Source organism: Candoia aspera, chromosome 6, assembly GCF_035149785.1.
Source record: "Candoia aspera isolate rCanAsp1 chromosome 6, rCanAsp1.hap2, whole genome shotgun sequence".
Taxonomy (NCBI): domain Eukaryota; kingdom Metazoa; phylum Chordata; class Lepidosauria; order Squamata; family Boidae; genus Candoia; species Candoia aspera.
The window spans coordinates 70,642-189,616 of NC_086158.1; the positions used below are offsets into that span (position 1 = coordinate 70,642).

Sequence of the window (118,975 nt, forward strand, 5' to 3'; positions counted from 1 at the left end):
AATGCTAAACTGAATGGTGAGAAAAACACAAGTAAGTTTTACTGGTAATCCATGGCTATAAGAGGAAAGTTTTGGATAGTGGCATGAAACCTGCCTCTCCTGTCAGAAGCCAGTTCCCCTTAAAATCTGTATTTTAAAAATTGCGTACAATGTATTAAAATATTCTTACACTAGGATAAACTTCGCTAGCTCAGGTGCTGCTGGCAAGAGTTTCAATTTTGTCTTATTTCCAGAGTTCTGTCTGAAAACCCAACTCTTAATCTTCTCTCTATGATGTCATAGCCATACACCCTACAACTTGCTGTACAATTAAACTGTTTCGTGGCTCTCCTCCTGAGGCACTGAGTGGCCATCGATAAGAGCTGCTTACAGCCGAAGAGGAGCTGCCCCAGCCCCTGGACCCGGCATCTGAACAGAAGCGACAGGAGGCAGTTCCCACTTTCGGGGGGGGGGGCACTTGTGTCCTTGTGTCCAGAAGCCCACCCTGTCCCTGTTCAGAGGTGGGACAGGAACCTGTCAAACACACAGCAACACTAACCTAGTTGCTTATAATCAATCTTTCCTACGGGGATTCTCAAAACTAGGTGTGAAATAATATGTATTTTGCTGTGGAGCTTTTTAAAGAAAACAGCTTTAGAGGTGTGAAATAATATGTATTTTGCTGTGGAGCTTTTTAAAGAAAACGGCTTTAGACTCACACTTAGACTTTAATTAAGGAAAGTTTAATATATATATATATATATATATATATATATATATATATATATATAATATGTATGTATATCGTTTCATTATAACAAAATAAGCAGTTATTATGGGTAAAATATTCATTAAAATCTGGCTAAGAATGTATTTATATTTTTAGATACTGAGGACTCTGACCATTATAATTATAATTGTCTTTAAAATATTTTCAGAATAAAATCCATAATTCTTAAGTCCAAGGTTTTTAAGCACCTAAAATTTGAAAATGCATTGTTATCTATTAAGATCTGTAAGACATTCCAAGTAGTCTTGTCAGTTCTAGTTTAAAAACAGGAGAAAATTTCACCCTGTGAGAGCAACAGAAAAAATAATAAGGCTATAAACATTTTCTTATGAAATTATGAAAATTAGTTTTTCTTTTTCAAATAATGCCGTTAAGAATACATTAGCTTTGATTTTGAAAAAAGTTTCTTACTAAATTGACAGAAAAAATAAATTTGTTGCAGAAACTGTGAAACTCAATCTTGAACTCAAATCTCTTGAATGAAATCATGCCGGCAAACTCAAGCGTGCAAAATTGCTCACAATTTACATTAAGACCACTTTTCTTTCATCTTATTACAAAATTGTTAAAATGCTGCATAAAAAGCTTTGTTTTCTCAAAATCTCTGAAGGATACTTTCCCTTAAACATTAAGGAATTTTAACCACATTATTCTCCATTTCTATCCACAGGAGTGGAAAGAGTCCTTGATCATTGAGAAAAGAGCACTCGACCAGCAGCTTGCAAAAAGTTGAAGTCAAAAAGGGACTCTGTGTGTCGTCTTTGGGGCCCGGCAGCTCCAGAGCCCCCAGCAGAGGAAGAGATGCTGGGGAGGTGGGAAGCACGGGCAGGCTGGCGGCCAGGCGGGCAGACACTGACCCCTGGAATCTGGGGACTTTCAGAGCTTCTCCTTGGCTGGCACCCAAATGATGGGGCTGGAGTGCTCCTCAATTACTTGCTTGACAAGATTGTAAATCTCTTCCAGTGTGTCACCTTGCACAATAGCTGCAGAGAAGCAAACAGGACAGGTCTTGAGGCCTAATTCTGCTCTTTCCCTGGCTTCTGCAGAGCCCTCGCAGCCCCCTTATTCTGCTGTCCCCGCTCTGTTTAAATGCTCTCTCCCCTCTGTTCTCAGTCCTCTGTTCCTCAGCGTATGGCTTCCCATAAAGACTGCTCACGGGAGGGGGGGGGCTTGTTCGGAGCCTTCCCCTTCTCGATCCCCCAGATGATGGTACAGGAGCCCTTCTGGACAGCCTCCACCCATTGGGATGGCCCCCCTCTGCCAAATCACATGCTGCAAACAAGGGCCAACCAGCCACTGTACCCCCTAACTGGGACCCCCAAGAACAGAGCTTACAGTGTGCAGCCAAGCCTGGGGCTGCTTCTCTCACACTAGGAAAGGCAAACTGAACAGTGTGCTAAAGCACCATTACTTTAAACCTAGCTTGGTGGAACAACAGAGAGATTCCCAGGTGCTGGGTTATTGCAAAAAGCATGGACAGAGGCTGGCTCCGAGTTCAAATAAACAAACAATTTTTGCCATTGTCTCTAAGGGCCCTACAGAGAGAAATTTTTAGCTAGTTCTGGGACATTCCAGGACTACCCTTTACAGCAAAAAGATATTAACATCCACAGCATTGGCAACAAATAGGGAACAGAGAGATGTTCCAACCTGTAAAATGTTCTGTAAATTCCTGCTCCAGCTTCATGGCTCTTTCAAACGTTTTTCGAGCTTGCTCATCCATCAATCGCTTATTCATTTCCCTAAGTTTGCAGATATTTCAAAGTCATTAGCATTATTAACCAAGTAACAACACTAGGTAGACCATCCAAATGAAATATATACTTGGCACCTTGTACTGAAAATAACCACAGATACCTGAAAAAACAGACACCTCTGGAGGCCTGTGGAAGCCACAGGGGCAGGGCTCCCTTCAGCTGGGCAGCGGGGAGGGCGTGTGGAGCAGCGGGTTCTCCACTCCACACGGCTCACCTAATTGTGCCTCCACATGGTGCCCCACATCATTTTAGTAACTTTGTGGAACTGCACCACCGGCATTACGCAGCTCAGATGGCAGGGACGGGAGCTCACAGACTATACCCAGCGTGGATGCCGGTGCCTCGGAAGGACCACCAGGGTCATCCTGAAGGCGTCATGGGTGCGCAAAGCCCCGTCGCGCAGAGTGGCGGAACGGAGTGCCCAGGACAAGGACTCACATGATATTTTCCACCGACTTAGGCTTGATGAAGATGGACACAGGGTGCAGCTGGGCTATCTGGAGCCTCTTGATCGCGTTTCCAGAGACGTCGAGGATGCAGTGCTTGCCCTGGCACAGAGGAGGAGAGGCTGCTTACGGACGGCACAGAGGGATGCCTACTGCAGCTGCCGGCCAGTGGCCAGGGCATAACGCTGCCCACGTCTCAACGTACAGGGTGTGGGCAGGCTGCAGGAAGCCTTTACCTTCTCGGCCACCGCCTTCACTGACCGGACGCTCGTCCCGTAGAGGTGGTTGTTGTACTGGCCGGCTTCAATGAACCGGTGATCCTGAATATCTTTCTCCATCTGGTCTCGGGACACAATGAAGTGGTAATCTCGCCCGTCCACCTCGTAATCGCGCTTCGGTCGGGTGGTATCTTTACCGAGAGAGAGGGAGGGAGGGAGGGGAGAAAGCCATCCTTGAGCACAGCAGCATCCGCGGGCAATGGCACCTTCCGCTTATGCTATAGGCAGCAGGGCTGGAGGCCCGACGAAGAGAGGTTCAAGCCCCACACACGCTTCAGTGCCCAGAAGAATGGCCGACAGAACGGAGGGGCGGACAGGGAGAGTGACCCTTTCTGGACACCGCAGCTCTTGCAGGAAAGCCCAGGAGGTCCTTCAGCTGGTCTGCCTGGTTAATTGATGACCGAGGTCAGGGTTCACAGACGAGACACGAGGAACCACCTCTTGACAGTAAGAGCGGTTACTGCACAGGGGAGTTTCTTCCCCTTTGCTGGGGGTTTCCCAACAGGAGCAGGAGAGCCATCTGTCGGGGACAGTGAATTCTGCAGTGCACAAGGGGTTGGACTGGATGACCTCTGAGGTCCCTTCTAACTCAATGGTTCTATGAAGGAGAATAAACATATTCCCTATTGTTTACCAAAGTATGAACTATTATTAATAAATAGCTACATTAGAAAAAGCATTAAAAGGGAGCTTTCCAGAGACACCATTTTAGGAGTCCAAAAGGAGGCAGATTTGATCAGCTGCACTTGGCAGGGCAAATGCCCTCGTGATTTGTTTCTGCGGCTGCTCTGTGGTGCTTGCCCACTTCCATGCCTCTGCCCCGGAGAAGGCGGGCCATGGCCCTGGCACCCACTCAGGAAGGTCTCCTGGCCGGACCTGGGCAGAGCGCCTGTTCCGTGGTTGGACCCGCCCGGCAGAACTCTGCCCCGCAGCGATCCGACCGGCCCCAACCCTGTTGCCTCTGCAGGGCCACGAAGACATGGCTGTGTTCCTGGACATGGGGGTTGGACTGCCAGCGTGTAACAGGCCGTGAGAATAACCCCAGGAGACGGGAGCAGGAGGGGCCACGGTCTGGAAAGAGAAACGGGGCCCAAAGCAGGGATGTAACCGGAGGACGTGTCTTTGGAGGGACCCTCCCTGGTTCTCTGGAAGCAAAGGCGGGGGGGGGGGGCACTCTGCAGCCAGGCTCCTCAGGAGAAAAGGCAGCGGGAGCAACTTACAGGAGTGACTTGTGACCTCCCCTGCCAGCTTCCCCGCTGCCTTTGCTTGAGGGAAGTGGCAGGGAAGGTCACAAATGGCGATCATGCTGCAATCGTCATTAAGTGTGAGTCGGTTGCCAAGCTCGCAGATCATGATCATGTGACTGTGGGGGTCCTGGGATGGCCAGAACTTCAAGGACCAGTTGTAAATACCACTCACTCAGCGCCATTGTAACTTTGAACAGTCACTAAACAAGTGGTTGTTATCCAAGGACTACCCATACAACATGCAAAAACATAACCATGGTTACAAACTATGATGGATGATTAATGAGGAACTAAACTATCCAAAACTTCTTAAATACTGGAAGAAAAAAACAGACTGCACAAAACTAAATCTGTAACATAATCGGTTTCTTCCTAGTCCAAAGCCCTGCCTCTTAGAACTGCCCTCTCTGGCAATCACCCCTCCAACATCAGCCATCCCGACACTCCAGCTGGAGTTGGAATTGGCCAACTCCCCGGATGAATCCACCCGGGCCCCAACAGGACAGCGCCTTTCTTCCCTCCCACAGGGACAGGGAGTTCGGCATCCACGAATGGGCAGCTGCTCTTGCTGCATTGATCCTGCTGCCCAGCTGAAATGTTGGCTGACAGCTTCCAAGGGCTGCACCTGTACGTGCAGTGATGCTGCTCCAATCAAACCCAAAGTGGCTTACACAAGCAATACGCTGTAAGTAACCATACCGGAAATACCTAAAAATATCAACAATCCAACCTTCTAATCGCACGGACGGCAACAGCAACCATCCACAGCGCCCACACGCCTTCCATCACCCATCTCTCCACCCCTCGCTCCCCAGGCAGCTGGCATACGTACGTGGGACGCAAGATCCAAACTTGTCGGGAAATTCAGAGATGAGGTCATCATTGATACGGTCTTTCATAGGGCCCAGCACTATCACAGGGCGTGTGTAGCTGACTGAAAAACATGAACAGACCCGGCAGCCTTTGGTGAGAGAACAGAGCGAGGGGAAAGAAAAAGCGCCACATCTCTCTAGCACCAGCCGGCACCAATTTTTCTGGAAGATGGTTGCTCACCTAGGAAAGTGGGAGAAGACTAGAGTACCGCTGGCATTTCTCAAAGAATACCTCAACAGCCCAACTTCGAGGACCTGAGGCAGATGGCTGGGTGGGCAGAGTGGACGGACAGGCAGGCAGGCAAAGCAAAACTCAGCACACTCCAAAGGGTGCCATCTCCTCCTCCCCCTCCATCCACTGACCTTGGGGGAGACTTTACTGTGTCCCTGACCAACCCTGGATGGGAAAGGGAAGTATTTGCCTTTGTCTGACTGTCTGAAACACCTTTGGCTACAGCAGCAGGACAGGGAACAAGCCAATGTTCCTGAGGGCGACAATGCTCCTCGCCGGGCCCCTGGCGTCAGCCAACCAATGGGCAGAGCAGAGGGGGAGCAGCTGACTTTGCAGGGCAGCCGGGCGGTCCCGCAGGCAGATAAGCTGGCCTGGCTGCTAGCCAGGGCTGTCGTGGGGAGAGGCAGAGACGGCAGCCCCGCTGGCCTCGCCTCCTAGGCAGGTGTTGGGGACTGGGGCCCTGGGAGGACACCCACCTCAACCGCCGGGGAACATGCTAAGGGTATGACTCAAAATTGGGGGGGCGAGGAGAGAGACACACACGAGGACACGTGGGGAGAAAAAGACCGAGTAAAATGGGGAGTAAAGTTGCGTGAGTATGTACAGTTGTTGGTTCCCAGTGGAGAAGGAGAAGAAAAGTCCGCGGGTGGCTTCCCTGGAGGAAGAGAAGCGAAGTGCTGGGGGACGACATCTGCACCCAAGACAGAAAGGAGGGAGGTGGAGGCCTTGGGCAAAGCCCTCGCCTCTGGGAAGAGAGATGAAGACGGTGATTGGCTGAGCAGATCCACGGAAAGGAGGCGAGTGGCGCCCAGCACCTCAGTTGTAAATCTAGCACATCCCTTTCTTTTTCTCTCTTGGTAAGCCCGGAGAGGGAGAGGGAGACAGAGCGAAGGGTTAGCAGGAGCGTTAGAGGGGAACAGTCTCTGGGGGAGGGACTGAAGGGGAAGCCCAACATCAGGTAAAGGCCTGGATCTTGTGGTACACGGTCTTGCCATATACAGTAAAGCAGCAGAAAAGCCTCCACCGCCTTAGTTTCTCTGTGTCAACTGCCACGGCTGAAAACTGCTAGATGTGGTCCTTCAAATCGTGAACTGTATTAGACATCTGTTTACCCAGCTTTGTGAAAAAACGGTAACTAATCAGGTGAATCTCCTCCCCTGGGGAGGTTGGATGGCATCAGTAAGAAAAGTGCAGTCACGTCTGTATTCAATGAAGGATGTGATGCTTCTTTCTTTACTCCCTGTGACTTGTCGGCAGGTGATATTGCATCGTGGGTCCTGCCAAACATGCAAAGAAGGTAAACACCAGCATGCCAGGCAAAACTGAAAATGTATCTTCTTCAGAAAAATTAATATGGCAGAAAAGTTAAGAATTTGGGCAGGATAATATGGCCAGGTTGCTACAAGGATGTTGAAGGGCTTGAGAAGAAGATTCAGGACTCTTTTACAAATCTAGGCCCTGATAATCCTCATATGGTTTCCAACATTTTACCTGTGGGAGTTGAGATTTTCTGCACTTACAAACACAAAAACTGCAAAAAGGGACTGCAAACAGATGAGGAAGAAATGAATGTGTTGTCTGCCAAGCCCAGGTATCCCCTTGGTAACAAAGGAGGAGTTAAATCCCAGTAAATTTCTGTCTGTTATTCCACAGTAATCTAAGAGAGAAAATATGACAATAATGCAAGCTTTGGTCTAAACCCTGCTTGATAAGCTGTGCAAAAATGATCAAAGGACTCCAGAGAAAGTCTGCCCCAGGGTGAGCTCAGGAGCCAGGCGGCAAAGATGACAGGGGCCATTGGCCCGATCGGCAACACTCCCTGACCACAAGGAGAACTGATGAGTGTTTCAGACTACAGGCACACGGGTGACCCCTCGTTCTTCCAACAACTATTTATAAATGCCATAAGCTAATCTCACAAACCGTGGGAGGCAGGCAGGCATAAGTTAAAGGTATAACAAAATAGGCAGCTGATTAGCTACATTAAAAGCAGCAATGAAACCAATGTTTCTTGAACACCATTCCATTTTTTTCTGTCCTCCAGCACTCTTCAAAATCACGATGTAGTTGTGATGGACCCACCCAGGTAGGGCAGAAGAGGACACCCTCAGCAGCCACATAGTGCAGGGAAGGTCAAATTCTGTGGGCTTCGCTCTCTGTCGTGCTAAGTGTTATCAAGCAAGGACATCTCCATCCCAGAAAAGGGGCGGCACCTAATCTCTGGCGGGTTCGTTCACGGGCCAAAAGGTACCAACCTTCTTGCTGTGTGACTGGTTCGTAAGACAAGACATACTCTTCCTGGCCACCTGGAAAGTCAGAGAGAGACAATCAGAGACAGTGACGTCCTACCTGCTTTACCTGTTTTACATGATGCACTCCATCCATCAGACCCTTTCCAACCAGGAATTCTCCCAGTCCCTGGCAGCTTTGACATAAAAGTATGAACTATTATTAATAAATAGCTACATTAGAAAAAGCATTAAAAGGGAGCTTTCCAGAGACACCATTTTAGGAGTCCAAAAGGAGGCAGATTTGATCAGCTGCACTTGGCAGGGCAAATGCCCTCGTGATTTGTTTCTGCGGCTGCTCTGTGGTGCTTGCCCACTTCCATGCCTCTGCCCCGGAGAAGGCGGGCCATGGCCCTGGCACCCACTCAGGAAGGTCTCCTGGCCGGACCTGGGCAGAGCGCCTGTTCCGTGGTTGGACCCGCCCGGCAGAACTCTGCCCCGCAGCGATCCGACCGGCCCCAACCCTGTTGCCTCTGCAGGGCCACGAAGACATGGCTGTGTTCCTGGACATGGGGGTTGGACTGCCAGCGTGTAACAGGCCGTGAGAATAACCCCAGGAGACGGGAGCAGGAGGGGCCACGGTCTGGAAAGAGAAACGGGGCCCAAAGCAGGGATGTAACCGGAGGACGTGTCTTTGGAGGGACCCTCCCTGGTTCTCTGGAAGCAAAGGCGGGGGGGGGCACTCTGCACCCTAAAGCTGCCCAGATAGTCTCAGCCCACCGTTTTCTGCGAGGGAAATGAGCTAGATTAATGCTGGAGCACAATGGAGACACTCGCTAACAAGGGAGCAAGATCACCCTTTCAACAGGATTCTACTGTGCTACTTTAAGTTTCATACTGAAGTTTTTGTTTTCTCTTTTTTGCACGTGTTGCTTGCAGAGTCCTTAATGAGGCCATGTTCTTTGACCAATAAGGTTTTGGTCAAAGGGCTTTATTTTTCAGTCTACTGAAATGAACTTCGTTACATCATGTGGGGGCTGCAAGATTGGTGCAGAAGCACCATGAAGGCCACCTGTGGGCCATTTGGCTCTTCTTAAAATGCCCAGTGCCTCTCTTATGCTGCAAGCCCTTGACCCAAAGTGCTCCAGCCCAGCTGCAAAACAGAAGCAGAGCAGCAAGTGGCAGCTGAAACAAGCAACAGCAACTTTCTTCTCGGTCACTTCTCAGCCCCAACCCATCAACATCTGATAATTATACAGGTCCAACTGGACAGCTCCTGGCACATTTGAACCAAGATCTCATTCATAACCAAATCAGGTCTTTTACAATGTTCCATCCTATGGACAACCGAAAACCTACTTTATGATACACAGCTCCATCCCTCTCTGGCAGATATGGTACTGTCCTTGGCTACCTTCGCGAGGGATTCCTGGGGAGATGGCTAATCTCACGAACACTGGGAGGCAGGCAGGCAGGCTTTGGCAGCACCTTGCCCGTCTCACCAGCAGAGCCTTAAACTGGAACCAAAGAGGCTGGGTGGGAAAAGCCCAGATGGGAGCGAGGAAGCAGAATGAGAAGGGAGAGAGGATGGGGACTCAAGGGATTTATGGGGCACTCACGGGCAGTAGCATGCGGGAACCAGAAATCAGGAGAGGCAGCATCACCAAACGGTGGGATGATACTCATGATACTCATGACTGGCAATAGCACTGGAAGGCTACAACTCACTAAAAAAAAGCAGACCCTACAGAAAAGGTGGAGAAGTTGTATCCTGTGCAAAGGAAAAATATTCGTGCACAGAAATCCAGGAATCAGAGAACGGAAATTCTGTTAAAAATATCTGGGAAAGAAAAAAGAAAAGAGAAAGGGGAAAGGGGAAGTTACATGTTGGGGGAATTTCTTCTGTTCCACATGTTTGTCAGTGACTTGGTGGAAGGGGTTGAAGATTGCAGATGACCCTTTGCTGGGAGGGGTGACTAATGTTTTAGAAAAGGGAGGAGCTTCAGGTTCTACATCTGGGGAGGAAAGTACCAGACGGGGAAGCCCTGGGCCGGCAGTAGCGTATGTGAAAGGGAGCTGGGTGTCCTTTGGATTACAAGGTGAACGTGAGCCAGCAGTGTGATGCAGCCGCTAAAAAGACAAAGGCTACCTTGGGGTGCCTTAACAGGAGGACAGAGTCCGGATCATGGGAAATCACTGTTCCATTCTATTTTGCTCCTGGTTGGACCCCACTTGGACCAGTTCTGGGCACCACAGTTCAAAAGGACAGCAAGTTCAGAGGAAGGTTACCAAGAAGGTGAGCAGTCTGTGTCAGGGGCTTGTCCAAGAAGCCATAAAACTTTTCTGGTTCTTCTCCTCTGTCATGAATTGTACAGGAGGGAGGGGAAGGGACTAATTGCTGCTTGAGAACAGAGACATCGCCAACCGACTCAGCAGAGATGGGGCCAAACTGTTTTGGTTAGTGCCTTATCTGAAAATGGACACCAGCCGAGGAATGCAGCTGGGAATGAAGCCGTAAAGCAGTTGTAAATATTCGATTTCAAACGAAAGGCGGGAAAATGAGGTAAGTTAAGGGAGGGATCCAGGGAATCTGATTCACTTGAGTCTTTGAATGGACAGGGACTATATCTTAATAAAGCAATTCTTTCCTGAGACCTGATGTCAGATCCCCCCAATCAAGGGATTCACAGAACCCCTTATCGGACCATCTGCCATCATTTCCTTATCAACGGTGTAGACTCCTTGTCGCCAGAAGGGAGGGGGTGTGAGGTTGGAGTGTGAAGTGTATTATTATGGCTATGGGAGACATCAAGGACAATGGCTTAAGATACACCAGAAACACCACCTAGATGGGAGGGGAGGTGACATACTTTCGTGGGAAAGGGAACCAGTTAAGGGAATGTAGTTTTAAATCTAGGTTTGAGCGGGAACTCTCCATTCGCAGCTTGACCTCTGTACCATTCATTTCGCTTCATTAAAGCAGTTAAAGGATCCCAGCCTCCTGACTGTTACTGTGTGAATGCTCGAATGAACAGGTGCTGACATTAAGCTGCGAATCTCTGTGTTCGGAAACTCTTCCTGAGAAAGTAACTCAGCTGAGAGTTAACGAATCATGCCGAAACACGGGAAATCCCGAGCGAAGCAGCCATCGCCCCTGCCGTCACCGGAGAGGACAGCGCTGTACACCAAGGAGGAAGAGGAGAAGGTTGAGTCGGAGGAGAGCTCCGGGAGCGGGGAGAGCGAGTGTGAGATGGAACCCCGGCTCAACGCTACGGAGCTGGAAAGCGCGCTTCTCACCCTCGACTTTGTGAGAGAGCCTCAGACTCCAGACGTGGTACTGGAAGAACCACAGGTGGGACCTTCACAGTCCGGGGCCAAGGAAGAGGAAGGAAGAGCCCCACCACCTCTGGAGGCGCAAGTAAGGGTGTTGAGCCCGGGGTCCCCCGGGACTGTGACAGACACCGATGGGACCCCGCAAGCAATGCGGGGGTTGGAGGCAAGGCTGTCTGCCATGGAAGTGGTGCTGCCACAGGTGTCGAAAACCCTTGAAACCATGGCATATCCCCTGGTGGAGATTTCCACCCAGCTCTCGAGAGTGGCATCGCCAGACTTGCGGGGAAGACGCCACACCCTAACCCCAACCCGAGATTTCGACTCTCCAGTGAGGCGGCGGCGGAGCAGAGGCCACCCAGAGAGCCAAGATGAGTGGGGGAGAGCTGTGACCAGTGAGGCGGCGCCCGTAGTGACCCTGAAAGAGATACAAGTTAAATTCAATGGCGATCCATGACAGTTGGCGTTTTTCCTAACCAACGTGTCCATCTACATGAAGGAATATGGGACCTACTTCCCAAATGAGTACAAGAGGGTGAGCCAGGTTGATGCCAGGATCCGCGGAACCACAGCTGATTGGTATGTGCAGCTGCACGATGGCATGGCCCCGGAGCTAAACAGCCCGCGAGATTTCATGGGAGCCCTGCGGGAGCGATTTAAAGACTCACTTGATAAGACGAAGGTGAAAGCGGCCATCCAGCAACTTAGGCAAGGGGGGGAAAGCGTGGCAGAGTATGCCGTGGAGCTCAGAGCCCTCGCCGGAAAAGTTATGGACTGGTCGGAGACCACCAAGATTGACTACATCAAACGGGGCTTGCAGCCGGAGATTCTAAGATGTGCACTCAGCAGAGGAGACCCCCCTACTCTAAAGGAATGGATCCACCTTGCAGGAGAAGTTGAGAATACCCAATACCAATTCCAAAGACAGCTCCAAGCACAAGCAGCAGGGTGTCATGTTCACCGTTTCAACGTGCATTGTACATCGTAATGTTTCGCATGTCAAACTAAGTTGCTGATGCGTGTTCTGTCTAGGAGGGGGCTGTGAACTCCTTCTGCCGGGTTTGTTATGTGTGTTCAGGGGAATGGAATGTGTTTGGGTTATCTACTGTGTTCAAGGTTTTCTTCCCAGGACATCAGCAGAACTCATTACCAGTACCTGGGCTTGGGGAATTTGAAACGGTTGGACGAGGGGAGGGATTACGTTTGTACCGAGGGTTTTTAGTTTGTATTTGGCACGCTTTTGCTCATTCTCAGCTTTCTCTGTATTTGCATACTATTCTTTAATAAACCAGATATTCTTAAGCTCCTGCTTCTGAGTCTGAGTCTGTTAGGATAGGCAATCATTACACAGGGAGGAATACCGGAGCGCCGGGCCAATTCCCCTCGGCCCAATGAAAGCTATTCTGTGACAGAGAGGATCCAAAAGATCGCGCTTGGAAGAAAGGCGGGTGCTTCAAATGCAGCAAGGACACCCATCGAGCAGCAGAGTGCCCCCGTGGAGAACCAGAACCAACCAAGGGAGGAAACAAGGCAACTAAAACCCCACCGACCAAGCGCAAGGGAGCCGCGGCAACAGCGCTCGCATGCAGAGACCCAGAAGTAAACCCAGTAATGGAGTCAAGCCAGGACTCCGACCTGGATGAGCAGAAGCCGTTGGGAAACGAATTTCACCTGTTCTAAATCGCGCCCGCGAACAGGTGGAAATTCCCAGGCGCAACATGCCTGCCTTGGAGGAAGACGAGAAAGAAGACCCGTTGGTGAGTGATGATTGCCCCACCTTGTTAGTCAGAGTGGAACTAAAAAACTTGAGAACCCACCACAAAGCCAACTTAACGGCGATGTTAGACTCGAGGTGCACAAAATGTTTAATTCACCCCGCACTAATCAACACGCTAAGCCTCAAAACTAAGAGACTTAATCACCCCATTGTTTTTACCCAGATGGATGGTTCCATCGCCCATGGGGGTCCCATAGAGTTCCGGACTGAGACTGTGGCCATGCAGTTGGGGGGACTGTCCTGACTAAGCAAGAACCACGCCGAGACGAGGAATAGGTCTCTAGTGTTTTATTCCTGCTACAGTAGACAGAAAATCCTACCAAATCGAAGAAGTGTGCGAAAACCCAGACAGATAAACCCCGTGTCTCTTTGAATCACAGCTCAAACTCTCTAAACTACGCATGCATTTTTGCCCCTTCGATAGTGGCCCCTCCTGTTCACCATCAGTACTCATGACAGGGACATAAGGAAACTTTGCAATTTATTATAGCCCCTGTTGCCAACTACTCCATCATCTTGGGGCTCCCCTGGCTAAAAAGTAGAAAGCCACAAATAGACTGGGAGTTGGGGGCCTTAATATTCAAAGACACAGCCAGCAACACCCCCATTGCACCAACCAAAAAATGAAATGTGGCTGGGATACTCCTTACCCAAATTCCGGCAGGAAAGCCACATGCAGAAACATACATTCCAGCCGAATACTCAGATTTTACGGACGTATTTGACGAAAAGGAGTCTGACCAACTGCCACCCCACAGGAAAACTGACTGCACCATTGAAATTGACCCGAAAGCTAAACTGCCCAAGCCAAAGATGTGTGCTATGACCGAAACTGAGAAAAAAGTTCTCGGAATTCATAGACAAAAACCTGGCTAGGGGTTTTATCGAGCCAGCTAACTCCCCCTTAGCTGCCCCAGTGCTTTTCCGGGCAAAAAAGGATGGCTCCTCAGACTCTGCACCGATTACCATGGAATAAATGCCATCTCAGTAAGCAATCAGTACCCTCTCCCCTTAATGAAGGACGTGCTGGCACACTTATCAAAAGGAAAGGTTTTCACCAAGCTCGATGGTTTGCAGTGAGATTTCTTGCTGTTTGAATATCTGACCCCGCGTTCCTCACAGTTTGGAAACTAAGCCCTACAAGGAAGTGATAAAAAACCTGGAAATGTTCAGCCTGCAGAACAGAAGACAGGGAGAGAGGTAATCATAGTCTACAGCTATATTACTCAGAAGAGGACATGAACTTGTTCTCTGTTGCCCAGAGGGCAGGACCAGAACCAGTGGGTTGAAACTGCCAGGAAGCATTTTAGGCTGGATGTCAGAAGGAATTTCCCATCAGCCAGTGGAACAGGTGCCACATGACGAGGGGAGTTCTTTTTTCTGGAGGCCTTCCAACAGACTATCTTCCAGATATTCTGTAGCAGATCCACACTAAACATGGGGTTGGACTACATGGCCCCTAAGATACTTTACAATTCTGTGATCAGACCAAAAGAAAGCATGTATAATCCACAGGAGAAGAAAAATCTATGGATTGAGCCCAGTTTGTTGGAATGATCAAAGAATCCTACTTCTACATTTACTCCTAATGTTGCAATTGGAATGCAAAACTGTTAATGCTTAAGAAATACATTGCAGGGTATTACCAACCCCTTGAATTGGGCCCGGAAGCAAACTGGGAACCAAAGCAGCTGAATGAGAGCACACATAACCACTGCACCACTGCATTTTGCACCAGCTGAAGCTTCAGGGTGTTCTTCAAGGGCAGCCCCATTATCCAGCTGCTCTTAGCATTAACCCTAAATTTATGTAAGTACACACACACACCACACAAAAGAGAAACACAATTTAATACACTTACGGTAACTACTTTCACTGTCGCTGGCATTGGACGTCACATGCTCTGAAAATAGTATAAGGGAGAAATAAGGAGCAATGCCAGAAATAAAAAAACTGAATGTACATCAAAGGCAAAAGTAATTTCCATGGATTACTTAGAAAAACAAGGTGCCTGGCAGGCATCTGTTGACAACGTCACAGTATCATGCAAGCGGAGTTCTCCCCCTCCCGTCAACCTTCCTAAAACCAAAAGAGAAGCCCACTGTTCGGGACACATTTCAAGAGAAAGGCAGTTATCAAAGGTGGCTCCCTGCCTGCTTCCATCCAGTGGCCGGGTCTAGGACCAGGCCTAGCCCATCCCTGACCGGTGAAATTTATTACCGCAAAATAGAGCGGTGGGCGTAACTCGGAGGGGACTGGCTAAAGCCACGGAGGACAGGTTCAGAAAGGACCCTTCATTGGGACTGGATGTGATGGGGAACAGCCTGCCCCCCAAACAGCAGTTGTGGGGCACAGAGGCCAGCTGCCTCCATGCAGAGGAAGAGCAAGCAACGCCTGTCCCGGTGTTGGAACAGACTGCGGTCTTCCGCATCTGCTTTCCGGAAGTGCAGAAGGTGCCTGAGTTGTGGCCCTCGCAAGCTCCCTGGTGTTCCCTTCAGAGATTGCTTTGCAGGAAAGCAGAAACATCACCCCAAATCACGAGGGAGCTGCCTGTCAGGAGTGTGAGAATCCCCAGAAGACATCAGCCACAGGTCACTGACTCACCTCGGGCTACCCACCATTCTGGGGGCATTTTTTGGTTTTAAGAATGGGGGCTTTGGACAAAAGCACAGATGGAGATCTATGGAGTCAGTAATGGAGTCTGTAACCACCAACTCTCTGTGGCACAGGACCCAAGTCTGAATATGAGCTGCATGAGAGGGAAGGGGCTTGACAGTGTCTCAGGGCCAGCGGACCGGAGCCTCCATGCTTCCGGGGCTCCCTGTAACACAAGGTGGCAGCCCAGAGCCGTTTTGAGAAGATAAGCCCAGCGTGTTGCTCAGGAACAGCCTGGGCCACGTCTGCATCCCTTGACGCTGGGAGCTGCCGAGGCTCCCTGCCTGGCAAGGGGTTAGGGTTAGGGGGAAGAGGAGTAATCCGCAGCAGGCCTTCAAGCGCAACCAAGCGCAGCTCTGCCTTTCCACCAAGGCCTGGACCTCCCCGTCAGCAGCTGGGAGAGCCTTCCTGCTCAGCTGCTTGGAGGACAAGGCCTCGAGCTGCTCAGCCATGCTAGGCGGGCCTCTGGCCTCGACGGGTGCCTTTCACTGGCCACAGGCGCCGAGAGACAGGCTGAGCAATGCAGACCGCCCCATTCTGGACTCAGGAGGAAGGTCCAGTGCTTCTAAAACCTGATTCATTAGGTGGTCAGGTTATCCCTGTGGTTTTACCTGCCCATCCAAGGCCTGTTTTGTTTCATCCCTAAGGAAAGGCGGTGTTTAGACTAATTTGGGAGGCCTCCTCTGGCCCAGGCTGACCTGCCTGGTACGAACGCTGCCACTTGCCAGGAGCCCAACACCAGGAACAGGTGCCTGGTGCTCTGCAGGGCCAAACTGCCTCACGACTCCTTGGAGAGAGGGGGCTGGCTTGAGGAGAAACCTGGGCATGGGGGTGGGGCGTGGCAGCACAGGCTGCGCTCATATTCAGGGGAAGTGATCCCAATGTAAGGGTAGACCTGGGCTTATTTTATAGAGAACATCTAAGTGGCAAATGGATCTAATTTAAACCGGGACTGAGCCACCATCTGAGAAGGGAAGGAGGGGATATTTAGGAATTGGGTTGCAAGCCTTGGCTCGTGCTTCGGGAAAGCCACCTGCCCAGTAATAACGGTGTCTGGGAACAGTGTGTGGGGCAGGAAGGCCTCGAAATGGTCCTGACCACAGCTGTTGAGAGGCTTGACCTGGCAGTCTTTCTCCAACTGGGGCTGTTTCTCTACCAACGGTACCTTGTTCTTTAATATTGCACAGTTTGCCAGGAAGGAAACCCTTAAAAACACGTCAACGTCCTGTTTCTGAGCCTCTGATTTCAGAGACCAATCTAAGTGTGCAAATGCTCACAAAACAGGAAAGCATACAGAATCATCTCAGCCCCAAATGAAAAGAGGAATGTTTTAACAAGATGGCAGACTATCAAAAACAAGTCAACCTGCAGCAGAGAAATGGGCTGGATCCCAAAAGGGGGACGGATCTGGGCACAGGTGGGGTGTGCAGATGAGCAGCCGGAGGGTCACTTACTCAGGCCTTTTGATCCCATGTCTCCAGGGATCTCCTGTGGAGTAGTTCCCGAGGGCAAGCAACAAGGAGACAATCACAGAGAAAACAACCGTCAGTAGCACATCAGGAGGCTGCTCGAGGGCAGGCAATTCCAAGAGCCTGGGTGGGGGGCCAAGCCGCCTGGGCCAAGTTCAGCCATGAGGCCCCTGAAGGGCAATAATTAACCTTTTAGCAAAGCGAGCCTCGCTCAGCGACCATTTCCCTGAAGCTGCATCTCGAAATGTGGCCAGTGAGGCTGCCCCCCCCAGCTCCGCCAGGAAAGGAAAGCTGTTGCCCACCCTGCTGCCCCACGGCTTGGCTCTCCACAGCTCTTGGAACCCTCTCCAAGGCCACACCACGTGGCACACGCGGCCTTCCCCCCCACATACTTACGGTCAATATCACTGGTCTCTGGCTCGCTCGGGTCCTTGTTCTTGTAGAAGGGAAATTTTCGGGAAAAGAGGTTCTTTTTACGCTTGTCATTGAATGACTGCTGAAGAAGAGAAGGAAAGAGGGGCAAACAAAGGATGGGTGTCGGATGTCCAGTAGGTCAGAGAGGCCCCGTGCGAGCAGCTCAGTGGAGACCGACTTCTACCCTCCAACATGCAGGTGCCACTCAGTCCAAAACAGGAGGACGGGACGGGAGTTGGGACTCTGAGGTGGTGGGCTGTGTTCGCAGTTGGGGGAACTGACAGGGGGCTTTACCAGCACAAAACAGCCCGCCTGCATTCTGCTCTGTGCCCAGAAGTACGTTCATTTCTTACAATGCCAACTCTTCTAACATCAAGGTGTCTATAATCTGTGCCTTCTGGTGGAGAGGCAGCATAGATTCCAGAAGAAGTAATATGTTTCACCCAACCCAGCAAAAAAAAAAAAGAGGAGGAGGACGACACCAGCCCCATCAACTGTGGGTCCCGGAGGGCTGGAAATGCTAAGCAGAAGTGCTGCCGAAACCTTCCCACAAACCTGTCCTACCTCATGGGCACTGGGAAATCAGGCCAAGAGAAGTTCCTCGGTTTCCAAAAGTGACCAGCCATTCTCACCAAGATGCTGGATTTGGTCAGTTAAAACATGCTTGCTTAATCTTAACCTTAACCTTCGATTTTGATTTTTTATGGGAGGGTAGCATGCCGTGACAGGTCAGTGTTCTCAGGTAATAGTTTAACGAGCTGGGCCAACTCATAAAATGGGTGAATTCAGTATCCCGGTGAAGCCTGAGCCCAACTGAAGAGTCAGGCCGCTGCTCCCACAGAAAGCCAGGAGTGGGGTGGACACCACCCTTCCAGGTTCAGTAGGGTGTTGTCCTAACAGCCAGGAACCACGCTGAGACGAGGAGGAGGCCTCTAGTGTTTTATTACTGCTACATTAGACAGAAAATCCTAACAAACTGAAGAAGCGTGGGAAAACCCAGACAGATAAACCCCAAAAGTCAAGGCGGGTCTGATCTGTGTCTCTTTGAATGGCTGCTCAACTCACTACTATGCATGCGTTTTCCCCCCCGGATAGGGGACCCCTCCTGCTCACCATCAGTGCTCATGACAGGTGTGCACAAATGAACACCCTGCTTTAGTTTGGGTAACTTTTCATGACTTTTTTCCAGGTAGAGTAAGGGATAGGGTGGAATAAAAATTCACGCTCTCCTGTCTCCCCCACTTGCAAAAATGAACTGGGTAGTGACAGAGTCCTCTACTGCATGGAGGATGATTAGAAGTCGGCTCCAATAGCAAAAGAATAAAATATGCCCAGATGTCTTTGTTGTTGTGGACTTATGGAAGCTATCAGCCACAAGTCTTCCATGCCCTCATTCGTTGGGCAGGAGAGCTTATTTTTGTGATGCATGCAGATTAAAAGCTCTGCCAGCCCCTTCTCAGAGCAGCGATATTAGCAGGAACAGGTCAGAAAAGGAAATGGGAAGAAAAGGACAGAGCTGACTCTCCCCTTCTATGCCCAGCACATTACTTAGCAGAAGCTGATGCTGGCCAAGCAAAGAAGCAAGCCTGTTTAGCACCAAGCCGTGGCTGGGGAGAGCCCTGAACTTGGCAATTTTGTCCCAGAGAATCTGCAGAAGAGGGAACTCCACATCACTACTGCCACCACAGAATCAATCAATTTTGCACCATGTTTCCCTCTTTCTGCTTTGCCTGGTTAGTTTTACCAAAGATCAGTCTATCATGCACTCATGATCAGTGTGTGCAAGGATATTAAGCAGCCATCAACAACAGCAAGCATGCTCAGCGTTTCCAGCAAGATGCCAGGAGAGAGGGGACAGACAGCAATGCTCCCAAAGGGATAATGATGTCAAGGTAAGACACAGAAGCAGGCAGTTTTCTCTCAATGGCAAGCGTACTTGAGTATCTCCTTTGGTTTTCATGCATGGATCCGGTGCAGTGTTAAAGTACAAGAGCCACAGGCAAACTCAGCTGTAACTGGCAAGGCTGTGATGCCAGGGCAACCAGACAGTTCATGCTTTACCAAAATAAATGTAACTCCAGATATTGAGTGGTTCCATAAGCAACTTGTTTGCAACATGGGAGGCTTTATTCTGCTCCTTCTAGCCATGGAGAAAGGCAAGAAGTTGGGCAGGGGGGATATCAATGCTCCTCCAACTAGCCCAACTTATCTGGCGACTCCTTGGCCTGAGCACCTAGGAGTTCCCTAACTGTAGGCACTTGGGCAAGGCACTGCTGAGTGCAGCTGCTGGGTCCATCAACCAAATCTCAGTGGCAAAGCAAGCCAGAAAGTGTCTGCCTTTAAAACAAAGGAAGAGGCAGCCAGCAAGTGCCTTCAGCAGCCCACTGTCCAGTGCTGCTGGCCTCCTAAGGGACCACAGCTGCAGCCACACACCACTCCTGCCAGTGATCAGGCCTCATTATCATCACACTTCATTTCCAGTGTTTATTTTCTCACTCTGAGTCTTCAGCGCAGGGGGGGGAGGGGGGAGGGAAGGAAGGAAGGAAGGACGGACGGACGGCAGGCCAAATGGGAAAGAGTGTCCAACTGTTTCATTGCTTTAAAGAAAGCAGCAGGATAATGCCGGTGAGGCAACTTGGAGAGTCACCAATCAATTGGCTCTTTTTTCATCCCTCTGGCTGCACAGTTACAGGTCAGACAAGCCATATTCACCACCAGGGGCCACCAAGCTGGCTCGTTCCTTCACAGGACACATTTAACTCATGTCCTTGAAAATGTCCACAGGCAGCACCGAACCCAGATTGCTCGGTGATCCCTGCAGCTAATCCTCAGCTGGTGTTTTTGGCTCCTTCCTAGCTGACTGGTATACTCGACCACATATCAATCTTGCCTTCCTCAATCTTCAAGCCCAAAGAAAATTGAATGTTGGCACTGAATCACTTAATAAAAAATGCACAAAAATATATTCCAATACCGAGATAGCTTTGTAATAGGAGATGGAAGAGGAATGACAGCCTCCATCCTTATAACTGGCAACAGTCAGACCAGGGAATACCGGGATGTTAACATGGAGCAAGCGCAGCTCCATTCCAGGCTGAAAAGGTGACCAAAAACCAGGGACATGAACAGGCAAGAGAAGGGACTCAGGGTTCAGGCCAGGGGGGCTGACACACATGCATGTAGATGCCCGGATTCCTGGATTCTATAGCAGTTGGTCTTCCGCGTAAATATGATTTCCAAGATGCCATAAAGCTTTTATTTGGTCTTCAGTGCCTTACTCCAGCATAAAAGCCAAGTGGCAACCCAGATGGACCGTGATTCAACTAGCCCAAGGTAGGTGGGAGATAATTGGCCCTACAGGTGGTTCCACCACCTTCCCCAGCCCAGGATCCAGAGCAGCGCTCTGAGGCCGAGCCCCTGCCTCCCTGTCTGACAAGCGTGACAGGAACCCTGTGAACTTGTAATGGCATGTGGGAATGACCTTGGGAGACAGGAGGAAGTGCCGCAACTTAGACAACGGTCTGATAAACAAAGTCTGAGTCTGAAGGAGGGGTGGGGGTGGAGAAAGGGTCTCAGAAGGGACCCTCCCTGGTTCTCTGGAAAGTGAACGCAGGGGAGGGGAAAGCTCTTGCAGACTTGCATGACTGACATCAGCCCTTTGAAGTAGTCCAGACAAGAAGCACCAACCATGAGTACCAACGCCACATTTATTTTAAGGTTACAAGGACAGAATCTTGCAAGTACCACTCCCCTCCCTTACTTTCACTATCCCAAAAACTAGCCCAAACCTCGGTCACTGTATCCAATTCTGGGCACATTTTAGGAGGACACTGACAAACTGGAGTGTGTCCAGAGGAGAGCAATTAAGATGAGAAGGGCCTGGAAGGGAAAGCTTATGAGTATCAGTTGGAGGCACTGGGCAGGTTTAGCTTGGAGAAGAGGAAAAAGAGGGAGACCTGATAGCTATCTTCGAGTATCTTAGGGCTGTCACATGGAAGAAGTGACAGAATTGTTCAGAGTTCTTCCAGACGACCAGGCAAAAAACTCAGGGTTCAAATTACAGGGAAGTAAATTTTCTTTGGACACCAAGAAACATTTCCTAACTGTGGGAGCTGTTCAACAGTGTTTGCTCAGGAGGTGGTAGACTTCCCTTCCCCAGATTTGTGTAAACAGAGACTGGATATCCATCTGTTAGGGATGCTGTAGTAGTGGATTTCTGGTCTGGGTAAAGGATTGGACTAGATAACCTCCAAGATCCCTTTCCACCCTTACATTCTATTATTCTTGCCATTATGTGAACTTTTGTTTATTTACAACACCTGTATATGCTCCATCACAAAATCTACAAGTGGTTGACGAGGCAGTCTGGATCAAGAAGTGCCTACAAGAAATCAGGACCTGCCCTGTGAGTCTTTTTCAACTCTTTAGCTATGGCAGCCAGTGCTCTTGCAGAACCCTCAGGATGGTTTCCTCTTTATACTACTGTGAGAGCACTAAAAAGGGACTCCTGGAGATTCACCCCTTTAAAACTCCCCTTGAAGATGGTGATCGGCCATTAGATGGCCTGTGGAAGGGCTCCGGTGCCCATGGAGATGGGGCTGCTGCAGCTGAGACCTGGAATGCTGGCACACCAGGCTCAGGTGGCTACTGAATGCCAGAACTGCCTAAAACAGCCCCTGCATAGCCCATAGGGCCAAGGGAAGCAATTCAAGGAACTCCGCTGAATGTTGTGACTTGCAAAAGCCCCATCCCAAAGGGTCAGCTCTCTCTGACCCTGGCAGGGAGAAGGCTCAGCTGTGGCCAGGAGCACTGGCCTTCCCCACTAAGCAGCTGTCAGGAAGGGGAGAGAAAACAGCCAGCATTTTTCATCTGCTTTGAGCTGTGTACCCTGGGGCTGAGTGAACACTGGCATTGCTGAAACTTGGCGGAGCTTGTCTAGCCCTGTCTTCTGGGCAGGAGAGATGCTGCTTCCCAAAGCCTCAACTATGGCCTGTATAGTCAGGAGCAAACAGCACTAAGCAACCGTGCAGTGCGCATCGGTTGACCCACGTAGATCCCTCCTTCCCCACAGTTCCACTGATTCTTGTTTCTCATCATCTGAAAAAGTTCTGATCGTTGAGTTAGTCAGAACTCTTCCCAGAAAGGACACCCTGTCTTTACAGGAGAGGCCAGAAGGAGTAACTGATCCAGGTTCATGCCAACACTCAACCACGGAGCTCACTCAGTGGCCCTGGACAGCCTGTGTTCTCTTGACTCAACCATCCTCACAGGAGCGTTGTTGCAGGGATAAAATTAGGGAAACCCTATCTGCACCATCTGGAGTTTTCAGAGGAAAAGAAAAGAATTAAATACAACAAAGATACTGTAATAAATAATCTGAATTGCTCATACACTACCTGGAATACATTTCTGGCCACCACGTTCTGGGAAGGATTTGGACAAAGTGAGACAGGTTTAGAAAATGTCGACAAGGATCAGGGGACTATAAACTGTGAAAAGAGACTGGAGGGCTTGCAGAGGAGAACCGAGAGGACTTAGGGCAGCTCTCTCCACTCCCTGAAAGACTGTTGCACAGAAGAAAATCAAGATCTGGTGTCTCTTGTGCAGGATGTAGAATAATGGATTTAAGGTTCAGGAAGGCAGATTCTGAGGGTATGTTAGGAAAAACTTCCTAAAAGGGAAATCAGTGGCCCAGAAAAGTGGAGGGCCCCCCTTCAATGGATGTGTTCAAGAGGAGGCTGGACAGCCATCTCTGGGGATGCTTGAACTGAGATTTCTACACTGACCAGGAGCCTGGACTCAAGGACCCCTTTTTTCAGCTCTGGGATTCTATGAAATAAAGCCAGCCCCTAAGTCAGGAGCATCCACAGGAGTGGGAACTCACTTCAAAGTGGCAGCATGTCCAGCCAATCAAAACCCTGACCTCCCCTTTAAACACGGGTGCAGCTTCAAGCACCAGTTGTGCCCCCCAGTCTGAAGCCAGTGGCCATCACCCCTGCCCTGAGTTAATCATACTGTGTGTGATACCACAGCCTCTCTCTTCCTGATTATCTACCTCAGGTTCTAGTACGATAAGAGGCAGAAAAACTTTTCCTTATTCACTCTCCGCACCCACACAAAACATTTATGAACTGTGGAGTCCTGGGTGCTCTCTGAGCCTTGTGGTTTCCTTGCAGATGTTTCATTGCCAGACTAGGCAACATCTTCAGTGGGAAGAGGGAGTGGGCCTTGCTCTCAGTTTATATACTATCCAGCTTGTGTATATAAACAGAGAGCAAGGCCCACTCCCTCGTCTGGCAATGAAACGTCTGCAAGGAAACAACAAGGCTCAGAGAGCACCCAGGACTCCGCAGTTCAACCCTGAGCTACAAATATTTGCTTTGATTGGTACATTTATGAACCCTAACCCATGCCTGTCTTTAATCATGACTTTCTCTATCTGACCTGTGTAATCTACCTCAAAACCTTTCAGAAATATCAGTTGGCGCAGAAGACCTGCCAGCCCTATAAGGCAGGCCAGACTAAGAATACAAAGCCACATAGGTCAGGACAATTTTCGTTGGAACAGCCACAATAGCAGAAACTTCCAGCTCTGAATGTGCTTCCCTGCCCCCCACTTTTCTCGGGGTAAACCAGGGAAGGGCCCCTCTGAGACATCTGCTCAAGCCAGCTCCCTGGAATGGAGCCCTGCTCGTCTGATGGTGGCCTTGTGGCGGCTCTTCCTCCTACCTCCCTGCAGCCGAAATCCTGAAGCCAACAGGTGCCATCCCTGAACCTCTCGAGTGGCCCCGTTGGCTGTTGCTTCACTGCCAGTCGGTGCAGCTGCTGGTGGACATTTGGCAAACCCCAGGCAGCCCCATGCCTGAAGCCCACATTGTCCCCATCAAAATTGAACAAGAACAGACACCCAGAAACTCCTTAATACTTCTGTCCTTCACCAAACCTCTGACTGTGTGTGGGACCTTTTCTTCATCAAATAGCCTTTGATTTTTGTTGTTGAAAAAACTAGTTAGAATATTCAAAACGCATCGATCAACCTAGCAAAGAATTTGTCTTTCCTCCCTCTATTTATCTTTCTATCTGGTTACTCCAGCAGTGACTCTGCAGTGGCAAGACACTAACACAGCAATCATTAATACAAACTCACCCCTTTGTCACCTCTTGCTTTAGAATTAAATTTCACAGTCTTTAAACGAGCTCGTTCCTTCTTCTCCACCCTGCAAGAAAAATGCAGGAGAAAACGTATTAATGCACCACTGGAAAATCTGCAGCTCTGGCGTTTTTCTTGCTGGACCTTATTTGGAAGAGGACCTCCATGTGTTTCTGGGAGCCCTCTGGCCAGGAGACCAACCGCTAGGACCAGGAACAGAAAGCGCCACCGGAACTAGGCACGGCTTTCATCACGGAAGACGGATTCCGATACCGGACCTCTCCCCGCACTCAGTATTTGCATAATGGACCATAAAATAATCAGGAAATCAAGTAGCCGTTCACAAATCCACTTGCCAGAACCATTACCTTGTGCAATAAGAGTGGCAAACTGTATATACTCATTTATTTGGTTCAGGCGTTGCCTGACCCCAGACTGACTGGGCTGCTCACAAAAGAGCAGAACAAGGTGAAAAACGTAATACAGGCATGCCTTATTTTATTATACTTCACTTTATTGCGTTTCACAGATAATTGAATTTTTCAAAACCAAATTGAAGGGCTGTGGCAACCCTGCGTCAAGCAAGTCTATTGGTGCCATTTTCCCAACAGATTAGCATTTTTTAGCAATACAGTATTTTTTTAATTAAGGTATGTACGTTTTTTTTAGACATAATACTATTGCACATGTAATAGACTACAGTATAGTATAAACATAACTTTGATATACACTGGGAAACCAAAAAATCCACGTCACTCACTTCATTGCGGCGGTCTGGAACCGGACCTGCCATACCTCTGAGGTATGCCCGGACGCAAGAAACGGTGAACCGGATGGGAAGTCCGGCCAAACACCGCAAAGCCTGCCCCAAACACCTCCGATGAGGGGTGCCGTCCACCAAGCTCGAGGCCTGGGAGAACAGCCAGGCCTTTGAGGCCCTCCAGAAGCCAGTCAGGAGGGGAGCTGGGCTCTGATTGTGCAAATCCTTCACGTCTCCCTGAAGCACTTTGCTCAGTTGGCAGAAGAGGGTTCAACCCTTTAGCCTTAACGCAACAGACAGGTCCGTGGGACCATGCACTCGGCCAACTGTGCTTTAGATCTGTGTCCCTCCTGGCTGGCCAGAGCCTCTCGGGGGTTACGCACGGCTGGGTCCAGGCAGTGGTGAACGTGCCTTCGAGGGAAAGCGTAGTTCTGCCAGCTTTGAAAGAGGCAGCAGTCCACCCTCTCCTTCAGAAGCCATCTCTAGATCCATCACAACTGTCCAATTTGCATTCAGCCTCCAATCTTCCTTTTTTAGGGAAGATGGTTTAGAGGGTTGTCAGTTTTGAGCTCCCTCGAGTCCTGGAGGAAACAGATTATCTGGACCATTTTCAGTCAGGATTCTGGTCACACATATTGATGACTTCCAGCAGGTTCAGAATTGGAGTAGCACATCCATCCCGGCCCTCCTTGATCTCTCAACAGTTTTTGATACCACTGACCATGGTACCCTTCGAAAAGTGACTTGGGGATGGGGAGTGGGAGACACTCTTCTGCAGCGGTTCTCCTTCTTTTGAGACAGATTCAAGTTGGTGTTGGGGGGAGGCCCAGTACTACATCCCTACTTCATGGGGTGCCTCAAGGCTCTACTCTCTCCCACTTCATCTATATGAAACCACCGGATAAGATCATCTGTGAACATGGGGTGAAGCACCATCACTATGCTGATGATACTCAGTTATACATTTCCACCCTGGGCCAACCAAGTGATGCAGTCAAGGGTCCGTGGGGTCTGGACAGGGAGAAACAGGCCCCTAACCCTTGTTTCCTTTTAGGAGGCCTTAAAAGCCATGGCTTTTCCCCAGGTGCTAGGACTGGGATGTCAGATGAGCCAAACCTGTGAAGTTTGAATGAGAAATATTTTTAGTGGGCTCTGGCACATGGTACGTTGTATATTTTTGTGCTGTTTTTTAATACAGCGTGTTGTTAGCCATCCAAAGTCCTCAGAGTCCTGAGAACAAGAAGGGTGGCCATATAAATTGTAGGTAGGATGGAAGGAAGGACGGCGCTAGACTTTCTGCAAGGCACACCCACCTCCAAATTCCAACCCTCCTTCTAGCCTCAGTTAAGATTTCATTAAAGTATTGATTGTTTGTTTGCTTATTTATTTTTGCCACATACTTTGATGCTATGGTTCATACCCCTCTTGAGTCCCCACAGTTAATGTATGGGAGGGTATGTGTGCTTTGGAGAAGGGTCACGGCCTCTTTTCTTGCCCCTTAAGTCTCCAACCCTACAGAAGTACAGGGAGTGAGCATGGCCGCAGCGTGAGCTAGGTCAAAGGCCAACAGCTTGAAACAGCCATATCAAGGGACACCCTGAAACTGCTTCCTCCTGCCTGAGAGAGAGAAGCACCTAGCTCACTGCACTTTGCAAGCAGACAAAAAAGGTGGAAGTGCTAAACAGGGCTCACATTTGATACAATTTCAGCAACTGCTACATATGAAATGCAAGCCCTATTTATAATGAAGTAAAATTCAATTTGTTGTGTGAAACTAGGCAGAAGCTGCTATAACTAAAGATGAAGCAGGCAGTAAGCAGAGAGGACAAAAGCCAGGAAACCTGTCTAAAAGATCCCTTCAGGGAGGTAGACAAGTTGGAAGCAAGTCATTAAGGACACAAAGGAAAAAGGTCACCTGAACCAGACAAAGAAGTTGGGCCTGAACACATGGACCCCCCCCCATCCCATCAACAGCTACCAGGCTTGTAAATTAACAAGGCCAGAGTAGCTGCCAGTCTTGTGAATCAACAAAGCAAGGACTTTTGGGGATAAAAGGGGTCCCAAAGCCTGCCCACTCCTTGTCTTTGGGTCCAGACTTGGCGGCTTCTGTCCCTCTAGCTAGTGCCTGGCAGCCCAGTTGAGTGAGAGTGAGCCTAGTATGTGGGTAAGTGTGGATGAGCACGTGTGTGTGTGTGTGTGAGAAAGAGCAAATGTGCCTTGCAACCAGTAAAGTTTTGCTGCTGCTTTAAATTCACTGGGTCCCCTGTATTCCAAGGAACCTGTTGTGCCTCAGTGTTCGGCTGGAAGCGATTTGTGTGTGTCCCTAATTAATTCCTGGCTGTTGACCAGGGCTGTGGTGGGTCTTGTCTGCTCAAGCCGCACCTCTCTGGAAAACCCAGGTGGAAAGCCAGGGGGGCTGACAAGATCTGCGTGCCTCAACAGGCTGTGAGTGTGTGAGCAAGTGACCATAAGCTGAACCTGGGAGTGCATGTGTAACAATCGCACCTTTTTCCTGCCTGCATGGTGCAACAGGCTAGAGGTCTTCTCTCTTTGGGGAAGGAAAAATGGTCCCTCTTTATGTTAATGGGCTAGTTTGGTTTCAGCCTGCCCACCTTGCTTTCACATGAAGTTTGGGAGAAAACCTTACAAGCAGAGGCAGACATGATGAGGAGAGAGGTGGGGAATCACCACCAACAGTTGGCACAGACAGTTTACCATGTTATGAGAAAGCAGCCAATCCTAAGTGGATGCCTGTCTCCCAACAACCCCTTCCTTGGCAGGCACACTTCAAGGCACTGTGCAAAAAAGCTACCTGCGTTTGCTGGGAATGACGCCAACCTGGTCGCTCTCCCCGTCTGGCATCACCAGTCGTGCCTGCCACCATTCGTCATCTGAAGCATTAATGACATGGAGAATATTGCCAAATCGGAAGTTCAGCCCCTGGCTGGGGAGACCGCTGTCTTTAGTTTTGTCATAGTCGAAGAGTGCTCTGTAGATGAAGGGGAGAAAAGCTGAATGTATGACTAGGGAAAGGAATTGAAAGGAAATAACCAGCAATCCTGCGGGGAGAAGATCTGAGGAAGACCTTTGTATCCCAAGGAGGATATAGAACTAGTTGACTGCTTTGAACTTCCCAAAATTAATATAATGCCAGCAGAGGAGATGCACAACAGGGCTTTGGCTGGGGGACACGCTGCTGTATTAAGTGGAGATTTCAGCACCCCAAAAATGATAAACTCTCGTACTCTTTCTCCTTTGTCCAAATATATTCTACTTTGTTTCTACAGCTGTATGACTAGTCATTTGGAGCCTAGTCCACCTAAATAACCGCTTGGGGCAGGAATGTAAAACCTCCACTGATACACCTGTGGTGAGAGAGAACAGGTCATGGCCTTCTTAAAGACTAAAAATACCCACTTTCCTAAATTTCCAGTCCCCAACCATATTCACTGCTCTTTTAATTTCTCCAAAACATTCTTAAAGGGTGGGGCCCAGAATTGGATGTGAAACTTAAAGTGCTTCTGTTTAGATACAAATTTTGAACTAGAATTCCATCTGAAAGAAGAACAGATTCACTTCTTCCTCACAAGCCACCTTAAGTGAAATACTGAGGACTAACATTGCCCAGAGTCATTGTTGAGATGGGCAGTGGAAAAATGCGATGAATAAATAAAAATAAATAAATAACACCACTTCATGCTGCTGGCAGAGCAGGCTAGTGCTCTCTTCTAAGACAATGTAAGAACAATCATAGGGTGGGTCAGAACAAGGCCCCAACTAGCCTAACACAGTCTGTTAAAGGCTGGTTCACACAACATGTTTAAATAGGTTAGCAGAAGAACTAGCAACAGGAAAAAGCACTACTCTACGTACAAAATTTGGTAAGAGCTAAGAGCAAAGTTTGGTAGAGCCAGTCTGGTATAATGATTAAGGCATCAGGCTAGAAACTGGGAGTTCTAGTCCCACCTTAGGCACAAAGCCAGCTGGGTGACCTTGGGCCAGTCACTCTCTCTCAGCCCTAGGAAGCAAGCAACAGCAAACCATTTCCGAAAAACCTTGCCAAGAAAACTGCAGGGACTCATCCAGGCAATCGCCGAGAATCGGTCCAGGCAATCGCCGAGAATTGGACACAACTGAACAGCAGGGGGAAAAAAACGCCTTGGCTGGCTTATTTATGGCTTGGCATGTTAACTTAACCCAGCCTGCTTGATTAGTCTAGGCTTCAAAGTATCATACAACACAATGGGCCACATCCATCCCCAGGTTAAGCATGTTGTGTGAATGCAGCCAAACTCATCCAGAACTGAGACATTTTTCGAACCAAAAGAAGGATCTGGAAGGATGACTGAATGCTGCATCAGGAAATCAATCCAAGAGCTTCGTAGCAGAGATGTTTGGATTCTTCAAACATGGGACATGTTACCACAATGACAGATTCTTGGCAAGAGGAGCTGCACCTCACAAGAGCTGGGAAGAGCATGTCTGGAAAGCACCTTGCAAACCTGATCAGGAGGGCTTTACACTGAATCTTGAGGGGAAGGAAGAAAAGAGGCCCTGGAAAATAAGCATGGTGCCAAGCCCTGAGACTGAGACTGGGAGTGATATGCAGAACATGGAAGCATCCAAGCATGAGCATCTGAACACCGGAAGACAGGGATCATGTTGCATGACCCAAGATTTCTAGTGCTGCTATGCCAAGGCACAGAGTACCGTATAGGAAACCAACAGGGAGAAGTCTTAATGCAGGAAAGCAAATACAATTTAGTAGGTATCACTGAAACTGGGTGGGATGAAACGCTTAAGTGGAATGCAGTGACCGAGGAACTTAAGACCAGACAAAAGGAAGGCAGAAATGGCATGCTGTGTGAAGGAGGTACACACACGCACTGAGATTCAGGGATCCGAGGATGAGATCCACTCAGGAGCATCTGGGTAAGAATAAAAGCAAGGGGAAGCTGGTATTACTGTGGGGGTGAGCTACAGGCTGCTAAGCCGAGCAGAGTAACTGAATAAACCCCACATAGATTCAGGAAGGAGAGACACAGTAATATTGGTGAGCCTCAAATATCCAGGCCTCTGCTGCAAAACCAAGTAAGCCAAGACTGCAAGGCTCTAAAAATTCCTCAGTGGTCTGGCAAACAGTTTCATTTTTCAGGGAGTTGAAGAAGAGACAAGGGGACCAGCTCTTCTTGATCTGATCCTATGCAGTAGGCAAGACCTGGTTGAAGAGGTAAAACCAGTGGGAACATAGGGAGAAGATGAACACATCAGGTTGGGTTTCAAGATCCCACAGAAAGAGAAATTGCATCATATGTGCACACAGATTTCAAGAGAGAGAAGTTAACATTGGAGAAGTTGTAGTTGGGGCTAGGATTAGGCCTTCCCTTCCTAGTTGGTGAAAAATTCCAGTTAGGTGACAGGAAGCTGGGTCAGGGCACTGATAAAGGCAAAATTGAGTGAGGCAGTGCTGCCATACTCCCTGAAGATGGCAGTGCTACATCCCCTTCTCATAAAGCCATCAGCTCAACCCAGAAATGTTGGGACAATTATCAACAAATCTCTAATCTTCTCTTTCCTATGAATCATGGTATCCTTCTGGGCCACCTCCAAAGACTGGGAATGGGGGGCACTGTGGTTGTCTTCCTTCCTAAGGATGCAGCTCCAGTCACTGCTGATTTGAAGGGGGGGGGCGGAATCAAGCCAACATATGGTCTCATAAGCCATCTGAGTCTGGAGAGGCAGTTCTATAGTTCTATATAAGGTTGTGCTCCCCTGCACAGAACTAGCTTTTAACATGGAGTCCCCTGGGGGAGGGGAGTGGCGCGTAGCTCCGTGCTGTGCACCAATGCCTGGAACAGCTGGCTTTACTCATGTCTCAGTTAATTCTTGATTGGATTATTGTAATGTGCTCTACTTGGGGATGGCCCTGAAGCCCATCAGGAAGCTACAGTTGATCCAGAATGCCTCTGCTTTGAGAGCTGCACTGGTTGCCAGTTGGATTCTATATGCAATTCAAGGTAGTGGTTGTCATCCTTAAAGCACTTCAGGGTCACGTATTGGAATCTGAGGGACCCTTTCCTCCCAGTAACACCTCCTCACTTGTTCAGATTGAGTAGAGTATGTCTGCTCCAGGTCCCTCATCTCAGGGCCTACCATCTGCAGGGGCTGCAGAGGCACGCCTTTTCAGTCACTGTCCACCTCCTGTGGAATAACCTGCCTCTGATCATCCAAATGCCCTTCCCTCCTGGAAGACATCAGACCTTGGGACGCGGAATGCCACAATTGTTCCTACTGGTTAGGAATGATGTTTTCCGCACGGGGCTGTTGCTTAGGCTGCTCAGAGTTGGTCTCTACTGCAGAAGCCGATAAACCTTGCAAAATAAGGCGATTACTATAAGCACACAGTAGTTGTGGTCCCACGGACAGAGACTCCCAGATCAAAGCCAGGAAGAAGGGCTGGGAACTTCTCACAAATAAGATACTGGAATTATAATAGCATATCAATCAGATGGGGGGGAAGGAGGGGTGCTTAGGAAATCATTGTGGATGTTGTGCTTTCAACTGAGTGTAGAGTTAAAAGGGAAATGAACAGACTTGGGCCACCTTTCCACACGCAAGCTGGCAGCCCTCAGAGCTGCTCCTCTGCACTGTTCCGAAGGAGATTCCCAAACACCCACTGAGCCAGAAAGCCAAAGAGAGAACCCAACGCTGTGCTGCCCTGCTTTTCCCTCCTGTTAAGAATGGCTCTTTGGGCACAGCCTTCCTGACTCCAAATCCATATTCTCTGACTGCCACTCTCCTCCTGCTCTGCCCAACCCGCCCACACGCTTGGGGATGCATCTGCAACCGAGGGCAAGCAGGGTGACACCTGGTTTGGTGCCCCGGAATGAGTTACAGGCCTCCTCCTTCCTCTGTGACTTACATCCACCTTTCCTCCCCTGTGCAGGCAATGCAACGCCGGGCCATTGCCAAAGTCTCAAGAGGCCTCACCTGACATAGAGGGACCGCTTCTGGCTGGTCCGCAGAGACCCAGACCCTGAGCTGACACTGCTGCTCATCATCTGTTCTCGCAAGTCGTGTATTTTTGCTTCAAAACGGCCATATTCTGATAAGAAGGGAAGAAGGGAAATGCCAGTTCAGTTCCACAGCTGCTGCCGCTGCTGAATATAAAGTTTTTGAGTGCTCCAGATCTTATTTATTTATCTATCTATCTATCTAATTTGTCCCTGCCCATCTCCTCCCATCGGGGGACTCTGGGCGGTTTACAGTAATCAATTAAAACAACAATAATAAAATCCACAATATAAAATTACAATAATAAATAATATAAATAAGAATAAAAAATAAAAAATGCACATCAGCAGCCTAGATTTTTGTGACAACTAAAGTCATCATCTCTGCCATTAATCTGGTGTTCCTTTAAAATATGTACCTTCTCCCCCCCCCAAGATTACAAAAGCAATGTGAAGCAACCCATTTATATGTGCATGTGCACTCTCTCTTGCACACACGCATGCACGCACATGCACACACACTCTGACACTGCAGGGCTAGACAGATTTACTCCATAGATTATCACTGATTATCTATCTATCTATCTGATCTGTGTCCACTCCCACTCAAGGCAGTTAAGAAAATTTGGAAACAAAATCACAAATCGTTAAAAACAATTAAACAACAGATTAACAGATTAGATCAACAATAAAACAAGTGCTAAAATGGTCTGTCTTCTCAGGGGCTGGGAGAGAGTATCAGCAAAGCTTCTGCCTCCCTGTGTTGGTTCATCAACTTGCAAGACTGTAAGCTGAGACTGAGTTCTTGGCCACGTTCACTACAAACACTGGTTACAACATGCCGCATAAGGCTCTGTCCACTGGTGGGGGCCTGATCTGGAGTTTTTCTTGGGCAATGTAAATAAAATGGAGAAAATCCGTGAGAACTTGCTCTGTGGTTCCATTTGCAAAGAGGAGTTTAATAGCTTGGAGCATTCTAGCACTGCTGGAAAACTGATGGAAGAAATCTGTTTCTTTTAGTCTTTGAAATCTTGGAGCACAGCCGAGGTCAGCTCTTTCTAGCATGCCTCTGATTTCCTAGGAATGCCACGTTTTTCCAAGCAGCCACCCACCTCAAACTGGATTGCTCTGAGCTTCCCACTCCCCCATGAGCTGGAGCTCTTCTGAAAGCTGGACAAGGCCTTCCTTCTCCCTGCCCTTGCTCTCAACCAGCCCTGATGTTAGAGATTAGCCATTTCCTTTTAGGAGGGCCTCAGGTGCCAGGCTGGCTTTGGAACGAGGGTCTGTGGCCTACCTCCTGGTAGCTGAAGCTATTGCAACAAGTTGGGATCCACCCTGGGACACTCCTCCAGGAATGCTGAGGACAGCTTATCCAAGTTCATCCTCAGGGGCTGTCACCGCAGCACTGAGGCCTTGGCCTTGGCCTTCCCTGCTGCTGCTGCTCCCTGCACCGTTACAGCCGTGGCATCGTGTATGCACCGCAGCACTATTTGGGCTCACTGGGCACCTATGTCTGGAAGGGGGTGCCCTCCCTCTTGCGCGCACCGATCTGGAGGCTGGGCTGGCTGCTCAACTATCTACAGCCCAGGTGTGTCTTCTGGCAGAAGATGCGACTCGTCAGTTCAGCTTAGCGGAGCAACAGGCTTGTAGAATCTGTTACGGGCAGTTTACATTTCTGTATCTTTTTTCTGTTACGGTTCGTTACCTCTTATTTTTAAAGCTACAATAGCAAACAAATGAAACAAAATGCAACAAGAGTAAAAGATACAGAAACATAACGTTTACGTAACAAAAGGAAAAATGAAGACTCTTGAAACAAACAGAGCCCCCGGCAAATTTTGGCGTATCTAGCTCTGGTCAAGGTTTCTAGTCCTGATGAAGGCTAGAACCGCTGGCGACCTGTGCAATGCAGCTGACAACTGCAGGGGGCCAGTGGGGTCAGAGTCGCCTGAATGGGGGGGGGAACGGGGGGAGAGCAGGGGCAGCCACAGAGAAAGCCCCTCTCCTGCGTCCCACTGGGCAGCCCTGCTTCAGAGAGGGGACCTGGAGCATGCCCCCCGTGTGCCCTCGTCCCAGCATCTTACATCAATTGCTTACACTTTGTACTGTGCTTTGGCAAAGCCGTGTATTAAATACATTTATTATTAATATCATCAACATCATCGTCGTCATGGCATGCAACCCAGACACTCTCAGCATCTTAAAGCAGATGATCCCCAAGAGAAGGATGGTTTAGTTTGACAATTCACTTGCCTTCTGGACGATATTGAGCTACAATAGTCACGGACTGACCAGCATTTTTCAAGGCAGCAGCTGCCTCTTCGTGAGTTGCAGCTTTGAGGTCCACCCCATTCACCTGAAAAGCAAATACAAATGAAGCTGTCACTCGCCTAAGAACATGGGTGTCGCTGAATTGTATGGCCCAGAACCCAAACCGGCCCATTGGAGACTTGCCAAGCTGTATCTTGATGGACCGCAGAGGCCTCCCGGCCACCTGCCATCCTTCCCAGGCTGCCAGGCAAAGCTCCACACGGCCTGGGGACCAGTTGCCAAGGAGACCTCCTGCAGTCCAGGAGAGGTGGACGAGAGCCTGGCTGTTCTCCTTTCAGGGTCTTACCGAAATGATCCAGTCTCCTTTCCTGAGCTCGCCACTGAGGTCGGCAGGTCCCCCCGCAAGGATGAACGAGACAAAAATGCCCTCTCCGTCCTCTCCCCCCACAATGTTGAAGCCAAGTCCTGTCGATCCCCGATGGAGGATCAGCTTCCGGGGCTCCCTGAAAGGAGGAGTGAATGCTAGCCCTTCGCCGCACTGACGGACCAGGGCCTCAGGGTAACAACAGCAAAAGGGCTGCAGCATTAGTGTTTGTTTTAATCAATAAGTTAAGGATTTAATAGGCACACGAATAAAGACTTCAAGAAGAAAATGTTCTTTTCACTGTTATGGATAAAGAAAAAGAAAAGTGGCAAAAAAAATCAATCAAAGTGAAATGCAAGTGGAAAGAATTGTGGTTTTAAGCAATTAGTTCTCATTCTGCAGATACTCCAAGCACCAGGTTTTTTTTGGGGGGGGGTTGTTTTTTGTTTTGCTTTTATTAATTGAATACGAAGACAAAGAAAGAAAAAAATAATACAAAAAGTTATAAAGAAAGCAAAAGAAAACTAAAGAAACAAACATACAGGACACACATAAACAGGTATGTATATATATAATAGTTTTACAAAGACAATTAATCCATATTTCCTTATAATCATCTATATATAATATATACAATAGTTTAACAACAGATGATTATAATCTATAGTTCATAATAATCTTGTCTCAAAATCAAGTTACAATAATTTCTTTCCCAAATGGAATAATTATACAACTCTCTACAAACATGTATTTACATAAAACATTAACCTCACTCCATCTCCAACAGTATGTTGGAAATATGTAAGCCGCCTAGGGTAGCCCTTATGATTGAAGCAGCCCACAGGTTGATTAAGCGAATAAATATGACAACTGACTCGAGCTCTTTCTACATAAATGCAGTGGAATTCAGTAGGTCTGAATTATCTGTTGTTGAATAAAGTGTAGTGCAGCCCCGGTTGAGATTTGGGGTACTGATGGTAATGTCTTTTCCCAGGGAAACACCCAGGGAAAACGGGAATCTATTTCTTTGTTACGCTGAAGCGTGCCTATCGAACGAATGCCTCACCAGCAGAAATTAATAAAGCGTAACTGTACGGGGAGGTTGTGTTGTAGGATTTGATAACCACTTGCAGATCAGGCACTCCCAAGAGTAGAAGCACCGCAGCTCCAAGCTGAGCATTGGTAGCTGCTGTAGCTGTAAATACCCCCACGGAGCCATTCTGGGCAAATAATACTTGTCCTTTAGAGGGGAGGGTGGTAAAAAAATGGTCACTTTCATCTGCCAACAGATCCAAAAGATAAATCCTACCTTCCACCCAAATAATAGGTATTATCGTCCTCATCCTCAAAATGCAGTTTCTTAGGAATAATGTACCATGAAGAGAAATTATTTGAAATCTACAGGTAGTCCTCGTTTAATGTCCACTCGTTCAGTGACTGTTCAAAGTTATGACCATGGTGAACGAGGGGTACTTATGACCATTCCTTGTAGTTGTGGCTATTGCAGCATCCCCACAGACACGTGATCATGATCTGGGCACTTAGCAACCAGCTCACAATTATGACGCTGCAGTGCCCCACTGCCACAATTGCCATTTGTGACCTTCTCTGCCACTTCCGACGAGCAAAGTTAATGGGGAAGCTGGAGGTTGCAAATGGCGATCACACGACTGCAGGATGCTGCTTATACCACACCATCAGCTAGAGATTTCTCTTGGTATCCACTTTCAAAATGAAGTGCCTTATGTTCAATTCAAACAATAATAAACAGGAAGAACCATGCTGGCCATAAGAAAGAAGAATCCAGAATCCACAGCAGCAATACTTTATTAATCCAACTAAAAGATTACAAAATAATTCTTGGAAGCATGAACTACCTGCAAAGCTTCAGTTGGCCTAATGAAGACCTTTCTTCTGGGCAGCAAACTTTACCGATACCAACACTCAACCACATTCCTTGTTTTATTTGGGGTGCCCCGCTGCGTCAGTTGGCCAGACAATCTTACACACATCAAGCTTTCCCACGTCCATGAACTTATATATTTCCCCACCAGTGGCTCAGCCACATCCAGTGACATACCACAGAACTCTCTGCAAAGGCAGAGATACTTCCTACCTGGTGATCTTGTCTTCTCCCAGCATTCCCTTGGGAATGGGCGAATATCTCCCTTGTGAGGCTGGTGGCAAAGACTGCCCCAAGTAAGTTGATGGGCTGACGTGGTTCTCAGCGGGCTGAGGGTACGCTGGGAAGAAGGAAGAAGTATGTGGCAGTTATACTCATGGTTTCTTAGTAGGCCAGAAAAAGATGCCCCATGCTGACTGGAGTCAAGTTGAGAGAGGCTGCTCCTTCACTCACCAAGCAACTTTAAGCTATCTGTGCAGACCTCTCCTAGGCCATGTCCAGAAGGAAAACAGTTTCCCTCAGCCCCGCTTCTTCCTCCAAGCCAATAATGAGTGAGGACTGGAAAGCCCAAGAATGAACTTGAACCGAATACCCCAAGTTCCGTCAGACCTCCCCCCAAGCTGAGGAGGAGCCACCGCTAAGCACATTTGGCATATAATTTTTGACCAGACGTGTCTCAATGTTCTGACCTTTCACCAGGCCCACATGTTACCACCTTAATTGTGATTTACTTGTGTATAGGTGGAGAGGGAAGGATGGGATGCAAGAGGAGAGTGGCATTTTCCTTTCCCACCTACACTCAGCTACCATTCCTTAGGTCTCTCATCAGAATTTAGGCCGTCCTGAATTAAGGAGGACAGCAAGGCACTGGCCACCCGATCCACAGTTAGCTGGCTTGCTTAGCCTCTGTGTCAAAGCACAGGCTCTGCTGGAACTAATGCCAGGAATGGTAATAAATCCCAGTGCTCAGACACGCAGGGAGATGCTCGCCACCGAGCCCTCCAAGTCACCGAACTGCTAGATACACTGCAGACAAGAAAGAATTCACCTGCCTGCAGAAATCAAGCAATTTCTCTCTCCCCCGATACCTTAACTTGTTAGGCCTTGGGCAACTCTGGAAGACAAGCGGAACCCATATGAGAGGGGCAGATCTTGGTGCGGAATTTCAAAATGGGCCAGCGCACTTTTTAAACAGATCCCTGGGAGAAAGCTAACAAGTGCTGGGCAGCATCTCATTCAAAAGGATGCAACTGTTTCAGAAAATACTCCAAGCAACAGGCCAAAGGTGGAAGGAGCTAATGGATGGCCACAGCAATCCAAAGACGAACAAGAAAAAAAAGCACAAAGGCGGCAGAAAAGGGGAAGTAGTTGGACTGTCAGATGAGAGAGGGAAAGGTTTGCTCAGCGAGGGTAGGGAGGCCGCGGAGAAACGGCACGGCCCAGCACACGGACGGCTCTGGGTCCAAAGAAGCCGCTCCAGCTGAACCAGCGGAATGTCAGCCGCAGGAGACACCAAGGCAGGAATCACCTGATCAAACGCAGGCCCCATCAGAGCAGCTGGAGCAGCCAGGTGGTGTCAGACGCCCTCCAAGCCCTGGAGCACAGAGCAGCACAATGGGGCTCCTTGCCGCGCAAGTGCACGGCAGGCCCCAACTAACGACAGCTGGCTGCAGCCCGATTTAAGAGGCAGCCCTGGCCTGAGTCGCCTTGTGGGAAACAACTTTCCGATTTCCTGCTCTGATGTGTCGTTCCCGTGTCTTCTGCTCATGGAAGAAACCTGAGACTCTCAGTTCTGTTCCCAAGCCATGAGTGCCCACCTTGTGTGGGTGTCCTAAAGGCAGTACATTAAATTTCTCTTTCTTAAAGGACAGTTTGTTTCCCTTAACCCAGTCTTCCAACCTATCCATTAGGTTAGACTGCAATCTCATTCTGTCACCCCAGGTGTTGGCCAGACCTTTTGTGCCATCTGCAAATTTTACAAGCAGCCCCTCAATCACATCCAGGTCATTAGTAGAAATGTTGAATAGTGCTGGTCCCAAGATAGATCCCTGGGGAATGCCCCTGGTTACTGCTCTCCAACTTGATGTCAAGCCTTCAGAGCCAATTAGAGTGTGGTTAGCCAGCCAGCTGTGAACCCATCTTAATGCAGTGCAAGCAAATCACCCTAACAGCTTGTTATTGAGAACGTCATGTGAAAAAAGGTCTTGTGGCAGCATTCAATACCATCAAGCACGATATCCCTCTCGACCACCTGCAGGAATTGACAATCACACACACCAATTTATGGTGGTTCCATGCCAACTAGATAGTCCAGCTGGTGGTCATGGGGGAGAAACACATGAGCCGTTAGTACCCCAATGTTAAGTCCCACCATCTTACTGCTCTCCCTTCTGTTATTTAATAGCTAGATAAAATCCACTGGGAGAGGTCATCTGATGGTTGAGGGTGAGGTGTCACCAATATGCAGATGGCTCCCAGCTACCCATCGTCCCAGGCTGAGCTGGAGAGGCCACGCACATTTTGAACTGGTGCCTGTAAGTCCTGCCTTAGGCCTGAAAGCCGGCTGGGTGACCTTGGGCCAGTCATTCTCTCCCAGCCCAACTCACCTCACAGGGTTGTTGTTGTGGGGAAAACAGGAGGAGGAAGGAGCATTAGGTATGTTCTCTGCCTTGAGTTCTTTATAAAAATAAAAGAGGCAGGATAGAAAATAGATAAACAAACATGGTAACATCAGTTCCAGTAGTCACTCCGGATGGGGCCGTGCTCCCCACAACGGAAGTGGTTTGTGAGTTCAGATCTCCTGGGTTCTTGGCTCCTGCTCAAGCAGCAGGTGGACACTGTGGGCAGCTTTGGCTGGTGTGCCAGTTGCTACCCTAACTGGTAGGATGCCCTGGCAATGATAATTCATGCCTTGATCACCACTCAGTTGGATTAATGTTATGAGCTCTACATGGGACTGCCTTTGGAACTAACCTGGAAATTACAGTTGATACAATCCCATCAGTAGAGAATACAGCAATGTTAAAGTTACAGGTAGTCCTCACTTACTGACCGCAACTGGAACTAAGAGATGCGGTCATAAAGTGAAAAATCACATGACAACGCCCAACTTATGATGGCAGTTCTGGCTGCAGTCATTAGTGAATTATCCGCAGTCATTAAGCACGATGTTACATGACTGCAACTTGCAACTTCCTGCCAGCTTCCCTGTTGACTTTGGCTGTCAGAAGCTGGCTGTGAAGGTTGCAAATGGCAATCATGGGACTGCAGGACGCTGTGACTGTTGTAAAAGCACGCTTGTTGCCAAGTGCCTGAATCGCTATCACATGACTGTGGGGATGCTGTGACAGCCACAACTTTGAGGACTGGCCGTAAATCTTATTCAGAGCTGCTGTTAACTTCAAATGGTCACTGAATGAGCAATCAGTAAGCGAGAACCCTGTATTGTAGCCGTTACCAGCAGGCACCCAGGCCCAACTCGGAGTCCTGATTGTTACCTTTAAGCCCCATGCAGCACAGGCATACCACAGGGACGTTTCGCCAGAACTGGATCTGCCTGCCCATCCAGCTATCTAGGGAGGGCCTACTAAGAGTCCCCTTTTTGCAGAGGGGATCGCTTCACTGGGGGAGTGGTCCCACCGAACTCTCTCCCTGCAGAGATACCCATGGCCCTAAATCTACATGCAATTTGCAAGCAAGTTAAATGACTTATTTCCATGCATTTGGCCTAAGCGGAATGTGGCCACTGACTGCACTAGTTTTATTCTTGCATATTTTGTTATGTAATTATTATTCTTTGTTGTTATCACTCAGAATCCCTTAGAAATGGGGAAGGTCACGAGTTACGCTAAACAAATAAATTATTTAAACTTCTCAGGAAACATCTGGGTTAAAAGACGTTATGCCATTGGGGAATTAAAGGGCTGGAAGTCTCCCACTCTTTGGGGAGATGCTCTTCTGTCCAGCCAAGCATAGTGCAGACTTCCCCATGCGTTTGCAAAAGCGATTAGAATCCTCCTCCATCTGTTTGCCACCCTTTGGCTTAAGAACCGGTACGGAATTCTTTCTCCTCTTCCTTTTCTGTTACAGTATCCTAGCAACATTATATATTGTTTTTGCCAGATACTGGGGCAAGAGAAATAAAAATGCTATTTATTCTTACATGAAAAGTGTTGGCACATGTAACAAAGTGTTAACAAAGGAAAGGGAGAGGAAAGATACTTTGCATGTTAGTTAACTCTTTCCCAATGCAAAACAGTCGAAATTCAAACTTACAGCCAGTGACCTCCGGAGATGTGTAGGGATCGTTTATGAACATGCTGGTGGGCTTTGCAAGTTTCAGGTAAACGAAATCAGACGTGTTCTTTAAGGCAGCCACAGCTTCCTCATGGGTAACTTCTTCCAGACAAACACTATTCACCTGGAGGAGGGAGGACAAGAAATAAATTTATCCCTGGAAGAAAACAGAGCACCCCTGGGAATTGCTGGCATTGCTCCATATCGCTAGACAAGAACCACTGTTTGTTGGCTTTGAAGTTGGGCTTCTGCCCAGCAAGTCTCTGAATTCCTGCTAGGACTGAGATCCATTGTCCAGGCCTTGATTAACAGACCTCACTTAAGCCTTCATCTTAATGATTTTATTGGTCCTCCTGATGGTTTAGCATATGTGAGTGAAAGGTGAAAGGTCCCCTGTGCGAGCACCAAGTCATGTCTGACCCTTTGGGGGATGCCGCTTTTGCGACGTTAGGGTTTAGCATACACTGTATTTAAATTGTATTTAAATTGGAACCGAGCGGGGGAGACAACCTGCCTCAGGAGATCCCTCACACCCCTGCTAAACCTTAGATTGGCCCCGACCTGCTCAGCCTTTAGGAGCGCCCCGAAGACACTGCTCTGCCACCATGCCTGGGGCGGCCGGCAACGGTGCCATCTCTCACAGTGGCTGTATCGAGCTGAGGCAGAATTAATTCTGCTGCTGAGTATAATTTTGTGTTTTTTAAATTGATTATGGACAGTTTTTATACATTTGTATATTGGTTTTTAACTTGTTTTTACTGTTTTACTTATTGTGATCTGCTCAGAGTCGCTTAGGTGAGATGGATGGCCGTACAAATCAAGTAAGTAACAACAACAACATCATATGCTGGATAAGCCAATATTCAATGGCTCTCTCTGTTTAAGGTGGGTTGGAGAGTCAAGCTGGGACAGTAACAATCAGCTCGATCGGGATTGACACTCCCACTCCATGACAAAGTGTTCTCTTTCCACACAGAGGGATGCCCAGATTCCTGCATGCCCCTATTTGTACAAAACAATTGTGTCAGTGGGCAAATGTATGCACGTGCTCATCTTTAATCTCTGCAATCTTATATAGGAACTTGGCTGACAAGTCTCTGGCACTCTTTGCTCTTAACAAGCAGGAGACCACTGACTCCTTGAAACTTGCTAGCTTTAATAAAACAACCGCTGGATCCTCTCTTGCTTAGGAGAACTTCTTTTCACCACATGACCCAAAAGCGTACTACCTTGTGTATAATGCACAAAAACTCTTATTCAGGATTACTTTGGTTTACAAGAAACTCCCCACCTTCCATCACCTTTACTTATACTTCTGGCTAGGTTTTATAGCTTTGCCAAGGAGAAGCTATCACCAACCACTGGTCCAACTTAGAATCTGCCTCACAGCCCCTGGGCAAGAGCACCGTTTACTGTGGCCTCACCACAGACGACCTTTCAAGAGGTGTGAATGGGTTCTCGGAGGGCAATATCCAAACAGCGAGAGCGGATGACCCTTGGCCTGCCTCCATGCTTTTCTATATGCCTGATTTAGGTTAACAAGGAAGGCTGAGATTTGGGATGCTTGTCGTGGTATGTTTCAAGCCCAGGAGAGATTCTCTTCTGGCACGTCTCTAATCCACTAAGAGAACAGCTTCCTTGTCAGCTCCTTAGCTTAAACCCTGAAAAAGATCCCACTTTAACCAACAGAGGCAGAAATGTAGTTCTAAGGGTGGAAGCTCTTCAGTTGCTGAGATTTTTGTAACTTTATCCCATTTTCTCCAATAAAAGAGACGCAAGGAGAATCTTGTTTTGGTTAAAGTGAGTTGCCAATTGCATGCCAATGTTGTTCTCTCCTGCAACCCACGAGGGAGGTTTTGGACACGCGCCCCAACCACCGCACGGAGGCTGCACTAGGAGCAGCTGCCCCCTAGACAAAAGCCTGGGTGTGAAACCTTCTTTAGCTACAACAAATTGCACCTGGGTGCTGATTCTTTTTCATTATTCCTTACCAAGAAAATCTGTTTGCTTCTTTTATAACCAGTGTATTATGTGATCTTAGTATCTGAATTTCTGTCATTGCTTTGACAGTGAAAATACTGAAGGAGACTTTTGAAGAATGGAATCAGAAAATAGTAGCCACAATATCAACTATGTCAGAAATAATATCTGCTTCTGTGTATAGACTATGTCCAAAAGATATTATTGAAGAAATGACAGATGTAGAACGCATTTTATCTGACAAGATAGAGATGGTATCAAAAGCAGATTTACAACTGACTGGCCAAGAAAACGATTTAGAAAAGGATGTTTCCTGGATCTACAAAAGAAACTGGCTGAGGTTTTAAAATTTAAAAGAGAAATACAAATGACAAACCAAGAGAGTGACCTGGTCAATTTTTTCCTATTGGATTTACAAAAGAGGCTTGTTAAAGCCTTGAAGAACTCTGTGCAACGGGACAAAGAAGAAGAGAAATCAAATCCTATGGCAATATTTGAATGAACTAAAGATTAAGACTGTTAGAAGTAAAAGGAAGGAATATAAAGTTGGTTTATTTGATCAAGGTTAAAATAAGATACGTTGTTACCTCTGGCTACCCTTTATGGACTTCCTGCTGACACCAGGACCAAAAAGATGATGCTTTATGGATTTACTCATAGATAAGAAATTGGGTATGGGACGATAATTGTTTGTAACTTTAGAGAGGGTAAAGAGTTATTAAATTTGTTTATACTTGTGATGAAGATTGGAAGTTGTTGTTGTTTATTCGTTTAGTCGCTTCCGACTCTTCGTGACTTCATGGACCAGCCCACGCCAGAGCTTCCTGTCGGTCGTCAACATCCCCAGCTCCCCCAGGGACGAGTCCGTCACCTCTAGAATATCATCCATCCATCTTGCCCTTGGTCGGCCCCTCTTCCTTTTGCCTTCCACTCTCCCTAGCATCAGCATCTTCTCCAGGGTGTCCTGTCTTCTCATTATGTGGCCAAAGTATTTCAGTTTTGCCTTTAATATCATTCCCTCAAGTGAGCAGTCTGGCTTTATTTCCTGGAGGATGGACTGGTTTGATCTTCTTGCAGTCCAAGGCACTCTCAGAATTTTCCTCCAACACCACAGTTCAAAAGCATCGATCTTCCTTCGCTCAGCCTTCCTTATGGTCCAGCTCTCGCAGCCATATGTTACTACAGGGAACACCATTGCTTTAACTATGCGGGCCTTTGTTGTCAGTGTGATGTCTCTGCTCTTAACTATTTTATCGAGATTTGTCATTGCTCTTCTCCCAAGGATTAAGCGTCTTCTGATTTCCTGACTGCAGTCAGCATCTGCAGTAATCTTTGCACCTAGGAATACAAAGTCTTTCACTGCTTCTACATTTTCTCCCTCTATTTGCCAGTTATCAATCAAGCTGGTTGCCATAATCTTGGTTTTTTTGAGGTTTAGCTGCAAGCCAGCTTTTGCACTTTCTTCTTTCACCTTCATCATAAGGCTCCTCAGTTCCTCTTCACTTTCAGCCATCAAAGTGGTATCATCTGCATATCTGAGATTGTTAATGTTTCTTCCAGAGATTTTAACTCCAGCCTTGGATTCCTCAAGACCAGCTTGTCGCATGATGTGTTCTGCATACAAGTTGAATAGGTAGGGTGAGAGTATACAGCCCTGCCGTACTCCTTTCCCAATCTTAAACCAGTCCGTTGTTCCGTGGTCTGTTCTTACTGTTGCTACTTGATCGTTATACAGATTCTTCAGGAGGCATACAAGATGACTTGGTATCCCCATACCACTAAGAACTTGCCACAATTTGTTATGGTCCACACAGTCAAAGGCTTTAGAATAGTCAATAAAACAGAAATAGATGTTTTTCTGAAACTCCCTGGCTTTTTCCATTATCCAGCGGATATTGGCAATTTGGTCTCTAGTTCCTCTGCCTTTTCTAAACCCAGCCTGTACATCTGGCAATTCTCGCTCCATGAACTGCTGAAGTCTACCTTGCAGGATCTTGAGCATTACCTTACTGGCATGTGAAATGAGTGCCACTGTTCGATAGTTTGAACATTCTTTAGTGTTTCCCTTTTTTGGTATGGGGATATAAGTTGATTTTTTCCAATCTGATGGCCATTCTTGTGTTTTCCAAATTTGCTGGCATATAGCATGCATTACCTTGACAGCATCATCTTGCAAGATTTTGAACAGTTCAGCTGGGATGCCGTCGTCTCCTGCTGCCTTGTTATTAGCAATGCTTCTTAAGGCCCACTCAACCTCACTCTTCAGGATGTCTGGCTCTAGCTCACTGACCACACCGTCAAAGCTATCCCCGATATTGTTATCCTTCCTATACAGGTCTTCTGTATATTCTTGCCACCTTTTCTTGATCTCTTCTTCTTCTGTTAGGTCCTTGCCATCTTTGTTTTTGATCATACCCATTTTTGCCTGGAATTTACCTCCAATGTTTCTAATTTTCTGGAAGAGGTCTCTTGTCCTTCCTATTCTATTGTCTTCTTCCACTTCCGCGCATTGCTTGTTTAAAAATAATTCCTTATCTCTTCTGGCTAACCTCTGGAATTTTGCATTTAATTGGGCATATCTCCCCCTATCGCTGTTGCCTTTTGCTTTCCTTCTTTCTTGGGCTACTTCTAGTGTCTCAGCAGACAGCCATTTTGCCTTCTTGGTTTTCTCTTTCTTTGGGATGTATTTTGTTGCCGCCTCCTGAACAATGCTGCCAACTTCTGTCCAGAGTTCTTCCGGGACCCTATCTACTAAGTCCAGTCCCTTAAATCTATTCTTCACCTCCACTGCATATTCCTGAGGAATATTCGTGAGCTCATATCTAGTTGATCTGTGGGTCTTCCCTAATCTCTTTAGTCTGATCCTAAATTGTGCAAGAAGAAGTTCATGGTCTGAACTACAGTCAGCTCCAGGCCTAGTTTTTACCGACTGTACAGATGTCCGCCACCTTTGGCTGCAAAGGATGTAATCAATCTGATTTCGGTGTTGTCCATCTGGTGAAGTCCATGTGTAAAGCCGTCTCTTAGGTTGTTGGAAGAGAGTGTTTGTTATGCAGAGTGAATTGTCTTGGCAAAATTCTATCAGCCTATGTCCTGCTTCGTTTTGTTCTCCCAGGCCATACTTACCTGTAATTCGAGGTGTCATTTGACTGCCCACCTTAGCATTCCAGTCTCCTGTGATGAAAATAACATCTCTTTTAGGCGTGTTGTCCAGTAGGTGCTGCAGATCCTCATAGAACTGCTCTACTTCAGCTTCTTCAGCATTTGTGGTTGGGGCGTATATTTGGATCACTGTGATGTTAGATGGCTTGCCCTGAATTCGAATTGAGATCATTCTGTCGTTTTTGGGGTTGTATCCAAGCACTGCTTTAGCCACTTTACTATTAATTATGAAGGCTACTCCATTTCTTCTGTGGTCCTCTTGTCCACAGTAGTAGATCTGGTGGTCATTTGATGTGAAGTGGCCCATTCCAGTCCATTTCAGTTCACTGACGCCCAGAATGTCTATCTTTAATCTTGACATCTCACCAATAACTACATCCAATTTGCCCTGGCTCATAGATCTTACATTCCAGGTTCCAATGGTGTGTTGATCCTTAGAACATCGGATTCGCCGTTCACCACCAGCACCGTCGGCCGCTAACCGTCCTTTCGGCTTTGAGCTAGCTGCGTCATCACGACTGGGGCTAGTTGAGCTCATCCTCTGTTCCTCCCCAGTAGCATTTTGACCATCTTCCGACCTGGGGGTCTCATCTTCCGATGGTATACCGACATATCTCTGGTTGTACTGATCCATTTAGTTTTCACGGCAAGAATACTGGGGTGGGTTGCCATTACCTTCCCCAGGGATCGCATTTAGTCTGACCTCTCTGTCATGACCTTCCCGTCTTGGGTGGCCCTTCACGGTTTAGCTCATGGCATCATTGAGGTGCTCAAGCTCCAGCACCACGACAAGGTAACGATCCTTTGCGGAGATTGGAAGTTACTTCTTTATATATTTCTTTTCTCTTTCTTTATTATAGTCTTACTTTGTCTTTCCTTTTCTTTTCCTTTTTATTCCTTGTCTCTACTCCTTGTCCCTAACCCTAACCCTAGACTAAGATGGGCCACGTCCTGGCCCAGCAACACTGTTCTTGTGTAGAGCAGTGGGTATGAGAGACAAATGCAAAGGTCCCCAGAAATAAAATCAAATGCATAAATATAGGGCGCAGCCTTGGTAACAATACTTGTGAAAAAATTGTTGGTACAGCAGTTGCCTGGAAACTGAGTATGAGTAAGCAGTGTGATGAAACTACAAAAAAGGCAAATGCAGGTGTAGGATGCAAAAATAGAGGTATGATTTCCAAACCACAGAAAGTAATTATTCCACTTTATTTTGTGTTGATCGCATCCACCTCAAGTACAGCTCCTGATACCAAATTTTAAGCAGTAATGAGAAGGGCAGTACAGATGATCAGAGAACTAGTAGCAAAGACCTGATGCGAACAATAGGAGTCAAAGGGATTGTCGTTGTCAGGAGGAGTGCTTCAATATGGATTCTTGCATGAAAGCATGGGGTCAGACTCAATGGCTTAAACAGCCCTTTCTAACCCTAAAATCCTATGAAACCACTAGGGGAAATTATGTAGACCACTGAGCTGAAATATCATCAATATGCAGATGGTCCTTAGCTCTACTCCTCATCTAGAACTGCCTGTGTCAAGCAGGGGGAGCTTCAAAGTTCTCGAATATCGGTAGGAGGTGATTCAGGAACAGGTGAGGGAGGCCAGGCAAGACAGAATACAGGAGAGAACTGAGGAGGAAAACAAACTCGTTGTGGGAGGAATGGCACCCCTTGAGTGTTCAAGCATCGAATTTTGGAGTTCTAGATTTGGCATTAACTGGAGCAGCTCTGGGAGTGGCCAGGGTGCTTTTCACCAGCTCCACGTGACACACCCACCAGCCCTGTCTCTTTTCACACTCCATCTGCACCCAATTAGAATTGGCCATGCAAGCGACAGAGAACAGCCTTTTATGACAACCTGTAAATGTTAGCGGGTGCAGAACAGCATTCTCCAGGTCGTAAGACTTACTGCTTACTAGATGGTTTCTCAGCCTCTGGAAACGCTCTGGTATTTGGCAGGCATTAGCCCTGCAGTTGGCACTTCGTTTTTAACTTTATACTAACAGTGCTTTTGACGGGACGTGGTGGCGCTGCGGGTTAAACCGCTGCGCTGCTTAGCTTGCCGATCGGAAGGTCGGCGGTTCGAATCCACGCGACGGGGTGAGCTTCCGTTGCTAGTCCCAGCTCCTGCTCACCTAGCGGTTCGAAAACATGCAAATGTGAGTAGATCAATAGGTACCGCTTCGGCGGGAAGGTAACGGCGTTCCGTGTCATGCCGGCCACATGACCACGGACGGGTCTACGGACAACGCCAACTCTAACGGCTTAGAAACGGAGATGAGCACCGCCCCCTAGAGTCAGACACGACTGGACTTTACGTCAAGGGAAACCTTTACCTTTACCTTTAACAGTGCTTCTACTCTTTTTGAAGCTGCCTTGATAGGATTTTAAGCTCACTTTCTTCACGGAATTTCCCTGAAAGGAGGCAAATTTGTTAAAACAATGGCAACTTACTCATTTTATTCCATTTACGTGGCCACCTATTTCATCATAGCAACTCTGGGCGGCTAACAACAAGTATAGCATAACAAGAAAAAATAAATACATATTTAGCAGTTGAGATAAGCACCTATCATCAACATAACCACTTCACAGGTGCTAGCTGACACTCCGACCCCCATGTGCAGGAACAGGAAAGGCCATCAGGGCTGGGGCCAACCTAATCTCCAGGGGGATGGCATTCCAAAGTGCAAGCACCACGACAGAACACCTGTTTTTGCGTGGCAAGGCAAGGGCAACAGCCAAAGCACAACGGTGTGTTTTATCTAGCTCCACATATTTAAGCAGTTCAGATGCCAAAGCTTCAGGAGCTCTAAATATCTGTGACCAACCTCATGAATTAAAGACATTCAGTGGGTATAATTAGGATGGCCCAGTCTCAATATTGACTTCCAATGAGATATACAACATTTAAAGCAGATTTTCTTTGCGCTAAAACATGTTCTTACTCGAGGTTCCCTCCTGCTCTAGGAACGCAAGTTACCCTGTGTGGCTTCCCAGCCTTCTCTGAGAGAAAGTGGAGACCAACTAACTCCTCTCCATATCTTCAACTCCGTCTTTCTCACAGCAGAATTCCAGAAGACTGTTTTGATGTTGTGAGATGTGCCACAGAGCGTCCCAGCAGAGCTAAAGGAGAACACAAATGCCCAAATGCAGCATGGAGAAAAGAATAAAAAGCCAAAATAAATTTAAACTCACAGCCATCAACTTGTCTCCAATCTGGAGTCTACCATCCTTGTGTGCAGCACCACCTTCGATAATTTTGGTGACATAGATACTGTTGTCTCCAGGAATGTGCTGGTTTCCAACACCCCCGGCTATGCTGAACCCAAGACCTGCTTCAAGAAAGCAAAGACAGTCGGCAGCGGCCTCAAACTTCGTTCAGCTTTCAGACAGGGGCACCTTGGGCAGTGAATCGGGACGTGGGACCTGCCCAGGACAGCAGGGCGTGGCCAGGGGAGAATCAGCCAAGGGGCTTTCAGACCCTAAATCGAGAGTGGCCCCCAAATCCAAGGTGGCGGCGGCAGTAGCTGCTCTGCCTCAGTTGATTGCGTCCACAACAGGGCATGCTTGAGCGGAGGCATGGCGACGCCTGCTGGGGCCCAACCTGGACTCCAATCTTGAGCAGAACGTCCTTCCGCCTCCCGGAAAAGTTTTTTTGCAGGGCGGGGAAAAGGGAGCTGTGCACCCAGAGCTGCTCACAAACCTTTGGGCCCCTTCACCAGTTTTATGTCCACAATTCTTTCTGTGGTTTGCCTTCTTCTCTTAACATACAGACGGACCATGGAGCCTGCCTCCTTCAAGGCTTCCACGGCCTTGCTGTGAGTCACATCACGGACGTCTACCTCGTTCACACGTAAAATGCAGTCATTCACCCTGCACGGGGAGAGGAACGGTTTCCGGCTGAGATTCAGGGTGCCACAGAACTTCCAGGCACAGACCTACGTGCTCTGGCTAACTTGAGACTGAATGGACACGGTGCAAAGCATCACTCTGGGGAGCGCTACGAACAGCGACTTCACATCCTTCCACACCATTTTTGGAGGAAGGATACCCGAGCTTCTTGCTGTGCCGGCAGCCAACCCTAAGCCTCAGATGAAGGCTCCGTTGTCCATCTGGACTGACCTCTACCCGCATCCACCCCGGACTGCACTTATCCCTTCCTCCAAAAACGGTTCTGCTCCGCCAAGACCGCCTGTTTCCCTCCACTGCCACCTCCCCTTTGGCCCTTCCTCCTCCACCCGCGGAGAGAGAGGACAAGGAACGAAAGGTGGCTCTAATGCCTGGTTGCAGCCAGCAAAGTTGAGCCCTGCGAGGAACAGAGCTTGGCGGAAACGTGGTTAAGCAGTGGAAGCGCTGCCAGAGCAGCAGGGGGCAAAACTGCTTTCTGTTGCCCTAGAGCAACTACTCAAATTACAGAGGCTTCAACAAAGCCCTAGGAAGAACTTGAGGATGGTATGAAATTGGAGCACATTCCCGAACGACTTCGGGAGCTGAAGCCCGTTTATGGGTTAACGTCAGAAATAAGGCAAAGGAACAACGCTGAGTCAGGAATGGCACTCTAGTCTTTACTGTTCTGCCCTACTGACAGAATCTTGCCAAAGCTGAACAGAACTAGCAAACTCCTTAGAGGGGCTCCTTTCTGATCTTCTTGGCTGGGAGCCCAAGGTTTTCTACACTGTGCGTGCATTTTTCCCCCTGGAAAGGGCCCCCTCCTCCTTTGCCAGTGATCTCCACAACCTCTAATCTATAAACCAAGTTGGATGGCCACCTACCTAATTCCTACAGCAGCGGGCTTCCTGTATCGACAGGTATGGGCTAAATAACTTTTAAGTCCTCTTCCACACACTTCTGGCCTCTGCTGCCTCATTTCATTGTGTGACATTTCTTGAAATAGGTGGCAATGAGCCACCTCCCTTGCTTTCAGCTAGCAGGAGATTCAAGGGAAACCAGGTGCCTTCCTTCCTTCTACCACACCTAATTCAAGCAGATCACCAGGTGCCGGATGGCCAAAGTGGTCTGCCAGTTTTCTTGGCTCTGGGTATGTCATTGGTGGGCTGAAATCCTGGAGTTCTCAGCTACCTGCAAAGTAGGTGAATGGTTCTGTACCAGCCATTCACTTCCTGCCTAATGGAATTCCTGGGCCTGGAAAGCGGAAGTGGAGAAACAGTTCTCCCAAAGGAAATATTGAAATAAACTGTAATACAGCTAGTCATTCTGAGGCATTAAGAATAAGTGCCCAAATTTTCTCTTTTGGATGACTTTTCTTCATTTATTATATCCTTTAGAGAAGACCCCCCAGATTGCACACCAGATCTGTTGGGGCAGTGCCACCCCATCCAGAACCAAAGACCGTAAAGTCCCAGATCCAGAAGGCCCAAAAACCCAGAGCCAATCAGTCTCGCCAGGGCTCAGCCAAAGCCTGTGTTCCCCATCCAGACCCCCACAGCCTCCAAGCACTGGGACACAACATCAAGAGCATCGCTCAGTTCTTCACGCTTGCCAAGCAATTCTATTTCAGGATTCTGCATTTTGGCAGGGTTAACAATGTGGGCCAAGCTTTTCCAGGCGCAGGGTTTCTCTGGGGCTGCCAAAGAGAACCAAGCACTGCTCATTGAACTTTTCTAGGCAGCCCCATCTATAAAACAAAGGCCAAGAGTAAAGGGAGGAGGCAGAGCAAGGTCTCTCCAGCAAGCAGGGGTAAACATGGCTCTGGAGCGTATGGATGCCATAAGCCTCTGGACTCAGTTGCAAGAACTGTGTGCTTCTGTCTGGCATCTGGAAAACAGTGACACCTTCCATACCTGCAATCTTTGCAGGGTGTTTCAGCAATTTTATGACATGTCCTGTGATTCTGAATACAAGCCTCCTCCTAACTACCCCACTCCCCAAGTAGCTCTGTTCACACAACACATTTAACCAGGTCAGTTAGAAAACTTAGTAGATGCATACATAGAACATGCTGAGTTTGATTAATATGAATCTTGGGTTTTGCAACTTATTGTGCCTTATCTATTTAAGTAACTAGCACGCATGCATATCATTTTACGTACATTCATACATACACACCCATCACACTATTCTCTTTTTGGGTAAGCAGGATTATGTAGACGGCAGAAAAGTAGTAAGAAATAGTAAGCCAAGGAAACTGCAAGCATATGATCAGAAAAAGAAAAGAAAATATAGGTAAAATTTGTTTCCACCAATTCCATTCTCTATCCATTCACAATTCCTTGTCTTTTGTTCTTTAAATTTACTACCTCAGGAACCAGGGGGACATCACACAGCTTGTCCTACTCCCTGCTGAATCATTTGTTCAGAACTCTCATGACAGGGAGAGGATGGAAGTAAAATATTCATGACAATATTTTACTTCCATCATTTAGCATTCCCACCAAATTCAGCAATCAACTCTCCACTCCATATTCATGAAAAACATGCCACTCTTCAAATCTATCTGCTTTATCATACTGTTTCTCTAAATCAAAAAATGTACAATAAACTTTTTATCCTGCACTGATAGAGTTTTCAATCTGTTTGTTTGTTGATTCACCATATCCTAGGAGCTTTCATAGATGAAACATAAAACCACTTCTCCATGACCTGCTGAAGAGTAAATAAACATTTGTAATGCATATTTCTTCCCCAGCGCAAAACTGAACCATGCTCAGTGTCATGTCTCGTATCCTTTCAACCAGAATGTTGCCAAACACCTTCCCAGGCACACTTCCCAAGTGAATCCCCCTGCACTTCTGGCATTCGCACTTGCTCCTTTTCCTTGTACAGCAGAACAGTAATGACATTCATTCAATCAGGCACCATTGCAAAATCAAGGCACCAGGGTAAGCAACACTCTGCACAGAACTTCTCATGCACTAACTGGATAAACACTTTGAATGAACAGTCTGCTTGCACACACTTATTTGACAGTACTTGAGCCAATCCAACCTGACAAAGGTGTAAGACCACCTGTAGAAACCACTGCCAAGCAAGATCCATAGGCTGGCACTGCTAGAGCCTCAGAATTGTAGCCAGAGATTGGCATCCCCTTTTCATAGATTCATAGAGTTGGAAAAGACCTCAGAGGTCATCTAGTCCAACCCTCTGCTCAGTGCAGGATCCACTACAACATCTCTGACAGATGACTTTGTTAAAAGGCCTCCAGCAAAGGGAAACCCATCAAGTCATGTGGCAGCCCGTTCCACTGGCTGACAGCTTGTATTGTCAGGAAGTTCCTCCTGAGCCTGAACCTCCTTTCTGGTAGCTTTAATCCAGTGCTGTTGGTCCCGCTCTGTTCCTTCGTCTGAGTGACAACCCTTCAGGTGCTTTATGGTTGTTCTCCCACCCGTCACCTTTTCTGTAAGGTAAATACACCCATCAAAATAAACCAAGATTATTTTTAACTTAATATCAGTTAAGTAAGATGTTTCAAAGAGCCACTGACACAGGGTTAGGGTTCAGAAGCCCAAATCATCTTTGCTAGAGAACTCTGGTACTGTAAAGCTTTTCATTTCTGGAAAGAGAATAAATGAAAAAAGCAAGGCAGGTTTAATTCAGTGACAACAGTATTGCATGGAGCAAAAATAGTTTATAAAATAAGTTGATCTACTTTATCCTTTATCAGATGATCTTTGTATTAATTCTGGAGACTGAATACATATTATCTCTTTCCTATCCACTATTCTATTTGGTCTTACTATTTTATGTAGAAAGAATTTTCTTAGGATGGAATCAGGATGGGCAATGGAAAAAGATTCTTGTAAAGAAAGAACTTAGTATTCTTCAATGGGCAGATTTCTGGCTTCTTGGGCGTTTGAAGAATTAACTGCAACTCTCTCTCCCCCCCTTGTGGATGAGGCAGATGAATGTGGGCTAGCAAGTGCTTTCTCTCTGCAAGCGATTGATAGGTCACTGAGTTCTTCTGCACTAGCTCGGCGGTCCACGTCACCTAGCTCCCTCTTCAGCCCAGCATTACTCAACACTGTCAGAAGTGGAACAGAACGGATGCTTGTCGGGTCTGCAAACGACACCAAGCTAGGAGGACTGGCTAGAGGACCATCGCCTTGACTGGCCTAAATGCTGGGGCAAGTTCAGAGGAGGGTGTTCAACGGGGCAGGGGCTGCGCTACCAGGAGAACTGCATCCAGACGATGGGGGGAGATAATTCCACAGTACCCTGCACCAATCAGGCCATACCTGGCGTTCCAGACATCACACTCAGAAACGCAAAGACACTGGAGCAGGCTCAGAGGAGAGCGGCTCGGATGGTGTGGCTTGGCTTGCCATTAAACAGAACAGTTAAAACCACTGAGCTACTGTACAGCTCAGCTTGTCGCCATGAATGCTAAGGGGAGAGACAATAGTGGTCTTGTGTGGAACGCGGGTGGACTCTTCCCTTTGAAACTGAGAGCAGGTCAAGGACCAATGGATCCAATTTCTAAAAAAAGTTTCAAGCCAGGTGAGCAGCTCAGGATCCCCTGACAGTAAGAGCCGCTGAGCAGTGGAATAGCCTGGCTAGAAGAGTCGCTGAAGGTTTCCAATCACAAACTGGGTCCCCTCCAAGCTGGCTTAGCGGATTCCTGCACTGAGCCTAAGGTTGGGCTGGGTGACATCTCAGGCCCCTTCCCACCCTGCGATGCTACACGAATGCAGCAGTTTAATTATTGTGCAAATCCAGAAAAATGGGTTAATTCAATGACCAGGTTTAATGTGTGGTATGAACACAACCCATCAGAGAGAGAGGTGAGTGACAATGAAGACACCCCTGAGGCAGGCAAAGGCGTCCCCCGGGTTGCTCCTTGCCGATTCCACTCCCGGGACAGGAAGCAGCAGCAGGGAAGGCGTGAAGGCGGACCTACCGCAGCCTCCCGTCCTGGGCAGCTGCTCCTCCCGGGATGATCTTTGTGATGAACACTCCGGAGTCGTCCTCAACGTGCGGGTTGTCTGTACCTCCTGCGATGCTGAAGCCCAGTCCAGAATTGCCCTGGAAAAGCAGCTCTGGTTACCACCCTGTAGCCCCAGGGTGGCCCGAGTGCCCATCCTACCGAGGGAAGGCCAGGTAAGTCTGAAAGGAGGTGGAAGGAAGGTCCTGTCCTGGGAGGGAGAGGGGAGAGCCCAGCCAAACAGTTCAGGAGCCCCAGGCGGCTAAGAGAATTTGCACCCAGGCTGGCCCTGCCCTGGAAAACCATCTCAAGCCTGCATTCCCATCGAGAGAGATGCCCAAGAACCAAACTCCACAGGATTTCACGAGTACCCAATTTCCCATTCAGTTTGTTTCTGTTTAATCACACCCATCCGTCCCCCATAAGGGTTGGTGTGCACAGAAGGTGGTGCGCAAACACACAAGCCAACTCTGAGCCCTGAAGCGCGTGGCCAGGTGGGTTTCAGATACGGGCTGAGCCTGTGGAAGTGGGGGCTGGAACGGTGACAATCAGAGTTGCTCTGATCTGGGTTTTGCTCGGTAACACATTGTGGAATGTTTAAAAAAGGGGGTTGGATTTCCCAGATGAGAACCGGAGCCCAAGGGTTCTGTTTGCCATCCAATACCGCATGCTCACTTCAGCAAGTGTGCAAGTGCACCGGCTTTTTAAAGGTTAACCTAAGCTGGAAGAGGGCCCTCAGCCAACTTGCACATTTTAAGAAACAGAGATAACCCTCTCTGCACCTTCCAACCTGAAGCATTTTGCTTCAAAGGCTGAGGAATTACTGACCCCCCAAACTGCCTGGTCAAAACAGCCAAAGGACAAACTGAGAAGAGGCTCTCCTTGCAGCGGGAGGGGAAATGGGGGGGATGGGGCCGGCAGGCTCAGGGAGAGCGCGCCGAGCTCTGCGGATGGAATGGGGATAAGAGCTGCTCCATCCAGGGGCACCTCCCACCGGTCAAGTAGCATCTCCATTTCTCTAGCTGAGGAATCTGGCACCTTCCATGGCTCCAAAGAGACCTTGAGCACTAGGCAAGCAAGATGGAGTGGAACCCGCAGGGATACCCAAGGTCAGTGGCCAAGCACCGGACCAGAGCAGGAGCCACCGCCTCCCCCTCCCCGCCATCCAGCATCACCTTCTGAACGTGCCTGGCCATTTGAAACCTCCCAACCTCCCTTCCCTCCCACCATCCTCCGGCCCGGCGCTGGGACCAGAACAACAGTGTTTGCCCTGTCCTGGGCAGGACTTCTCTGAAGTGCAACAGGACTTTCCCTGGCGGCCAAGGAGAGCAAGGGCTGAACACCAATGTGGGGCCCCGCAGTGCAACAGCTTATTGCATTCCTCCTTAGGTGGCTCACACAGCCGCCTGTGACCTTTAGCAATGTCTCCTCCCCAACTTTGCCCGGTCGAAGGGTTTCCGGGGACCCAGCCCAGGCTATGGAGACAGCACCCCGGCATGCTCTGGACGTCCGACTGTAAAAACTGAAGGAGGCTTTCAAACCGTATTTACTTCTGTCCAGGATAGTGGAAGCTGACCCCCACCAGGACAGTACCGTAAAATCTCATCCTCAGCCAGATAGGTTATATGGTGGCATTCTGATAGTCTTGTTTATGGCTTCTTCACTTAGCGGGTAATTTTAGGAGGGCATGGGTTCTGCTGCTTCAGAGATTGTGAACTGGTTTGGTGATGTGCAGAAAAGCAATGGAGGCCAGTTCTGTGCAGACATCCTGGAGGCAGAGGAGGAGGCCCTCTTTGCTCCTCCAAGGCCATGGAGCAGTCTTTATGTCTGGTTGGGCTTCCTTCACCTTAAGAATTTCCCTACTAACATATACAAAACCAATGGATACTTAAAAGGTATCATCACAGGTGCCTCCCAAGTATCAAGGAACAGACAATTCAAAAGGGGCTTGTCAACAGCCAGCTAACCACCTCCAGAAGCTAGATCAAAGATCCTATCATGGCTTTGACACAGCAGGATTAACTAGGTTAAGGAGGACAGTAAACCTGAACATGAAACCAGAAGAATGGAGCATCAGGCTCCTTTGAGCAATACAGATCCAGCAGAAGTAACTGAGAATGAGAAAAGGAAGAGTAAGTTTCCTCCCTGGCTGGGGCTGTTGAATTCTAACTTATGGCAGGGAATTAGTCTACCTATTAAAGAGTGAAGGAGCAAATATTTACCCTTTCCAGCGTGATTTCTTCATATTCATAGTCTGCATCAGTGCCATTGACCTAAAGGAACACACAAAACACGCACATGGTGAGGTCACCCACACCACCACCTTTGGCCACGGATTTAAAGGCATGGCAACCACTCTCCATAGTGTTGTAGGTAGAGGGTTGACCCCAGCCTGTGAAGGGATCTCAGCTGGATTCTTCCCCTGCCATCAGCAACTCCTTCCACAACCCAGAACCCCAGTGCACAGCACCCAGCCTTTTGATGGCCCCAGTGCCTGAAGGAGGGTTAAAGAATCCAGATTTCTTAAAAATATTCTCTAAAGAAAATAGAAAATAAACATGTTTATTCCTAGTCTTGGAGAAAGATCCATTCAAAAAACCCCATTCAATAGAGGTCATTTTATTATTCAAAGGGTGTATTCATACAACACACTTAACCTGGTTACTGAGTTAACCAGTTTTCTGGCTTCATACAATTAGAGTTGCATGTTTCAATCAGTGAGATGATAATCAGGTATGAGTGTGGGAGGTCCTGCCTTATTTAAAGAACAGAATTCTGGATATTCACCATCAAAGTCTGATCTTCACAACACAGGGATGTGGAAGTGTGTTATGGCTTGAACGAAGGAGATTTCTGAGGACCTCAAAAAAACAGTTGATGCTCACCATGCCAGAAAAGGTTACAAAACTATTTCCAAAGAGTATGGACTCCACCAGTCCACTATCAGGCAGACTACATACAAATGGAGACTTTTCAACTCTTTTCAAAAGGGTTTCCAAGCTTTTAAGCATCACTGTATATCTAAATAACATTTTGTCTGCAGAAAGAATATATGTGTTTCACCAAGAAATTGTGAAGAGCAGGATGCAGTGGCTGGGTGGAAATTTGAGAAGGACAAGACATGTTAAGGAATCGCATCTAGGACACTGAAGTACCTTGCCGAAGCTTTTGCCAAACCTTTATGTATTATCCCTGAGAAATCCTGGAGAAGTAAAAAAAAACGCCACACAGCTGGAGAAGAACTATCTTCTTACTATCTGGGGAACTACAGCCTAGTCAATATAACATTGCTGGGAACCTGGGAAGATTCTGGAGCCAATTAAAAAAATGACCTATCTGTAAGAAGCAAGTAAGCAGTGCAATAATTACCAGGTTTCAGAAATAATTTATCAAGTAGTGGTCTTGTCAGACTAAACTCATTTTTTTTAGTAGGTAACATGCTTAACAGATAGCTGGGATGCTGTAGATATGACAGACCTTGATTTGGACAAGATAGCATGACAGTTGACCAGATACAAAGCTGGCTTTAAAATCATATTCTGAGTGATTGTCAATAGAACTTCATCAAACTGGAGTGAGGTGCCACAAGAATGAATCCTCGATCCTACGCTCTTTGGTGTTTTACTGATGACTAGGATGAAAAGGAAGGATATCCCAAACTCATTAAATTCTACAGCACAACGTAACTCTAGGCCCAGGTCTCAATTTCAATCCGCAAAGCCTCCGAGTTGAGGGGAGCCTCACCTGCTTCCAAATACAAGTGGCAGAGGAACCATGGTATGAGGATAGGTCTCCTGCTCTACCCCTAACCCTAAACCCAAAGGCAGCAAACCTCACAAGGAAGGAAGTGGTCAGAAGGAAGTGGGGCTCAGGAGTACCCCAGGAGATGCAGCAGTCAGCCCTAAGACGGCAGTGTTGAAGGGCCCAGCTGCCTATACCCCAACGACAGGGAGAACTGGAAGTCCTGGTACAGGGGGCCACACATGACGCTGTTGGTATTACTGAAAGTTAGTGGGGTGGAATTCATGATTGGAATACAGTACTGGGAAGATATATATTGTTCCAAAGAAACAGGCCCAACAAAAGGGGAAATACATAAAGAATGACTATACCTGTATGGAAATTCATGGCACCAAGGGTGAAACCCTTGCCAAAAATGTCTTTGTGAATAGTAAGGGAAAATAAAACAATATTGGCACTGTTGTGAGCATGTACTACACCCAACCAAGCAGAAGATACCGATGAATTTTTTGCAGATCAGATGGCTGAGGTGCCCAGGGGTGATTTCAACCACCTCCGTATCAACCGGGAATGAAACTTTGCAGAAAGTGAGGGATCCAACAGGTTCCCGATGTACCTTGTCCAAAAGACAAAGGAGGGGATTAGAGGAGCAGCTTTACTGACTTCACGCTTGCCGACAGAGGAGAAATGGTGACGTCGCAGGAACCTTAGGAGTGACCGGGAGATTCCAGCATTCCCCGTAGTGCAGGCAGGGAGGACGGAAGATGATCAGATATGCGGAGCAGACTTCAGTAAGCCGAGGGGAAAAGGTTCCATGGACGGAAATCCTGAAAGGGACGACAATTCCGGAGGGTGGGAAATTTTGAAAAATGGGAGAACTGAGGCTCAAACGCAAACGAGGCTACAGAGAAAGAAGCAGCCGGTGAGGCCGGCATGGTCGCATAACACGCTCTTGGGCAAAGGAAGACACAAAAGGGGCAAGTTTAAAAAATGGAAAGAGGAACGCCAGACAGAAGCAGAGTATCGGGAGAGAGCCCAAATCTGCCCGGAAGGCTCAGACTCAGGGGGAGCTGAGGCTTGTGGCAAAAGCCAAAAGCGATCCAAAGGCCTTCTCTGGGTAGGGGCAGAACAAGGGGAAAAGGCCAGGAAACGGATGATCCGCTGGCTGGGAACAGGGAAGAGGCTGGACGCCGAGTTCCTACTTTGCGTCTGCCTTTCGCAAAAGGGAAAGGGGCCCAGCTTGTCGGAAGCTGCATCGGAGGGCAGGTCCCAATAGGAAACGCAGAGGGGAGAGAGCCCCCTTCCGCTCCAAGTTGCCCAGGCTGGGTGGCTCATCCCCCTGGGTGGCAAAGGAATCGGCGGGCGCGATCTCAGAATCCCTGACTGTAGCCTTGGAGAACTCTGAGATAAGGGGAAAGGCCGGAAGACAGGGAAGAGCCAATCTGGTTCCCATCTTCTGAAAAGGGAGAAGAGTGGGCCCAATCAGCTTGACATCAATACCTAGAAAATCCTAGAAAAGATCATCAAGCAGTGAATTTGCAAGGATTTAGGAAGAACAAGGTGACTCCTAGAATCTGGCATTGGTTTGTTAAAAATAGGTCATGCCAGACAAATCTTACTGCTTTGTTTGACTACTGACTAGACTAGTAGACCAAAGGAATTCTGTGTACATAGACTTCAGTAAGGTATCTAATGAAGTTTACCATGGCTTCCTTCTTGGAAAATGAAACGACGTGAGACAGATGGTCCCACTGTTAGATGAATTTTCAGCTCGTTGAAGTACAAGTATATCCAATTTGTGGCACTTAATGGATCTACGTTCACATGGAGAGAGGTATGTATGGGTACCTCAAGTTCTGTCCTGGGCCTTGTGCTCTTCAACATTTTTATAATGATTTGGAGAGAAGGAAGGCTCAGCAAATCTGCAGGTAACAGAAAGCTGGGGGAGGCTGCTAACAGGTCAGAAGATAGGCTTAAGGGTCCAAAGGGTCTTGACAGAAGTGAGCACTGGGCCTTTCCAACGAATGGGTTTCGGTGGTGAGAATGGCTCAGCACTGAGGTAGCGTGGCAGGACGAACTTGCTGCCCCAGGCAGCCGGTGTTTCTCCTCCCCTCCTGGACTCCCAAGTGCCTGGGCTGCGTGGGAAAGGGTTAGAACAGCCTCATCTTCTCCTTAATGGGAGAGCCCGTCACATAGAACAGACTGGGAACCTGGCACGTGTGTCACTGTGGCAAAAGAGGAGTTCAGCCAAGAAGACTCCAAAGAAGTGGGGAAAAGATATCAGACGCCCCAGCCCAAGCGGCTCCAAGAAGGGAGGGCCGGGAGTGCTGCAGGAGAGGAAGGCCCCAGGGAGGAGTGGAAAGGCTTCCCGATGCAGACAGACTGAGCTGGGCCACAAGGGCTGACAACCTGCGGGCACGAGGCAGGCTCACAGAACCAGGAAACCATCAACACAGGAAAACACAGAGCTGAACACACCCAGAATACAGGGATGGAAATTCCAGAGCTTTTACACAAAGACAGCCAGCGTGGTTTAATGACTGAAGCGCTGGATATTTATTTCTCAGATTTCAAGGCCACCCAACTCTAAAACGACCCTGGGTGGCTTACAAATTTAAAAGAATACATTAAAAAAGGAACACGATTGCCCCAAAAAAAACCCCAAACCCAACAAGTAACATCCTAAAAACTTGCAAGGTGCTCCGCAAACCCCTAGAATAGAGCCAGATCTTAAGAAACTCTGGAATATTTGAAGGGCAAGAGCCTTCCGTATCCCCTGGGGGATGCTGTTCTGCAGGTAGTCCTTGACGGCAATTGAGACCGGAATTTCCATCACCAAGCAATGCAGCCGTAAAGCGCAACGTCACGTGACCGCATCACTTAGAGATGGCAATCCCAGCAGTCCCACTTGCCGTCGTTAACCAAATCCCACCAGTTGTTAGCCGAGGACTCACCCCAATCCATGCCCCTCCTAGCCCCAAGCCTCGGTAAGGTAAGGAATCGCCTCCTCTTCGATTCCCCCCATCTCTGCCCTTTTGGATGCCTTGCACTCCACCACCTCTGCCAGCCAGCCTGCCTGTGCTCGCTGGCCCTGCCACCCCAGCTGACCTCCATCGTCTTCTTCCTGCCACCGTGATGAGGCACCCTGGCCTGCCCTCTGTGAGGCAGCTACTGGCCATGCCAAGCCCTCCTCTCGAGGCTGCCCCTGCCCCTTGTCCAAATTGTGCATGGCCTTCTCATGAGGTCTTGGAAAGCCGGTGCATGAAAGAAGGCCCTGGCTGCACTGATGTGGAAAAGGACCCTTCTGGCCAGGCCCTTCTTCCACACCAGTGCAGCTAGGCCTTCTTTCGTGCACCTACCTTCTTTGCCCTGTCAGCAGCGGCAGGAAGATGGCAGCAAAGGCCAGCCGGGGCAGCAGGGCCAGCGAGCACAGGGCAGTAGGCTGGGTGGCTGGTACAGCCAGCAGGGCAGAGATGGGGGGAGAGATAGGCAGATGGGGGAGTTGAAGTGCCCCTGCAGTTGTAAGTGCAGGTGGGCTGCCAAACACCCGAATTTTGATCACATGACCGTGGGGATGCTGCAACAGCCGTAACTTTGGGGACCGGGTGTAACTACCATTTGTTCAGCGCTGCTGTAACTTCAAACGGTTGCTGAATGGATGGTCATAACCCGAGGACTACCTGTACAGGGCAGGCACTGCGACAGAGAAGGCACACTCAGTCCTGCAAAATGGCAACATTCAACTGAAGGGACTCATTCTGCCTGCCCATGACTGCCCACACTGAACCAGCTGAGCTTCTGGGTGATCTTCAGGAAGGTCCCCATGTCGAGTGCCTTGCAGTATGCCAACTGGGAGGTAACGAGGGGGCAAGTGACCATCTAAAGGGCTCTCAGCGGAGGAAAGGGCACAGCGGGTGCACAAGACAGACCCGCATAAGGGCCCTCTGGCCACAGCGGCCGCCTGCTCTTCAAGCAGGAGCTGCACGTCCGGGAGGCCGCCCAAACTGCGCGTCAGCCTCGAGCGGGGAAGCGACACCCCTCCAAGAGCAAAGCCGACAATGTCCCAGACCCTGCGGGCCCAAACAGCCGCAGCCACTCGGCCTTGGCAGGACTGGGCTGAGCCGGTTCCACCCCATCCAGACCCGACGAGCCTCCGGACCCCAGGCCAGTCACTGCCAGCTTCACCCACACAGCCCAGGATTGAGATGTGCTGCTGGGTGTCATCAGCACGCTCAGGATGCCAAACCCCGAAGCAAGGGATGACCCCACCCAGCAGTTTCATGTGGATGCTAAACAGGGACACCCAGCTCAAATGTGACGGCCCCTCTGCCTGGGACTGGGGACTCAGAGGAAGGCCAACCCCTGCCTGGACCCCATGACTGCTCTCTAGTCAGAAGGCAAGACCCAAGCTCAAGCTAGAGGAGCAGCAGGCATTGTCCTGGCAGCAGGACGCTTCTCTTTTGGTGAGGGGGAGAACCGTGGAAGCCAAGAGGCAAATCGACATCAAACGGGGACAGATCTCCTGCCCAAACATTATCAGCCAAGACAGAGGCTAGACACCAGAAGCTAAAAAGTGGCTTGATGAGGAGAAAGAAAACCCACAGTGCTTTCAGAAGGACTCTCTTCTCCAATTTAAAGTTGGCAGACTTGTATCACAAATAATGGACTCACTATTTAAAAATTCAGTTATCAGCAGTAGATAAGCAAGTGGCTGGCTTGGAATGAGGCTCACTGGAGCTTCCAACATAACTCACTAAGTGATTCCACAACACAAAGAGGACATGGACCAATTGCCAGGCCAACAGGAAGGAGGAGGAAGATGCTCTGGGGCCTACAGACAATTCCCTTGGAGACCACCAGGTACCCTCTGCCCCCAGAGCAGCTTCCTTTCTCAGGCGCTTCTAAGCCAGCCAGCCAGCCAACTTCTGGCAACGCAACATTCCAGCCTCCAGAATTATCCTGATTTCCAAGAAGGTGCTCTTGGAACACATTAGAACCCTAGCCTAACACTTGGGGGAGAGAGTAGGGCCCCTCAAATCCCAGGTGGGAGGCTATTCCAAAGGGCTGGGGCAGCTACAGAGAAGGCACACCTCTGAGGTCCCATCAGATGACAGCATTTGAAGGAGCAGACCTGGAACGCACCCACCCTCTCTGACTTAGTGGGATGGGCAGATGCCCTTGGGGAGAGGCAGTCCTGCAAATAACCTGGCCCTGTAGGGCTTTAAAGGTGATAACCAGACTATGAATTGCACCCAGAAAGCAAAAGGAAGCTAGTGTGGCTCACGCAGCAGTGGTGTAACTTGGGTGAACTGCTGGGCACCCAGAACTGCTAGCACTGTTGCACTCTGGACTAGGTACAGCTTCCAGAGGATCTTCAAGGCCAGCCCCAGGTAGAGTGCACTGCAGTAATCCATCAGGCAAAGACTAAGGCATGAGTGAGCATGAGCAAGGTGTAATGGGATGTGGGAATAATCTTGAGGGATGAGGGACGAGATGCTGTCTAAGGAATGATCAGATAAAAGAGGGAGGAGCCCACAGCAGCTTAACAGTCAGAGAAAGAAACTTAGGAAGGATCCACCCTAATTAATCAGGCTGTAAAAAGAGACGGGGAGAACTATACTTTCAGACTTGCAAGATTCTGTTAATGTAGCCTTACAGTAAAGGACAATTAGCTCATCAGGTCATGTTTCCTGTCTGGTTTGCCTGGGAGGCCTGACACAAGGCCGGTCCCGGTCCAGGAACGGGCGCAATTGGCATACAAGATGAATTTGTGCAAAGGCCCTCCCCTTTGCACAAGTCTTGGCAGCCGTCTCAGCACCACAGCTTTTGACAGCAGCAAAGGCAACACATGACCTTCAGAACTAGAAGCTCCCTCAAGCCTCTATAGGTAGGACGCAATTAGTGCAAGTCCAAATAGACCAAAATTCTATTTAGTGTGGTTTATAAATTGATACCAGGTCGCCTTTAATGCAAGCCAAAACTCAGTTAGCGCGAGGCTACCATGCGCACAGTTGAAGCTAGTGCATGCACGCCATTGGGGTTTTACACGCTAATCATCATTTGTGCAAAATGGAGAAAAGGAAGGTTCCATTTGAGGAAAGCTCAAAAACAAAGAGGCTTGTTTTGAAGAACTACAGCAGAATACAGGAGGTGGAAGGTATGCTTTGGATATGGGATTATCCTCTGTCATTGTTATGTGGTATTTCATTAATAAACGTATTAAAATTTATGTTTAAAAAATTTAATTGCCTATTTCCATCAAGTTGGAACCAATTACCCTATTTTCCATAGAAATGTCACTTCGAATAGTGCAAATTCGAATAATGCAGCCATTTCATGGAATTGATTAACCACACTAATTGAGACCTACCTGTGCTTGTTTTTGTCACAACCAAGATTTGTTGTGACATCTAAACTCACTGTGGAATCTATGGACAGTCTCTGCCTACCTACCTACCTACCTACCAATCAATCAACAAATACATGGTATTAATCATGCTTCATGTGATTCATTTGTTTGTTTTATTAGATCACCATTCCACCTCTCCTTCAGGAATTCAAGGGACCGTACAGAGCACTTGCTCTTCCCACTCTTCCCAGAACAACCACCCTGTGAGATAGTTCGGGCTGAGACACAATCACTGGGGCCCCCGTCATCCAGTGAGCTTCTATTACGGAGAGTGGACTTGAAGAACCTGGGACTCCCAGCCTGTCTGGCACCTCAACCCTCCTACCATATAGCCTACCCGGGTCTTCATCATGGACGTTCAAAAGAAGGCCACGATCAAGGGACATTTCCTGCTCCAGCGCCTCCATAATACTGACTTCGTTCTGCCTTCTTCAACTGAGCTGATGCCTTTTCTCAGAGAAATCAAAAAGATTCAAGCGTTCAGGCAGCAAGAGAAACTTACGTAAGCTGGTGTCTCCGGAGTTTCTGCGTTTACCACAACTGGAGGGGGATTTGCCTTGAAATTAAAAATGCAAAAGGCAGATTAAAAGAAGTCTGTCCCCACAAGGTTTATTGCCTGCTCAGTTCCTGGGCCCTCTCCTGCTGTCACTCTCCCATCTCAAGCCCTCTGACTGGTCAGCCATGCAGTTCCATCCCACTGCCCTCCTCACCCACCCACCCCCCACAAAAATCTCTGCCCAAAGTAAAAGGATTTCTGTGATCTCACATCAGAGCTCGCAAATCATAAAGCTTCACCAACTTCACTACGTTTTATGTTGGGTGCTTAAAGTCAGAAAGCATGGCCAACTCCAGGTCAAACCCAACAAGCCAGCCGACAGTTTAGGCACGCAACCGCCTTCCCGGTCAGCCACTTCAAGGCACAGCGGAAGATGCACCCGCAGGCTTTGTCAAACGTGGCGCGCGAGACCCTTTGCTAGACTCTGCCTGGCGCTCAGCCTCCACCTAAACAAACCGAGCCCAGGCGAGCCCACCCTCCCCCCAGGAGTGCACAGCCTCGCTGTCAAGCTGCTCTTCGGAGGCTTCTCCTACTGTAGGAGTTGACCAGACTCTACCTTCCCCTGGCCTGGGCTCATCACGCTGAGCCTTTGGCTCCAAAGACGACGCAAACCTTCCCCAACAAGGTGTCTTCTCAGGATTCCGAAGAGGGCTACCACGTACCCCGCCAGCCATCGTTTCTCAAGGCTAAGCACATCCAGATTCTCCCACCTCTCTGCAAGGGCTTTGTTTCTAGCCTGACGACCGTCCTTCTCCAGATTGGCTTTACTTCCTCTGAATCCCCAGTCCCTGAGGCAGGGTGAGCTTAAAGCAAGATCGGATGTCATGGCAGTACTTTCAGCCCCTTCCTCTAACCCAGCGGTTCTCACACTGACCAGAGCACCCCAAGCACCCTGGAGAGGTCCCAACCTTTTCCTCAGCCAGATCTGGCAGGTGGAGGCAGAGCAGAAGCTGCCAGAACACCCTGGGGCATTGGGCCTCTCCCTGGCTATGCCAGCACTACCATTTGGGGGCTGCAGCGTGACAGCACCTCTGCCCTAACCTTTGAAAATCATCCTGAATTACATTCCTCTCTCGCAAGGTACCGGCTACCTTGGCCAATCTTGTGTCGTCTGCAGATCTGGGGACAAACGAGGGGGGATGGGTGCCCTCTAAGCAGAAAGGCCATTACTAAAGTGCTGCATTAAGCCACAGAATGAGAACCTGGTGGGCCTGTCTCTGCCCCTCGTGGTGGGACCACTGCACTCCATGTTCGTACAAGGCTGCGTTGGGGCATCTTTCTGGTGTGGGTTCGGGAAAAGCAGAGGTTCTGTCTATCTGCACACAATCTCAATTCACGCCTGGCCAGGAAGGCTGAGCCCTGGTGAACAAACTCAAGGCAAGTCTTCTGCCCACTAATGTCTGTCTAAATGCAACCCAAATTCATCTTCGTTCATGGCCCTCATTAACAATATACTGGGCAGTACTTAGAAAGGACAGCAAAATATATACTCATATTTCAAGCAGTATTTTAGAAGTAATTGTTTTAATGCAGACCATGAAAAAAACATCAAAAGCACTCAAGCAAGAGAGCCCCATGGAATAACTGAGGTTATGAAGCCTATAGGAGACAGATGACTCAGAGGGACGGCTGGGCCACTGCAGAAACACAAGGCAGGGTGGCAGGTATGAGGGTTCTGACTTGATCTAGATAGTGTCACTTGGATTAGAGAACTGGCCCCCAAACCTTTAGGGTTTCAGCACTCCACAACTGCACAGGCACAAACCAAATAACCGGGAAGCTGCACAAAATGGATTCTGACAATCTGGTCCCTAGCCCCACATCCTTCAACACTACCTTGATCCAGAGGACTTCAGCTGGGATTGCCCAATGAAAGGGGGCTTAGACAGTTAGTGGTCCGGAGTGTTCTGGGAATCCAGCTGTTAATGCTGCCTAGAAAGCAGGGAGGCCCAGCCAGCTCCAGTCTAACCTGAAATCTCCTCTCTGATGCCACTGCCCCCCTTGTAGCAGTTGAAATACAGCAGATTCTTGGGGTGAACCAGACCACAAAAAAATCCTTCTTCACCATGTCCCCCCTTCTCTACATGACTCCTCTTCCAATGCAGTAAAGAAATACAGTAACAACAACATCCAAACTGAGTTTAAGGTACCAAATCTGCATGCAGTAACAGTAACGAAAACACCTGTCCATTAGTATGCAAATGGCATAAAATGAATAAAAACCTGTGATATGGAAGATGGGATGAGTGAAGCCTCGGCAGGAACTGGTAGAGCAGAGACAACAGGAGGAGAAGGAAGAACAGCTTCTGGTGTCTAAAAGCATCAATGAAAAGGAGTCAAGAGTGGAATCCAAAGGAGGCACATCTCACACATGCCCAAAACACCAACTCCTGGTGTGTCTTGTTCCAGGCCTGTTCTTCACCCAAAGGCGGCCTCTGACTTCTTGTTCCCAGGAAACTGAGGGATGACGAGGGGAAGGCTTCCTGATTCAAAATGGAGATCTTGCCCCTTTTGGAAAAGACCGACCCAGAGCACCCCAGCTCAGACAAAAAGAGGCACATTCTTATTTTTGCTCCAGAGCACTACAGCACTCTACATTACGCAACCCCATAGAGCGACAGAGTTGGAATGACCCCAACCCCCTGCTCCATGCAAAATCTCTAAGTGTTTTGGACAGATGATCCAGCCTCTCTTTGAAGACCTCCAGGAAGGGGGAGCATATTGAAGCCTACCATTCAAGAAGCAATGTACAACTGGGTTGACAGCTTCTACCTAAAAGAAATTCCTCCTAGTATCTGACCTGCAATTTCAACCAACTTGTCGTAGGCCTAACCTTCAGGGCAACAGAGAACCTCTCCACTCCTGACATAAACATCAAGCCTTTAGATATCTGAAGACTTCAGGTATCACATTCACATTGCCCCTCAGTCTTCTAAACATTCCCAGATCCTTGAACTTTCTTCACAGGGCTTGGTCTAGAATCCTTTCCCCATCTTGGCAGTCCTCCTCTGAATTTGCACCAGTTGGTCAGTGTCCTTTTAATAGACCCTGCCCTGGTGCCCAGGACTGGACCTAGTATTCCAAGACCACGACAGAACAGAGTGAAATTATTACTTCCTGTGATGTGGATTCTGTGCTCTCATTAATCTAGCCCAACATAGCATTGGCCTTTTTGGCAGGTGTATCATCACACTGCTGATTCATGTTTAATTTGTGGATGACCAGGACTCCCAGATTCTTTCACATGAATTACTGCCAAACCAGGTTTCCACCTTCCTATGTGTCATGTTCATCGTTTCAATGTTCTGTATACATCGTAACGTTTCGCATGTCACTTTTCTAACCCGTGTTTGCGGGTTGGAAATTTCCAGCCGTGCCAGGCTGTAATCTTCTTACTGCAACTGTGGAATGTATGTTTGGGTTAGTGACTCTGTTCAAGGTTACTTTCTCAGGCCGATGTGGGTAACGGTTGCTAACACCTGGGAGGGGGTGGTTGCTAGGAGGGAGGAAGGGTGGGGCTGGTTTTGAAGCGAGGGTTTTTAGTTTGTATTTGGCGCGCTTTTGCTCATTCTCAGCTTTCTCTGTATTTGCACACTATTCTTATAATAAATCAGTTATCCTGAAGCTCTGGCTTGTGAGACTGAGTATTTTGGAGTAGACAACCATTACACTATGTCTGTGCTTTTCTTTTTTCCCTCAGATAAACGATATTGTATTTCTCCCTGTCGATCTTGTTCATTTCAGCCAATTGTTAAACTCTGCCCAGTTCTTCCTAGTTTTGTGTTATCTACAAATTTGATAATGCCCCCCCTTCATCTATGCCATTAATAAAAATGCAGAACAGGCAATATGGGGCCCAGGACATCACCCCGTGGCACTCTACTGGAGCTGATGAGCGCTTCTTCAGCCAATTAAGAATCCCAAGATAAATACTATTAGGAACTGCCACAGTGGCCGACCCAAAGAAGTCTTATTATAGTTCTCCATGACTGCCGGGATAAGAGAGCAGTCCTGTTTTCATAGACTTAATAGTGTATTTTATTTCCTGAATAAATAAAGTACAGCTAGATAAACAGCTGCAAACAATGTTCATTCACTATATTATTTAAAAATAATGAATTCCTTCTGCCACAGTCTGTGACTCAGTATTATGAAGTAAATTATAAAACTACACATTTGTTAACCTTTTAGATCAGATTCACTATATACTCTGTCCCAGGCATCCTAATAGAAGTGGTATCACCTTGTTGCTGTTGCTTTAAATGAAAGAACAGTAATTTGCCAGCTCTTTTGCCTTGCACCCAATAACCCTGCTTTATACAATTCAATGAATATTGCTATCACGTGTACAAAGGAAATTAAGTCCCAGCTTAGCAGACTTAAATCCTTCATGCGGGCCCAGTATAGGATGTCTTGCAATAGTTCCTTAACTTTTGTTAAGGTTTTTCTTGCTTAGATGTTTTACTCTTCTTTTTCCACACAAGCAATAATACAATCATGAATATATGCTTTAAAAGCATCTGAAACAATTGTTACATTTGCAGGATATCCATGTATACAAAAACATCTTCAAAATATTTTTATCCATTAACAAAATATGAATTCTTTAGTAATGATGTATTTTAGGCCACCTTGAAAAACTAGGCTGATTTATCCTTGATCGTTTTTGTAATGAGCCTCTTCCAGCCACAGCTCCTGGCTGGTTCTTTACAGATCCAGGCACCACGCAGAGACAGGAACAAAATTGCCTGTATCCACTTGGCTAAAAGGAAGCAGGTGGGAGTTCGGAACCAGACTGGGGAGAGAGAGAAGGGTGGCCGATATGCAGTGGCCAAGGGGAAAGCCTTAAAAACACCCAAGAAGACTGTGGGAAGATGGAGGGGATGCCTGGTGGTCTTAAATCTTCCTGGGGACTGATGAAAGAGCAGTATGAAAAATGGGGGACAAGTTGTGTCTGAGGCCTCCGCCTCCATTGAGGGAAGGATTTTCCACTTTGGCATGAATGGATTCCTTAACCCCTCTCAAACCACCTCTCAGAAGGCCGCTCTTAATGATCCACTTGGGGAGGAACAAAGGATCTAGGAGTAAGACATCCCAAAGGCAATCCACACCTCCGTGGCACAATCAACAGCCATTCAGGGGCAGGGACAATGCAGCCACCCTGCAAGACATATATGGGGTCCCTCACCAACCTTTGCCCAGACTGAAGAAGCTGCCTGGACAAGCAGCGAAGCGTTTCTACCAAAGAAAGAAATCTAGTTGCCATGACTCAACCTACAGATCCTTAGTTGGTGAGTGATTCAAACCCACAAAGCTTTTGAGGGCACAATCTGGGAGAAGAGTGCTCAAGAGGATAAACATTGCCATGGGACAAATTACCAAACACTACAGGTGGCAGCTTCAGCAAAGGATCGTTACCTTGTCGTGGTGCTGGAGCTTGAGCACCTCAATGATGCCATGAGCTAAACCGTGAAGGGCCACCCAAGATGGGAAGGTCATGACAGAGAGGTCAGACTAAATGCGATCCCTGGGGAAGGTAATGGCAACCCACCTCAGTATTCTTGCCGTGAAAACTAACTGGATCAGTACAACCAGAGATATGTCAGTATACCATCGGAAGATGAGACCCCCAGGTCGGAAGATGGTCAAAATGCTACTGGGGAGGAACAGAGGATGAGTTCAACTAGCCCCAGACGTGATGACGCAGCTAGCTCAAAGCCGAAAGGATGGCTAGCGGCCGACGGTGCTGGTGGTGAACGGCGAATCCGATGTTCTAAGGATCAACACACCATTGGAACCTGGAATGTAAGATCTATGAGCCAGGGCAAATTGGATGTGGTTCTTGGTGAGATGTCAAGGTTAAAGATAGACATTTTGGGCGTCAGTGAACTGAAATGGACTGGAATGGGTCACTTCACATCAAATGACCACCAGATCTGCTACTGTGGACAAGAGGACCACAGAAAAAATGGAGTAGCCTTCATAATTAATAGTAAAGTGGCTAAAGCAGTGCTTGGATACAATCCAAAAAACGACAGAATGATCTCAATTCGAATTCAGGGCAAGCCATCTAACATCACAGTGATCCAAATATACGCCCCAACCACAGATGCTGAAGAAGCTGAAGTAGAGCAGTTCTATGAGGATCTGCAGCACCTGCTGGACAACATGCCTAAAAGATACGTTATTTTCATCACGGGAGACTGGAATGCTAAGGTGGGCAGTCAAATGACACCTGGAATTACAGGTAAGCATGGCCTGGGAGAACAAAACGAAGCAGGACATAGGCTGATAGAATTTTGCCAAGAAAACTCACTCTGCATAAAAAACACTCTCTTCCAACAACCTAAGAGACGGCTTTATACATGGACTTCACCAGATGGACAACACCAAAATCAGATTGACTACATCCTTTGCAGCCAAAGGTGGTGGACATCTATACAGTTGGTAAAAACAAGACCTGGAGCTGACTGTAGCTCAGATCATGAACTTCTTATTGCACAATTTAGGATCAGACTAAAGAGATTAGGGAAGACCCACAGATCAGCTAGATATGAGCTCACTAATATTCCTAAGGAATATGCAGTGGAGGTGAAGAATAGATTTAAGGGACTAGATTTAGTAGATAGGGTCCCGGAAGAACTATGGACAGAAGTTCGCAACATTGTTCAGGAGGCGGCAACAAAATACATCCCAAAGAAAGAGAAAACCAAGAAGGCAAGATGGCTGTCTGCTGAGACACTAGAAGTAGCCCAAGAAAGAAGGAAAGCAAAAGGCAACAGTGATAGGGGGAGATATGCCCAATTAAATGCAAAATTCCAGAGGTTAGCCAGAAGAGATAAGGAATTATTTTTAAACAAGCAATGCGCGGAAGTGGAAGAAGACAATAGAATAGGAAGGACAAGAGACCTCTTCCAGAAAATTAGAAACATTGGAGGTAAATTCCAGGCCAAAATGGGTATGATCAAAAACAAAGATGGCAAGGACCTAACAGAAGAAGAAGAGATCAAGAAAAGGTGGCAAGAATATACAGAAGACCTGTATAGGAAGGATAACAATATCGGGGATAGCTTTGACAGTGTGGTCGGTGAGCTAGAGCCAGACATCCTGAAGAGTGAGGTTGAATGGGCCTTAAGAAGCATTGCTAATAACAAGGCAACAGGAGACGACGGCATCCCAGCTGAACTGTTCAAAATCTTGCAAGATGATGCTGTCAAGGTAATGCATGCTTTATGCCAGCAAATTTGGAAAACACAAGAATGGCCATCAGACTGGAAAAAATCAACTTATATCCCCATACCAAAAAAGGGAAACACTAAAGAATGTTCAAACTATCGAACAGTGGCACTCATTTCACATGCCAGTAAGGTAATGCTCAAGATCCTGCAAGGTAGACTTCAGCAGTTCATGGAGCGAGAATTGCCAGATGTACAAGCTGGGTTTAGAAAAGGCAGAGGAACTAGGGACCAAATTGCCAATATCCGCTGGATAATGGAAAAAGCCAGGGAGTTTCAGAAAAACATCTATTTCTGTTTTATTGACTATTCTAAAGCCTTTGACTGTGTGGACCATAACAAATTGTGGCAAGTTCTTAGTGGTATGGGGATACCAAGTCATCTTGTATGCCTCCTGAAGAATCTGTATAACGACCAAGTAGCAACAGTAAGAACAGACCACGGAACAACAGACTGGTTTAAGATTTGGAAAGGAGTACGGCAGGGCTGTATACTCTCACCCTACCTATTCAACTTGTATGCAGAACACATCATGCGACAAGCTGGCCTTGAGGAATCCAAGGCTGGAGTTAAAATCTCTGGAAGAAACATTAACAATCTCAGATATGCAGATGATACCACTTTGATGGCTGAAAGTGAAGAGGAACTGAGGAGCCTTATGATGAAGGTGAAAGAAGAAAGTGCAAAAGCTGGTTTGCAGCTAAACCTCAAAAAAACCAAGATTATGGCAACCAGCTTGATTGATAACTGGCAAATAGAGGGAGAAAATGTAGAAGCAGTGAAAGACTTTGTATTCCTATGTCATGAGTGCCGTTGAGCTGAAGACATCAGCGCAATGGCACACATGACAATAACAAGGAAACAGGGGAAGGGGCTCAAGATAAGTAGCCATCAACTTACAAAGACTGAAGGACAAGAGACAATGGCTAAACGGATCGCGAGGCACACCCAAGCTGTTAGCGCTAACGCAACGGAGATCGCCCAGCTGACAGCAATCACCGGAGGAATAGGGAAACCGATGATGGGCGATCCCGGAACGCCAGCGGGGCCTCGCAACCCCTCACCTACCGGCAGGACAGCGTGTTGGACAAAGGGGGGTGACGTAACCGCGAGTGAGGGGGCGCTGACCGGCGCGGGGCATTTAAACCCCGCACCGGCGCGCTGCTGTCACTCTCAGCTTTTTTTCCTATACTGTATCTACACTGCGAATAAACCAGAGCCTGTTTCACGGAATCAGCGTCTGTGTATTACTCGGAGGTAGGCAGCGCATGACATAAAGCTGAGAGTCATAAACTCAGCCTCGCCGAGCCCCACCGGACGACAACGAGCCGCGGGAGGAGTAGACGGCGAGAAGACCAGGAAGATGAGGCCGGCGCGACGCGGACAAGGGGGGCGAGCCGCACGGCAAGAAGCAGAGGAGGACCGATCGAGGCCAGAGGCACCGCGGACTCCCGGAGCCATGGACGCCCACCCGACCCAACCCGAGCCTCAGCTCCAACCCCAAGGGGAGATGGCGACGGAGGCAACCCGGCCACGGGAGGGAGCAACATACCTCCCGAGACCAGCGGAGAACCCCGCGCCCCACATCGCACCCCAGCAACGGGCGTGGAGCGGCAGCCCAACGGCGGTAAGCACGGGGGAGGACGATGAAGCAACCCAGCAGACGGCGGAGGAAGCGGACCAACGGCCGAGAGAGACTGAACCCCACCGGCAACCCACCCCCGCCGACACACCAACGGAACCGGCCCCAGCGGCGGTGCGGATCGCGGACGAGGACGCACAAGCTAGACTCGCGGCCATGGAGACCCAACTGAAGGAACTCCGGACCATGCTTCAGTCGCTCATGCCCCCCGCGCCGCCCAACGACGTCCCTGCACAGGTCCACACCCCGAGCGAAGCGCCGAACCCTCACGGGCCGAATGAAGGTCAACAGACGGCCCAGGCGGACGACACCACAGGCTGGGAAGCGAGAGGAAGGGGCGCACAAAACGCCCGGGCCCCAAAGGACTTCCCCATCTTCTTTGATGGGAACCCCGCGAAACTGTCGTTCTTTATCACGAACGCCAGGGAGTTCATGGGGAGGCACGGACACTCCTACGACTCCGAAGCAGACAAGATCGTTGCCATGGCGATCAAACTACAAGACCGGGCGGCGGACTGGTACGTCCAACTGTACGAGTCCAGCTCCCCCGCCCTCGCCAACTTCCCCGCCTTCATCAATGAGATGAAAAGCTACTTCGAGGACCCACTAGCCAAAGTGAGGGCGAAAAGCGCACTCCAAAGACTTAAACAGGGCACACGCACTGTCCCGGACTACGCCCTCGAGTTCAAAGCCCTCGCGGGGAAGGTCAACGACTGGTCCGAGACCACCCTGCTGGAAATGTTCAAAAGGGGGCTCAACCGCGACGTACTTCAATGGGCCCTCTACCGCGACGACCCAGAAACTCTACACGGGTGGATCCACCTCGCGGGGAAAGCAGAACACGCGCACCGCACCTTCCTCATGACAACTACGGAAGACATGAACAACACCTGCAAAAAGGTACCCGCATCACACGTGGGGACGGCCGGCCCCACATACCCAAAGAAGAAATTTAATCGGGGGCCCTGCGGGAGGTGTGGAAAACTAGGGCACAAGACGGCAGATTGCTTCGCCAACCGACCGCCGACCACTGTGCCTAAACCCACCCCGAAAACTAGCCCCAAACCACCTAACCCGCCGCCGCCCCCTCACCGCCGAATGACCGGAGCCACAGCGACACCAGAGGAAGGCTGGGACGCCTACTGGGGGGAAGAGGACGACGTAGACCCAGACCAGCCGGCGGGAAACGCTCCCCGCCTGCCCTGAAACGCGTTGCGAGGCAGGCGGTGGGACAGCAGCGCGGACCACCTCGACGGAACGGCGAAAGCTCCGTTATAATGGCGGCAATCAAACTCTCTGCCGGCAACGGAGCCACCACGGCCGCGGCACTAGTGGACTCGGGGTGCTCAAAAAACCTCATCCACCCCGACTTAGTCGCCAAACTCGACCTCCGCTGCTTCCCCCTCCCCACGCCGTTGGCATTCCACCAGCTGGACGGCTCAACAGCGGGAGGGAAACCAGCCACGATGCAAACCGAGCCGGTCACCCTGCAAATGGGCACCCACACCGAACGCACATCATTCGTCGTCACCCACATCGGACGACCCATTGCAGTCCTGGGAATGCCATGGCTCGCGACAAACAACCCGCGCATCGACTGGGAGACCCGCACCTTCACATTTGGCGACGGCGAGTATCGGGCACCAGTTCCGGCGGGCAGAACCAACCCCACTGTGGGACGAGCAGAGGCGACTACACAGGACAACGCCGCTACCACAGCAGACCTACCGGAACAATACGCCGACTTCTCCGAGGTCTTCGGAGAGGCGGAAGCTGACCAACTACCCCCCCACCGCAAGACGGACTGTCGGATCGACCTGCTGCCCGACGTCCCCTTACCTAGACCGAAGATCTACTCGATCACCCCGAAGGAGATGGCAACCCTCCGGGAGTTCATCGATAAAAACCTAGACAGGGGATTCATAGAGCCAGCATGCTCACCGGTCGGAGCCCCCGTCTTATTCCGGGAGAAGAAAGATGGCACCCTACGGCTCTGCACCGACTACCGGGGCCTAAACGCGGCTTCCCTGTCCAACAAATACCCCTTACCCCTGGTGAAAGACATGCTCGCCCACCTGTCCACGGGCAAAGTCTTCTCCAAACTGGACCTTCGCGAGGCGTACTACCGCATCCGAATCAGGGAGGGGGACGAATGGAAGACTGCGTTCAACTGCCCCCTAGGCGCCTTCCAGTACAAAGTGCTGCCGTTCGGACTCGCGGGGGCCCCCGGGGTGTTTATGCAGCTCATCAATGAGGTACTGCATGAACACCTGTTCAAAGGGGTCCTTGTCTACATAGACGACGTCCTTATCTACACTAAAACGCACAAGGAACATGTGACCCTAGTCAGGCAAGTCCTCGACAAACTCAGAAGGGCGCAGCTCTATGCCAAACCCACAAAGTGCGAATTCCATAAAGCGCGCCTAGACTACCTGGGGTACCGAATCTCCGGAGACGGCATAGAAATGGACCCCGCAAAAGTCGAGGCGGTGCTGAACTGGGAACGCCCCCGCAACAGACGCCAACTCCAGAGCTTCCTCGGCTTCGCGAATTTTTACAGGTCATTCGCCCGGGGGTTCGCAGAGATAGCCCTCCCCCTAACGGACCTCCTCAAAACCAAAGGGGTGGGGGACACCCGACGCGCCAAGAACCCGGGCACAGTATTGAATTGGACTCCCGCGTGCCAGACCGCATTCAACAAGCTGAAAACGCTGTTCACCACGGAGCCAATCCTCGCGCACCCGGACCCAGAACGGCCGTTCGTGGTCCAAGCCGACGCCTCAGACTTCTCCCTGGGGGCCATCCTACTCCAAAAGGACCCCACAGGACTCCTGAGACCATGCGCCTACCTGTCGAGGAAATTTTCCGAGACAGAAAGGCGATGGCACGTCTGGGAGAAAGAAGCCTTCGCGGTAAAATCGGCGCTAGAAACATGGCGACACCTACTCGAGGGAGCCACCCAACCATTCGAGGTCTGGACCGACCACCGGAACCTCGAGGCCCTCCGAACGCCCAGACGCCTCAGCCCAAAACAGGTCCGATGGGCCCAATTCTTCAGCCGCTTCAACTTCCAGCTGAAGTTCATGCCGGGCAAAAAGAACTTCCTGGCCGACGCCCTTTCCCGACTGCCCCAAGACGAAGAGCCCGCCCCAGACACCATTGGGACAGTCCTATCCGCCTCGCAACTGGGGATGGCCGTGACCACCCGAAGCGGCGCTCGGAGGCAGCTCGACTCTACGGCGCAACCGACGGCGGGACAACCTGTGACCAGACGACGCCAACCGCAACTACCAGGGGGGATACGCACGGACCTCGCCGCCGCCCTCAAAACTGACCCCTGGTTCCTGGCAAACCCCGACAAGGTAACGATGGCACAGGACCTGGCATGGGGGGAAGGCAGAATCTATGTCCCGGACTCGCAACGCCAAGCGATCTTGCATAGATCACACGACGCCAAGCAAGCGGGACACTTTGGGTTCCTTAAGACCCTACACCTAACAAGGCGTCAATTCTGGTGGCCCGCGCTAAGACGAGACGTGAAAGCATACGTAGCGTCCTGCCCAACGTGCGCTAGGGCCAAACGGGCACCAGGCAAACCCGCGGGGCTTTTACAACAGGTGGCAGAACCCTCCCGCCCATGGGAGGAAATCTCCATGGATTTTATAGTGGACCTCCCACCCAGCCAGAAGAAAACGGCCATTTGGGTGGTGAAGGATTATTTCTCGAAACAGGCCCACTTCATCCCCTGCACGTCGGTCCCGTCCGCACAACAACTAGCCAAACTCTTCCTCATCCACGTGTACAGGTTACACGGATGTCCCGCACGTGTGGTGACCGACAGGGGCACACAGTTCACTTCTAAATTCTGGCGGGCCTTCCTAAAGCTGACGGGGACCCAACAGGCCCTATCCACTGCCTGGCACCCCCAGACGGACGGAGCCACAGAGGTCCTCAATGCCACCCTAGAGCAATTCATACGCTCATATACCAACTATCATCAAGACGACTGGGCCGAACTGCTCCCGTTCGCCGAAGTCGCATACAACAACGCCGTCCACACGAGCACGGGGAAAACTCCGTTCGAGGTAGTCTCGGGGCGCGACTTCGTCCCCATACCGGAGCTACCACAACCCCCGGAACCCCAGGTGGACGCTAGCGACTGGGGACGGAAGATTGCGGAATCGTGGCCAATAATCACGGCAGCGCTGAAGGATGTACAGGCGGCCTACAAAGAGCAGGCCGACAAGCACCGGCGCCAACAACCGACGTTCCAGGCGGGGGATATGGTCTACCTATCCACCAAATTCCTAAAGTCACCCCAACCCTCGAAAAAACTGGGGCCTAAGTACATCGGGCCGTTCCGAGTCACGCAGATAGTGAACCCGGTGGCAATACGCTTGGACCTGCCACACAACCTACGGAGACTCCACCCGGTGTTCCACACCAGCCTCCTGAAACCGGCAACCACCTCTCGATGGCACCCAAGCACGCCACTGCCCTCACCAGTGATGATCGACGGGCAACATCACTTTGACGTAAGGGACATACTCGACTCTCGCAGGCAACGGGGAACTTTACACTATTTGGTCAGGTGGAAACACTTCCCCCACCCAGAATGGGTGGCGGCGCACAACGTTAACGCGCCTGACCTGACCCGGGCTTTTCACCGGGCATACCCCGACAAGCCAAAACCAAGACTAGCAAACCGTCACCTGCATAACCCCTCCCCCGCGGGCCCCCCCGCCTACCGTGCCCCAAGGGAAAGGGCCCCCCCAAGCCCGCGACTTGGGTGGACCTCCCCCCCCCGGGACTCACCCCCCCCGCCCCAGGCCCACGAGGCAGTAACAAGCGGTCACCAGCACCCTCCCCCCGCCCCGGGCCCACGGGGGAGTGGCAAGCAAGTCAACAGTGCATCCTGGGGGCAACGCCCAGGAGCACACATAACAAAGGCGACGCACTTAGAATAAAAAAGAAGGGCCCTACCTGGAGCTGATAAGCACCCGACCAGCCACGCCTCTCTCGTCGAACTGAGCCAAACAAACAGGGTGTGGCCGGAGCATGCGCACGCCCAGGGTGTGACCTGGGCATGCGCACTAAGAACACACCCTAGAGAGGCACGTGGTAGAGGGTGGAACAAAGGGAGGGGCGAAAAATACTCCGGCGGGAAATTCAAAAAAAAAAAAAAAAAACCATTTTGACAGCTCTCCTGGTAAAAAAACCAGAAAACCGGGGGGGGGGGGGCACTATTCGGACAGGGGGCAGTATGTCATGAGTGCCGTTGAGCTGAAGACATCAGCGCAATGGCACACATGACAATAACAAGGAAACAGGGGAAGGGGCTCAAGATAAGTAGCCATCAACTTACAAAGACTGAAGGACAAGAGACAATGGCTAAACGGATCGCGAGGCACACCCAAGCTGTTAGCGCTAACGCAATGGAGATCGCCCAGCTGACAGCAATCACCGGAGGAATAGGGAAACTGATGATGGGCGATCCCGGAACGCCAGCGGGGCCTCGCAACCCCTCACCTACCGGCAGGACAGCGTGTTGGACAAAGGGGGGTGACGTAACCGCGAGTGAGGGGGCGCTGACCGGCGCGGGGTATTTAAACCCCGCACCGGCGTGCTCCTGTCACTCTCAGCTTTTTTTCCTATACTGTATCTACACTGCGAATAAACCAGAGCCTGTTTCACGGAATCAGCGTCTGTGTATTACTCGGAGGTAGGCAGCGCATGACATCCTAGGTGCAAAGATTACTGCAGATGCTGACTGCAGTCAGGAAATCAGAAGACGCTTAATCCTTGGAAGAAGAGCAATGACAAATCTCGATAAAATAGTTAAGAGCAGAGACATCACACTGACAACAAAGGCCCGCATAGTTAAAGCAATGGTGTTCCCTGTAGTAACATATGGCTGCGAGAGCTGGACCATAAGGAAGGCTGAGCGAAGGAAGATCGATGCTTTTGAACTGTGGTGTTGGAGGAAAATTCTGAGAGTGCCTTGGACTGCAAGAAGATCCAACCAGTCCATCCTCCAGGAAATAAAGCCAGACTGCTCACTTGAGGGAATGATATTAAAGGCAAAACTGAAATACTTTGGCCACATCATGAGAAGACAGGACACCCTGGAGAAGATGCTGATGCTAGGGAGAGTGGAAGGCAAAAGGAAGAGGGGCCGACCAAGGGCAAGATGGATGGATGATATTCTAGAGGTGACGGACTCGTCCCTGGGGGAGCTGGGGGTGTTGACGACCGACAGGAAGCTCTGGCGTGGGCTGGTCCATGAAGTCACGAAGAGTCGGAAGCGACTAAACGAATAAACAACAACATGTATTTTGAGAACCAACAGGACCAGCACTGAAATCCTTTCCAAAACAAAAGAGGTCTGTGGGCTTTTCCCCAAGGACAGAAAACCTCTGGCTGCTTCTTGAGTTCCCCAATTTTCTGGAAATCTTTTTGCTGCTTGTGACAGCACTATACACCATCAAGGCTATTCCACTTGGGCGTGAAAAGAACAGTATCAGTGCAACGCATCTCAACCATTTTTCACTTAGAAGCCTCTGGCTGCTAAGTTTCTGCAAAATGCAGCTCTGCTTTGTCACCAGCTTCCCTCCATCGTATTGGGTTGGTGCCAAATTGCTCTCTTTCAAAAGCCTTGGGGCAGACAAACGGGTACCTGAGGGAAGCTGCAATGCCCTCAGGGCAGTTTTGATCCTGTTGCTCTCTCCCACGCCTGGGACCGAGGGGCTCCAAGCCCACCAGCAGGAGCAAATCAGTTCTCTTACCTCCGATACTTTGCTTGCGTTCCTATTTGTACGTGGCCCCCCCTACGCTGGTAGGTGACTGAGGAAGTCCTCCAGGGGCTTGGCAGAAGAAGAGCGCATGCTGCGCTTTGAAGGTCCAAGGGCTCTGTCCTGACGCCAAGCAGAAGCGTCTGCCGTCAAAGACCTCGAGGGGGAAATACTGTGCAGAAGGCAGCAGATCCAACAGGGGCACGCTACATCAGCCCTGCATCTCTGTAACCAACTGGAGCTGCACAGGAATAGATCCCTTGGCTCCGCTGACCCACCGCCACCGCCACCTCCCTGTTGGCAGATGCTGGGAAAGCCTTTAGCCCAGGAGAGGTCAAAAAAGTCACACACCAAGCATTTCTATAAAAATAATTTATTTACAGAAAGCAAAAACAAAAGCAAAACATTTAAAGGACTTAGCCCCCTTTGGAGCAAGCCTTACTCGCTACATATCGGCAGTGAGAAAAAAAAGGAAGTGAGAACAAGTCCGGGCAGGTCCTCCCCTCCCCCAGGCTATTTGCATGAAGCACGTGCGAGGAGACAATCTAATACAACCCCTTCACCTGGCCAAAATGACTAGGCACATATAGCAGTCTTAATCTGTTAGTAGGAAAACCTCAACACTCCCCTTTTTACACTACAGATTAAGATGCAAACCAATCTTCTCTGACTTTATATGTCTTTCCATTCACATTACCATTATCTCCCCTTTGGTTTAACAGAAAGCTACCATTCTTCTTCCTGTGTTTTTCCAAACCTAGGTTATTATAATTCCAAGGCTTCTTAATATGAAATGGCTTTTCATGCAGGCTTCAAAATCAAGCCTTTGTTTTTCTGTTGATGTGAACAGCAGCAAATCATCAACATAAATGCACAGATACATACAGCCTTGTTTGTCCTTCTTCATATATACACAGGGATCTGCTTTTCCTTTTTCAAAACCAAAATTCTGCAGTTTTTCATCTACTTTTTGGTTCCAGGATCTAGCAGCTTGTTTAACCCACAGATTGACTTCTGCAGTTCACAGACTAGATTCTCCCCTTTTTCATAGCCAGGGGGTTGCTGCATGTATAATCTGTGGTCTAAATCACCATAGAGAAATGCAGTTTGAATGTCATAGTGGTTAACTGACATTCCCTTGAGTGCAGCAACTTTTAACAGTAATCTAATTCACCTTTAGTAACTGGTGCAAAAGTCTTGTCAAAGTCTAAATCTTTCCTTTGAGTGAACCCTTTTGCAACCAACCTTCCTTTATATTTTTGGATTTTGCCATCAGCATCCCTTTTCAGTTTGAAAACCCACCTACAACCCAGACAGCGTTCATTGGGAGGTAGATTTACCAGTTTCCATGTTTTATTTTCTTTCAAGGATGCTAATTCCTGTTGCATGGCAGAATGCCAATTTTGTGCAATCTCAGGTGGTAAAGCATTCACTTGTTCTAAAGACTCAGGTTCTGTGAATATGTGAAAAGCCTTTACTGTTTCAGCCTGAAAACGTGATGGAGGAACGCCTTTATTACTCCTCTGAGATCTGCGAGGTAATACAGGGCTTAAATTTTGACTCCTATCACTTTCCTGAGAAGCATCTGTCTCATCAGACAGATCTTCAGTTTGCTTTTCTGGTTTAATGTCCTCATCAGGCAAAAGATCACCATCAGCAAGTCCTTGCTGTTCTCTTGTGGTGGTCAGTTCAACTGGAGAGCTAGAATTTAATCTCCCCCAGTTTTGTTCAGCAAAAGAAGCGCTTTTGCTAATTATTAATTTCTCTCCCATTATGAACCTGTAGCTCCTCTGGCTTTGTTCATAGCCAACAAAGATGGCTTTCTTTGTTGTGGGGCCTCCTTTCCTTCTCTGCTGTTTTGGAATGTGAACCCATGCAGTGCTACCAAACACTCTAAGATGGCTTACCTTTGGTTTCACACCATAAAACAAATGGAATGGAGTGTCCTGAATCATATACAACCTGTTCTGAACATAACAAGCAGTCGATATTGCCTCTCCCCAGAACGTAAAACATAATCGTGAATCTTTTAACATGCATTCCATCGCATTTTGCAAGGTCCTGCCCTTTCTTTCAGCAACACCATTTTGCTGTGGGGTGTACGGGTTAGAAAGAATTTGTTCTATCCCTTTTTCCACTAGGAACCTTCTGAATTTGTGAGAAAGGTATTCTCCTCTATCACATTGGAGTGCAGATACAGGCCTAGGGAATTTTCCATTTGCCCATGTCACAAAACTTTTAAATTTCTCAAATGCCTCATCTTTATGTTTTAAGATGTAGATAAATGTGTATCTTGAGAAATCATCAATGATGGTCATTGCATACCTTGCTTGTCCAAGACTTGGAGCAAAAGGACCAATAATGTCAGAGTGTACAATTTCCAAAGGTCTAGTTGTAACTCTGTCACTGTGCTTACTCACAGGAGCTTTCAGTGTTTTGCATTCTTTGCAAACTACACAGTCTAAGTATTTATCACAGGGTTTTATCTTTAGGTCAGCACACAGCTGTGGCATTTGTGCTATATACTTGAAATTAGCATGACCAAATCTCCTGTGCATCAGGTGTACACATTGGTCATGATATGGAGTGTTGCCAACTGCAGCCTTGCAGCTTGGCTTCCTTGCATTTTGCACAATGTACAAGGAGTCTTTTAACATACCAGTAGCACACAATTTCCCATTTTTACGTATCTCACAACCATTTTTCTTAAATGTTATGATATACCCTGTTGCAGCCAATTGTGCCACAGATAAAAGGTTTGATTGTAAATTTGGCACATACAACACACCTTTTACAGTTTCTCCTAAGCAGGATAAATACAAGTCACCTTGTCCCATAATTTTGGTCACAGACCCATCAGCCAAAGATACACTTTGTCTTTCAGTTTTAGACAGTGACATAAAAGAGCTTTTACAATTACATAAATGACAACTGGCCCCAGAATCTAACACCCATACATCAGAATTACCCTTCTCAGCAACCTGTGCAATCTGGGTTGTCTGAAGAGCCTTCTTCTGTGTTGCCCTTGTGTTCTTCTTCTTTGTCTTTCTACTCTTGGGTCTCATGGCACAGTCTCTTTGCAAAGTCCAGCTGAACCACAAGTGAAGCATCTCTGGCTTGCTAGCGCTGTGCCCTCAGGTTCCTTTCCCTTCTTTTCCCTCATTTTCTGGTCTTGCAGCTTTCCAGAAGAGATGGGGGGGGATCTTTCCTCTCTCTTCTCCCATTCAGTGAGTAAGCGCTGTGTAACATACGATGGGGTGAGGTCTGCTTCAGGCATAGCCTCCAGGGTACAAATCAGCGTGTCCCACGTTTCATTTAGTGAGGACAGGAGGATATATGATTTTGTGAGAGGTGTAAATTCCATTCCTCTCTCCTGCAACTCAACAAACAGCTGCTGAATATAATGCAGGTGCTCAGGAAGGCTTTCTCCTTCTGCAAGGTAGGCTCTGTACAGCTTTTTCGTCAGAGTAACTTTACTCCCTGCTGTTGCCTTTACATATAAGTCTCTCAAAGCGTCCCAAAGTTGCTTTGCAGACTGCATGCCTCGCACGTGGACTAGCTGATTGTCCTCAACTCCCAAGATAATGGTGGCTCTAGCCCGCTCATCCTGTCTCAGCCATTCAGCACTGGGATGTTGGGGGGTTTGCTCACCAATTGGCAGCCAAAGATTCTCTCTGCGAAGATACATCTCCATCTTCAGGGCCCAATTCAAATAGTTGGTCTCTGATAGGCGCTCCAGAGGCATCGCTGAGGGCTGGGAGGTAGCCATGGCTTCTTCCTTCTTTTGCAAGTCACCTCAGCTAGCTTCTTTGTCCTGTAGACCGGCAGTTGCTGGAAAATCTCCAGGTGGCTCCAAAGAAAATCTTCACAGGTCTTTGCTACCTGCCTTTAAATTGTGCATGAGGTGTGGAGTTGATCTCTCTTTTCTCTCTGGGTTTTACTGGGCTGTTTTACTGGGCACATAACCTGTTGGCAGATGCTGGGAAAGCCTTTAGCCCAGGAGAGGTCAAAAAAGTCACACACCAAGCATTTCTATAAAAATAATTTATTTACAGAAAGCAAAAACAAAAGCAAAACATTTAAAGGACTTAGCCCCCTTTGGAGCAAGCCTTACTCGCTACATATCGGCAGTGAGAAAAAAAAGGAAGTGAGAACAAGTCCGGGCAGGTCCTCCCCTCCCCCAGGCTATTTGCATGAAGCACGTGCGAGGAGACAATCTAATACAACCCCTTCACCTGGCCAAAATGACTAGGCACATATAGCAGTCTTAATCTGTTAGTAGGAAAACCTCAACACTCCCCACCACCGAGCCATAAAGCTGCACCAGCCGGATGTTCCAGATGCACCAAAGGAAACCCTTCCTCTTCAAACTAAGTTGCTCCAAGCACAATTATACCCGGGGAGGAAAAGAGAATTTACCCGAAGTGCACTCCTTCCCACATGCAACAGGAAGTCTGCCTCCCTGTCTGTCTGGGAAGAGGGGCTGGACAGCCTGTCTTAATCCAAACAGAAGATAGCCCCACCCCACCACAATTAGCTGATGCAGAAAGGCAAGGGCTCCTCTGACAGACCACCCAACTTCCAGATAACCCACATCAAAAAACAGCTTTACCCACATCAACCCAACATCTGCCAGCAGCAAGAATGGGGCAGCTCGGCTGCAATGGTGTACCAGCAATCTGCATGTATTCCCGGGAAAAATCAGGCCAAAGCTTTGGTCTTTGGGGGCAATGAAGGCCCCTCCTTCAAGCTGTTCTTTGCATGGTGCTCAGTGCTGTCCTCCAGATGGGGTTCGCGCATGCAGACCCAACATTGGCCTGGAACCCCTACAGGTAAGGATTCCATGTTTCATGCGACATATGCTCTGCTCTGGGTCCCACGCTGCCCACCTGCAAGAGCTTGGAGTTGGAAGGGTCACTGACACCACCAAATCCAAACTGAAGCAACCCCAGATGGCTGTCTGGCTCCTGGATCTACTTTCAAAATACCACTGATCCTACAGCATGACATAGTGACAAAATCATCTGCCGTATGAACACACAGATTAAGATTCAGAGAACCACAGCTAAACCATCTGTGATTCTTCATACCTCTCACCCTTAGGGGGAGTAGCCAATTTACTGGTGTGGTTGTATGTGTCAGGAGAGCCCACCGTGTGCAAACTCTGAATCCCATCTGCCTGTGCAGTTAGCCAAAACCAGGTGCTTTACACAAATCTGAATTAGCGACACCCTCAGAAAACTGTACACCGCTCTAAGAGAATGGCTTGTCACCATCCTTGGAAAGGTTAAAACACTGAAAGACTAAAATAACTGAAGGACACCCTTGGGGCCTTCATCGTATCAGTGACCTGCAAATCATAATATGAATTCTCTGCCCCCCGCCCGGGAACGATGTGCTGACCAGTATATCCGATGGCCAGGAAAATACCTTGCGCCATATAGAATGTAGAGAGGATTTCTGAAAGGTACATAGCCCACAGGTACCAGAATTATGAAGAAGGTCTTCAAGAACGAGCTGGCCTGACATGCTGAAGCGATCACAACAAAAAGGCCATCTAAAAGGAAAGAACCATAGAATTGGAAGAGACCTTACAGAGGTTGAAAATCCAACCCCCAGTGCAGGTTTCTCCAAACCGTCCCAGACAGATGGCCGTTCTGTCTCTGTTTGAAGGCTTCTAACCAAGGACAACTCACCCCCGCTTCACATGGCAACCTGTTCCACTGGGTGTGAACTTATATGGTTTCTCCTGATCTCCACCCTGAATCAATTTCCTTACAGTTCTAATCCACTGATCCTTTTTGAAGTGTGGTGCCCAGTACCGGACATAGTCTCCAAATGGGGTCCAAGCAGGGAGGAGTAGAGTGGAACAACTGCTTTTTGTGATCCGGACTCTGCTTCTGTTAATGACCCCTAGACTGTTTTGGTCTCTTGAGCAGCAGCATCATGCTTCCGGCTCATGCTTAACTTGTTTAACTTAACTGGGAGCCAAAGAGAAGGAGAATCCATGCACGCCGGTGAGCTGGACAGCAGCACAAAGACTCCATTACCTAGCCAACACTGAAGCTGGGGGACACATGTCACGCATGACATGCCTGAACAGATCCCATGAAAAAAACCCACAAATCTTGAACAGCCAAGGAGAGATCAGGCGGTGATCGGGGGGGGGGGGGGGGGGGCCTCCCAGCTTGGACCACTAGGGGCTGCAAGTCTGTCTGCCACAGCTCCTGTTCCTGATCTGTGCTGTGGCGCCATGACAGAGGTCAGAACCACCTGGCCAGAGAGGGAAGGAGGGAGACCAAGATACCTGTGGGACAGTTGCCACAGCCAGCATGACCCCAGGGCTCAGCAGAGGATCTTGCAAGCCCTCGGGCAGGTGGGAAGGCGGCTGGAGGCAGGGAAGGATTGGAACTGCCAGCAACGTCACAGAGACCGACCAGAGGATGCCAACAGCAGGTGTTGGCACACCTGCTGTTCCCTGGGCCTTGGGAAGGGAGGCTGCTGGCATGCTCGTCAGGCAGGTGGGCTCTGGGGGAAGACAAGGAGCAAGAACTGTGGGGCTGGGGTCCCAGAAAGAGCAGGTGTGAGTAGTGGCAGCTGGGCGTTCGCAGGCATACTGCTGATCCTGGCTTCTAGCCACCGGCAGTGTGCTCCCAGCCATATTTTCTGCCCTCAGGAAGGTGCCAGTTACTGTGTGTGATCAGGCACCTACCCTGGAATGAGAGGGAGAGCCAGAGAATGGTCTCCTTGGGCTGAGAAGATGGGCAGGGAGATAATCTTGGGTGCCAGTGAGAGGGTGTCTAGGGATAAGGGAGGTACTATGTTATGGCAGAGGCAGAGCTAAGGGAAGTGGAAGGCATGTGGAGATTTGGGATGGAGCTGGATGCCGGCATCTGTAATGGTTGCCTATTCTAAAACACTGTCAGACTCATGAGCAGGAATTCAAAGGTATCTGATTTATTAAAGAATAGTATGCAGGATCACAGAGAAAGCTGAGAATGATGAAAGCGCGCCAAATTCACACAGAAAACCCTTGGTGCAAACGAGATCCCTCCCCCCGTGGAATCTTCCCAAGTTCACAATCCCAGGTGCTCCTAATAGTTTCTGATGGTCTGCGGGAAAAGGCCTTGAACAGAGAACATAACCCAAACACATTCCATTGTAAGGAATTCAGATACACAGCTTGGTACAAGGTCTCACAGCAGCTCCCTCCCAAACAGAAACGCACGTCAGCGCCATGGCATGTGAAACATTACGATGTATAAACTACATTGAATCAGTGAACGTGACAGCATCACAGTTCACCTGCCGGCCTTCAAGCAGGAGTGGCTGCAGATGATGTGTGCGATGAGGACAGTGCCTACTGGCCCATATTGGAGGAGCAGAGACTGCACTGATCCCAGCAGTGACTGAATGTGGGAGATACAGTGGGGGGCGTGGGGTGTGGGGCTGGCCGTTCCCTGGGTCTTAGGGACAAGGTGGGGCTCCTGCTACTGTACCAGCCCCACTGCTTGAGCTTCTGGATCTCATCTTGGTGCTGGGGAGCTCAGGAATTCCTAGCTTCTGTGGCAACCATGGGCTTGTCCCAAATCTCTGGCCCCACACTTGCAGGCCAACCTACGTTGCCCCTCAAAGCAGGTGCCAGATGATCTGGTGCTAGAGGGCATGGGACCCAGCCCTTTGCTGTGGCCACATCATTTTCTGCGCCAGAGACTTGTTACTGGCAACTCCTTAGAATGGTTCAGCCAGACATCTTCCAGATTCAGAGGGATTCTGACGGGTGCCTGAGAAAACATTTGATATCTGGAATGCAGGCTGTTCACTGCCCGGCTAGCTATTGACAACAGGATGCGACCTGGGCTGTCAACACAACTGTTCCAAAGTGGCTTCTTCCCATTTGCTGAGCCATCTGGCCCCTCAGCTGAGCAAGAAGCTGCAGCCAATGTAGCATCAGAAGTGACACCTACAACAGCAGGTGGAGGAAGACACAAAGTGAACCTGGCCAAGCACAAGTCCTCGTTGTGGTAGCAAGGAAGATGAAGCACCAGGACTGCTCATCCCTTATGAAGCCAGGGCGTTCTTTGTTCGGGGCAGCAACTCCCTAACTCTGGAGAGGACAACGCAAGCTTATCTCCCACCTGGCTGCTGTGACTAGTTTGCACAGCATTTTGCAAGTGAAGTTGCTCAGATTTGCCAGAGCCTTGACTGTGTGGGTGGGATTCAGAGGACTGACCAGGGCAATGTCTTGCTGTGTTAATGGTGATTCCTTTTGGTGTGCTGACTGAGGAAGTGGACAAGATGTTTTTGAGCATACCTCTACAACCTGTGGGCTGGCCCCATGTCCCTCTTGGCTCCAATATGGGCTGACAGAGCAGGGGAAGGCATGATAGGCTGGATCCAGGAGGTTCCATGGCCAAAACAGCATTTGCCCAACTCCTGCTGGTGCACCAGTTGTGGCCTTGCCTGGGACAAGAGGATCTCACAAAAGTAGGTGATCCCCTCAGCTGTACAGTAATCACTTGGGCGAAGGCAACGTGCTCCACGTTCAAGTGACTTGGAAGTTCATTTGAAACCACAGCTGGTATAGAATGCAGCTCCCCACTTAACTAGCTCTAGTTGCCAAGAACATTAGTTGTTGCACGCCCTGCATTGGTGCCAAAAGGTTTTTAGTGTAATCCAAAGAGCTCCTTATTTCTAACCTCAGAAAGCTCCAGCTGGAATCAGCCCATTCAATATATTCATTCCAGGAGAAACTTTTGGTGACTCCGTATTTTTGTGAGGTTGGTAGAGCAGGACTAGGAGATTTTCTTTGCTACAGCCCTACCATTACTGAATAATCTCCCTGGAAACCACACTTGCCTCATCATGTATTGCTTTCCATAGGCTGGTAAAGACAACGTTGTTCCAGAGAGCTTTCAATGGTTGACTGGATGATGCTGTCTGTTACTACAATATGACAGTATGATATTCTTCTTATGGTTTTATTTGTTATTACTACCACAGGTATTTCAGTTTGAATTAGTTATTAAACCTGGATTTACCATGGGTGATTTACATGTTGTTTGTTACGTTGTTATACTGGGAGTCGTTGTGAAATACAGTGGTACAGAAGAACAATAAAATACGTATGCGTATCCTACATATAAAAGAACCAACAATATTTAATTCCAGAGAGCCCACCAATTCCTTTGAGGTGCCCAGAGAAAATCCGAAACTGCCTTCAGGCTAGTCACGCTGGAGAAGCTACCTCTGAGGTCTCTGCACAGGCCCCTACCAAGTACTCCGATGACCAGCAGCACTCCTCCCATGCTTCTCCTTTAACCACAGACGCCACAAGCAAATCAACGGGAGTCCAGTTCCCCGGAGATGGAAGGGGTCTGCCCTGCCCCAGGGATGCATGCTAGGGAGGAGGACTGCTGGGTGGGCCATGATGGGGCAGTTCTGAAGCTTCCCTCAGGCACAGTGGGGCAGGAAGGGTTCTGATTAGGCTCCCCAGAGGGAGCTGGAGGGTAAGGAACTGCCCTGGCTCCCGATTTGCCCAAGTCAAGGTGTTCACCAGCTCCCATACGTAGAAGAGCACCATCTCCCAAGCTGTTCACGTAGTGACACTTCTCCAAAGGGAATCCGTAAGAGAAATGTATTTTGTACTACCGTACATATAGTCAGTGTTTAGCGACAATTGGGACAGCAACCCAGTCATTAAGTGAAGCGGTCAGTAAGTGAAACCACAACTGTGCTTACAATCTTGCTTTAGCTTTCCTTTGCTTTACAGACGTGCAAAGGTTGTTTACTTTTTCACCACCATCGTAACTATGAACAGACGCTAAACAAGGCATTTGCTGAACAAGGACTACCTGTAGTACAAAAGAACTCCCCCTACAGGGACAGCACAGTGTTGCACCTTTTCAGCACAACTAGTGCCAATTTGGCTTTAAAATTAAGTAACGTTGAGGCAGTTTATATTTTAAATACTTTTTAAAATGATTGATTTGTTTGATAGCTGGCTGCCTTTTATTTTATTTTATTTTATTTTATTTTATTTTATATTATTTTATTTTATTATTGCACCATTACATGGTATTTTCCATATAATATGACGCTCCTTATCCAGAGATTGTTTCCAGGTTAAGATATATGAAATACACGCCCAACCAATCCCTTCTGCCTGAACATCCAACTCTTCTGCTCCAGACTGAGAAAAGCAGGGTGGGCCCTTCGTCCCCAGAATGCACAACAGCCAATTTCATCCCAACGTTTGACCTAGCTGCCTCCTAGGAGCAGGGCAAGGATAAAACAAGGGCAACCAGGAGCTGTCCAAAGCCCAAACCCAAATCCAGCATCCTCAGAACTGCTTGGCAGAAACTGAAACCAAGGCTGGTGCGAGATCACCCGGGAGGAAGCAGCAGCTGGGCAGCCAAGCACAAGGGAAAGAATGCCAAAACCGGACACTTGCAAGACACCCTAGGAGCCCAGGCGCTAACGGAGCACACCAGATGCGGAGGCCACGCAACTCGCCGGATGTGACAGAAACTCCCGGACCGAGGTCAAGTGTGCTGATGGGCTGGGGGGGGGGGTTGATTAGAGAGCACATGGAGAAAGCTCACCCTGGCAGCCGGAAGGTCGCTGTCGGCAAGCACCCACCACCGCCATCTGCAAAACAGCGGGTCTCACCTGAGGTGCTATTCAGAACTGCTGGCACGGCATTACAGCCTAAACAGCAAATCTTAAATAAAGACAGAAAGCATGGCGGACGCACATAACATTTCAAGAGTGAGCAATGGACTGCCTGCATTTTCTTCAAAGAAAACAGAAAGCACAGGGGCAACCCTTGAATTACAGGCAGGGCACAAACGAGCAGAGGCATTTTCAGCTCTCAAAGCGGCCATCTCCAAAACTGCAGCAATCACTGGAGGGGGCCAAGCTGCCACCACGCGTGTTCTGGATCCACAGCATCCCCCACCCCAAGACCATTTCATCAGACCATCTCAGGGGGCACCACGAAGAATGCCTTTGACCGGCTTCTGCTCAGAGGGATGTCTGAACCTCGCTCTTTCCTTTATCTCAGCGGGCTTCTGAGCGGGCCTGGAGTCCGCAACCGGGCAGGGCACACCCAGAAGCCCATCCTGGCAGACTGGCACCTCCAACCAAAACAAGACCAACCAGTTCTGTTGCTTCGCTCCCATGCAATACTCGTGCCCAGCGGTGGAAGAGGTCAAAAAACACAAATCCATCAGCTGACATTGAGAGACAGTGCCCAGGCACTTTGGCCCAAAACGAGCCCCCAGTAGTCCTATGAGCCTTCAGCCGGCAGACCAACCCTGCCCTTGCCCCAAGGAAGCACCATGTGTGCCCCCAGCCAGGGAGGGAGGGAGCATCCTAACCCTGGGAAAGCAGAGCGGCCACCGCCCCAGCTCCCCAGGCTCCCGCAAGCTCAGCCAGTCCTGCTCCCCAGAGTCAGCAAAGGTCCACAGTCCATCATTACCTGGCTGGAGCTGCTGGCAACCGACACACAGTCCCAGAAGGGGTGCCTGCGAGCAAAGAAGGCAAGGATGGGCTGCCAGCGCGAGGGCTCAGGGTCCCCCGGCAGATCCTCTGCAGAGCCCTTCCTGGCCCAGAACCTCAGCTTGGGCCCTCCCGACAACCCCTGGCCGGATCCGGCGGTGCCGCTCCGGCTGGCCCGGGAGTAGAGGAGAGAGCTATTTCCAAAAATGTAGTTCATCTCTTCAGCCCTGCAGGTGGCTGTGTGAGCCGCGCGCTTCCCCGTCACCCAGCGAGCAGGGAATGAGCAGCTGAACACAGGCAGAATTGCAACTGCATCACTGAGAAGAGGAAGCCACCTAGTCAGCCAGCTCATTGGTTCCCGCAGCTCCTCCAGGCCAGCCTGCGCCCACAGCTGCTCTCGCCAGCTCCTGCAGCACCTGGGACTTTGCCTGGGGCCTCTTTTGTGCACAGATCCTGATGGGTTTCTGACTGTGAGCCATCAAGGTCCCTGCTCAAAACCTTATCCTCCTGCAAGCCCCTGGTGGGACATTCACGGAGGGGCCTATCAGCAGGTAGCCAGAGAGGCTGCCCCTTCTCAGACCCCCAAGTCCCTCTGGGGATGCCTGGGAAGGAGGGAATCATCATTTCAGCCAAGCAGCCTCATGATGGCTTCCAGCCAGCCTTGAAAACATCAACGCAGACGCTGCTGATAGATTCCCTAGACAATTCCCCGCTAGTTTGTTCGCAGAGATGCTCTCAGAACTCCCCCCTCCACTTCCTCCTCCTGCCCGACACCTTCTTTCCTTCTGGAGGGAACCTCTGAAACTGCACAGGAGCCTCTCGGAGTTTTCAGAGGGAAAAGGCTAAATGGAAGTGCCCCACCCACCCTGACCGGGAGAAGCCTCTTGCAAATGAGGTGCCTGGACTCAGGAGAGAAAGAAGCTGAGCTGAGCACAGGCCTCAGGGCTTGGCACAGGCTTCCCAGCCACTGCTGCTGCTTCAGCTGCCCAAAGGCGCTGAGCCGAGCACCAGACCAGCTCCTGGTGCTCCTCTGGCGGCCAGGAAGGGGGAAATGCCCTTCCTTGCCCTTCCTAAGACTGCAGGAAATAGAAGACCTGACAGGTACCCACCGGGGCGGGCCTCAAGCAGGAGCAGCTCACAGGGGCATCCTACTGGTTTTACAGTTGGGATGGCAGTTTGCCCAGCCCCCCCCCCCCCGCCTCCCTTTCTCTTCCAAACCACCTCAGTCGCAGCAGAAGCTTGCTCTGCCTTGCAAGGCAACTGCAGTGAGGATCCCTCCCGTTCCACTCTTCTGCTTTTAGAAATAAGCAGGCTCGGCCCCTTCAAGGCTTTTCTCCTTGCTGTTACTGGGAAGCCTTTTGTGGACTAAAAAAAGACGGGGAGGGAGGGGGAGGATATGGCGGTGCTCCGAACACCTTGAGTTGCTTCAGATGCCATCTCAAGCTCACCTGCAAGACCGCAGAGAGATATACATATGATGTGAAAGGTGGAAGGTCCCCTGTGCCAGCACCGAGTCATGTCTGACCCTTTGGGGGGATGCCACTTTCGCGACTTTTTCGTGGCAGACTCTAGCAGGGTGGTTGCCACTGCCTTCCCCGGTCGTCACACGAGGCTGATATACGTATACACATGCATTAAAATATTACACACTAGTGTATATGATTAAACGACCGCAGTCATACAATACAGTTCGCTCCTCAACCCTTTGAGGTAGGCCAGATCAGGAAACCACCACCACCACCACAACTCCTGAAACTCCACGCTGTAACCATAAACTACTGCTACTTTGCATAATAACAGACTCTGGAAGGCCTGACAGTGTTTCCCCCTCTCACCTTCTTATACCAAAGAGAGGCACAGTGGGCGATCATGAGTTCCTTCCCCATGCTTTCTTGCTTTCCTGAGCCAAGCTTGGGTTTTGCGAACGGTCTTTACGGTCCTTCCACCAGGACATCTCCATGCTCTCCTCAGCGCTTTATGCAGCCCATTGTCTGGATTTCCACCATAAGCAAGGCAAATGCGCTAGGTTCATACCATCCACCGAACCAGAAAAGAAACCAACTCCCACAGCCACAAAGCCTGCAGTGTGCTGCTAATGCTGCCATTAGGTTGCTCGGTTGGCCTTGCTGAAGATGTTGCACACCAAAGGCTGGCCTTTATATGGCCAGCTGCACACAGAGGGAGGAAGCTTCCTTTCAAGACCCTCTGCACGCAGTCAGAAAGGGACAGAGGGGCTGCTGGGCCTCAGGCAGAATGGGGACTTCTGCAGAGAAGAGGCCTCCACCCAGGCTGTAGTGTGGCTAAGCAGAGAACAGGCCTATTTCAAGCATTTCTGTATCACTTCGCATGGGGGGAAAATCAAAATGATTTACACTTAAACATTACAGTAAAAAACAATGGGCTAGAACAATAAAAACATACTTGATAAAATACAATACAAAAACACAAAAGCCAGTTGAAAAACCATACCCAAGGCATGGTCTGTAATGGATCCTTGTCAACGTGGAGGGAACTACCCAGAGGGACAACTTAGCATTTTGTCCTGAATCTGGTGCTCTTCAACATTTGTGTAAATGACTTAAGACAGGAGGATAGAAGAAATGGTCAGCAAATTTGCAGACAACACAAAGCCGGGGGGTGGGGGGAGAGAAAGATTGCTAACAATTCCTCTTGGAAGAGAGACTGAAGGTTCAAAAGGGTCTTGACAGACATGAACATTGGGCCCTGCCCATCAAAATGCTATTCACTGGTCAAAAATGTCAGGTGCTGCACTTAGGAAAAACCAGATGTGCAAGTAAAAGATAGGTGGTCCCTGGCTCAGCAGTGGAGAAGGATCTGGGTGTCCTGGAAGAGCCCAGATTAAGCATGAGCCGACAGTGTGCTGCAGCAGCCAAAGGAGCCAATGCAATCTGGGGTGCATCCACAGGGGGATAATGTCGAGATCACAGGAAGTGACAGTCTGCTCTACCGTGCACCGGACAGACCGCATCTTGAATGCTGGGTCCCGTTGCGGTCACAATACAGAGAGGATGCCAAAAAACCAGAAAGAGCGGCGAAAAGGGCAGCCGTGACGGTGAGGGGCTGGGGGGCTAAATCCCACCAAGAATGGGTGAAGGAGCTGGGTCTGTTCAGCCTGACGAAGAGAAGGCGGAGGGGAGACAGGAGAGCAGCCTTCCCGTACTCGAAGGGCTGTCCCAGGGAAGAGAGGGTGGATTCAGTGCCCCACGGTAGGATAAAACCAACAGGTGGAAGCTTCACAGAGGGCGATACGAACTCAGGAACAGGAGGAATTTGCTGGCTGTGAGAGCCGTGAAGCAGTGGGGTAGCTTGCCTCCTGGAATTGAGAGTTTCAAGCCAAGGTTGGATAACCATTTGTCTGGGATGGTCTGAGGATTCCTGACCTGGCCAGGGGAGTGGACTAGAAGACCTCCAAGGTCTCCTCCAACCCTAAGATTGTATGACAACAAATAAACTTTAAAACACTAACAGCATACAGAAATACAAAAGTAAAAAATCACAGCAGCTAACCCATGATGAAATAGCCAAGGAGAATGAGAACAACTTCTCTGTCCATAAGAAGACAACACGGGCAACACCAGGTGAACCTTGCAGGGGGGGCGTTCCAAAGTCAGGGGGCAGTCGATGCCTGAAACGTGCTGCACCAGGTGGCCCCCTCGGTCACCCAGAGCAGGCATCCCCAGGGTTATTATAAACTATAGGTAAAAATACATGCGAACAGGCATTCCTTCAGATACTGTGATCCCAGATTTTATAGGTTAGAACAAGCAATGAATTAGGGCAAGGACCGAACTGGAAGGCAGAAAAGATCATAAAAAACTGGCATAATATGTCCAGTGCTCTGCCACAGTATTTTGTTTTAACTAGTTCCTGAACAACCATCAAGGGTAGCCCCACGGGTCCTGCACTGCAGTAATCTAAGCAAGACATAACTGGGGCAACGATTACCGGGGCAAGCGACCTCTATCCAAATAGGGCTGCAGCTGGCCACTTGCCTGCTTCCCGCACATGGCCCCTTGCGTCTCTGAGGTCGGAGACAGAAAAGAGAAGTGCCCGCCTCAGCTAGGAATCAGACCCCACCCAGAACAGGGTGAACTCCCCTAGCCAGAAAAACCAGCCAGCAACAGCTCCCCCATCTGATCTGGACTGAGTTTCAGTTTACTGGCCCTCGTCCAGTCCATTACCACAGCCAGGGACTGGTTCAGAAGTTCTAAGTCTGACAAAAAGGAGGGACAGAGATGAGAGTCATCAACATATCGAGGACATTTTACCCTATGTCTCCCTCCCATACAGCATTTTCATGCAAATGTTGAAAAACACGGGGAATGAAATGCAATTTTTTGTACCCACAGTAGACAAGGAGTCCTCAATTAACAACTGCCCTGTTTAGCGGTGACAATGAAAGTTCAAAGTTATGACAGCACTGAAAAACTAACTTGACAACTGGTCCTCAAACTTATGACTGGTGCAGCATCCCCAGGGTCACATGATCGTGATTCAGGCGCTTCGCAACCAACGGGCATTTACAACTGTCGCACTGTTCCGTAGTCCCGATAGCCATTTGCGAGCTTCGCAGCCGGCTTTGACAAGCAAAGTCAATGGAGAAGCCAGCACTAAAATTGCAAGTCACGATTGCGTGAGGTCTCACTTAACATCTGTGGGTGATCCACTTAATGGCCACAGCAGAACTGAAGTTGTGTCTGGTGCGGTCACGTGATGTTTTGCTTAATGACCGTGTCACTTAGCAATGGAGTTGCCGGTCCGCTGGGAACTGCTTTTGGTTCAGTCCTCCTGTTAGTATACCTTATATTTATTTTTATCTTCTGTTTATATTTGGTAATTTGTATTTATATTTTTGTACGTTCAGGGTTTTAATGTTAGTTTTATTGTAAACTACCCAGAATCCCTCTTTTCAGGGGAGATGAGCAGCGGTAAAAATTTGAAAAATGAATGAATGGATGGATGGATGGATGAATACCTAGCCCAGTCAGGTCGGCACCGGCCATTCTTCCAGCCCACCCCGGAGACTCCAAGGATTAGAACAAGGATTTTCCATTCATTCTACCCGTCTGTGAAGCAGCTTGTACATTTAGATAAGTAGGATCAATGACCCTGAATTTGCGTGTTATTTCTCATCTTAACAGCAAAACAAGGAACAGATGCAGGTTGCTCTGCTTTCACAAAAGAGGCCATTTGCTCCCCTCTGCACCAAAAACATGCAAGGAAATAGGCAAGACGTTGCTGCTGAGACTGCCTACTGGAAAGCATTCTCCGCGCGGGAAGCCTGGCTTTTGAGAACTGCCGTTAATTTCAGAGACTTATTCTTTGGATCCAGCGCTCCCGGTCCAGGTTGCAGTTCTCCAAAGGTATGTGCCACTGCCAGTGAATGCAGAAAAGCTGGGCTGGAAGAGATGCCTGCCTTAGATCCAAGGAGCCGTTGTGGTGAGCTGGGGAAGAGAGAATCCCCATGGTTCTGCCGCCCCACACGCCTCTCACATTCAGAGGAGCCATGCCGCCGCTGAGCGCCATGACTGACAGGCAGTGCCAAATGAGCCATGTCCACCATGCACACACCACTGGTGGTGTCCCAGTTCGCAACAGCTAGCAGCGAAACGTCCCAGACAGTTAAGACCATGAATTCTGAGCACCCCGTTGCCCCACCAGGCACGGCAACAGCCAATGATAAATTTGGGCCGATCACTCCCTCTCAAGCTCGACCTATCGGACAGGGTGGTTTTTGGGAGAGAAAATGGGAACGGGAGCTCCTGACAGAAATCTAACAAATAAATGGTATCTCCTGTTCTGGGTGTGGCTCCGTCCGTTAGAAAGAATGGTTACGTGTCACAAAAGCGTAGGCATCCGTATGTTTCAGTGGAAACCCACATCAACAGACGGTGACACAAATAAACGGCCAGCACAGATCAATGGGGCTGGATGCAATCAGCCATCCAGCTGATCCAGGCCACACACAGCAAGTAGACAAGGTGGACCAATCAAAATGGAGACACCACCACTCCCAAGAACCAAGTGATCATACTTCCTAGGAAATCACCAACACCCCGAGTTCAAATCTTACACAGGCTACAAATACAGGTAGTCCTCACTTACTGACTGCCTTGTTTAGTGACCATTCAAAGTTACAACCGTTGGGGAAAAACCAGCTTTGCAACCAATCCTCGCATTTATGGCCATCGCAGTGCCCCATGGCCACATGAACGCCATTCGGGCACTTTGCAACCAGTGTAAATTTATGATCATTGCAGCATCCCATGGTCATGTGATTGCCATTTGCTAGCTTCATAACTGGCTTCCAACAAGCAGCATATATATGGAGAACCTGGAAGTGAAATCGCAAGTTGCAGTCATGTGATGTCTCACTTAACAACCACAGCGATTCACTTAATGACAGAAGCGGAAGTGACGCTTTAAGTCCGACATGGTCACGTGATTTTTGCTTAGTGACTGTGGCGCTTAGCAACAGAGTTGCCACTCCCAATTGTGGTTGGCAAGGAAGGACTACCTACTGCAAAGCCACTCCCACTTCTGAACTGCTGCGCTGAGGAAGCCTCACTGGGATGTGGCAAAACCCCCACATCCAAGAACCCTGATCAATACCTCAGTATTTGTATTACTTGCAGATGTAACAAGCATTCCCTCCAGCATCTCACTGAATCATTAATAAAGAACCGTACAAGACCCAGCACTGAATCTGTAGAATCCTCTTAACTTCTCAGTGCCAGCTGATGGAGCATCTTCTGGGTATGGTTTTTAAGTCCACTACATATTGGCTTAGCTGCTTCAGCAGAATGGCATAGAATACATTTATACCTTTGCTAAAATGAAGATATTGCACCTTCAGTATTCCAACAATCTACAGAGGAAGGTTCCAGACCAAAAAAATTGATGAAGTAGGTCTAGCAAGACTTAGATTTGGCAAATCCACAGTGACTTCTGGTAATCACTGCACTGTTCTGAAGCCCCCTAAGAAGACAAGGTCTTTTTTCTGTCACTCAGCAGATGATAAAACCAAAGGTCTGACGTGGTATACCGCGACTTCTTCCTGGATTCTTCAAGTCAGAAAGTTACAGAGCTCTTCCCAAAGGGAAAAGGGAAAAGCTTCAAATCAAAAGCTTGGTGGAAGAGAAGATTTGTGATGTTTCTAATAAAACAAAGTACATGAAATCTTAAAATCTAAGTGCCTGAGAAAGTCCATTAGCCCTTGGCAGAATATATGTGGAACAGCTTCCTAGAAGCATTCCAGAAGTTTGAAAAACCAGCATAAATTCTTTGGTGCAACAGGCTGGGTGTCAGTGGATTTGCCACTGGCTGACGAGCCGTATTCAAAAAGTTACCACAAACTCCATAACCCTGAAGGGAATTTCCTAATGAGAACCTCCAAGCCTCCCCCCTAAGCCCACTGCTCTTCCACATTTTCATAAAGAACACAGAGCGGAGATCCTCAAACTAGGGGCACGGCCCCAGGGAGCCACAAACATTTTTTAAACCTGATCGTGACTGCACAACGCTCACCTCGGGCTCTGCTCCCTATTTGCCTGTGAGAGTCCACGGTGGGTGCAGGCAAAGCAGGGGACAAAGCCCAGCGATGGCCTGAGACCGGCTCCGCAATCCCCTTTCTACTAGTGCACCCCCTCTGGCCCATCCATTAACAGCTTGAGCCCCGCGAAGGCCGGAAGAGCGGAAAGCACCGTCAACTCAAGCCAGGGCATCAACCCACCCCAGGGAGGTGGCGGGGGAGTCCATTCCCGCCCTGGGCCACCGGGCCCACAGTCAAACTGCTCTTACTGGCAAGCAGCTTTCTCAATAAAAACTTGGAATCTTCCTCCTTATAACTGGAACCTATTATTCTGAGTCCCACAGCTTGAGCAATGCACTTGAATTATTCTGTTTTCTGACGTGATGGCTACCTGGCTTAATCCTATACAAGCTGCATAGGTGATCAGGAGCCCCTCTGGTCATCTCAGAAATTGCCGATAAAGTGTGGAAGATTCCCAGGATGGGGCAAGCTTCCAGGTCTCAGCAGGCCAGCGTCCAGGGGAGAAGAGCAGGCGTGCCAAAAGATCCAGACGTCCTTCCCGGCCACAACAGCAGGCAACAAATTCAGCAGAAAACCATACCAACCTGGCGCCTCCAGGCCACCCAAGCAATCCAAGAATCCACCCCAACTGGCATACCCGGGCCCAGAAAAGCGCCCACGGGGATGCTCCTCCCTATGGCCTGGGCCCATGCCCCCTTCGCCCCCTGGCTGTGGCTGCCCTTGTCCCCATGCGCTGAGGGGCTCCTAGAAAAGGCCCAGCGGGATCTGGGGCCACAGGCCCCTTGGGCAGCCGAGGCTAGCTCTGCCCCGCTTGCCCCGGTTCCTGGCTCTCCTCAGCCTTCAAGGCCCCCCCCTCAGGGCCCTTTGAGGATGAGTCCCTGATGGAAGCTGCGACAAGAGCCAAGATGCCCCCGACTCATGCTGGTCTAAGACGGGAATAAAATTTGCCTGGCTGCCATCTACACATTCAAGGAGGAGCTACTTACAAGAACTGGATGGACTATATCTAAAGAAACAATACTTTTAACCAATTTGGTTAGGAAAACATTATCTTAATGTCAGCAAACTAGTAAGCCACAATCAAAAGAATAACTAAGAATAGCCTAGCAGGTCTTACTTCTTGAAAATCCTTGCTGGTTTTCATTAGCCACTATATATCTTTATGATGCTTACAAGCTGGCTCCCAGAATGTCTCCCGTCAGTGTCAGGTTGATCAGAATCCTACTTTTTCCACTTGGAACAACAGTTTGCAGTGCCGTGAGACTGCCTGTATTCCAGATTGAGACTAGCCAGCTGTTCCAAGCACGCATCAGCACATTCTGAAGCGACTCACAATTTGGCGTCTTGAAGGACAGACACCACCGGTCACTTCTGTGCAAGAATGACGGTGAACCCATTCCTCACTGCTCACTACATGCTTCCTTACTCATCCAAGCCCTACACTAACTTGATGCAAATCTGTTGCTTCACTCCCTACGCAAGCAGGAAAATTATAACATTTATTCAGGATGCTTCTAGCAGAGGCACTAAGGCAATCTGGCAATACTATGAGATAATCTTAAACTTGTATGATAGCTATCTTCTTTTGCAACACCACCATCTAGTGGCAGTCATTGACTAGAATATTAGATTGCCATTTTACATGTTTATGATTTATTCAAGAGGTCCAGCTTTTTTTTTTTAATTAGTAACTCAATATTCTGAAATGGAGAAATATGATAGGAACATTTCTAATGCAGCAAGAAAGCATCAGAAGACAAATGTTTAAGGCAATGAGAGAGGTCCAGTGATTAAGGCAACGGACTAGAAACCAGGAGACTGTGAGTTCTAGTACCACCTTAGGCCTGAAAGCCGGCTGGGTGACCTTGGGCCAGTCCCTCTCTCTCAGCCCAACTCACCTCATAGTTGTCATGGGGAAGAGGAAGGAGTATTAGGTAAGTTCCCCACCTTGAGTTATTTATAAAAATAATAAAGGTGGCATAAAAAAATCTTAAAAAATGAAATTTTCTTCTTGTGGCATTTAAAGCCCTCAAAATACCTTTCCCACCCTCCTATCGACACTCTGCTCAGTCTTTGGGGTTGCCAAACTATAACACAGCTTCTGACTTGGTGCTGGCCTCCATTTTGCCTCAGGCTTATGCCATCCTAAGAAGGGGGACTTCTGGAGTTCTTTGGAGGGCTTCAGAGATGCAGGGAAGCAGCTCTCACCAATTTCCCTCTCTCTATTGGAAGCATTCAGGAGAGAAAGCTCTCCCCACCAGGTAACGCCAAGAAAGATGGCCTCAACCTTCAGCTTCTGAAAGTTCATGTATACCATGTGAGCTAAACACATCGACAGAACTTCTGTGTGAAAACCTCCTGGTGTCTTTGCAAACTAAAGCTGTTCTACCACATCAGATGCCAATGTATGAATATTAGGGGAGTGCAGCTATTCGAATTCAAAGCAAGAACACTGCTTCAGAACCAGCACTGGTGTGCTCACTGGGCCTTCAGGAACACGATCCCTTCCTTGGATCGCCACTCTAGCTGTACAGCATGGGAGGAAGGAGGCACGATAAAAATATCCCCATCTTTCCCTTTGAGGGTCCTGCCCTTACTGTATTTGAAAAGCCCTTTTAGAAAGAGTCAAGCTGGAGGGGAGTTCGCAGTGGTGGCAGCAGAAGAAGGAAGGGAGGCTGGAGAAGATATCAGAAGACACCAACAAAGAACAGAAGGCTGGAAGAACAAAGGAAGAAAGAGGGAAAAAACAGAAAAAGAGGGAGGGCACAGAACAGTGTGATGACAGAACAGTGGGGCATCCAGAAGCAGCCTTCAGTAGCAAGCACAGTGGGTGAGCTGCCACAGGCTGTAGGTGGGGCAGCTGCAGCATCCTTAGCTGCAGATGACTACTCCAAAGATGGAGCAGCCAGAGAACGACTTCATCCTTCTGGCAGCCACAGGTGCTGGCACAACCAGGAAGCAGCCTCAGCCAGGGCATTTCCAGCAACCCTAACCCTCAGGAGTCTTCAGGTCCTGGCAGCACAAAGTGGCCCAAAACACGGGCGACAGTGAAGCAGAGCCCAAAGCAGACCAGCCATTTTCCCAATTCCTTGGATGGCCTAAGAGCTGCAGCCCTCCAGAAGAAGCCGGATGGAGACAGCTGCAACTCTCTACCCAGCCAAGCCACAGAGAGAGGTACGGGGCTGGGGGAGGGCTGATGTTCACTTGAGAACCCCAAGAGTGAAAGGGTTAAAGTAGCTGTTGATGCTAGGACAGGAGTACACCACAAGAACTTAAAACTGTAGGAGGTAGAGATACAGACAGTAAAACAGTAAAGACGGTAGGACAAAAGATAGGAAACCAAGCACTGGAGAAACAAAATATGATTTCTAGGAATCAGAAGCACTTTGGGTTCTAAAGTGCAAAGATGACTTTTGTTCAGCTTATAAAGGTAAAGGTAAAGGTTTCCCTTGACGTAAAGTCCAGTCGTGTCCGACTCTAGGGGGCGGTGCTCATCTCCGTTTCAAAGCCTTGGAGCCGGCGTTGTCCATAGGACACTTCCGGGTCATGTGGCCAGTATGACTCACGGAACGCCGTTTTGTTCAGCTTATATGTTTGCAATAAAAACTCATTTAAATGGGCTTGTGAATCTCACTATCTCCAACTGGTCCATCTCACAAACAAACCTATCGCACTTAGTTGAGCTAAGGAGGACATGTCAGAATGATGACGTAGTCATACTCTGTGGCTGCCTCCTTGCTCAAATGTATTTTCCTTCAATAAAGTTTCACACAGTATCCGTCATTTCAAATAAATGCCTTGTAAACATGGCAGAGAAAAGAAGTGTTTTTACTACTTTAGGCTCTGTGATAACCATCTGATTCCAAGAAAGAGGGAATACACAGCTTTCCACATTATACCCTGAAGCAAGCCTAGGATTTGCAGATTAAGTTAGAAACATTTCATTAAAATCCTCTAAAGCCCTACCTTTTACTAACCCTTGCATATCCATTGGATTCTTCTGATATTATTAGGAAATGAACAATTAATCTTTTAAAAATCAGAAATTTAGACTTTAAGGATCAGAGAGGTAGGCGGACATGAGGCTGGGAATGAGCCACAGGTTGCAGGCCTCCAGCCTGGCTCCCCAGAGATCCATGCGATCGCTGCTGCTGCTGCTGAGAGCTGGAGCTCCCCGCCATTAACCCACCACAGAGGACCTCGGACCAGCCTCCTCTGGAACTCAGACTGGTCCCCACAGCTGTTCTGAAATACAAGCCTTTTCTCCTACCTTGACCGGCGAAATGTGGGAGTGGGAAACGAAGCCACGGATACTTTCAAGCTGCGAAAGGTTCTTCTCAGACACATGCACGAGCGCCGGAGCCTGAGGAAAGCCGCTGGGCTCCAATGGAAATGAGTCTTCATCTTGGGAGCAGCATTTCTGCAATGTTCGTAGAGAGGCCATTTTACAACCAAACCAAACCAAACCAAACCAAACCCAGCAACAACAATGGTCTGCCAAAGAAGACAGCACAGGTCTGCTAAGGAGCAAAACCACTGCAGAGCTCCTGCACCCAAACCCCCCCCCCCGTGGCACATCAAGGTCCTTTTCAAAGGCCTTCGTGGCCACGGCCGCCACCTACAGATGCTTTTTGCTTCTCTGTTACTTAGACCACGCCTTTTTGCAAGCCTGCATTCAAAGCGGCTTAATTCAGAAATATGTTTTTCGCTTAATGTATTTATACACCGCCTGTTACGGTGTACCAAGTATTATGCCCAAGACACTATCCCCTGTCAGGGGTAACCAAGATCCTACAAAGCACCGAAAAGGAGTAAAAAACTGTAAACCACAGACGTCAAAGACACAAGGTAAGGAGAGGGAGCACAGCTAAAGGGAACGGTTTGGAGAAGGTGATGGGGCAGCAGCCATGAGGGGCTGTGGAAGGAGGGGAGTATATAGGCCAGGCCTGCACAAGGAGAAGCCCACCAAGCAGCCTCATGCGGCCTGCTGGTGTTTTCTGAAAACTCAGCAAATCCACTGCCGCCACCACCAAACCCTGCCACCATAAGGAAGGACTCACTGCCAGACATTCAGGGAAGAAATGAGAAACTAAGGACAGCTCTGCGACAAGCGCAGCAGAATGAAGAGCCGGCAAGTGGACAGACTCGTCATTCCTCTTCGGACAAGGAGAGGGCCTGAGATCACCCACAAGTGCTCCAGAGAGTTGTTCCCCACAATGAGACTGCAGAACAACAATCTCTGGCGGGTTTAGAGCTCTGGGAGACAAGGGAATAGCCAACTTCTTGCGCAAACCACAGTCGGTGCCTTCAAAAGGACACTGGGTTCACATACTTCCTTTGCTAATCACTTTCAAAATTGCTCCTTAACTGCTTTTCAACTATTAGGAACCTTTGGATCCACAAGTTTTACAGCACCGGGTGAGTTTCCTTCAATACTTAGTGAAAGGAGTTTTAACTACAAGCTTAAGAACTTTTAAAAAAAAAAAATTAATAAACAGCAAAAAGAGTGATTAAAACTTTGATTTTAGAAAGTTACAAATGGACTATCCAGATAAATTTGAAACAAGATTCTGGAATTAATTATAAAGAATCCTTCCTGTGGGAAAATTCTTCTGTTCTGCATTTTTTTTAAAGAAAAAATAAGACTTTAAAAATTGGACACTAGAGGGAACTAGGAGGAACTAAAGATTACAATTAAAGGGTAACACCGCCGTACGTCAGAAACATCTCGGAACCACCCAACAGACTGTTACAACCGCACGGCATCAGTGTAGCACACAGACCAACTCAAGCCCTTCAGAACATCTTAAGCAAACCAAAAAACCAGGAGTCCAAGAAGAAAAATAGGAGTCATTACAACATGCAGGGCAAGGACTGTTGCAGCCACCGTGCAGGACAGACGGGCGGAAGACCGGCAGAGCGCATCCACGGACACCCACGGGCAGTTGGGAGACACGATGAGAACTCCCCAATCTCTCCACACATGGACAGACTCGACCAAACTTTCGACCGGGAAACGGTGAGCATCCTAGACTGAGCCAAATCCAAAAGCGCTGGGGAATTCCTGGAAGCCTGGCACTCAGGCAAGGCAGCCATCAACGGGCACAAAGAGGTGAACAGCATTTACACCCCATTCAGGAGAGACAACAGAAAAGCTAAAAGACCAGAACCTCCTCGCCAGCAATCAACACCCAGATATGCAAAGATTAACACCAGGATTAACACCAGATGGACAATCAAGCAGCAAACGATACCCTAATCAAGGAACTACCAATTCAGAGAAACAATCAAGCAGTAAACAACAGCCTAATCAAGGGACTGCCAAGGAGAGAACAGCACCTCCAGCCACACTGGCAAATATATACACAAATATATACACTCTCTGTATATAAACAGAAAGCAAAGCCCACTCCCTTCTTGCACTAATGATGTTGCCTAGTCAGGCAACGAAACGTCCTTGATGCCAGCGCTTTAGCACAAACACCGTACCCATGAAACCCAACTAACTATTATATTTCTGTGACAGACTCAACTTTCATTTAGTGGGGAGAAACAGAATGTTACACACAGTTTTCCACTCTCTGAAAGGGATCTTGGCACAGGAATCCACTAAACTGTCTGCAAGGAGTGGCCTTCCAGTTCTGGACTGAAAACCTCCAGCAAGGGGGAGGCCACCATTCTTCCGGCCAGACTGTTCCACTGCTTAACAGCTCTTATTGCCAAGATAACTCTGCCTCATAGTCAGCCTGATCCGCTTTCTTTTAATTTAACCGTTTGATCCTCAGCCTGCCCTCTCTTTCAGTAGAAAGCCACCACTTGCAGGGATAGCCTTTTCAACATCTGTAGACATGGTCACACATGCTAAACAGACCCATCTCCCTGACCCATTCCTCAAAGAGGCTGGCTTGCAGACCCCTTACTCCAGGTTCTCCGTGTTCCTTCTCAAGCGCAGCACCCAGAACTGTACCCAAGACTCCAGATGCATTGAGAATATTCCCTCTCAGTGAAAACTTCAAATTGCCAAAGTGAAAATGAAGTGTAGCAAATCCAATGATTTAGGAATAACTGAACTTAGATAAACTGGAATGCCCTGTCAGTTTTTTATTAAGATGGATGGCCATATCAACGTGCAGGGTAAGTGAATGAATGAATATATAAATAGGAATGGGCCACTTAACTTAAAAAATATGTGATGTATTATTTAAGGTATGAATCTATATGAAAGAATGGAACAGCAATATATTCAAAAACACATCACTAAAATGGGATCATAAACAAAGAACAGATGCTCAGTAAATGTTATGCAAACCTGCATACTTCATGACAGACGCAATGGAGGAAGACCCCAAGGAATTGTGACAAATTGCAAGGAGCACTAGGTCAAGAAAGGATGCAGCACAACTGATGGGTAATTGGGAGGGAGAAATGGAGGAATGCAGAACCCCAGAGAGATTTGGATGGGCTAAACACAACAAAGCAGAAATTGGCGGAGAGAGTTTTGTGAAGAGAGTTCTTCATTTCGAAGTGAATATTTGTAGCTCGGAGTTGAACTGTGGAGTCCTGGGTGCTCTCTGAGCGTTGCTTCCTTGCAGACGTTTCATTGCCTGACTAGGCAACATGAGGGAGGGGGCCTTGCTCTCAGTTGATAGACCGTGGCTTGCCCTGCTTGTGTTGGTGGGGGTGTTGTTCTCTTCTTGGGAGTTCTTTGATTGGGCTGCTGTTTCCTGCTTGGTTGGTTGACTGAGTTAATAGTTCCTGGATTAGGGGGTATTGTGCTGTTTGATGGTTCATCTGGGGTTAATCCTAGTGTTGAGTGTGTAAATGTTGTTTACTTCTATGTGTCTGTTGATGGTGCTTTGTCTGAGTGCCAGGCTTCCAGGAATTCTCTGGACTTTAACTCCTGATTTTTCTTCTTGGGCTATTGGGCCTTTTGGGTTACTTAATACATTTTGAAGAGTTTTAGTTGGCTTATATGCTATGGTGACGCCATGCAGTTGTAACAGGAGTTATTTACAACATACAGTGCAAAGACTGTAACAGCCACTATGTAGGACAGACAGGCAGAAGACTAGCAGAGCGCATCCACGAACACCCACTGGCAGTCAGAAGACACGATGAGAACTCCTTAATCTCACGACACATGGACAGACTCAACCATAGTTTCAACTGGGAAACTGAGCAAGCTAAACCAAGCCAAATCCAAAAATGCCAGAGAATTCCTGGAAGCCTGGCACTCAGACAAAGCAGCCATCAACAGACACATAGAGGTAAACATTTACATACCATTCAAAAGAGACAATAGAAAAGCCAAAACACCTCCTCACCAGCAATCAACACCCAGATATGCAAGAATCAACACTAGGATTAACACCAGATGAACAATCAAACAGCACCCTAATCAAGGAATTAACTCAGTCAATCAACCCAGCAGCAAACAACAGCCCAATCAAGGAACTCCCAAGGAGAGAACACCCCCCCCACCAACACAAGCTGGACAGTATATAAACAGAGAGCAAGGCCCACTCCCTCCTCGCACTGAAGATGTTGCCTAGTCTGGCAATGAAACGTCTGCAAGGAAACAACATGGCTCAGAGAGCACCAAGGACTCCACAATTCTTCATTTACTGGCAACAGATGCTTCAAGCAACATAAATGCAACTGGGCCCATGGCATCACCAGATTCACAACTTCAAATATGAACCAGGAAGCAGATGGAGAAATGCAACTCAGAGCCAGTGTGGTCTAATGGTGAAGGCAACAGGCTAGAAACCAGGAGACTGAGAGTTCTAGTCCCACCTTAGGCACGAAAGCCAGCTGGGTGACCTTGGGCCAGTTACTCTCAGCCCAACTCACCTCACAGGGTTGTTGTGGGGAAAATAGGAGAAGGAAGGAGGATTAGCTATGTTCGCCACCTTGAGTTATTTATAAAAATAATAAAGGCGGGATAGAAAATAAATAAATAAACTCGGTCAACTAGCACACGTTCAGGTGCGGACTGTGGAAGGTTAGTTATTGGTGTCAAAAAAAGGTTAAACTCAGAAAATTAAAGGGAAGATGTGTGCCATTGCTATGAACTGGAGAACATATACAGTAGCCATCATATAAAATCAGTGTAAGCAAGGAAGGTATTTAGTGTGCTTAAATGATATGAAAATGAACGCGAAGAGTTATGGGAAGAGATTGATTGCCCACCAAACCACTATGCTAATTCCTTAAGGAGGCAAAGTTTTTATACAAGAAGAATAGAGCTGTACATACCAAACAGGCTTCAGAGAGCTGTGGAAAATCAGATACCTAATGTAAGACAGATAACGGAGAGAGCGAGAGAGCTTTTTGTGCTCCAAAGAACTCACACCCAACCAATCTCCACCTAGCATTTTCTTGCCTGCTTGCATACCCAGAAGGGGCTTGTTATTCCTGCAGGACAATGCTTTTTTCAGCATTACAGACAGGAGGAATGTCACAGGTCACGTAGGAATCCAGTGAAGAATCCTACCCCCTCCCTGCTGCCAAAAGGAGGGACGGACAGCTGGAAATCTCAATTCATCCCCCTTGAAATTTCCATTCGTTCACCCTTAAATAAACTTTAGCAACAGTGGACAGCTGGAAGGAAAGGCTTTATGTCACTGTAATGGGACAGAAAAACAACACATAAAACCTCTTATTATTTTGATTGTACCTCTTTATATACACCAATCCACATAAACAGAAAAGGAAATTGCCTTGAATCTTAGAATATTAAGACTAGACAAGAACAAAAGGAGAACTATGCTGGGGTCAGAGAACCAGATTTGAACAACGCATTTTTAGTAGGTATATAAAAACCTGCCATGTCAGCAACAGAACATTCTGGAGAATGTGGCAACTTTCCATTCAGACCCCACTGATCCTACTCCATTGGGGGTGGCTGGATCAGTAGGGTCTGGATGGCAAGTAGCCCACTTTCGGGTGGTCTGGCAATTGTCCAGAAGTTAATCCCTACCAGGAGCATTTCATGGAGTTCCAGGGGGGTCCAGCCCCAAGGCCAGCCTATTTCTGCCAGAACACCACAAACAGCTTCAGTTCCAAGGATACGCTTTCAGAACACTATCAGACCACCCTTCCCTGAAAAATGCCAGGAGGAGAAAGGGAACATCCCAGAGTTCTCCAGAATGACAGACGTTGCATATCTTTTTTTCTTTCTTTATTCATTCCCTTGCTTGCTTAATATTTTTGAGGTGTAGAACGCTGCCCAACTCAGTGTGGGTACAGCATAAAAAACAAACAATAAACCAAAATACAAAACCCACCATATACATTAAATATATACAATATATAAATACAAAATATAAAATGGCAACCAAGCAACATAACAGAACCACCAGAAGGGGATTCTCACTCAGTTCCTGGGGGAAGAGCCAGGTTTTAACAGCTTTCCTGAAGGTGAGGAGAGCAGGGACCTCTCATACATCAGGGTGGGGAGGGGGGATCATCCCAGAGAACAGGGGCAATGACAGAAAAGACTTCCCAGGTCCCTAAGATGACAAAATTTTAAAAGGTTAGGGAGTGTGTCTGGCGGGCAGATGTTCTTGGGAGAGGGTGGCCCTCAAGTACCCTGGTCCTATGCCACAGAGGGCTTTAAAGATGATAACCGGCACCTTGAATGGCACCTGGAAGCCTACAGGAAGCCAGTACAGCGTGCGGAGTAGCACTGGCATAACGAGATGTACCCAAAACTACACGCACTGCTGCATTCTGGACCAACCGAAGTTTCCAGGTAGTTTTCAAGGGCAGCCCCATGTAGAGCATGTTGCAGCAGTCCAAGCAGGAGGTGGCCATGAGGGACCCTGAGCAGGGCCATCTGGTCCGGGAATGGGCACAACTGGCGGATGAGGCACAGTTGCACAAAGGTCCCTTTGCCACCTCTTTGAGCAGGAGCTGTAAGTCCAGGAGAACCCCCAGATTGCACACTGAATCTGAATGGGGTAGGGCTACCGCATGTAGAACCAACGTTGAAAACTCTGCCACTCCCAGTTCTGGGGGACTCAAAACCTATGACCGCTTGGCCTTGGCAGGGTTGAGCGCAACCTCTTCTTACCCATCCAAACCCTCGCAGCTTGCAGACACTGGGAAAGAACCTCAACAGCTTCAGTTGGACAGCCAAGGACAGAAATGTCTAACCAGGTATCATCCCCATACTGATACCTCAGCCCAAACCAACAACTGACCTCCCCAGTGGCTTCACATAAGATATTGAAAAGGAGCAGGGAGGGTAGACCCTGAGGCACCCCACATGACCACTCTCTTCCACCAACATCAAAGGGAACCGGTCTGGGAAGGAGGAGAACCACCACAGAATGGTGCCCCCAACTCCCAACCCACTCAGCCGATCCAGAAGGATACCAAGTTTGATGGTGCTGAAGGCCAGCAAGAGATTGAGGAGACCTGGTATTTAATTCACAGGTGGCTTCACCCACAGCCACAAGGACCCTGTGTCAGGCTCCCACCACCATCCAAGGATGGTTGCATCTTTTGATCGTGTGCGCCTGCCATGATAATTTACTGCATGTCAAGAAAGGAGGGGGAGAGGTGGCTGGCAGGAATGCGAATTGCTGCTGTTTGAGCTAATTGCCTGCAATCAGGGTCACTCCGGTGAAGACATTTGTGCCTGGAGAAAAAAAACTGACCATTGGGAGATAGATGGAACTGGATCGGTGAAGAAGGGTGGTGGTGGACTGCAGAGTCTTTTAGAGAAGCCGTTTGGCGCTCTCTTCTCAGTTGTGGCTTTTCTCTTGCTCTGTACACATTTCATTAAACCTAGAATCTGCATTTCACTTTTGTGCATGAGATGGGTTTTTATTGGAACTAAAGGTGTCAGCACTACACCCTGCCCCATATCCTTCTCTTTGAGCTTCAAGCAACAGGACTCCCTTCCCTCCCTGCTGAAGGTCAGAGTCAAAAACCACTAACTTTGCCAAAAGCACAGCCAATTTACATTATTCAGCTGTAGGTACCTAAGCATTCAGCAGGAGGAAGTTTATCCCATCACCTCTGTCCACAACAATTAAAGTAAACTAAGTTTGTAGAATTCAGTTTGGGCATGCTGAAAATGCTTTCCTATCGCTAACAATCAGTGCAAACACACATATCTAGAAACAAGGAAACTGTGTTCAAAAACTCAGTTAAACCATGCACACACGCACACACAGAGCTTTTGTAGATTTACATTTCTCCCGAAATGCACAGTGGTGGAAGGGCATATCATAAAGAATTGTTGTTTGGTTCTCCTGGTCCAACAAATGAAATGCAATTAAGACCAACTACATTTCTCTCAGTGTGCATTTCAAAACTGCGTGACTGACTATGAAGGAAACCCTGGTAGACAGACGGCCAGCTCCTCCGGTGCTCCCACTGCTCTTCCAGTGGAAGATCTCCATGCGTGTATCAGACCTGACCCAAGCGCAGGCTACCGGATGTTAAACGCAATGGACTGCCTGGGGAAAGATCTGCTGGGCCAAAAGGCCTACTGAAGAGGCTAAATGGACATCCCACCACAGCGCAAGTCCCTTCGGAGGGACCCTGGCCCTGTGCTCTCATCTCATGCTGCCAACCAAGCGAGGGTCTCTTTCCAGAACTGCCTTTGGAGCAGGGCCACAGCAACGTCCTTCCTGTCCTGCCTTCTCCCTGCCCTTTGCCTCAGGGGTGACTGCCACTGGCTAGCTACCTGGGGAGGGGGTGTTTTTTCCTCAGAGCATGGTGCATTTCTGGCCCAGCAAACTAACTGCACAAGGACTCTCTTAGAAAGGTGCCACGGCGGCTCCCACCCATCCAGCACTTCCCTCTTCCCCTTCAATGTCTCGCTCACGCGCACACACAGTGCCCACTAAGGCAAAATAACCCAAAGGAAGGGCAGCACTTCCAGCAGAGCTCAAACCCTTCTTCGCCCCAACCACAGCCCTTCTTAAAGGAGAGCCAGGAGCTCCTTCCCTTCTTCCAACTGGCAGGTACAGTGTGCACCCCCACTCCATGCTTCTTTTTTAAGCAATTGTTTGGGAAACTATAAAATAGGCCCCATTAGCAAACAAGGCCATTTTAGAGCAGGTGTTAAACCCTATTTTGATCTAATTCAAGTCAATCCTCAGAAAACAAACCCTGATTCAAAGGCTTTCTGTTTTAATGCACTTCAATCAATCGTTACCTTAATGCTTGCTTGCAAATGTTGTGCAGCAATAAGAAACTTTTTCAGATGTTCAGCTACCCCTACAGAGGGGCAGGAAAAGCAAAATAAAGAGGGGGATTCTGGTAACTGCCGCCGAAGTTGTTCTCAAAGAATCAAGCTTCCCAGGATGGAGGGCAAAGAGAGCAGGTGCTTGTCATTCCCCAGCACCCCATTTGCAATCCTCAGAGGACATCCACTCTGAGTTTGGTAAGGGGTGGTGGGATGTGCCTACAGAAGACCTGGCTCCGACATCTAACTCATCCGATACGTACCTGGGTGTCTGCAGTCTGGCTGCTCGGCAATGTCTCAGAAGTCGCACCAGTGCTCGGAAGACTGGGGAAGTCCCATGTGCTCACAGGCTCGACCAATTCAGCTTGCTTTGAATGATCAATACTTTTGGGGTTTTCAAGTAGAGTCACCTCATAGAATTCTTGAATATCTAGAGGCAAATAGATGTTTCCCATAATTACCCTTCAGAAAGAAATATCGCTTCCTATTTGATCATCTTTCATCTTCAGAGTACGCTACAAATAATTGTTCCGCTTCATTTGGTTCCAGCAGGCACCCCCCCCCACCATACCACGTCCACCCCAGGAACTACATTTCAATAAGGATTCCGAGAAACTGGATATATTCCAAGGGGGGCAACAGGCACGACCAGGCGCTAAACCCTAGGAAGGAAGATGGGAGGAAGAGAAGAGGCTCAGCCTCTTGAGAGGATGAATTGGCACTTGGAACCTCAGAACAGTGAAGGAAAGTTACAAGAAGGCAGAAGCCAACCAAAGGCTGGAAAAGGTTCCCGCAGCGCCACCGGGCTGCATGAAACGAAACGAAACGAAACGAAACGACCTGCCAGGCCCTTCCGGAGCAGGCCTCGAGCCCCGCGTGGCTTCCTCTCCTCACAAACGGGGAAAGCGGGGTTGCGCGGGCCGGGCCGGAATGTGCGCCCCCCCCCCCCCGGCGAGAGGGCAGAAGGCGAGGAGCCTGCCAAAGCCTCGCGCGCGCGGCAACCCTTGAGATCCGGGGGGGGCGCCACAGCAGCCCACGGCTGTCCCTCCTGCAAAGGCCGGCCGCCCCCGTCTTGCGCCGCGGGACCTGCGCAGAGGGGCACCCCGGCCCCTTCGAGCCACCGGGGGGGGGTTGCCGGGCGGTCTGCAGCGTCCCAGCCGGAGGCCTTCCAGGGGCGCGGGAGGCCAGGGCGCCGGGTCGAGCGGCGTCCGCAGGGGCCAGCCCGGGGGGCGCTTCTTCTCCCCGGCCGAAGGGGCGCGGGGCGCCGGAGGGGGCGCAGGCGGCCGTTCGCCGACGCCCAGCGGGGAGGAGCCGCGCGCGTACCGAGGAGGGCCTGGAAGAGGCTGCTCCGGAAGATGCCGATGACCCGCTCCACCGAGCTGCGAAGCTGCCGGTCCTCCCGCGGGCTCAGCTTCGCCCGGTAGTCCTCCAGGAGCCGCAGGGCGCGCTGCGTGTCTGCGGGAGAGAGAGCCGTCGGGGGGGGAAGGAAGGAGAGGAGCGGCGCCCCCGCCGCCCCGCCGCCCTCTGCACGCGCCCAGAGGCACGGTGCCCCCCGCCCCCAGCCCCCAGCCCCCAGCCCGCCGCCGCCGCCGCCGCCGCCGCCCCACCTTGCCTCCTCACGGGCATGGCGGGCCCCGCTCCGCCTCCGCAGCGTTCCTCGCTCCCGGGCGGGCGGGCGGACGGACAGACGGGCGGCGCCGGGGGCCCGAAACTTTCCAGGCAAGATGGCGTCGCGGGCGGGCGGCAGGCCACGCCTCCCCCCGGCCCGCCAATCCGCGCCCGCCGGCCCCGCCCCCTACCTACCCGGCGGGGCGGGCCAGGTGAGCGCCAGGCGCCGGCCCCGCCCAGAAAGTTTCGGGCGGAGCCCGCGCCCGGGAACCGCTGATTGGCCGGTCGCCATCGCCGGGCCCGCCCGCGACTCGCGCCCCGGGTCCCAGCGCCGCCGGCTACGATCTTGGGCGCGTGCCGGGTCTCCCGGGGGCGCGGGCGCCTCCCTGGCCCCCAGGCGCAGGCGCCCCGGGAACCGGCCGAGGACAGCCCGGAGGAGACCGACCAGGCGTCGAAGGGGGGCGGGGGGGCGTGAGCGCGGCAGAGGCCCCGGGGCAGAGGCCCGCTTGAAGGACCGGCGGGGCTCCTCGTAGCTGCGCCCGCAGGGAGCCCCGTGTCCCCCCCGCGGCCCCAGAGCCCGGGAGAGCCGCCCCGCTTGGGCCCCGGCGGCCCCGGCGAGAAGGGCCCTGCAGGCTGCTTAGCGGTGCCGGGGGAGCCCGGGGGGCGGCCCTGTGCGGGGGGCATCAGCCCTGCCGGAGGAGAGCGGCGCCCCCTGCCCTGCCCGTCCCTGCGCGTTGGGGGGCTCGCAAGCCCGGCTGGAGGGGGAGGCGCCGCGGGGAGCGGAGCAGGGGCCGCGGAGGGAGCCCCCTCCCAGCGGTGGCCCCGGGGCTGTCTCCGAGCGGTCCTTAATAGGGCGCGTCTCTGCCGGTGGGCGTTGCGTGGGCATCCCGGTTGTCAGGCGAGGGTCGCGTATTGCCTCTCGGGACTCGCCTTTCTCTGGGAAAGGCACGTGCGACGTCGGTGAGGCAGGGAATGCAAGCCCAGTGAGGCAGACCCTCCTCCCGGGGAGCCCATCACGCTGCACACGGGCAAGCCGATCGGAAACCCTCTGGCCCGGAGCCGTGGCTTGGCCGCGGAGAGGAATTCAATCCACCCCAAAGCACATCGAGTGCGTTGGCAGTTTGGGAGGATTTTCCTCTGCAGTCATGATAAATAAATAGAGCGTGCGTCATTCGCAGGTTGCGGTGTCTGTGGAAACCTTTGCTCAGGGGCAGCAGGGTGGGGCCGGCTTTGCTCACTGCAAAGACGCCCCCCGCCCCCCCCCCCCGCTGGTTCCCCATTGGCCTTGATGTGGAGCAAGAGGAAACTCTGCAGCTGTAGCACCAGCCAAGTGGGGGAGCGGTTGTCTTCTGGGGGGGACAAATTATATTTCTGATCCCCTGCCTGAGCACATAATCAATACACCCTCTCTTGGCCTTTTCCACATGGTCAGCGGGGACATCCAATGCATGCTGGTCTTTACCCAGCAGGCTATAAACCACAGGCCAGCAGGGCCAACATTGCTCCACTCTCAGCTTTCCCTATTAAGAAAAGGGGAGGGCACTGATGCCTTGATTTACCCAGATTTGGATTAATGGGGTGTTCTCCCTGCAAAACACATGTGCCTAATTTGAGGCCGGCTGCAGAGGGCTGCCTAAGTGTGCAAAGTGTGCAAAAACTCTGGAATCTGGTAGCAGCTTTTGCAACTAACACATTTCAGTAAAAGGGATAAGCTTTTGTGAGATGATGCATCTGATGAGGTAAGCTGCAGCTCACAAAATCTTATGCCTTTTAATGAAATGTGTTAGTTGGAAAAGCTACCGGATTCCTGCATTTTTGCCACTGTGGACTAATATGGCTCTTCTCCTAAATTCACAAAGAAATGTGGCTCTGCCAGCCATGCCTTATTTCGAGGGATACCGCATGAGGGCTTAGGAAGCTGCAGTAACAGTTTGCTCAGCTCTGCAGTTGTGTCTGCCTCCCCGGCCCATCATGGAGGTAGCCTGCAGCATCATCTTGCATCCTGGCATTTGGAGGTAGCGCGCTGGGCTGTATCGTATTTTCCAGAGATATCCAGCCAATGTTTTCTACAATTTTATCTTTTTAACAAAGTTTAATTTTTCTATATCATGTGAGATAGTTTTACCTCCAGGTGGGAGAAGGGCTGATACCTCCAGTCACACACCTTGGCTATGTGAAAGACCGAGACGTTTCAATCCGGACAAACGCTGGAATGGTCTGCCCAACGGCATTCCCTGTTAGGATCTGCAGGTCTGAGGGATGGGTTCTGCACGAGAGCCGCAGGAAGATTTGCTCCTTTGCATTGTGGGGATGGAGAAGGTTGCCTTGCATTCCAAGAGGACCAATGTTCAGTACTAGAGAATATTAAGCCAGAATGTGTTGGTATTTGTTTGTTCTGCTTGGGAGCAAGTCACAGAGACGCCAGGTATCCATGGTAATTAACTACTACTTAGGTGTCCAGCAAGGATGGGAAGCTCAGGCACCATTGTTCTCAGGTTAAAATGTAACCAGAGGTCAGAAAGGTTAAGTGTTGGATGACCATGTATGGGGATCTGTATTTTGAAAGTCCTCCACTTCCTTGCTTGATTTGCATTTTAATAAGCCAGCTCTGCCAGAGCCTGCTCCTCTTCTTGCTTGCTGCTTCTGCTTTTTGAATCTAGCAGCCTCTTTTTCTGCTCAGCACACTTGCACGTGTGTGTGAGCTTGTAAATATGCCTTTTTGTATTTAAGGATTTTGCCCATCCAGGGCTCTGGATGAAGAAACTGTTTATGTTCTATGCTTTGTTTGAATACAGTTATTTTTGTTGAAATGCCTGGTGTCTTCTTTCTGATCTCTCAGGCCAAATGCTTTCCCGCACTCTGCACAAACTCCAACAGAATGCAAGAATCCTGAAACAAAACTACAGGGCAGATGCATCTGTGGAGAAGATGATAATGCTGGGCAAGGGAAAGAAAGGAGGAGGAGAGGCCGATAGTGCATGAAGCGGAGAGGTGGAGCACTGGAAGCCACAGAAATGCACCTGGAAGAATCGTGTAATGTGGCAAGAGATGGGACATCTTGGGGATCCTTTGGCTACAATCGAATGGAGGATGACATCAACCCCTACGGTAGGGCTGCCAGTGGTGGGCCTTCTCTGGCCTGTTGAACATGGCGTGTGAACCCAGCCTTTGCTTCAGAGCAGATCTTAAGCTCCTAAGCCTTGCCTTACCTTAAAACCCTGGACGTGCCAGCCACATTTTGCCTTGAACCTGGAGGTCTAGGAAGAATTCCTCCTGGATGACAGCAGCTGCTGCTTTGTTGGAGACTGGCAGGATGGCCATGCTTGGCACTCAATAAATCTTCTCTGTTGGCACTTTGCATTTTTCTATAGCTTCCAGTCTGCTTGGGAACCACCAAGCCAAAAAGCCTGGCCCTTTGTGGTGCTGAAGATCAATGAGAGAAACGCCACACGTTTC

At 49.2% G+C, this 118,975-nt stretch overlaps 1 protein-coding gene across 19 annotated transcripts; it reads right to left on the bottom strand.

Moving 5' to 3' along the window:
* Nucleotides 1-1,184: 1,184 nt before the first annotated feature.
* DLG1 (discs large MAGUK scaffold protein 1) lies at nt 1,185-115,617 on the bottom strand. Of its 19 annotated transcripts, none has more exons than XM_063306179.1 (25): nt 115,519-115,617; nt 115,235-115,366; nt 114,175-114,341; nt 104,975-105,124; nt 68,185-68,274; nt 65,908-65,961; nt 57,478-57,528; nt 55,232-55,356; nt 50,081-50,250; nt 49,573-49,709; nt 41,211-41,355; nt 37,149-37,275; nt 35,015-35,171; nt 34,690-34,753; nt 32,375-32,489; nt 28,197-28,373; nt 24,622-24,691; nt 17,457-17,556; nt 14,798-14,839; nt 7,857-7,907; nt 5,330-5,431; nt 3,209-3,381; nt 2,965-3,074; nt 2,420-2,511; nt 1,185-1,752 (listed from the first exon to the last, which is right to left on the bottom strand). In XM_063306179.1, the coding sequence occupies exons 1-25, from the start codon at nt 115,535-115,537 to the stop codon at nt 1,646-1,648; spliced, it is 2,727 nt and encodes a 908-aa protein (XP_063162249.1). In that variant the 5' UTR covers nt 115,538-115,617; the 3' UTR covers nt 1,185-1,645. The 19 variants fall into 19 exon arrangements, with proteins under 19 accessions (XP_063162249.1, XP_063162260.1, XP_063162259.1 ...); XM_063306190.1 differs by lacking the exon at nt 17,457-17,556 and adding an exon at nt 17,046-17,079 and having other exon boundaries at nt 34,651-34,753; XM_063306189.1 differs by having other exon boundaries at nt 17,457-17,553; nt 34,651-34,753.
* Nucleotides 115,618-118,975: the final 3,358 nt, after the last annotated feature.

What these genes read in the sequence shown, in the direction of transcription:
- DLG1 (XM_063306188.1), bottom strand. An exon ending in CCCACATTTCGCCGGTCAAG is followed by an intron (nt 68,275 to 104,974) that starts GTAGGAGAAAAG and finishes TGATGCTTTTAG; the next exon opens with ACACCAGAAGCTGTTCTTCC. An exon ending in AAGGAGACTGGATCATTTCG is followed by an intron (nt 34,754 to 35,014) that starts GTAAGACCCTGA and finishes TTTGCTTTTCAG; the next exon opens with GTGAATGGGGTGGACCTCAA.